This window comes from Meleagris gallopavo, chromosome 2, assembly GCF_905368555.1.
Source record: "Meleagris gallopavo chromosome 2, MGAL_WU_HG_1.1, whole genome shotgun sequence".
In the NCBI taxonomy this organism is placed as follows: domain Eukaryota; kingdom Metazoa; phylum Chordata; class Aves; order Galliformes; family Phasianidae; genus Meleagris; species Meleagris gallopavo.
The window spans coordinates 18,130,851-18,275,029 of record NC_139405.1 but is presented as its reverse complement, the minus strand read 5'-3'; the positions used below and the strand labels follow the sequence as shown (position 1 = coordinate 18,275,029).

At 38.3% G+C, this 144,179-nt stretch overlaps 5 protein-coding genes across 14 annotated transcripts; 1 reads left to right on the top strand and 4 right to left on the bottom strand.

Annotated features, from left to right (window-relative positions):
• Positions 1-75: 75 nt before the first annotated feature.
• On the bottom strand, positions 76-21,319 carry SLC30A10 (solute carrier family 30 member 10). Of its 2 annotated transcripts, none has more exons than XM_010706694.4 (4): positions 20,799-21,319; positions 8,809-8,892; positions 5,363-5,602; positions 76-4,617 (listed from the first exon to the last, which is right to left on the bottom strand). In XM_010706694.4, the coding sequence occupies exons 1-4, from the start codon at positions 21,241-21,243 to the stop codon at positions 4,142-4,144; spliced, it is 1,245 nt and encodes a 414-aa protein (XP_010704996.1). In that variant the 5' UTR covers positions 21,244-21,319; the 3' UTR covers positions 76-4,141. The 2 variants fall into 2 exon arrangements, with proteins under 2 accessions (XP_010704996.1, XP_010704995.2); XM_010706693.4 differs by lacking the exon at positions 20,799-21,319 and adding an exon at positions 9,103-9,672.
• Positions 21,320-25,287: 3,968 nt separating this feature from the next.
• On the bottom strand, positions 25,288-63,213 carry EPRS1 (glutamyl-prolyl-tRNA synthetase 1). 3 transcript variants are annotated; one of them, XM_085219210.1, is made up of 34 exons: positions 63,064-63,213; positions 61,232-61,316; positions 58,834-58,933; positions 56,149-56,305; positions 54,898-55,037; positions 54,204-54,298; positions 52,707-52,833; positions 52,052-52,244; positions 51,127-51,298; positions 50,267-50,500; positions 49,082-49,166; positions 48,680-48,739; positions 46,250-46,360; positions 44,750-44,886; positions 43,807-44,014; positions 43,275-43,387; positions 42,506-42,623; positions 42,068-42,424; positions 40,990-41,220; positions 40,059-40,325; positions 39,049-39,279; positions 38,452-38,717; positions 37,009-37,060; positions 35,922-36,131; positions 35,727-35,799; positions 34,851-34,930; positions 34,398-34,499; positions 33,623-33,778; positions 33,302-33,499; positions 32,748-32,921; positions 30,008-30,168; positions 29,030-29,108; positions 25,935-25,999; positions 25,288-25,669 (listed from the first exon to the last, which is right to left on the bottom strand). In XM_085219210.1, the coding sequence occupies exons 1-34, from the start codon at positions 63,107-63,109 to the stop codon at positions 25,519-25,521; spliced, it is 5,034 nt and encodes a 1,677-aa protein (XP_085075336.1). In that variant the 5' UTR covers positions 63,110-63,213; the 3' UTR covers positions 25,288-25,518. The 3 variants fall into 3 exon arrangements, with proteins under 3 accessions (XP_085075336.1, XP_085075337.1, XP_019468203.2); XM_085219211.1 differs by lacking the exon at positions 40,990-41,220; XM_019612658.3 differs by lacking the exons at positions 40,059-40,325; positions 40,990-41,220.
• A 3,319-nt stretch (positions 63,214-66,532) lies between these two features.
• On the bottom strand, positions 66,533-77,151 carry BPNT1 (3'(2'), 5'-bisphosphate nucleotidase 1). 5 transcript variants are annotated; one of them, XM_085219206.1, is made up of 10 exons: positions 77,002-77,149; positions 76,136-76,217; positions 74,635-74,759; positions 72,374-72,478; positions 72,026-72,133; positions 71,471-71,519; positions 70,317-70,408; positions 69,135-69,332; positions 68,079-68,184; positions 66,533-67,168 (listed from the first exon to the last, which is right to left on the bottom strand). In XM_085219206.1, exons 3-10 carry the CDS (start codon positions 74,749-74,751, stop codon positions 67,020-67,022), a joined length of 924 nt encoding a protein of 307 aa, XP_085075332.1. In that variant the 5' UTR covers positions 74,752-74,759; positions 76,136-76,217; positions 77,002-77,149; the 3' UTR covers positions 66,533-67,019. The 5 variants fall into 5 exon arrangements, with proteins under 5 accessions (XP_085075332.1, XP_085075331.1, XP_085075334.1 ...); XM_085219205.1 differs by having other exon boundaries at positions 76,996-77,141; XM_085219208.1 differs by lacking the exon at positions 76,136-76,217 and having other exon boundaries at positions 77,002-77,146.
• A 31-nt stretch (positions 77,152-77,182) lies between these two features.
• On the top strand, positions 77,183-102,084 carry IARS2 (isoleucyl-tRNA synthetase 2, mitochondrial). Its single transcript, XM_010706804.2, has 23 exons — positions 77,183-77,458; positions 77,616-77,738; positions 79,010-79,166; positions 80,210-80,358; positions 80,453-80,502; positions 80,601-80,710; positions 80,797-80,887; positions 81,227-81,342; positions 82,664-82,833; positions 83,179-83,269; positions 83,480-83,631; positions 84,809-84,969; positions 91,311-91,413; positions 92,012-92,105; positions 97,218-97,326; positions 98,098-98,200; positions 98,323-98,448; positions 98,854-98,985; positions 99,585-99,691; positions 100,580-100,725; positions 100,897-101,087; positions 101,418-101,562; positions 101,713-102,084. The coding sequence occupies exons 1-23, from the start codon at positions 77,234-77,236 to the stop codon at positions 101,862-101,864; spliced, it is 3,003 nt and encodes a 1,000-aa protein (XP_010705106.2). The 5' UTR covers positions 77,183-77,233; the 3' UTR covers positions 101,865-102,084.
• Positions 102,085-102,777: 693 nt separating this feature from the next.
• On the bottom strand, positions 102,778-143,420 carry RAB3GAP2 (RAB3 GTPase activating non-catalytic protein subunit 2). 3 transcript variants are annotated; one of them, XM_085219202.1, is made up of 35 exons: positions 143,242-143,420; positions 136,240-136,307; positions 133,573-133,696; positions 132,059-132,140; positions 130,032-130,079; positions 129,852-129,927; positions 129,602-129,703; positions 128,409-128,508; positions 127,169-127,267; positions 126,070-126,218; positions 125,069-125,148; positions 124,868-124,957; positions 123,993-124,132; positions 122,803-123,019; positions 122,367-122,510; positions 122,052-122,134; positions 121,458-121,522; positions 121,002-121,092; positions 118,786-118,913; positions 117,789-118,002; positions 116,215-116,312; positions 115,126-115,231; positions 113,946-114,106; positions 112,351-112,567; positions 111,834-112,007; positions 111,601-111,707; positions 110,547-110,613; positions 109,937-110,007; positions 108,157-108,192; positions 107,592-107,666; positions 107,135-107,353; positions 106,152-106,241; positions 105,852-106,067; positions 105,236-105,394; positions 102,778-104,695 (listed from the first exon to the last, which is right to left on the bottom strand). In XM_085219202.1, the coding sequence occupies exons 1-35, from the start codon at positions 143,348-143,350 to the stop codon at positions 104,549-104,551; spliced, it is 4,152 nt and encodes a 1,383-aa protein (XP_085075328.1). In that variant the 5' UTR covers positions 143,351-143,420; the 3' UTR covers positions 102,778-104,548. The 3 variants fall into 3 exon arrangements, with proteins under 3 accessions (XP_085075328.1, XP_085075330.1, XP_085075329.1); XM_085219204.1 differs by having other exon boundaries at positions 127,169-127,261; XM_085219203.1 differs by having other exon boundaries at positions 136,240-136,304.
• Positions 143,421-144,179: the final 759 nt, after the last annotated feature.

Genomic DNA, 144,179 nt, shown 5'->3' with positions numbered 1-144,179 from the left:
GGGTTAGGAGGAAAATTTACTCAAAGGTCTCAAAGTAGTCCAAACTGACAGCAGCTCTCCATTGCTACCATATATTAAGAAGAACAACAGGTTTATTTAAAAATGCACTTTATTTACAACACATTCAAACTTCATTTTGGAAAAAAATATAACTGTACATCAAACTTTCAGTTTTTCACTAACAGCGAATAAAACCATAGCAAGATTTACAACTCATTGGTTAGGCAATCATGGAAATTACATTTTGGCACATTATTTAAATCACATCATGAACAGAAAAACTGGAAGAAGTTTTAAGCAACATAACTCCATACCTGTAACAACTTCATACAGTGACATCCTCAAACCAAGGCATCACTATTTAAATAAAGTATTTAACAAAAGTGTTTCCATTGTACAGCAGAAAAAGAGAAACCTATAGAAATCTTCATAGTGCTTGGATTACCTTTTCAGAATTGTCCCCTCTACTCATTTTTCTAATGAGAGATCCAGATTTTCCCCTAAGGTGTTAATGAAAGACTAACAAACATCTCTGATTTCATTATACCTTCTCAGGTTCAGAAACCAACTTTCTTTAAAAAGATGTTTCCAGTGGAGTGCAGGGGAATTTAAATTATATATAATCTCAATCAGATGAGTCTTTAAGACAGCAGACTTCTACAGACCAAAGGACATTAAATACTCCTTGGAACAACTCACATCAAGCCATCCATCCACCGACCTTGGATTCAGAATAAAAGGGAACATTCAGAAAGGAAAGCATTAAAGTAGAACAGGAAAAAGGGAAAGCGTGAGAAGAACTAAACAAGGTCAACAATCCGTTTGCAATGATAAAGTACACCACGCAGCAAAACCAAAGGGGGTGAACTTGCATAAGTGCAAAAATTAAACCAGTAAGTACATAAAAGAGGTATTTTAAATCATATTATAGGTACATGTTCATGACCAGAAAGATAGCAAAGTTGATCTACTATTCTAAAGATTAAGAATAAATACGAACATTAAGAGGAAAAAAAATAATGATTTAGTTACAGGTCCAAAAAAAAAAAAAAAAAAAAGACAATACTGCTTAAAAAAAAAAAAAAGAAAAGAAAAGGCCAAGTTATTTTTCTTGAAGAGCAAAGGCAAGATTTGCACTTTGGAGAGTTGTAATTGAATGTACATGTTTGATGAAAGAACAACATATGACAAGGTGCCAAAAACTTGAATTCCATTCAAACAAGGCGAATTCCATTCAAACAAGGCTCATAACTGATGAAAGCCAGCCAATTGCCTTTGCATTCACTGCCATGTGAATTTATTCCAGATTTAACTCTTTCTCCAGAACTATTGCTAAAGCTAGCAAGTGTTCTGTTGCCCCACAACTAGGTCACATGTATGGCCAGTTATGGATCGGAGGATCACATAGCACGACAATGCAATTACGACAATGCAATATGCTACAAAGCTGAATTTAGAACAAGTGCCCATAAATAAGTGCAAATTCTGAAGTATATTGTACTTCAAAATGAGGTAAGCATACTTCAAGAGAATTGGAACACCAAGAAATTAAGGGAAATTAGCCAATATCAAATACATACTGATTGGAATGATGTCATCTATCAAAATAGAAAAGGACTACCCAGCAGAGCCTAGCTATCACACGTTTAAAACAGGAGAAAAATATTTTGTTGTTGAGCTGAAAGGAAGGCAAGAATACTGGGTCAAAAACCTTTGCTGGGTACCCTGACAGCCCCTACATGGAAAAAGCAAGGTTCACCTCATCACTGACATAACTCTGTTGGCTTTGCTTGCTAATAAAACTGCTTTGTTTTTTTAAATTTGCTCGTTTTCTAGACCTGAAGATTTCTACAGTCCTTGGTATTTTCCTATTTATTCACAGTACAGTCAACCAGACAAGAAAAATTGTTTAAGAATGTTACTTCATTGTATTTTCAAGTTACAACACTTCAAAAACTTAAAAAATAGATAACCACTGTTTCAATAAACACTGAAAAGATGAAGATGGTCTATTTCATCAAATGCCCAACATTACACACGCTCATTTTCTCTAATTCCAGAGTAAAACAATACTGACACTCCAACCATTAAACCATTTCATAAAATGCATATATAAAAAGATTACCTGATTTAAGAGACAAATGCATAATTAAGAAAGGGTGCTTGCTTTAGAGAGCATGTGAGCTGTAAATTCCTGCACAGATTTTGTCAATATTTTGGGAGCCTTCTATTTCAGTTCACAGAAAATAAACCTATATATTTGTGATAGAAATCTAAGCCCCTCCATTTAGATCTCATCACAGATGAAAATAAGGACAAGAAACCTGAAGTAAGGGCTGTCTTACTTCACTCCACATCCTTCCAAAGGACAGAGCAGTTCTTGCAGTGCTTGCTGATTTTCATCAATTTGTGCAAGAGCTGCAAAGCAAAACTCTGCCAACAGGATCAAACAGAATGGGAGGATCAATGTTTTAATGGCATTAGGATACAGATCAATTTTTATAATTAAAACCTATCGTAAAGGCTATAAATACTTTAATTCATCCAGGAACTGCTCAAGAAGGGTAAATACAAACCTAGAAGTGTGCTATTTAAGCTGTTATCACACTGCTTGAGTAAACACAATCTTCCAAGCAGCAAAATACCCTGCTGTGTGTTTGAATATTCACTGATTTAATGTAATCATCCTTACTAAGGAGTTGTCTGCTTCCAAGCCAGCCTTGCAAGGAGGCCCCACTATTTCCCCAGCCCAGCAGGAAAATGATTTGCCCTTTCTACTATGTTTTCCCTGAGTTAAAGAAACCACTATTTTATAAAGATGTCTTCACGAATAGCTTCCTAAATAGCCTGTCCAGGCCACACGGAGCACTGAAAAGCTGCTTTCAATTGCAAAAATGTATTTGAAAGTTCTGGAGGCTAAGAACTGCACTCAGCGTGGATTAGGTACTGGGTCCCCCCCTCCCAAAAAGCTGGAGAGCAGACCAAAATCCAACATTTGGTGACTGGGCGTGTCATCTTCAAAATGCACAACTGGGCAGGGAGAGGGCTTAGGTTTTTTTTTCAATAAATGAACAAATTAGGAATAAAATAGAAAAAGCTCCCAGATCTGTTCTTTTTTTAATATTAAAAAAGTTCCCTCTAAGTCATTATATTGTTTTAGAAAACTTCAAATGGAATTTCTCAATGAATATAAAATTGTGTCTCAATAATAGAATTGCAGAGTTTTAATTACTCATAATAGACATACCAGCTTATTTATTCAGCAAGGATAAGGGCAGATGCTAGAATTAAATATACCGCAATCGTTCCCCACAGTAATGAATTAACATCATCTGTTTCAACTTCTGTTGTTCGGAAGGGAGGAGCAGGGTAAGAACTGAGTTGTGTAATCATAACAGTGAACTAGATCAAAAGTTAATTGGATGACTGCTTGCATTTTCATTTGCTAGAATCAATATAGACAAGGCTAGTAATTCCTTACTTTCGTGACACAGTGCATGTTCTTAAGCATGAAGTATCTGTGATTAGGCTAAAGTTGCAGAATTACTATCAGAGAAGCAAGACCATCTCCTGCCCCGCCCCTAAATACAGAAGTCAAGAAAATAATGCAAGCCAACTATTCCCGAGTGCTCTCCCTTCCATCATTCAGACACCCTTAGTTTCATTCAGAAGCTTCAGAAGTACAAGTTACTGGCTATGCAAAGTTGGTTCTGAGGATCAGTAAAACATCTCTACTTAAGTCCATTATAAACACACTGTACTTCAGCCCAGTACAATCATTAACTTGCTACAGAGCTCTCAGGCAGCAGCTCATTTTCATTCCCAGCGGTACTGGCCATACACTGCAAGCATCAGAGTAGACAATAATACACCTCGCCCACTCAAGCAATAGGAACAAACACACAGTTTGATAAGGAACTGTGCTAGGCTGTATCAGAAAAAAATCTTAGATGAACGCAACACCTTTTATGGAAATATTAAGCCTCATCTCAGATGCGTGCTTTTTTGGTGAATTTTGGTTTACAGCTAAAGCACAGAAATCTTTTTGCCATACCACCTTCACCTACAGCCACTGCTGACACACTTCCTTGCCTGGACACATTTATTCTACGAAAACATTTTGCAGAGTAGACAGAATTGTTTAAAATCGTGTACTGCTTAACTGTGACTTGTCATCAGACACTTCCCCATTTTTCATGTCTTTAACACCATTCTCTGTCAGTGGAGAGTCAATACGGATTTCAACATCACTTTTACTTGAACCATTGTCTTTACGCTGTGCAGAAAGGCAGCTATCATTTTTTTCAGTATAACCATTAGTTTTAGCCAGTGGTGCTTCCTGTTGACTGCAGCAGAGCTGAGAGTCACAAGCTTTTGAGATGCAAGGTGAGCTGCACAGGACATTGGAGGTCTTGTGGTCAATGTACTCAGGTTGGATGGTCACAGAGTGGATCCCTGCTTCATGAAAAACCTTCCGTATTTTATAGGCAGCATCTTGGTAATCAGTAGGGGTTTGGCACTTCACATGAAGAGTAGCAATGTTCTTGCCACCTGCAAGCTCCCACACATGCACGTCATGAAGGCTGCTAACCCCTGGGATGCGAGCTAGCCTGTCAGCTGGAAAACATAAGAGAAAGGTGTTAGAACGTGTGGTGGTGTGCTGGTTAGTTCTCGTTGAGAACTAAGCCAAAAGGCAGCAGTCTCCAAGCAGTATTTTCTTAAGTACAGCTCTTTGAAAGACATCTCCTACCTACTGCCTTTGGTTCGCAAACACTATTCACCTAGTGTTATGAACCTAATAAGCAGGCCCTTGCCTTCTTTTTGGGCCCATCCCTGCCCAAGGACCATTTATCTTCAGTTTGTAGCAACAGTGCTGGAGCAGGACTCTTTTTGGCCAAGGCCCATATATTCTGATTTGTTTAATCCTGAGCATGTGGAATTCCAGAAAGATCCACTACACTACAACTAACCAGTGCAAACAGTGCCAGAGAACTACAAAAGTAAGCAGTCATAATGAATTTTAAGTTGTTTTGGAAGCCTTTCAGAAGACACTGCTGCAGTGTTGGGAGATACTGTAATTCAGTGCAGTTTCTTTCAAAATCACTCCACACAAAGCATTAGCAGCTCAAGACTGGGTATTTTTGATGTACTGTTGGAGTACCACATTCTCAAAATACATGCTTTCACTAATCCAGAGAGATTTGAGTCGTGTTGCTAGGATACAGGCATGCGACTATTTCACAGTTCTGAAGAACTTAGAACTATTATGAGTAAATAATCCAAGCATGTCATTCCAGAAATAATATATGCATTGAAATGTATCATTAAAATTAATAGCATTTCAACAACAAATGTGACTTACTCAGTAGTTGCATATTAACACCTTTGGGAACCATCTGCAACAAAATAATTGAGGTCTCTTTGATGAGTGGGAACGCCGAAGACAAGATTATGAACACCATAACTATTGTCAGGCTTGGATCAATGTAGCACTGCCAGTTACAGGGAGCACTAGCCTCCAGAGGAAGCACGTGGAAGATTGTAGCAGCAACTACCACAACAACAGATCCAAGTGCATCTCCCATAACATGCAAAAGAACACCTGAAATAAATGACAGCTGCCATTAGTCTTTTTTCTCCCCCAGCCCCATGAAAAAAAAAAAAAAGTGCAATATTCCAAACATTCACATCATAACTGGAGTTTTCAGTTACAGCTTTGAGAACATAGCAAAGAAAATACTGACTCTACAACACAGCTCTCTAAATAGGATGCATTACTAGGGCACGCTAACAACTGTAGTTCAACTGCAGTGCCATGGCAACAAAATGTGTCTTTGCCTAAATGCCCAGATTATTTAGAGATCCTGGCACATTCAATCTCAATTCTCAATTAAAAGTTGATGACTAAACCCTACCAATTCTACACGAGAAGCTAAATTAGTCAGAGATCACATCCAGGAAGTTATAATTATTCTCCTCCATCTGTTTCTACCAGTCTGTTGAAACCCCCCATAAATAACAAAAGTGAAAACTAAACAGTATCCATTCTTATGGTTTCAAGTGATTCCCACACTCAAGTTTTTTGGATCAAACTCAATTACTAGTTTAAACCCTTTTCCTACCAAAACTACTAGCCCTCAGACTCAAAAAAAAAAATAAATAAATAAATAAATAAAAATAAAAAATAAAAAAATAAAATAAAATCTGGTTCAACAGTTGGCTGCACTCAAGGTGAAAACAAACAGGCTCTTGTAATAGCACACTTTCAGCTATGATTCAAGAGTAATGACCAAAGCAGTGTTCTTGCTACAAATTTACAGTATTGTAAGAACAACTTTTGTTCTTCGTTTCTTTCTCTACATAATCTTGCCTCTTCTTGTCATTACCACGAAATACTGCATTTTTCCTCAGTCTTTACTATTCAGACTCATTACTTAATTCTAACCCATGCCTAATCTGTAGCATCTCTAAATATGATGTTGATTTCTTTGACTACACTTATTATTTAGAGCAAGTGACAGAACAATATAGGTAAATTCCTTTTAATATCCCTTATACAAGCACTTTCCAAAGCTACTTCCAATATACTATCCAATGTACTCCCTCCCTCCAGGCTAGAGAAAGTGCAAAAAATATCTCTATGAAACTCCTCTAAAACACAACTTAGAGTTCAGGCTCTTAAGATGCTGGGCATTGGGATTTATTTTTTAGAGCTAGAACCACATCCATACTGCTGCTTCATGCCAGCTCTGGGCAGGAACACAGCCCCTCTGCATGGGGAATGCAGGCGAAAGTTACTGGAGTTCCTTGGAATCACTGGGATAAGAAAGTAAATCTTGCACTGCATCCAGCTCTTTTTGCTGGAGTCAGGAGAGCTCTGCCCCATTTGGCAAACTCCCACACGGTTCTATTGGCCGTAACAGTGTTGCAGTGTTTCCTCTTTCATTTATAAAATAATCTGGATTCAGTGCCTGCCCTCAGCTGCTGCACTAACAAGAGGGATAGGCAGGATGCTACAGTAACTAACAAGAGAGCTGAGTTCTAAAGGAATAAGTGTTTCAGGAAGACATTTTTTGAATTAAGAAATAAAGTAAGCATGTCAATTCTAATATATTAGAATTGAGTGTGCTGAGTTTGGAAAATCCTTACTGAACTGACAGGCAGACTTAACATGATTAATGCAAATGGCTTGGTTATGCATCATATAATGAACCCATTTCCATAGGCCACCAAAGCTATGGCTATAAAACAGAAAAGGTTTTTTTTATTAAATAAAGCTGATACAATGAAATTATAGATAATATAGCTCCCAACAGCTTGTGTGGCATAGTCTGAGCTATTCTGCATGTGCTCGAGATGTAAAATGGAATAATCTTAGCTACAGTAAGTAATCCAGATATGCAGAATATCTGGATTCCTGTTCCTAACATTTTTACAGCCATGGAAGCTACTGCTCTGCCAACCTTTCTGCCCAGCCATGCTTTGCAGGGAGACCCTGACTCTACAACATACAAACTTTTTACCAAGTGGTTATAGCTATATAACTTACAGTAGCAAAACAAAAGCAGATTTTGAATAATTCTCTTTCTACAAATCAAACACTGGTAGCTTAAAATAACTGATACAAACCCTCCTTATCCTTCAGACATTTTTGACACTTTTCAGCATCAGAATACTGAAACAGCATCGTTCAGACAAGCAAAGACTTCCCTAAAATATACTTGTTTGTTTCTTATTCTCCTTTTCTCTACCCCTGAAGATGACAGTCTGCTCCAGTACTTAGCACTCTAACACCATAAAATCCAGCAGTGCTTATGCCTAGCTATTCAGGCAAACATTCCTCTAGCATGTTGTGTAGTTTGCCAGGTGTACTCCCCTACACACACATTTGCATAACTCTGAAAACACATTTGAAGGACACACACACACACCTAAAAGCTGGATGCCTGACTGCGATGACAGCCTCTTGGGCTGAAATCATGTGACGTCAACCCACTTGGCTCTAGAGGAACATCACATCTTCTCAGATGCTGATATGTGACCATAGGAAACCTGTCTTTGTCTTTGTAGCAGCTCTCTCCTTGAAGGACAAGTCATTATGAAATATACTACTTGGGTCCTGTGAGAAACAGGCATTTGGATACGTATGTACATGAACACATATACAAAGGGAATTGGTTAATTTATCCCTGGAAATAACCATAACGTTTCTCTCTATGGATAACAAGACAGCTGCCAAAGCATGACACAGAGGGGGATGACTCTGCCCCAGCTTCTCTCAGGGAAAGGTTCATAGTTCAAGGACCTGGAAAAACACATGCAAAGCTACCAGTTTCAGCACTTTTCTCCTCACATGGACTGCAAACCTTGGGATTACTAACAATGGGATTTAAATAAATTCTTTTTTCTGCCTAAAAGCATTTAGAAGTGGAAAACTGCTCAATCAGTCATGTAGTGACATCAAAGAAAAGCCTCACAGATGCCTGCTTAACCTTCCTATATGGTCTCTAGCAGCCTGTGCTCAGTGCAAGGAGCTTTGCCTCTTTCCAAAAAGTCAGGATCACAGAACCACTGAATATCTTGAGCTAGAAGGGAATCACCAGGGTTATAAAGTCCAACTCTAGGCTCCACACAGCACCAACCAGAATGCAAACCCTGTGTCTGACAGAATTACAGCCCAGCTGCAGTCATCAAAAGAATCACAGTGCAATCACTCAGAGCCAAGGCAGCATCACAGCAACCGCTGTCACCTCGTTATCTCTCACAGCCTGCAAGTGCTGAACGTTAGGACAGCATTAGTTACCATACCTCTGATGTTCAAAGCTTCGGACTTTTTCTCTACTTTCCTCCCAGGCCCCTCCTCAGGGCTTTTTTGGTCATTAGGTGATTCACCTGCATTCAAAGAAGAAACGCTGTGTTGTGTATAAGTTCTACAAACAGAAAAAACATCAACCTTCTCACAATCAAGTTCTTTTCAGAAGGAAACGACGAGCACAGCCCCAGCGCTCCCTCCCCCAGCACAAAGTACAAGGTGAGACGGGCACGGGGCCGGGAGAGAAGGGGACAGCGGGACGGGGAAAGCGGGGTGCAGCCGAGAGGCACCTGCTTCGGCGGTGCCATCCGACGGCCCGACCGCCCGCCCTATCGGGGTCTCGGAGCGGCGGCAGCAGCGGCAGCAGGCGGCCCAGTTCTGGAAGACGAGCAGCCCCACCAGGTTGACGGCCAGCCCCAGGGCACCGACGATGAGCACCAGTTGGGCGTCGTCGATGCGCTCGGGCCGGGCGAGGCGCAGCACGGCTTCCACGAAGATGGTGAAGCAGAGGGCGGTGAGGAAGACGGCGTTGCTGAGGGCACCCACCGCCTCGGCCCGGCTGTAGCCATAGGTGGCGCGGGGGCCTCGGCGGGAGCGGCGGGCGATGCGCCCGGTGGACAGCCCCACGCAGAGCGAGATGAGATCTGACAGCATGTTGAATGAGTCGGACACCAGCGCGATAGAGTTGCCCATGTAGCCTGACACCAGCTCGGCCACGAAGAAGCCGGTGGTCAGCACCAGCATGAAGATGAGGCGGCACGTCTTCCCGGAGTACCGCCCCATGGCGGCGGACACCGGCACCCCTCTCCACGCTGGGAGCGCCGCTGCGGCCTCCGCCGGCCCTTAACGCCGCCAGGCGCCGCCCCGCGCCCAACCCCGCCCGCCGCCCCGCTCCGCCCCGCCCCGCCGGGGGAGCGCCGCGATGGGGCCGGGACGCGGGGAGGCGGCAGGCGTGGGGCCCCGAGCTGCCCCGCTGTGGAGAGGGGGTCACGGTGCCGTGTGCCTGGGCTTGGTCAGCCTGGAGAAGAGAAGGCGATGGGGAGACCTCGTTGTAGCCTTCTTGTGCTTGTAGGGAGCTTACAGACAGGAGGGAGACCGACTTTTTATGTGGCCTGATAGTAATAGGACAACGGGGAATGGATTTAAACTAAAAGAGGAGAGATTTAGGGTAGGTGTTAGGAAGACATTCTCTACTCAGAAGGCTGTGAGGCCCTGGCACTGCTGCCCATGGAGCTGTGGTGCTCCAGGCCAGGTTGGATGGGGCCCTGGGCAGCCCTGCCTGCAGCTGGAGGATGAGATGATCCTTGTGGTCCCCTCCAACCTAAGCCATTCTACGATTCTTCTCTTTCTAGACTTTTTAATTGCAGTGGTTCTTGGGCACACAAATGTCAGAAGAAACCTGGTGACCACACAGCATTGAAAAGTGATGGGAGCAACCAGGTGATTGAGTAAAGGAGGCTTCAGGAGATTAGGCCACTCAGCTACTCCGTCCTCAAAAACAACAGCTAATGCCACTAATGCTACCAGATTTACAGGGGTCCTATCCAGGACTTGGGATCCCCTCGTGTTTTTTCTGTTTGACATCAGAAAAGAAATGTATTAGAAAAAAAAAAGCTTATTGTAAAGACAAATGCAGTAGTGGAGCAGGTAGTATAATTACATCGACACACATTGCAGCTCTAACATTAAATCTGCCAACATGCAATGAGAGATTTTAAACAGTAGTGCCAAATAAAAAAGCAGTATAATTGATCTAGAAGGAAAAAAATAAAAATAAAAAGAGACCAAATAAAAGCATATACAAGTGATAGGAAGAAATAGATTACAACTTCTTTGATAACAAATGCTACCTCTGGCACTTCACAATCAGAAAAATCACTGAATCCCGACTCACTGAAGCTGCATAGAACTGGAATGAATTACCAGCAGACTATAGGACTGTGTGTAACGTGAGCTGGAACATCATTAATCCTCCTCTGCAAAATAGACATTAATTCTCTTTGAAAAATATAACGTGTAAGAGCCCGGAACTCACTTCAAAAACACGAAAATATCGCAGTTGCTTTGAAGAAATAGCACTAAAATGTTATTTTCACCAAATAAGGCTGTGACTAAGTGCTGTCGGATGGAGCACAATTAAGGATGACTCACTGAACAAGATAGGAGCAGCACATGCTGAGAGCCTTGGCTCTGCACTGATCCTTCCTCCTCCTACAGGGCCTTTACTCCCACCCCACTTCTACTTTCTGTCCTCTGAGCACTTAGCCAGTGTTCCTTTGGACCTGATCACATTCTCCTCTTTCCTGACTTCTGACCAGTTATTTAGGCAGGCCTCTCCCTTTGCCCTGTGGCTGTCGTAATGCCTCTTGGTATTGAGGCCACATGGGCCTCATGGCCCACGCATTCTGTCTCCCCAGGTCCATTCACCAGGGCACCGCAGTCACCTCAGCCCTACCTAAAAGTGCTGATGAGAGGTGCAAAGAGGGCCTTGAACACCTGGCACATGAAAAAGCTGGAGCTCACAGGCATGCTGTGCATCTCTGGCATTCAGAAGGAAAGTTGCCTTATGTGTAAGAATTTTACCAATTCCTGCTTCTGTTTATGGACAGGAAACAACAGCAACAGGATTTCTAGCAGTGTTGTAGGTCAAAATGAAGTTGATGAATAATACAGAAAGAACTGGACAACCTTTTGTAAGCCTCCTAAGTAAGACTTGTTCAAGCCAAAATATTTAGAAACAGAGTGAACAGGAATGTTTAGGTGGATTGTCCCGTAGGAAGTCAGCCCCTTTAGCCAACAGTCTCCCCCAGCTCCCGGCTATATGAAATGCTCAGGTAGCAACCAAAGCAGGATAACCATATATGCTGCTTGCGCAGGCTACCATTTTTTTTAATTTTTTTAACATCCCACTAAGCACGTTCCTTACAGCAGGTTGCACAGCAGGTAGGCATCCAGACAGGCTTTGAATATCTCCAGAGAAGGAGACTTCACAACCTCTCTGAGTAGCCTGTTCCAGAGCTCTGTCATTCTGACAGTAAAGAAGTTCTTCCTTTTGTTTTATATAGAACTTCCCGTGTTCCAGCTTAAGCCCATTGCCACTGAAAGGAGCCTGGCCCCAACCACCTGCCTCCCACTGATTAGATATTTATAAGCACTGATAAGATCCCCCCCACAGCCTTCTCTTCTCCAGGCTGAACAGCCCCAGGTCTCTCAGCGTTTCCTCATACAAGAAATGCTCCAGGCCATCTTTGTGGCCATCCACTGGACTTTCTCTAGGAGATCCCTGTCTTTCTTGAACTGAGGAGCCCAGAACTGGACACAGCACTCCAGACGTAGCCTCACCAGGGCAGAGTACAGGTGTGGATCACCTCCCTTCATCTGCTGGCCACGCTCTTTGTAATACAAGCCTGGGATACCATTAGCCTTCTTGGCCACAAGGGCACACTATTGGCTCTCCCATTTATTTGTCCAGCCTTTCTCACCAGTGTCAACACATCTACCCTAGCACGAAGCATCCATCTCTGTCTCTGTTTTGGACCTGGATCCTGCTCACTTCATTTGCTGTACCTTAGTTCTTGTTTCAGAGGACAAAATGAACAGTGAAGGACTATTGGCCTTCCTTTTGCCACTCATGTTTTTGTGGACTGTGATCACTTCTACCTTGATTTACCACTTTTCAAGATGGCAAGTTAACATCTACTTAATTGTTCTCTGCAAGGAAGTCATCACCAGCAGTGGAAAAGAAAATATCACTATATTAGGAAATACTAGACAATAACAACAGCAGTAATAATAATCACGTTTTTCCACTGCTGAATGAAGAACAAAATTAACATTACTCACAGCCTTGTGTTGCTATAGAATTTAGATAGTTTTTAAAAATTGCAAAAGTAAAGAATTAATTATGGACAGTGTAATTAAGAGAGATCAGCTAATTGTGCTTATCAAAGTCCTAAGTGAGATTACTTTTCAACCCAACATAGAAGTAAGATGATTTATGAAAGCTATTTCAAGAACTATCTGGAAGAAACCAAAGGATGAAAGAAACAAACACCCACACAACTGTATGTCAGGAAGAAGAGTCATGCCGCTTGGAGACTAAAGTGAGAAAACTAGTACACTTGCACTGAAAAGATGAGGCTGATGTCGGGCATGTCACATGTAAAGACAGCATCCCAATCTGTAAGAGCCCACAATCCAGCGGGTGGGTGAGATTGGACCTTTGCACTTGTGTTTCTCCTCTCACACAGAGCCCAAAGCATCTCCACTCCCAGTGACAGCCTTGAAAGGTTCTTGTTTGCATTTCACACAGCAAATTGCTCCGAGAGCCTTTGTAAGATGGTCTTCTTTTGTGAAGCTTGTTTCTGTTAATTAGGAATATTGGGTAAAATCCATAACTAACCTAAACTGAAGTAATGTGGTTAGTTCCTGTCACAGATAAATTTGACCTCAAGATGAATCACAAAAGAAACACCACCAAACCTCAGTGCAGAGGACAGCTGTTATGAGACCACTCTGTTTGAAGGTCTTTTGTTCCAGGTTGCTTGTTCATTGCATTTTTATCTGATCTAATTCTAGTTAGAGTCAGAAAGGGGGGTTATTTTGGCACACACCAAAGAACTGAAGGACTGGAAAGCCATTAAATCTGCTTTATTCCAGGCAGCGGATTCCTAAAAGGTGTCCCTTCAGTACAGCTCAGCGGTTGGCATGAGAGCTTGGTCAGCCTGCCCTGTGCCGTGCAGAGGTCATGGCTCTTCCCAACAGGGCTGGATATGTCCGAGGCAGAGAGCACCTTTTACTTATTTTAAGACATATCCAGTCAGTGTGCTCTAGCACTGGGCTAGTGCTTCCCTGAGTATTTCAACTACTTGATAATTCATTTAGAAGTGATTCATTCACTTCCAAAAATGTGCAGTTCTGCTAACTTTCCCAAAGCTGTGTATTCCCATATAACCTTTCCAACCCCGATTTAATTTTGGTATCAGGCAGTAACGCAGCATGTTGCAAAGGTCATGTAGAGGAGTCAGCTAATCACTGATTTCATCATCATAAATTATACTGAATCCCACTGCAAAAACTTCGTTTTCTGTCCCAGCAGCATTTCTTGACTGAAGCTGATATCAAACCTGTGCATGCAGTAAACTATGCAGAATAACTGTCCAAATAAAACAACAATCAACGTATATAACATATATAATGTGTCCTTAAAGTTGCCTGTTGTATTTAAGTGGTTTATGACTTTGGACTCAGTTCTGTTTCAGTCCTTTTATTTCCTTACAGCTCACCACAAATACTGTGACGTAACTAGCCAGCCCATCTGCGCCATTACTATGAAGCTGGTTCAAGGTTGAGAGCAAATGTAGGTAATCAAAGTTCATTAGTACCAGTACTGTTGGAATCTAGGTTCACAAGTTTTGATCTTATCCTTATGCAATTATTTAAACCATTCAGGGATGCTTTTCTGTCTTTCCTGATGGACTTAAAAATTTTCAGTCTGCATTTTCCATGTTGGCCAAAAGGTAGCCCCAAAACATTTGCTTCTACCTGTTTGGATACAAAATTTTCTCTCAAAAAAAGATTGCGGGCAGTAAAATGTCTCTCTTTAGATTAGTGTTTGAGGCTTCTTAGAAGAGAATAAAGCATTAAAAAAAAAAAAATCTAAAGAAAATTAAGAGAAGCATGCTGCTAAATAGACTTACACAGCCTCTTCCCATCTGCTTTGTCTTTCTTAAAGACTGGACTAGAGCTTCAGTTAACACAAATTAACACAGATCTGGTTAACTTTTGGGATAACTGCTCAGAATAGCTTTGAAAGGCTTTGGTGAGGATTATTTGTCACATTGTTAAACTAAAGACGACCTGCAGAAAAGATGTATTCAGTCTTAGCTATCTGATAAACAATTTAATTCAAGATTTCCTTGCTTTCTTATTCTATTTGAGAGCTCCATCTCCAATGATGCTGTGGAAATCAAAGCCAGAAAGTCTAGATATGGAGTTACAGTAGGCTTTGGTTACTGCCATACCAATGCACTAACACCTGTGATAATTACGGGGCTAAATCCATATACTGTTTGACCCTTCGTCTATACAAATTACTCTAGTGAGCATCTAGGAATTGGATTTTGTGGTGCAACTACACTGGAAGCATAAATCAGTGAGGATTCATTGTGTGACTCGTTGTTGGTAAACGAGTGCTGCACATGTGACAAGAATTTCTATGGGCTATTGACCATTCTTTATGAAGGTCCCCATGCCACTGGGCTGGCACAGTCTGGCACCCTTTCAGCAGTACCTTTGAGAGAAAAACCTGTCCAGGCCAGGGAATGCATTTTTCTCTTCTTAAATGGTAATGAATAAAATGGCTTTAAGCATTCATACGGAGACTTCTGCCTTCCAGGGACAGAGCAATTTCATGTATTGGGCACCAGTATCCTCTGTCCATTTTTCCTAGCAGAAAGACAGCCAAGTCAGTCACGTCACATTTTCATTACGTCTCTACAAATGGAGATAAAGGAACAGTCCCTTTAGAGAGTCTGTGGGATCTGCAGCTCAAGTCACTTTGTAAGGCAGATTTCATGAGAAGAGGATGGAAAAAGAAACTAAGTATACATATTTTCACATAGCACGGGTCACACAGCAGCATAGCTCCACCTTTAAAGTAGTTTTGAGCATTTAAAAATATTTCTAATCCCCAGAGCACTTTTGTCTCTGGCAGTATACATTACTGGGTCTGTTGAGTCAAGAGAGAGCAGAGAAAAATTGTTTTTCAATATCTGCACAGCTCACCTGGTCTCCTCTGGGATGCCCCATGGCATTAAGATACAGGTCAAGCAGCCTCCTGTTCACTTCTTTTGGCCTATAAATGTTCTCACATACCCTGGGATCAGTATGTTTGCAACAATATACACAAAAATTGAGTTCAGAACGTTACAGCAATGAAGCCTTCCCAAATCACCCAGCCAGTTAAAGCTGGTCCCTCTCTTCATCTCACTTCATTCACACACATAAATCCCCAACACACACCCCTACCTACAAAAGCCTGGAAGAAGAGATATGCCTCACAGCGAGCTTCAGAATAAACAATCTTAACTCTGCATAGGGTCCAGGAAAAGAAAGAAGGCATGTTTTCCATTTAAATGACTGCTAGCTTACATGTCACTTCTTATCTGAGAGGCAGGTTGCTGGTGCAGAGTGAGATAGGAGAATGGAGATCCAATGGTCTTATCATATAAGAAGCTCACACACATCTGCTACATTGTGCCTACCAACATAAAATTAAGCCACTTGGCTGCAAACATAGAATGTGTTTTGTTTAGCGAGTTGTGAACTGTGTGAGGACCGTGAGTCTTTTTGTTAGAAGACTAGAATGGTTTGGTTTATTACAGCCCCAGACACTGCAGGCATGGCTCATTATCAGACAAGTGAGGCAGTGTCGTCTTCTGTCCCTGCTTCCCCTCTGTACAGATCACAGGACAACAGGACAGATGTTTTCTCCACGTTAAATCTTTATTCATTTTCTCACGACAAAACAACAGAGAATTACTACAGCCAGACTAACATGGTGCTTTTCAAACTGCGGTCCCCTAAGACCTGAAAATCCAGTAGAAATGACTAGAAGAGACAATTGCACTGAGCTACACAAACAGAAGTAAGCTGATCTGTGTATTCAGTGAAAATGACTTCTGCATTTTTATGACACACTATAAAGGGTATGGCCAGTATTAAAGCTGTCTGGTATTTTATTATAAGAGCCTGAGGTTTTTTTCAGCTGCTTATTACACCGCCATAATCTTGATTTCTGTGCCAAATCTTTCTGTGTAAGATACTGAACCTCAAAAATGGTCAGAAAACTGGCTAAAGCTGCTCTGTCATTTCCAACAGCAACAGTAAGAGAAGTATTTTGTGAATGTTAAATTCTGGCAGAAGTTTCTCAGGGAAGCTTTAATATTTCTACTTTTTAGCAAGCCTTTCCTGCATTCTCAGTCAAACCAATAATCGCTGCTGCCTTCCACATTGCTATGGTCAGCCCAGCTGGCCCACGCACCTCTGCACAGCAACTCCAGGAGAATGCAGAAATATTTTATGCCTGTAGTAGCTGCTCTAGGCAAGTAGCAAGAGAAGGAAGAGGGGCACGATCTCCCTGTACTCTTGCTGACCTCTACCTTTAGCACTCATGGAGCACAGAGAACTAGACTGCCTGACTCGAGCAGGAATGGACCGAGATGTACACCTCGGAGATAGAAACAAAGGAGAATGCAGTAGATGATCACTTCGGAACTGGACAGAGAATTAAAGGGCAGCAAGAATCAGAGAAAAGACAGGAGAAAGGGGAAGAAGTGAGAGGCCTATGGCTGGAGGGGGTCAGTGGGACCTGCCCATAGGAGCAGTGCAGAGGCTGTGGCAGCAACTCAAAAAAAAGCACACTTTTTTTTTTTTTTTTTTTTTCTTGACAAGAGTACTTGTACTAAAATAAGAACCTGAGGAGAAGATGCCACAATGAGCTGAACAACGAGAAGCACAGCAAGGGAGAAAGATGGGGAGATATATAGGTGCTTGTGAGCAGCACTCTCAGGGCCCACTACCTCGTAGATCTAGCCTACAACAAACATTGACTGAACTCTTGCTGTCTGAAATGCTCTATTTTTCACATGGAACTTTTCAAAGAAAGCGAACAATCACCTGGAAGAGAGAGGAGGGTTGTTTAGATCAACCCCCTGCTTAGGGAACAGAGATTTGAAGCAAGGTAAGAGGAGGTCTTCTCTGTGAAACTTCAGTCTACAGTGATCACCGAAGTCAGAAGATTGCACAGGAGTCACCAAGGGTATCGCTTGCGCACAGCTGGATTGCCCCAGTGAGGTTCAGAGATCATGACCATCCCCTTCGATTTCTGCTAGAAGTGTTGACACACTAGAAAATTTGCCTCGACAAATATCTTATATGCAAGATAACCGAGTGAGATTGAATCCCTCTTGTTTCATGTTTCATATATATTTATATACATACACATACATATAGGCTGAGAGAGCTGGGGCTGTTCAGCCTGGAGAAGTCTCCAGGGAGACCTGATAGCAGCCTTTTAGTATCTAAAGGGGTACTATAGAAAGAAGGGGACAGACTCTTTAGCAGTGTCTGTTGCGATAAGACAAGGGGAAATGGTTTCAAACTAAAAGAGGGGAGATTTAGACTGGATATAAGAAAGAGGCTTTTTACAATCAGGGTGGTGAGGCACGGGCACATGTTGCCCAGAGACATCCAAGGTCAGGCTGGAGCACCCTGATCGATCTGTAAGTGTCCCTGGTCACTGCAGGGGATTTGGACTAGATGGCCTTTAAGGGTCTCTTCCAACTCAAATGATTCTATATATACACAAGTAGGTTGCTCCTAAAATAATCTCTCCTAGTTATTTCCATGGAAACTATAACAGATACAAAGAGCACAATATCACTATTTGATAGAGCAAATACTCAACTACAAAACCCTATTTTTCAACAGTCACCACCATTAGCTATGCATCGTCACCATGCTCAAATATGTACCAGAGGAGGTGACATGCTATCATTATTGTCACTGCTGAGACACACCACTCACCACCTCACTGTGCTCCCATCTACTGTTTGGTCTTCATAAATGTTCAGCAAGTGCTGATGAGTGTCACAATGGGTGCCATTTTTTCAGCTTGGAGGAATTCAGTGACATTCCTTTGCTATATACGCACTTACAAGTGAGTCACCATTTTGTCAGACTGCCCTTCTGCTGCTGTCTGTTGCATGGCAGCAACATGAAATGGGATATTGGCAGGAAAGTTCAGTCTCTGCTGCCATACCACCAACACCCACCTCTGATATCATAAAATGGGAGGCATTACTTTCGGAGCAGCCCTTTTATTATTATAGGCATATAAAGCACATGCATACGCTTTTAAGACTAGAGGTTTTTGAGGAATAACATCTTAAAAAGTTACAAATCCTACTCATATTGAATGTGGAGAGAATTAGAGAAAATAAATATGAAAATCCACCTAAACTGGAATTAAAAAAATCAAGTCATAGAATCCTGGAAAGGCTTGGGTTAGAAGGGACCTTAAGGATCACCTAGTTCCATCTCCCTGCTATGGGCAGGGACACCTCTGACTGACTAGGTTGGCCCAGAGAGAAAATGGTATTGCTTTGCTATTACTGACAGAGAAGAATAAAGTTACCAGAAACAGAGACAAAGCCACAGACACATGTATGTGCTCAGTTTATGAGATGGTACAACTGTCATCCCTATCTTACGTAACTGAAATACAACCGAAAATAACACAGAGCTTCTAGGCATTTCCAAGAGCAGAATCTGGACGTGTGTCCACAGGAGGGAGAGGGATGGCTACGCAGACATACTGAGTTGTTGGAAGCAGCAAAACCAGCATTTACCTATGCAACTGCATTAATTTCTGTTAATTCCCTAGTTGCCTGACACTCTCCTTCCATGTCTGTAAGTGCTGATCTGTTTCTCCTCCCTGACTGCACCCAGAGACACAATTTTCTTCTAGGGTGAAACAGACTTTCTTCCAAGAAACCATCACAAACAGAGGTTAAGCTGTTGCAAGGAACTGGTGACAGTCTGAAAGCTAAAAACCCCAATAAGTCCCTTTGCCACCTATATACTACTATGGCTTTTTTCTAAGAGAAGCTTAAATTTTAAAGAACTGGGCGTCTAAACAAACAGGCAGACAAAATAAGCTATACATGTGGCTGTGGTGTTGCACACCAGTAAGGTTGTACCTTTATTAGTAAGTAGAGGTAGTTTTAATAATGATTAGAAATATTTTCCACTATTTTCCATTAGACATTGAAATATAAACTGACAGACTTTAATTTCAGCCCAGGTTTACAAGAACCTCTAAAGCCCTGTGCAGCCTTAAAATCAAATATAAAACGTATCATTTATCACCTGTAGCAGTACATAAAAACAGCAGCTTTTATATGGGTCTCTCAGCTTTCCCCCAGGATGTCCAATAAATGTTTTGCAAATGCCTGGTTCCTATCCCAACTGGAATATTCCTATTTTAAAGAATTGTGTTTGTATGTATATGCACGTGCATGTAAATTACATCAAATAAATGAGGCATTTTTCTGCAATAATAAAATAAAGAGTCCCCATCCCTTTGGATTTGAAATTCCTATGCTGTGATCTGAAATCTGAAAATCATATTGCGGAAAAAAAAAAACCAAACTAAAAGGTGAAACCCTCCATGCACTCAACTTTTGCAAACTCTTGACGGAGCATGACGGGCTGTTTGCAGTCAGTGAGATTTTTGCAGCCATGTGGTGGAAAGATTTAGGTCAGAGAACCACTGCTTCTCCCTTCTCTCCTTAAAGCTCGTGCTAATGATCAATAGCAAAGAGTCTTTCAGCTCTGTATCCACAAGTTTTTCAGAATTCAAATACTCTCAGAATAGTTGTCTTTAACCGACTAATCTCAAATTAAAGAAGGCTGAGAATCCCCTTTTGCCTTGACCTATTATTTTGACTTGTACAAAATATACCTCTCGAAAGATAACCAGGTCCTGGACAAAAGTTAGAACAGAATTACTCAATTAGTGGCAGTTATTGGTTGTGGATAACTGACATTTCAGAAGTAGTTTTTTCCTAATAAGTATCTCCTTATGGTCATAGCACATCTGTACAACACCTTGTCCCATGTTTGGCTAGCCAGAGGAGTAAGAGGAAAATGCATCTTGCAAATCACTGTTCTCTACTTAAAGCCACCAAATACACCATACGTTATTTACTTAGAGGCACATGTAGTTACAGCTGCCTTACAGAATAAGCAGGAAACACGTACAGGTTCAGACACAACATCCATTACCTTGCTAACCAAAGAATGAAGAAAACCATGGTGTGGTACTCACTCATCTCAGAAAAGCAGTAAATAGTCTCCACACAAGTCAGTAATTAGAAACATAGAAGGCTGAGATGTAAAGTGGCTGCGTTAGATTATTTACCTGTTTCAGGGTCTCCTTGAGGTGCACGACAGAAACAGCAGTCCATGAAGAGAATATAGTTGAACACATTGAAGGACAGACCTACGATCCCGACAATGAGGACAAGCAGTGCTTTCTCTGTCTTCTGAGGGTTGATGTACCTCTTGATTGCCTCAACGAAGATGCTGAACATGAGAGCAGTGGCAAAAACAGAGTTGCCAAAGGCTCCCAGCACATCTGCCCGGCTGAAGCCGAAAGTGTTTGCCTTGTGCCATCTGATGCGACTGAACCTCACACCGAGCAAACCGATGATCATGGAGATGAAGTGAGAGAGAACCGCGAAGGCATCTGAAGCTAAGGAAAGAGAATTGCCAATGTATGCTACTGAGATCTCGACAGCAAAAAGAGCGATGCTTAAAAGGGACATAAAGATGAGCCTGCTGCTCCTCCCTGAGTAGCGACCCATCTCTCCAGCTCCCTTTCTTTCAGGCTGCGGTTCTGCGGGACTGAGCTGTGCGAGGGACGATTCACTTCTGCGCTTCTGCCCTCCACCTGTCAGTGCTGCTCACATGCATAAGCCGCTTTTATAGGCAGCGGTAAAGCCATAAATCAGTTTAAAGGGCATGTTAGCAACATTCTTCATGTGAAGGCAGCTTAAAGGCTACACTCCTGTGAGTGCCCCACCCTCAGATGCTTTTTTTCATGCAAAACTAAAACCAAAATAAGCTAGGCTACCGGGAGCGTTGGTGCTTGCTGCTGAACCCAATGACATCAAAAATAAGCCCAGATAGGAGAGTTAGGAAGGTGGCTCAGAATTTTAATCAGCTGTAGAAGAAATTTCTTTTAGATAGAAACATCCTCTGATATCTGTTTTGTACATTTTTGTTGTCAGTAGCTTCAGGACTAATCCTATGTACTTGAAATCCGTGCTTGGTTGACATTACTTCTAAGAACGCAGTGAACATGAACTGCTTGGGTAGGTAGTTGAAAACGTCTAAAGACAAGGGATTTGTCTTCCCATTTTAGCAACCTAGAGTTCTCAAATGCTTGTAATTTTGGCATGTTCTAACATTGCCCATGGAAACAAAGCCAGGCTGGAAGCCATTTTCTAAACATGCTGCCAGTAAATATAAAGGCTGAACAATAAAGCCAAAGTGCATTATTTATTTCCCATTTACAAATCCCTGCCCAATTCAAAACGCTATCATAATTCTCTTACACTTGCAAGGAAAAGAGAAAGATGTGAGGAAAGCGCAACAGAAGTTAAGGGGAAACTAAGAGATGCAGAAGTTCAGGTTTATGCCTTATGCCATTTCTGGAACAGATCAAAAAGAACCTGAAGCAGACCCCCTTCTTGTCAATCATTGCGGTGAATGTAACGTTGCTGGTTTTGCACACTCCCAAATCCCAGAGGTTAAGGAAATCTGGCCACTAAAAGCACACCAGGCAGTATAGATAAGAACGAGTGCCTTCCTTGAAAAGTTTATGATCCAGTTTTTGTTTGTTATGTCCATCTGTGTAGATACATACACACAGTTACAAGATAAAACGGAAGGAAATGGCATGCGGTACCTCCGAAGACAGATAAGATAATAACATTGATAACCTGAGCTGACCAATTGTCCTTGCTGGCCTTAGACTTCCCAAGGTGAATTAACTCAAGGTAAAAAACTCAAACACTCATCTCCACTTTTTTTTTTTTTTTTTAAACTTTTTTCTCGTATGATTCAACAGCCAAAATATTTATGTTTAAAGTTCAGGCTGCTATGCTAGAAGCAGTGCCTGCCAACAGATGTAATTTTTAACATTTGGCTATTTGTCTACCTAAACGTCGCAGCCACGGCTCTTGAGGTTTTGTTCTCAGAATCCTTTTAGAGGGAATCAGTAAAATAAATGACGACACTGAAACCCGTATACGTTGTTCTTCCTCTTCATCCTCTCCCATTTGTGCTACTATTTTATTTCCAGCTATTTCCTTCTTGAAAGTAATTCTGAACAAAATCGTTTTATCATCTGAACTGCACAGTGTGAAAAGTGAGATTTTTTTCAACGGTCATTCTCCTTCCATTGGGAAGGAACCAGGTTTGACTTTCAGAGCTCTCGGAAGTCCCACTTTATACAAGGTTTCAATTACCAAAATACAAGCTCGAGCATTCTCTTTACAGTAGAGCTACAATGCTCAAGTGTTCTCAGTTTTGTCAGTAGAGAGCAGCACTACTTAAGGCAGTTCCACTAAATCCCACCTTTCTATACTATTAAACCCAAACTTATCAGCGTGCAAGTGCAAGAAATAACACTAAGAGGTCTGCAGTTCTATTAGAAGCACAAATAGTATCATTTAATCATCTGCATTATCTTATTCTACTTCATATACTGAGTAACTAATAGATGAGTTACTATCATTTTTTTTTTTCGTATCAGTGCAATTAAGTGTGGCTGTTTGTATAAAGCTTTGCATGCAGCTCAGACTGTGCTTTTGACACTACCTGACAGTAGTGTCTCTGCTACGCAGAAATTTGTCTCTCCTTTGTGGAAGATGATCACAGGAAAGACCTACCAATGAGTCATCACATTCCAGACACTTCAAGCACCACAATCACCAGAAAGAAATGCGCTATGGAGGTGGGGAAGGACCCCCTTCCCCCCCGCCAAAAAAAAAAAAAAAAAAAAAAAAAAACAAACCCACTGCAGACTGAGAGCAACTCAGTTCTGAGAACAGCGCTGTCAACATGTTTACTCATGACTGTAATCAAGTCAACTGGTTGAAGGTTGGCTGTTTGTTCAGACTGATAAGGTTGCAGTGTTAAAGATTGCATTTAGTTCTGCCTTTTCTTTGTTCTGTACTATTAGAAGCTTACATAACCTCATTTTTAAAATACTGATGTCGTGAAGCATTTGAATGGGAGCTGAAACTGCTCATCTGTTCTTAATGACGTGTTCTTTTTCTGTAAAAAAAAAAAAAAAATACTGGTACTCTTCCTGAACTCATACACGAGGACATAGAAATTGTGCATTGCTGCTTCTTCTCTCTGAGCACTCAACATGAGTATGTAGCAGTAGGCAGTACCTCTTGAGACACACATCATTAGTTGGAAGAACAACATGCTGGTCCCGCTATTTAATTTCCAGGTGCTGAGGAATTCCAAGCAAGTTGGTCTGAAGTATTTCATCTTTTTTTTTGGCCATTTTTTCCTGAAAAACTGGGATACTACCACAAGATACAAGATCATAAACTGGACAGGCTGCTGGTTCAATTTACAGAGTCACAAAATTTTAGGAGTTGGAAGGAACTTCTGGAGATCATCTGATCCAACCTCCTGCTACAGCAGGTCACACAAATGGACGTCCAGATGGGTCCTGAGTATCTCCAGAGGAAATTCTACAGCCTCTCTGGGCAGCCTGGGCCTGTGCTCTGTCACCTTCACAGCAAAGAAGTTCTTCCTCATGTTCACATGGAACATCCTGTGTTCCAGTTTGCACCCATTTCTCCTTGTCCTGTCGGGGCACCACTAAAAAGAGTCCAGTCCCAACCACAATGTTTTGACTAGCAAGGTTAATCACATCAATCTACACAAAAGGAAACAGCTGAGAATAAAAGCAAGGATCAAAGAATAGGACTGTAACTCTCCTATACACTTACTGACAAAAAACAAGGATTTTGGAAACAGGGAGAGCAGGGATTCATGTTGCATACTGTCCCAGGAAGAGTTTGGGGAGAATCCTGCTGGTTCTATTCTTTAATTGGCAGATTTTCCCTTCAAGGCCAGGGATTTAGGGAGACAGCCTTCAAACTTATCAGAAAGCCAGGAACAAGTTAAACATGTGCCAGGCAAATGTTACCATTTTGTGTATTGCCAAGACTTTTTTTTTTTTTTAAGCAAATCCTATACTATTTCCTCTTCCCAAATCATTTCATACCTCTGAAAAATGTAGCCTTCTCTGTCGAAGCAACACATAGTAAGTGAAGAAGAAAAAGGACTTTAAGAAGCTTGTAATTAACAGAACCACAATCTAAAATCTTCAGCACTGAAAATACCTTTTCAGATTGCCTATAAACTACTGATTGCAGTATCAGCGTGAGACAACTATAAATGCCAGGTTATAAGATAAGAGAAACAGACCTTTGCAAAGTAATTCACCTACATCTCGCTAACAACGTGGCATTTAATTAAAGACAGGCTTTCAAATGTGTTTCACAATGGGATGAATATATTCCTTGGAGCACCTGGCTCAAAAGAGAATTTTCAAAAAGAGTAGAATTCATCTCGCCTAAAAGTCTGCACTGAAAACTGAAAAATTTACAAGCTTTGAAGGCAAAATTAAAAGCAGATGTCTTATCTAAGAACTTTGTGTAGAAATTGTATTGTAGTGTTGATGACATTCTCTCCAATCTTTTAGGCACGTTCTCATAGAGTACAAGAAAACATATGAACTAAAAATGAAATAAAAGACGTGAGCAAGGCATATTTTGTCCCCTCCATTCAGCAACACGTAAAGAAACAAAAGCACATTACAGCTCATAGTACATGTTTATTATTAGAGGTGTTTACAGAAAAGTCTGCGAAGTACTGCTAGTCTAAGACTGACAAGGGGGTGTTTATGGTTTATGGCTTTGGTTGGTTTTGTTTTTTTTTTGAATTATCTAAAAAGTCGCAAAACTGATTACGTTTGGGGCCTATTTCAGTCTTATTAAAAAAAAGTTCAATTCACAGATAAAGGAGAAGGTGCTTCCATTAGCAGTTTAGTAACTACGACCAAAGAGGGTGTAAAACTTGGCAGGGTTCTTGCCGCAGACACATCTCGCCCCACTCTGTAGTTCACGGAGAGGCTGGAAAGGTATGCAAAGACTTTTTGCTCCCATGGAGGGGGCACCAGGCTCAAGATCTTGATCTCTGAAATAAAAGCATATTCGTAAATAAAAGCACTTCTTATAAAACCAAGATGCAAAGTGTACCATGCATAAAAGCTCAAGTGCACACTAATTACTCTGAAAGTGTCAAAACTAAGGGGCTAAGTATGCTGAATTATGCAGGACAGCAAGGGTCAATGGTGAAGACTACATTTCTGTCATACCTACAGGTATCCTACATACTGTTTTACATTCAAACATCTTTATTTTGATTCCCGTAGATGCTCTTCAGTTCATTTATATTTTACCTGGCAGTGGTCTTCTTGATCCAATCTTCACACTCACTTTCCCCACAAAAAGGGATTTGTACAATCTGAAATGGAAAGGAGCAAAGGAGTGGAGAAAAAAAAGTCAGTTATAGATCTACAAAAGAACTCCTTGTCTCTGGAACAATCCTAAACCTTAAGATCTCATACGTACTCAAAGTGGGAACATTTCTGATTGCTGTAATTAAATTTCAATAGCCCATTCCCAATAGTGAAATACAAAAGCATAGTCATCCTTCCACTGAGTCGCATGAAGAAACCCAGAAAACACGACACAGAATTTAAATGAAGACAGGGTGCTAGTTGGTTTTTGTTTTTTTTTTCCTTTTAAGCGTAATACATCCTCCATCTGTGGAAAGCATAAATATTGTTTTCTCCTGGAAATACCCCGTTTTTCAGGAAAAGCTTAAACTTTTCAAACTGCAGAACAAATATTTGGTTACATAGTGCAAGACAGTGCCTTCCCAGTTTAATCCCAGTATAATGACTTTTCATATTTTCTGAGTAAGATAGATGCGTATTTAAAGATAAAATCGAACCACCAAGCACACATTTTTCTTGTAGAAAAAAAAAAAACAAAAAACAGTGCATGATTTCCAGTTGGTTTCAATGTTAGATAGCTGAAGAAAACTGAGAAAGTAGATGTGAAGTCTCATATGTTCAGTATACTGTCCTCGGCGAGCATAACAGATCTCTTTCAAGTTCTGAACTTCATTTTACAGATGTTTTATATTCTTAGTAGATTTGTAGTGGAAATTAAGTTGACTCCTAAAAATTAAGATTACTGGTAAAAAAAGACACCTCCCGCACCCTTCCGAGCACTCATGTCATGCTAATAGCTGAAGGCAATAGAGCTACTAAATTCTGACTGCACAGTCATTTTCGTTCTATCAACACTGTGAATAAGGTGCGCTGATCATAGAATGGCTTGGGTTGGAAGGGACCTCAAAGATCATCAAGTTCCTATCCCCCGCTGCAGGTAGGGCCACCAACCTCCACATTCAATACTAGCCCAGGCTGCCCAGGGCCCCATCCAACCTGGCCTTGAACAACTCCAGGGATAGGCATCCAGAACCTTTCTGAGCAGCCTGTGCCAGCACCTCACCACTCTCTCTGTAAAGAACTTCCCATAGTAAAGAACTATTCTTACAGCCTGAAGTGAACTTTGCATAGAGCTTAAAAAAAAACAAACACAGAAGCACCCATATTTCTGAAGAGCTAACAGACTACATTTCAGTTACAGTCAGGGGAAAGGAATAACAGGAATAAAGCAGGAGTAGTTCAGCTTACAGATTTTTTTAAACCACAGCCAGTGCTAGCGGTATAATTTAAAGAAATTACAGAATACATGTGCCATAAGATATGGTCCATAAAACATCTATAGGTAGACAGTCATAAAATAACGTAACTCAGTTTTCTCCATTCACGGTGATCAGAATAAACTTCTGGAACCTAAGTACTAAAATGGTGTAAGCATCTTCAATTTGGAATTTACTTGTTCATATTTCCAAGTTTCACTATATATTAAACTATATTTAAACTATATTGACCAAAGAGTGCAATTCCTCCTCTAGCTGTACATGAAACCCAGTACAGCCCACTGAAGAGCACACACTTTACAGTATCATTTGAGATTATCTGCAGTAGGTGGGGAAAAGAAGGGGTACCTACAGCATTCACCAAAATATACTTTTTACATGTATGTAAATTATCTTTTAGAATTAACTTCACGTTGCGCTTTTGCAATGAACTGAACTCTCCATTTTAATAATTTTTACACGTAAGTTTACATTTTCCTTGACTGGTTCTTTGTCTTGAAGATAGACAAATACAGTTTCAAGCAGTGCTTATTTCAGAAAGTGAAAGATAGATAATGGCACATCCTGAAATTACAACACCCAGGAGTGGTAGTACTATTTAAACACCAATATAGATCAGAATTGTTTGCTAATCAAAGACTAAAGATTTTTTGTCTTTAGATCTACCACCAGAATCATCTGATGCTTTACAGAGATCTGAACGAAATTATACTTTGCAGTCAGCAGGAATAGCCTCAAGCTATTTAGAAACAGAATGTTTCACTCTTGTATTTAGTTCTGTAGAGGAACATTAGGCAACATTACTATTATCTATTATTATCTATGCATAAAGAATGTCTAAAAAAAAAAAAAACCAACCCCATATCCTCCACTCAATAAGCATGCTAAAAATCAGTCCCTCCTCTGAAGTTCACAATTATTCCTCCAAAACTTGTTATAAATTTGATTCAAGTGCAATAGAAGCAGCAATAATCGAGCACAATGGATTGTCAAGGCTAAGATTAACTTATAAAGGTATATCTGAAGTCAACTGAAGTAACTGGGTTTATGACGTGCTAGCATTTTCTATTAGAAATTCTGAAATTTTCAGACTAGATCTAATTGGTACAACTCTGTAAAATACACAACCTTAATGATTCATTTCAAGGCTCTGATAGTACTGCCTCCTATTTTACATATCATTCCAAGGTGAGTACTGACTCCCAGCAATTCTAAATGAACCCAGTGGCTTCGACCTGGATCATAAAGGCAAATCTTTGACAAAAGTAGAATGCACTTTAGACTCTTAACTTAGACACTATTACAAGACTTGAGAAGTGTTTTTCACTGTTTTTTATTAGCATAGTAACAGTAGCTTATCATAATCTGAACAAAATATTTATATTAATATCTCTGAAAAGCACTTACTAACAAAAATAGAACACTCTAAATGCAAATCAAACTGCAGCGATGTAAGTTATCTCAGGACATGATGTCACTTCTAACACCAGCACAAGAATTTGTAATGAACACAGTATTTCAGCAAGAATAAATACATTTAAAAACTTATCCAAAAAATTTGGGAAAGCTAATCTTCCTTAGTGTAACTCCATAGGGAACACTTCCATATCCTTTTTAGGGGAGAGTTCCATAAAAACTACAAAAGTATATTCATATATATTCATAGGCTTTGAAATTTCTAGCCTCCAACTATTTGTTATAGACAGTAAGCAGAGGAAGACATTTACCAGGATTTTGGAATGAAGTAAGTTTCCTTACCTTTCCTGAATCAAGCTCCTTTTGAAAGTCTTCCATAGTATTGGCCACCACCATATGATTTCTTAAGTCTTCAGAAGCTCTATAAAAAGGAGGTGGGGGGAACACAAGGTAGATTAACCTTAACTTAACCTCACTGGCCAACAGAACCAAATTTTCAGAGTTCGTCAAAACAAAAGTTAGAAGAAGAAGAACTATATATTCATTCCAATTATGTTTTTCTACCAGTCCTGCCACCAAAAAGATAAAATTTTGAATGACTGCTAACAGGCTACACAGGCTGCTGCGTATTTTACTATGCTAATTCACACTGTTTTGCACATCAGTTCAATACTGACCAGCTGTAGACAGAAACAGATAAATACTGTGGAGATATATTTTCTTTCAATTTAGTTAAAAAGCATTCTACTATTCAGATTCTGAATAAGTAAACATATTTTGCTTGTAAGTAACTGGGTTCACCACAAAAGAAAGTATATGCCAGCAGTAAAACTCATCTGCAGTGATTGGCATGCAGGAGATTTGGCATATGAAATAACTGCAAAGAGTTTAAAAGCATTGCTTATGAGCAAACAATCATATGAAAGTCAATAGAACATATGGCCTTAACATAAACTTCTGAAAACAGATCTTCAACTGCTGGTCAACTTTGTGTGTTCCAAAACTCCCTAACCAAGAGCATATTTCAGGAATGAATCTTGTACAAAATTATCCTGTTAACTATTTATTAATAAAAAAAAATACTTCACTGAGTTCTTGTAAGGAAGTTCATAACCTTTGGCATTCTCTTTCATGAACTAAAGGAAGCTTTTAATCACTGCGGGTGAGTAAGTTTCAGAGGTAGAAAAATGAAATACTACTAACAGAAAGGTGGTCCAAACCCATCTTTCTGCACAGTTCAATCAATGACTTGAGGAAATTATTCTATCAGCTTAAGTGCATCTGTGATTACCACAGGCATTTCTATACCTCTCAATTTACCTGCTGTATAGATTAGCATGGATTTCCTCCAAAATCTGCTTCAGTTTCTCTTCCGCCTCATGTTCCGAAAAAGTCAGCTTCTGTCCTGTGTCTCTTCTGACAGCTACAAACTGTTGGCTCTTCATGTCTCGTGGTCCCACTTCAAGCCTGACAGGTACACCCTTCATGGGAAAAAAAAAAGTGAAAACTATAATGAGTACATGATTCTCACAGGAGTTACTTTTCTCCTTCATTTTGCTATAAAGTACAGTCTTAACATGGAACTCCTTTACGTATTTAAGTTCTTTGAAATAAATGAGTAAAAGCAGTAGAATGATTATCAGTTTCTGTCTTTCCCATTCACAGCCTTTTCACTTGTGCATGATATCTTGCTGCAGTTGTGTCTCGCTAGTTCGGAGACTGCATCTGTGCCAACGTGTGATATCAAGACTATTAAAGCACTGCTGATACTACATTCAGTTACCCCAAATAGTGCAAATCTGGTTTTTAGAGTTTTTATTCCCCATAAACTTCAGTGATAGGAACTGTGTAATTTTTCATCTCTCATGTACAGGCAAGCAAAGATTTCATTTTACTGGTCAGTGAGGAGTCTACCAAGTTTCACGCGTTTTCCTTTACATCCTGCTAATGTGGATTGTAAGCTATATGCAAAGAGTTCATAAGAGAGCAAGTAGAGGTGCATGCAGTTTTATTCCATGTAAAAGAAATCTCATCAGTAAGCTAAAAGTTAAAAACATCATACAGATATTTAGCCAAGCTTCCTACTAACTTTGTTCTCAGAAATTTCTTCAAGTTCACAGCTTCTAAACGATTCCCCATAACTCAAAGTCTTTATGCTAAGAAGTATGAACAATTGAGTGAAAGCCATCTGAAGGAAGATTTATCTACTCCTCCTGCAAAGCTACAGAAAAAGCTGTTCAAGACTGTATCAAATAACATTAATATCATTTTAACTTACAGCATATAGAACAAATGGTCTCCATAATTAAAACTCAGTCAAAAATATTTAGTGCTTCATGTCAGAAATGTGCTAAGCTGAGAAGCAGATAAGGCAAAATACTTTCCAGTTCACTTTTGTATTTATAACTTTAGTACCCTTGTATATATATTTTTGTACCCTATTATAGTTCCTTATCAGAACTCAGTAAAATGAGTGCACTTTGCCTGCAGTTGAAGATGTAGTTTGCATATTCTGCCTGTTCTTGTTCTGTCAAAATTTAAGCCAAGAAGATAAAATGCCAGAGCTTTGTTTGTGAGATTGTTTTGTGGGGAGAAGAGGAAATTCAGGGAGTGTGGGGAACACAAGACAATTTTATAAATATATAGTGTATATGTATACATACACACTAATGACATTTAACTGCAATATAAGGTTGCATATATAAATGACTTATGCAGAATATTCTCATCAATTTTATAAAAAGAATCAATTTTGCATCCTGCTGCACCTCCTTGGTAAATCTGATTTTTGTTTTATTTTTAAAAAGCCTCCTAACATGGACTATTGGTCTTTAAAGCTCCACTTTAAAAAACATAAGGGGTTACACAAAGGAAGGAGAACCTGAACACAGTGAGAACTTTTAACAGCTCAGAGAGTTTCCATCAATTTATGCTGAAGATGAACATATTCCAACTAATTTCAAATTCCAGACATGGCATCACTCAACATATTGTCCATTTCTAATAAACACTGTTTCACTCAGCTCTGCTATTTTTATTTTTCAAAAGACTATTATTTCTGATGAAACAAACAACTAACATATGAAGGGCAACATAAGTGTTTTGAATCAACAAAATCACTCCTATCTTTGTTACACTATACAGGTTTACTTTCTGTGTTCCACTGTGTGGAACATACTGTTGAGACCCTGGAATCACTTAATACAAATTTTTAAACATGCAGTTGATTTTCTAGGTATATAAGGTAGGTTCAGGGTCTGCTAATAATATGCATATCCAAGCAAACTGTGAAGTCTCAGAAAGCACTTCATTTATCAGTAAGTAGAATACTCAAATCGAAGATTAGCTAATGTTGCAGAAGACCTTAGAGATCATCTAATTCCAACCCTACTGCCATGGGCAGGGCTGCCACCCACCAGATCAGGCTGCCCAGGATCCCATCCAACCTAGCCTTGAAAACCTTCAGGGACGTAGCATCCAGAACCTATCTGGGCAGCTGTGCCAGCACCTCCCCACCCTTTCAGTAAACAATTTTTTCTTAACATCTAACCTAAATCTTCCCTCTTGTAAGTCATTCCACCTTGTCCTATTACCATTAGACCATGTAAAAAGTCAGCTGCCCTCCTGCTTGTAAGCTCCCTCCCTTCAAGTACTGGATGGAAGGCAGCAATGAGGTCATCTGGGAGCCTTCTCTTCTCCAGGCTGAAGAAGCCCAGCTCCCTCAGTCCTTCACAGGAAAGGTGCTCCAGCCCTCAGATCATCTTCCTAGCCCTCCACATTCCTCCCATACTGTGGGCCCCAAGCCTGGATGCAGTACTCCAGATGGGGCCTCACAAGGGCAGAGGAGAGGGAGACAATCACCTCCCTTGCCCTGCTGGCCTCCTTTCCTTTGCTGCAGCCCAGGATACCATTGGCCTTCCGAGCTGCAAGAGGATGATATAGGGGTGCTTATCAGGCTTCATTTAGAAAAAACGATTATTTTCAGAACACAAGACGCACATATGCGCCCCCTATGCATCCCTTAGAGGATATTTGAAATACCCCCTGGGAAAAAACATACCTTAAGTTCCCAATGATTGAACTTCCAGCCAGGTGAATAGTTGTCTCTTAAATCAGCACGTACACGGACATTAGCATTAAGCAGCCTTTTAAGATACTCATTACATTTCTTCAATAAAGCCTCTCTGTCCTCTTCAGAAAGGGTATTTGTGATACCACAGGGAATAATTACAACCTGCAATGTAATGTGACAGATATTTCACATTCCATAATAACTAGGTGCTAATTTATTTTTTATAAGCTTAAACAAATATTGTGACCCAGTAATTTCTTTCACGATCTCAGAAGTAAGGAATACATGTCTCTATTCATTCAAGTGATAAAATTATTTTCAACTGATGGATTACTAAAGGGAGATTGTTCATCACAAGCACCTGAAGAAAGTGTATTAACTTTATAGAGAATGTTCTAGAATTAGCTCCTATTCTACGTTAAAACATTTTTTGTTCCCAATACAAAAAACCTCACAAATTCCAAGACAGGAAATGAAAAAAAAAAAAAAAAAAAATAGTAGTTAAAGCAGTTAAAGGCATATTGTGAACAATTTCTACACACCTGAACACAAGCTACTCGAGGTGGGAGCACCAATCCCATGTTATCTCCATGAATCATTGTCATTACACCAATAGTTCGAGTTGTAATGCCCCAGGAATTTTGATACGCATATTGCTTTTCTCCTGGTTTCTTTGGATCTTCAAACGTGACTTCAAACATCTTTGAGAAATTCTGTCCTAGGTGGTGTGATGTTGCACCCTAAAAATAGTTGCACAAAAAAAAAATTCTGCTGGTTAACCTTAACAAATTTAGAACTTTCATCATCTTGCCATTTTTACTGGAAAATAACTTAAAAAAAAAAAAAACCTATTTGAGAAATACCTGGATAGCTCTTCCACTGGCAGATATAAATGCCTCTACAGTTGTTGTGTAATCACCCCCAGCAAATTTCTCCTTTTCTGTCTTCCTTCCTTTCACAACAGGTATTGCTAGGAGATCTTCATACACTTGAGCATAAAGATCAAGTATCTGCATCACCTACAACAAACAAACTGCTTTAGGAACTACTCAGTATTTTGCATTTGCTAAACCCAGAAATATTTTTATTCCCAGAATACTGGCAAAAAAGCAATACCTAAAACCTCCAAAATCCAATATTTTCCTCAACATTGTGATTTAAAAAAAAAAAATTCTTCCACTGCTTTGAATTTTATCTATTCTGTGAATGAAAACAACTATAGATTGTGAGAGAAAACAAGAAGACTCATGCTAAAAAGCCAATCCAGTAGTTATACTGACTTTTAGTCTCCATATTAAAGTTTGAACATCTGCTAAGGGTATGTCAACAATATTCAATGAAGCCTGTCTTTAAGTGTTACAATTTTTAGCAAGTGAACTTCTTTGCTTTTTAAGGGAAATAAGCATCCTATATGAAGATCACACTCTTTAAACTTGTCATATTGTTTGAAATAACTAAAGATCCACCAATAGGTTACACCTGAGAAAAAACAAAGGTTCAAGCACAGCTGACATTTTTCACGAGGGCTCTCAAAAAAAAAGGAGACATTTTTTCACCAAGCTCTTGTTAAAAAGATTTGTTTGCATTGCTATGGAGTAAGATAACTTTCTGAAAGCAAAAGCATATTTGCTTTATTACTTCCTCTGCAGCTTCTTCATATGTTGCAAATGCTGTGTGACCCTCTTGCCAAAGGAACTCACGAGTGCGAAGGAAAGGCTGAGGATGTTTGAACTCCCAACGCTGGAAACAAAATACAACAGGAAAAAGAAAATGAATGCCAAAATGTGCACTAAAGTCTCAGATTATTTATTAAAAATAAACTAACCTTTGAATTTAAAGCTCAAAAATTCTGAATAAAGCTAAAAAGTCAACTATTTATAGATTCATACTCACACGATATCATCAACAGCATACATTAGCAACGAGTTTCATTAAGAAGTGAGGAAAAATAAAATCACATAAACCACATTCATACTTCTGCCATGAAATATGTGCTGTGATTAGTATCACCAGGCCATATCCACATGGGATAAATGATCTACAGTGCACTTAAAATAAATCACTTCAGTTAGAAATTACATGCTGACGTACCACAACATTGCACCACTGATTAAGCTTGATAGGAAGATCTCTGTGTGACTGCACCCACTTTGCATATGCAGGATACATAACTGTGAAAAAAAGAAAGCAGTTTGGGTTCTCTGCATAATGCAGTCACTTCACACCAAAACTTTCTCTTTGCTACACATAAAATATATTCTCTACTGTGAGAATCACACTTTTATGCTATAGTTTTCTTTGAAACATATTTGTTTTAACATACACTTTTGGTGAAAGAAGTAGTTTCATTTTATCCTGTTTTGTTAGAAAATAGCTTGCTTGTCCTTATGCAGGATGTGGATCAAAGTACAATCAATCCAAAGCTTAACTATCTAATGACACAGTTTGAGTCACTGGCTTACAGTATGCAAGTATATTCACATTCACCAATAAAAATCCATTGATATCAAGATTTCAGGATACTGTACCAGGCTTGACTCACTTAAAAATTTATCCAGCATTAAGTCTTAAAATGTTTATATAAATTACTTAAAGGAAAATTTAGTGAAATTTAGTTTCACAACTGTTGTCAAAAAACATTACAAACTGAATTATGAGATGAAGAATTTTATTTGCAAAAATACTTTTAAAAACAAACAAACCCCAATGTTTTTCTCAGTCAAAGTCAGTTGATCATCGGGATATTAATAAAAAACAATTCTGAGGTGTAAATGTTCAAAAGAAGTCCATTGTCACTGTCTGTGACATTTGCTGTAAGCGGCAGCAGAATTTATGAAATACGGTAAGGATTTAAAGAAAACATTCTAAAAGACAAGTTTCCTCTTTCCTGAAAGGACTCTCGTTTATAACCTTTACTGTACCTATAACTGTTTCCTTTACAGGTGAACTGCATGAGAAGAAGTCTACCTGTTTCACTTGTGGGGCGTATAGCAATCGGTTCAGCGAGTTCCGTTTTCCCAGATTTTGTGACCCAAGCAACCTAAAGGAAAAATAGATAAATAAAAGAGAATCAAACAAGTTTGAAGAAAACCTGCTTTCGTGCCCAGCTGTGGACTAATGGGTTGGGTTTTCTTATATTCATATTAAAGTTTTGAAGTATACCTCAGGGGCAAAATCAGCAATATGACTCTTCTCTTTCTCTAGTGCAGCCTGGGATACGAACATGGGGAAGTAGCAGTTTTCCACACCAAGTTTCTTGATCTCAGCATCGAAAAAGTTCTTGATAGCTTCCCAAATGGCATGAGCCCAAGGACGAAGAACATAACAGCCACTCACATCATAGTATTCAATCATCTCTGCTTTTGTGATCACCTTTCAAAAAAAATTAGAAACTGAAGTTTCAATCTCAAACAGAAAGAATATTCAGTAATTCAAGTCTATGGCATGCATCTCAAGAAAAGTCTCCTATTTAAAAGTATTCGTGCTCAAAATTTTGCAAAGTTAGCCATAGAGATCATTTTTGTTATCTGTGAGAAAAGTTTAACCAGGAACATTTAAGTTAAATAACAAATCTGAATAACAAACTCAGAAACTGAATTTCATGAATCTATTTAAGTAAGAGACAGGAACCAAACTTCCAAGAACCATATAACTATGCTTCTGTAAGAAACTTCTTGAGCTCATGTTAAAAAGCATTTTTTATTCCTTTGTGTATATGCAAAGATTGGAGCAGTAGGAGTAACAGATAACATACACTGATATCTGATAACACAGCACAGATATCTATTTACAATCTTTCATAAATGGGGTAACCTGCACAAGTAATCTCTGTTCTGGTTGTTTTGTACCTTGTGAGCCAGCAAACTCCTTCATTACCAACAGATGATAACTTTTGCTACACATTGCCTTGAGATGAAACAAGACTTCCATGCCTGTGACACTCCTATCACTTCACTAAAGTTTTGTGCAGCACACACAATGTGGAAACACACGCAGATATAGTGGGAAGCATGAAAGGGTTGACACACCAGATTGGGGTTTTTGTTTTTTATTTTATTCCCCAAGGACAGCTACCTTGCTCTTCAATCTATCACTTCTGCTTAAGACAGTGGCAAGAACACAAGAGTAGGTATCTTGATTTGTATAGGAAAAGAAAAAATAGAAATACTAGATAAGATATAAAACCAAAGCAGATCCTGATTTACAAGAGGATGAAATAATTATTTAATTAACACTAGTGAGCACTTACCTGAGAGAACCACTCTGCAAGATTTTCTTCTTTTTTAGCTTCTAGACCCAACCTATGGTTTTAGAAAACAACCAGATTTGAGTCATCAAGCATTTAGCAGTAAACTTAATCTTTCTTTTTAAAGTTGGGAGTGGAGTATGGACCTTAAGTGGGGGCAGAAGGAGGGAGCAGGGAACAGAATGCTTGAATTTCACTTCGTAATGCCAACTTTTCCCATTTTTTTTCCCCCTGGCAGTTCAAATATGAATTGTGTAGTATGGATTGCTAGCAGTTCCTCACCTGGCATAACAAGAATATTTTATAAAAACAGATCTATTTCTTTTTCACCATTTAAACCCTTGTAATTCTCATCAAGGTTGCATTAAAGATCCTCATAATGTTGCACTAAAAAACTCAAGCACCTCCAATAAGAACATAAAACTAACACATACAAGCTATTTTATTCTGGTTATTTTTTTGTTTTGTTTTGTTTTTTTAATTGTTTGTTTGCTAAGTTGTGAGTTTTTCCTCGGTTTGGGTTGTTTGTTTGTTTTTCATTTCTTACCCAGCCTGAAATTATAGTTTCAAGAAAAAGAAGCAACTTGAATTATTTATCTAATTAAACGCATCAGTCACTCTAAGATAGAAAACATTCTACAATCAAGATAAAGATAACCAGTCAATCTCCAAAATCCTAGCAAAGGCCAAACTCCCTCAATTTTTACCAGGCTCAAATAACAATAGATAAAAGCACAGTTTGCATACCTTGATGAACAGAGAAAATTAAGGGTGAAAAATACATTTCTCCAGCATAATTTCTATTAAAAAATAACCATATCTCTAGCTCTAATACTAGAGAAGTTGAACTCTAAACTATAAATCTGAAATAGGAAACAGGTAGTGTTGCATAATATATGCTGTGAAAAAACCTCTAAACTTTCAGTATGGGAGCAGGAGATGGAATGCACAGCAATCATCTCTGGAGAGTTCCACCATTAGCATCCAAAGTGCCTTGCTCTGGGTTACATAATTCTCAAGGTAAACACAGTAAATACTTTGTAAACCTGATATAACTGAAAGAAAAAAAAAAAAAAAAAAAGCACAAGGCTTTGATTTTTCCAACCCCAACCCAGGTTTTGTAGTGAGGAAGACACAGCAGCACATTTGCAGAAGCAAATAAAGAAACACAGCAAGTTCCCAATGACAGCTGAACCATGGTAACAAACTGTGCACATTACCTTGTGCTTTCTACAGGCTAGGCAGAGTTCTCCTCAGAGGGATACTGAGGTGAAACAGACATTAAGTAAACTTTAGTAATTTGCTTTTGCTTGATGCTGAATATAAACTATTGTTTTGTAATCTTTAATGCTTTCAAGTGAAATGAGAAACTTGCAAAACTCTAAAGTCTGAATGGAGGTAAACAGTGCAGGTTTTTATCAAATAGATTAAGGATCTAATCTTCACCTGGTTTGTTTCTTAGGGCCTTGACCCTCTCCTGGCCCATTTGAAGAGAGCTCATTACCACTCTGTCCTTGCAAAGGCTCTTTTTTTGGTCCATCATTTTGTTTCTGTTGCTTACACTGCTTTTCTGACTTGTTCTCTTTCTCTTTCTTCTTCTTGTCTTTGTCATCAGCACTACCAGCAGAAACAGGCTTATAATCAACTCCTGCAACAGCCTTGTACTGGGCCTTCAGCTGAAGAAGCTCTTTAACAGCTGCATCTACCTGTTCCTTGAAGAACAGAAAATGAAAGTTATACAGAAATCACAGGAATAATATGGCTCCATCAAAAAAATAAAATGGATCTATGATACGGCATTATAGACTTCCACACAGTGTTGGGGAAAAATCTCAGCAAAAGTCAATACTTAAAGGTTTTAATATACCAAGGATCATGTCTGACAGGAACAATTTTAAAAGCACATTTCAGATACAGGCAGCATTTGAATCCTGATAATCACATTTGATGTGAAATTTTAGATTTAAACTTGAAATTTTCAGATTTAAATACATGCACTGCATTTTGTATTACAGTTTTTTTGTTTGTTTGTTTGTTTTTTACCTTTTCTGCTTTTTCCGCTTTCAGTTTTCTAACTTCATCTCCTTGAAGGGCTACTTTGTTAAACAGTGCTTTAGCTTCACTTGTGTCAGGACCACTTGGTACTGTATTTGATGCTTGGGGCAAAGAACTCTGAGCTACTGGCGGATGTCCGGGCTTGTAGTCCTGTCCAGTCTTTTCCTTATAGTCAGCTTTTAGAGAAAGGAGAAGTTTTACTGCTTCATCTATTTCACCCTGTGTGAAGGATAAATAGCAAGATGAGAATTAAACGCAGAATTGACAAGGAGCATTGATTTTTAAGCTAAGAAAATAAAATCTCCATCTAGTAATAAAATAAATGCTTTGCAGTTAAGGAAGGACTCAACAGCTCTCCTCTAAGCAACACAAGTGTTTGTTTGAGTGTTATCTCACTGTACCAGAATGTTTCTCCTACCCCACCCTCCCAGCTACAACCTGTTAATAAGTGCAGCAGAATCTACACTGAAGAACATAAACTGTTTTAGAAAAAGGCATTAAAAAAACCCAAAATCATAGAAAAGCAATTTTACAATGTAGAAATATAAAGGGGAGCAGGGGGAGGAAAGGGGAACAGAAACAACTCCCATAAACATAGTTTGTCTCCTGTTCTTTTCCACTGCTATAACTGAATTTGTCAAGTTCTGAAAAGCCTTGCTATTGTTGCAGTACACTAAATATTTTTATCTCCACATGTTACAAATACATCAAGGAAAAGTAAAATGTATTAAAAAATTCTGCAGAATAGACATCTACCATGCTTGTGTCAATTCATCCAGATGTCAGAATTTAGTTCGACTTTTTATATTAGTAGAATTTAGAATGCATATCTCAGAATCAGGAAAGCATCCAGCAACAGAATGAACTTGTGGGGCATTACCACACCGAGTTTGATGGCTAAGTCCTGACCAGGACATGAGGTGCTTTGTACTTGGTGAAAGACTTCCCCCTAGTGGAAAAACTTGGTAAGAATTGCAATTGATTATTCACTACGGTACCTTGGAAGCTTTCTCTGCCTTGAGTCTTCGCACCACTTCCCCCTGTTCAGCTACATTATCATAAAGTGCTTTGGCATCCACTAAGCTAGAAGGTCCCAAGTTATTGCAGCATACAGAAGATGGAAGTGCAGCAGAAGACGGAAGTGCAGCAGAAGACACACAAGGAGGAGCTGAAGGAGGATTTCCAGGCTTGTACTCTTGACCTGTTTTTTGTTTATATTCTGCTTTCAGATTTAAAAGAACTTTCACAGCTTCATCTACTTGTTCCTGAGACAAAAAAAAAAAAGAAGAGAAAAAAGCAGTTGCAGATAAAGACAGAAGCAACACAGATACAACACAGAGCTAAGGTAACATAACCCTTACTGACACACAAACACAGTTGTTGCAATAAAAATTCTGGAGGTAACATGCTAGCAGCTGTGTCATTACTGAGTTCTGTTGTAAAACTTCCTAGCCAGAACACCTATGAGCTGCACGATATAGGACCTAATCAGGCAGTATACATAAGGGCTGATTTCTGAGCCATGCAAGTTTTCCATTTAAGCAGCTCAGTTCCATGCAGTTTTAGTAGTCCATGCACAGGAGAATGGGAGTAAATATACTCTGAAAAATTGTTTCCTCGTGACTACCAAACCATCATTAAATTTATTACTGATCTCTAGACTTCAAGTTACTGCCTATATTCTGCTTTGCTTGCTTTTATCATTAAAAAAAATAATAACTGTTTACTTCTTTTTCAGGTTGTCCGTGCTCACTATCACAGAACCTGTGGAGTCATCCATACCAGCTTAGGAGAAACCAGAAAAAGCACTTTATGGAAACTTAAATTCTTAGCCTAGATTTTACTCCCCAGATTTCACGAAACTTGCCCTTAGGCTTTAGACTCAGCTGAAAATACTGTTCCATTCAGAAATATTAACTGCTATTACACCTTTGAAGCTTTCTCTGCTTTTAGTTTGCGGACCACTTCGCCTTGTTCAGCTACTTTGCTGTATAGAGATTTGCTGTCTATTGGACATGAGGATGGAAGAGTAGAAACAGGAGAAGACTGAACAGGAACAGAGTCTAGAGGTGGGCTTCCAGGTTTGTACTCCTGGCCTGTACGTTGTTTATATTCTGCCTTAAAGGATAAAAGGACTTCCACAGCAGCACCTATCTGATCCTGTAAAAGAAAGGAAGAGGCAGAAAAAGGGAGAAACAAAGATGCGGAAATATGAGATTCTGAAGTGCAAGTCAAATGTTTTAGGAAAAGACCTGATGTTTATGCACATCATTCAATTTTCTTAGTTATTTATTCAGTAGAGCTTTTCAGAGTGGTTTAGTATATTTCTACTATAACAAAGCATTTGCAACAAAGGATATACTAGTCTAACAATCCTGTGTAAAATTGGAACAATAAACTAGTTTAGATCTTCCCATTTGGTTTTATGGTGCCATCAAGATGCAACTACAAACAGTATTTGATTACTAGGCACAAAGTGCATTATTTCACAGGCTTTCTCGCTCTGCATTACAAAGAATAAAAAGAATGCAGCCATTAACAACTGTGTTTTCTACAGTCAATCCGTAACAGGAAGGTGTCTAGTATACATCTGTTGTAATTGTATCTTTTTTTCCTCTTTCTTGTTTAAAGGTTCTAAATAACAACAATCCTGTGAAGTCAGTAATTCAATCTTATTTAGTAAAATAAGTAAATACTGTGGGACATCTTTATCTCAAGGACAAGATTCAGATACCTTGTCAACTCATGTGTGGGGAGAGTGCTTCTGTCAACATTTCAACACTAAAATAAATGTAGAAACTTACTTGCATCTTTACAAATATTAACAAAGACTTTATCGTATACGCCTGGCTAAAACATAAGCATTGAAAAACACAAGTCTTGCCAGAACACAGCCCAGTCAAAATTACCATCAGTGTGAAAACACTAAACCAAAAGAACCCATTTGCCTACACAGACAATGAGCTACGCAAACCCAAACAAGCAAAAAAGTAGTATAGCCAGCCACCTTAGGTGCTTTCTCAGCTTTCAGTTTTCGGACTACTTCTCCTTGCTCTGCTACTTTATCATACAGAGCTTTGCAGTCCAAGGTACCAGAGTTCTCATGCTTTGAAGCTGCTGGAGGATTTCCAGGCTTATACTCCTGGCCCGTCTTCTCCTTGTATTCTGCTTTCAAGGCCAGCAACTGCTTCACAGCTTTATCAATATCTTCCTTTGCTGCCTTCTTAGCTTTCAAATCACGAACAATATCGCCCTGTGCAGTCACCCTGTTGTACATAACCAGGTGGTCTTCTGAGGCAGTACAGGTTGCAGTAGAGGTATCACCAGTGAGTGGAACAGATTTTCCTTTTACGGCTGAACTAGCCTTAAAAAGAAAAGAATATATATTTGGCAGGCTGATCCTGTACATCAATACATTCTGCACTTTTCTAAAACAAAAGCTTACCTCTTTCTTTGCAGTTTCGGCCTTGGTCTTCTCTTTTGACCCAGATGTTGGCATTTCCTTAGTGTGTCCATCAGGTATGTAAATCAAAATGCATGGGGCCTCTTTACAGCTATATGGACTGTAAAAGGATTTACATACAGATTGAAAAATTCAATCCAATAAAAAGAATACAAAATACTACATATAAAACATTTATTGAAACAAAAGTTCTACTCTTCTACAAGCTGCTCTCTCATAACTCCGTATTTACCTTCATATACAACTGCTACTATACAAATTTACATAACTGGGGATCAGCACTGATTCCTGTTAGGAACAGTAAGCTTTCTTTGTAATGTATAATTACACTGCTGTGTAACTTTACATGTTTGGCAGCTTGCTAAAGAACTGCTACAATAAACATTACTGCACACACTACTTAGGCAAATGCCTGTTTTATTCTGTAGCATTGTTCCTCGATTTATGTACTTTGAATCACAACAAGTAAACCTGATCTCATTACTAATTCTAAGCTAGTAGGGGTGCACCAGAAGTGCCACATACCTGCCTTAGACAGACTTGCCTTAGACAGATGGGGAGGTACACAAAAAACAAAAGCCATGTCAGTTCACAGAAATAATATGAAAAAAAGTAGTGCTAAAGGGTACCAGTGCTGCAAATCTTTTACAACATTGGTAACGTTACCCTCATCAAGAGATGTGTGAAAATTTTAAAACAATTTAACATGAAATTCTGTAAAGTCTGCTTGGGTCATTCTTAGGTAGCTTACCTCACTGGCTCATAGGGTTGATCACAAATAAAGAATCCTCTCCTCTGAAGTTGGATGATGTCTCCTTTTTTTAAGTCCTTAAGGCAAGGATCACCTAACATCAGTTCTTCTTGCTGTAAAAGTTAAAAGCAATCAGTCCAAACCTAACAAAGGACAAGAAATGTAAGTAAGAAACACGGCAGAGCTGTTGTAATAGTGCTTCCAAGTGCTGAAATGTCAGTTAATTCCAGAAGCAGCAGCAGAAGTGCTCAAAAGAAAATACCATATTATAAGAGTGTAACACCATAAAAACTCAAACTATTGATCCCTGAAAGGTAAGAATCAGGTAATGCATTAACATACAAAAAAAAAATATATCACAGATTCAACTCCTGCTATTATGAGAAATTGAATGGAAAACACAAGAACAAGATACACACATGATTTTCTTCTTTAACAAATGAAATTTTACGGTCAAAAAACAGTGACAAAAAGTAGTAATGGCAAAAAAAAAAAGTTTTATAGAATATAAAGAGGAAAAAAAACACCTTACCTTGCTATTTCGGTTGATATATTGCTTGAAATCTTCATCTTTACCTAGAACTGGCTTAGTGATCAGATGTTCATAATTAACACAAACAGTTGGGATGAGTGGTGCACGTGGAGTTTCTGCTAACCAAGTGATCTTAGTAGTTTTTTTGAAGTCTTTATTATCTAAGTTCAACTTGGTATCAATGGATACAATTTTTCCACTTGAATTTCTACAGGAAAAGAGAACGATTACAGCAAAGTCAAAAGGGTTTGTTCTCATCTGATACTACAGACCATCAATAGAGCCACTGAAACAACTGTTAAGAGTTCAAAAATGAAATATAGAAGACAGAAGAAACAAAGAAGTGAAGTCGCTTCTGTTGGAAGTTCTCCTTTACTTTTGATTTCTTAAAACATCAGTGGACACTACAGAACATGTGAGAAATCTCTACCTATTTGTTTTACATTCTGCCTCAGCTCAACTCATTCTGCCAGTGTCTCAGGCATTTCCCAGACATTATGATGATATTAACAGCCTCCTTCTTTCACTCCAACAGTTCTGCAACTAAAACTGTAATTTTGTTGTGTTTTTTTTTTTTTTTAACCTTGCAAAAGCAGGTAATTGTTGCAGAACAAAGCTTTAAAATTCCAAGCGTTTTTTGTTTGTTTGTTTTGTCTGAAAAAGTTCTTTCACAGTGGAAATACTACCACTTATGTGGAGAATATGAGGTAAAAGGAACATGCAGCAGTAGGACTGATTGCTGATTCAGATTGGACCACCTGTACAATACACTTTATGTCAAATACCCAGTTTTGTGACATATTTCAAAAGGATATCTCTATATATGTGGATAACTACAAATATTTTACTATTAGAAGCTACCTACTACAAAAAAAAAAAAAAAAAACAACAACAACAAAAAGTTGAAATGCAAAAGTTAATTTCATCTCCCAGTATTGCTTACCTGTTTAATTTTGTGATGATAATATTGCCCCAATTTATGAACGTAACCACCTCTCCCTCTGTCAGGGTCTCTGCATCTGCACCCTCTATCAGCACTCTGGAGCCATACCACACAGGTTTCAACCCAACATCGGCATTCTGTGAAAAACGATTTTTATTTCAAAGGAGAGGCTGACAAAAGCTGACTAAATTTAAAGCAGTGCCAAAACCCTGCTTTCTTTATGACAGATACAAAACAGATGAAGATGTAAGACTCAGAATAACAGTAACAGAAAGCTATGGTATTCCTCTGTAACTGTCTCTCGGGTTTCTGGTTGGTAAGTGTTACGTATATTCCTCTGACAGCATGTATCAAACAAAGTTCAGCACAACTGACAGCATACTAATACTTTCTTAAAGTTCACATATCTTCAAATTCTTATGTGTACAAACTCACTTTTTGATCAATTTTTCTGCTTGCGATGCAAATTCCCTTCGAAACGAATTTCGTAACTCAGCTCTTTTTTTACACACTTAAAATTGAAGCAAATATGCAGCTTTTCCCAGCTGTGTAGAATTTTTAAGATAGTAATAAAAAAACGTATTTTAATACACAGGCTTGCATTAGATCAAATTTCTTTTTGACTCCAAGGGTCACAATTCTCACTTGCATCTGCTCAAAACATGTTTCCTTATAGAAACACCACAGGGAAAAGGGTAAACCAGATCTCGACTTCTCAGGTACAAGAAATTGTTACAGGAATATTCAGAGCAACAAAATGAAGAAGCAAAGTAAAACCACAAAAATATTTACAAAGATGTTTTCAGAAAAGTTGAAGTGTAACTTGAGATGTCATAATCAAAGTAAAACCTCTTCCCTATGAATAACAGGGGGAAAAAAAACGGTGCCAGTAGCACAGGCCCCTTCTTAATGGATATCATTCTATTTACTGATTACTAAGAGTTTTAAATTAGTAAGTTCCAAACTCTTGTCAGTAACTACTTGCTACCTGAATTTAAAAGTCATATTAAAAAAGATCTAAGTAATAGAATTAACAGGTTAATATTTCACTTTTCTACCTAAATCTAATTCTTCCTGCATCCCTCACTCTTATGGATAAGCTGTGATTACTATGTTGTAACCATAGAGCCTTAAATACATTTTATATTTAAATTTCTGTGAATGTTTGTGTCAAACAATAATAAAAGCTGTCAGAGTATCCAGACTATCACTCCAAACCTGTGATATATCACCTCTTCTGAGGTGCCTCCCACCATGACTTCATCTATACACACTGTAAATATTTACAAAAGCACTTTCCTAAATCATTCTCTTAAATGAACAAAGATGATTAGTAGGTACTGACTTCTTGACAATTTTGTGAAAAAGCACACCTTGGTTTTATCTCATGCTGTCCAAGCAAGTTAAAACCAGGACCCTCCTTGCTGACTGCTCTAAGCCAAGGTACTTCCAACCTTATTGATCTGAAATACAAGAATATTAAAGAAGTAAATTGAGAACCTTTGGATGTTTAGCCACTTCCTTCATCTCCTCTTGAGCTTCAGGAACATTTACTGGAACCACTGCATCCTTCAGTAAAGCAGTGTATCGAGGTGCTACTGGATCTATAACCTACAGAAAACAAACAAGGGGAGGGTTATGAATATATGACGTCAACAGAGAAGTAAAATATTGCATAAAACAACAACTTAAAAAAAAAAAAAAAGGATATTAACTGGTACTCTTTATGTTACTGCATTTTTTTAAATGTTACTGTGTTAATCTCTTAATATTACTTTAACCCAAAGCTATAGAAGTGAGAAAATACTTCAATTTTTCCTCTTTACTGAAATACTTAAAGAAAAAACTATGCATTGAGTATTTCTGATGTTAGAAGTAGGAAAAATATTGAGCTACTGTCTCACAGGGAAGATAGTAAAAAAAAAATCCAATTTTTCTACTCATGAATAGTACTAGATCTGGACCACTTTCTTTCTAGGTAGCTGAATTTAAAGCAATAATTTATTGATGCAGTTGTTCCTTTTTTCAGCAGCATGAGAACTGGTCCCATACTCATTTTCCAGATCAGTACTCCAGCAGAATCAGGGACAGACATGGCTATAGAGGAAGCACCAATTTAGTCTGCAATTTAAACACATCAGCATTAGATACTATAATAAGGCAACACCATAATATTGACTTCATCAGGATTTCTACAGCTTGAGTCTGGCAAGAAAAACCTACAAACTGCCTTCCTATATTTTCATCATCCATTTTAAATCTCAGCTAAGATCGTTTTTCACAATTCTTTTCATATGTGAAAGATTGGTTTGACTGTTTAGCCACTTCATGTAATTTGACTAGAAGTTGGCTAGGACCAAAAGAGATCTCCCAGTTTAACTGGAAGCTAACACAAAGAAAAACACCTGCTGTTGTTAATACAAAGTGGCTTCTCCTCCCCTAGTTTATTCCTGCTGAAGTGAAAAACTGTGCATAAAAAATGTAAAAAAAATTATTTAATATCTAACTACTGACACAAGCAAGCAAGGTAACGATCACATTCTTAAAGAAGTCATATATTTGTAAGTTGACAATTACTAAAGCTGGAATCTTAGGTGTTAGATTTTAAAAAAGGATTTGTGTATGCAATTCAAAATACATGTGATTTAATAACATAATTTTGATAACTGAAAGACTGAATTTTACAGTGTTTTTAGTAGACTTTTTATTTATAGCGATTAAAATCCACAATCCTTCCTCAGACTACAAATGTTAAAAATCTTGCAAATATACTACTGATTAACATATGAAATGAGTGGCTCAGCTCTCACACTAAGACTTTAAGCTTACAACTACCCGCACACAAACAATTGCTTTTGTTCATAATTCAGATTGCGCACTATCTGAACAGACAGATGCAAACGTGATGCTGTCCAAGGAGTCAGATATGTAAGAAACTCAGTTCAAAAGCCAATTCAAAAAAATGAGCCCTGACAGTCCTTCACGGGTTTTTCCCCAAATCCAACTCTTAATTATATTGATGCAGCAACAGAAAGAACCAATTCATAAACCTTTGTGTACATAGCAAACCAAACACAAAATACGTGAATGAATACAAGACACATGCCAGACAAGCAAAAGCTACTTAAATGAACAGATCTGGGTACTATCTAAGCAAAATCAAGCAGGAATCCCAATGCAAAATAACAGGTGTTTCCACAATCACACAAAATATGCAGTCAGCATTCTAATAATTCGCCTTATTATAGTGTCCAAGCATCCGCTGCCAAAAAGCAACTAACCATGTCAAGATGCAGTATTCCTTATCTGACATTCAGTTACAAACATCAGCAGTGCTGGCTTTATCTACACAGGCAGTATACCCAGCATCTTAAGACAAAGCCACCAAAAGGAAAAGCGGCCAACAATTTGAGTAAGATTTATGTTTACGTTAACAAATAAGCCAAACCAGAAACAGGCAGCATTTTAAAGCCAGGAATAATGCATTTTCAGTGGGTTTGTAGAGCTCCTGTTATATAAGCAAATATGACTGTGCTATAAAGCTGCAAAAATGATAGCTTGTACTATGTACGCTTACAGCACTGTAAGCTATGGCTAAGGTAAAAAGCTTTAAGTAATACCTTCTTACAGATAGCTCGCAGCTTGAAAGCAGAAAAATGAAATGCAGTTTTCATATCAGATTTACATATATCATTATCTTTCCTCATACTACTAAGTAAGGCAAGTAAGTATTGGTATAGAACAATCAATAGAATTAGTGCTAACTCAGGTTAAACAGCAGGGGACATTCCATTTTCCTGAAAGTGTGCCAAAATGATGCAACATATTGCAATTGCTACTTGTTGTAATAAGCTCTCCAATGAACGCTGGATTCTCTATGTATTCCTGACAGGGTAGCAGGAGTAGCATCAAATTCAAGTAAAAGCATACCTTTTTGTTGAAGGACCAAATTTTATCCCACTCCATATTCACAACAGATCGAGAGGAGCCCTGGAAAATTTAAAAAAGAAAAACACAACAAAAAACACAAGTGCATGTAGACTAGCTATCAGACGCATCTAAAATAAAGTCCTTTAACAGCTACAAACCCTCTATTTGCACTTATCAAAACAATTTAGAAAAGCACTTTTGAGCTTGCAAAGCAGTTTTTTTTAAAGAAGAAACCTGCTACTGAGTTTTCCAAGGACCTGCTCAGACACATTGAAGCAGTACACAAGAAAGCAGTAAATCTTCAAAAGAAATCTCACATCACAAGTAATTTAAATAAAACCTTATGAAAACTTGTCCTTACTATATGAGACTCAAAGAATCAGAAAAGAAGGAAATACCCACCTGAGCAGCAATGAACTGTTTTAGCCCTTCAACTGTCATGCCTCTTCTCAGGACACCACGCACAGTGGGAAACCTTGGGTCATCCCTAGTAGAAAAAGAAGTCTTATCATCAGTATCGCAGGCTAAGTTCTACCTATAAGATTGCTCAAAAAGTTTAATAACACTGCCACATGTGAAAGGCACAGCTTCACTGTATTTTATTTTTGTGAATGAAGAGCTAGATAAGATCTAACTCAGAAGGCTGAGGGAGGTAAGCCATCTCCTGGGGAAGTGGCCCTCTTCCTATGTCTATTCTATCTTCAGTCTCTCAAAAACTGATATGAGGAGAGAACTTCTGATGGTGGAATCCCACAACAAGGTCACTGTGGGAAGAACCAAGAAGAAACTTCTCTTGACTCTGAATTAATTGCAGAGGTGCAGAATCACTGGTCATTCTTCTTTAGGAAAACATTTAAGCTACCAGGCCACCAAGAATCCTTTATCTTCTGCAGGCATCCACTTAATCTCTTAATTTCTCACTTGTGACAGGTGACTCTCACTGGTGACAGGATGAGGGGAAATAGCCTGAAGTTGCTCCAGGGTAAGTTTAGGTTGGATATCAGGAAACACTTCTTTACAGAAAGGGTTGTTAATCAGTGGAATAGGCTCCCCAAGTAGGTGGTTGAGTCACCATCCCTACATGTGTTTAAAAACCATTTGGATGTTGTGCTCAGGGACGTGACTTACAGGAGGGTTGTTAGACTTAAGGTAGTATGGTTAGGTTGTGGTTAGACTTGATGGTCTTTAAGGTCTTTTCCAACCTGAGTGATTCTATGATTCTAATTAAAAAAATAACGTTAGAAGTTGGTGACAAGAGGAGGTACGTTTTCTGGCATTGATCAGGAATGTATGTAATAACTCAGAGGGGGAAACATATAAGTAGCACCCGAAGCAAGAGCCAAAGCCCAAAAATAAGATCCTATAATAAACATGAAATATATGAACAAGTATGCACACAGTTACCAAAGCACAGAAAGCAGACACACTGTACATTCAGAAGCCACTGTAATTAATCTGTGTTCTCAAATTCCATTTAAATATTCATTCATGCTGCTCTGATGCTTAAGCACACTGACCAAAACAGAAAGAGATGCATCAGTGCAAATATCTACAATAACAATGCTGGGCTACAAATGAGTAACATACCATCCATCCACAAGCCCTTCATTGACAAACCACGTAAGCTTTCTTTTGGACAGCACAGTGTTGTTGAGGTTTAGCCTGCTGTATTCCCAGATGTATGGCTTCCTTATGCCCAATGCCTCAATGATCCAGTAGAACTGTTCATCCCTGTCATGGTATTCTGTTGTTCTAAGTGCATGTGTGACACCTTCAATACTGTCAACAATGGGGCAGGCAAAGTCATACGTAGGATAAACCCTTGAAAATAAGGAGCCTTGGTTAGCAAGCCAGAAGAGCAAAACACTTCCCTCGCATTTAAACCTCCAAATTAAGCATCATTTATATTTACACACTATAAACTTTATAGTCAATATTTCCAAAACCAAAGTTGTGTGGCTGGTAGCAGAGGCCCCAGATAAGCTGTGAACCATAGCTTGCAGCAATTGGGTAGGCTGATTTCAAAGCACAATGTAGCAATTCTTCATTCTGCATAAAGACAGAGGCTGTTATGAAAACCGTAATGATGTAGAACTGTCACGATCCTGTTTAAGTTCCAAGAACTAAAGGAAACAACTTTTTTGTCCATGATAAAGCCATTGAGTCTTAATTCAACTTTTGACTCCAAGCTCTTCACTGATAGATGATGTATTTATAGACCAAAACTGAAATGTTCACTGCTGACTACGACAACTAACAAACACGTTTTAAAAATCATCTGTAAAGCTCCTCACAGTAAAGAGACTCATTACATTTTCTGACTGAAAAATGCAAACAGATTCCAAGCACTACGATAAGTTTACTAAGGAATGGTAAATACCCTGAAACAAAGCAAAAAAAAAAGAAAAAAAAGTAAATCACAGGCCACACAAAGAAACTGAACATACTTGTAGGTAGTTCCTGTACGTGGGTGAGGCTGGTTTTTGCAACGATAAAGAGTTGGATCCCTCATACATCCATTGTTACTATTCATATCTATTTTTGCTCGTAGACAACAAGTTTGTCCATACTCTGTTCCCTTTTTCATTTCTTCCCACATTTGTAAATTCTTACTAACACCTAAAAATAATAAAAATAATTTTCTAAGGTATTTTGAATTTGATACAGAACTACAATCTACCACTGCAGCAACAAAAAGCAATGTCACCCCCTCTTTAGATACATTTTATATTTTGAATTTTTTATAAATTGGTGATGAATGGTGATGAAATACATACACAAGTTTCCTGCACCTGTCAAAATGTACAGTTATTCCAGCCACACAGAACAAAGCACTAAACATTTGTGAGTAATGAATAGCAGATGAAAAGCCTGGGAAAGAGAAGGCTCAGGGGTGACCTTGTAGCCTTACAGTCTTCTAGTACCTAAAGGGGGCTTACAGGAAAGATGGGGAGGGACAATTTAACAAGGAGTGTTAGGACAAGGGCTAATGGTTTAAAAAAAAAAAAAAAAGTGTAGATTTTTATTAGATACAAGGAAGAAGTTCTTTATTCACAGTGTAGGGAGACACTAGAACAGGTTGACCAGAGAAGCTGTGGATGCCCTATTGCTGGAGGCATTGAGGCTAGGCAGGATGGGGCCATGGGGAGCCTGATCTAGGAGGTGTCTCTGCCCATAGCAGGAGGATTGGTATGGGTGATCTTCAAGGTCCCTTTCAAACCAAACTTCTTTAATGTTCTATGATTTCCAAGTTCCTATAAGGACCTTAGAGTTACGCAATCAGCTATCTCATTCACCTTTTAATAAAAATCAAGCTGTGATGCCAAATCAAATGCCACAAAACCAAAAAGGAAGCATGAAAAAAAATCTTACAGTTGTTTCTGTGTTTAGATTCCGTTCTTTGCTCACGCTCTGCTTTCATTTGTTCCGCAGGAGTATCATCCACATATGCCTTCCCTTCTTGAATAAGCTGCTCAGCGTATTTCATTATTGTTTCAAAGTGATCTGAGGTATATGTAAATTGATCTGGTTTGATGTGCAGCATTGCGACATCTTCAAGAATAACCTGCAAAGTGTGGAATTGTCTACTGTAATATTCTAGAAAATTAATTTTCTTAAACCTCACCATGTCAGATTAGGTGCTCTAGCACTCCACAGTCCAGGAAGGATGATCAATAAAAATAATATGACAAGCATGAAAGAAAAAAGAGGTAAGCACTTACTGATTCAAAGCCAATGATTATATGAGATCAGGGAGAACAAGAAAAGGAGATGAAAATTGAGACAAACTACTTCTTACAGTCAAATAGGAGTTGCATATCTACATACATGTTGGAGAAAGGAAAGAAGCAACTGATAAAAGGCTTTTATTAAAGATGATGGAAATTTCTTCCAAGCATAAAACTTAAGTGCAATACTGATGCCCTAAATATCTAGTGCAAAAAAAGTGTACAACAACAGATCTCTATATAATTTACCTTTGAATTAGTTTAATACAGTGAATGATTTCTCTGTTCTCTCATCATACCTTTTCAAAGTCTTCTTTCTCTTTTTCGGGATTTGTGTCATCAAACCTCATAATAAGTTTTCCTTTGAAGTTAACTTGGTAGTGCTGATTTAGCAGAGCAGCTTTGGCATGACCGATATGCAGATATCTAAAAAGAAAATAAATAAATACATCAGCACCACTTCAGTTAGACTTTTGTATTTGTGAAAGAAAGATAAGAAACGGTAAGCAATAGCTAAGTCAAACAAATAAAGAAAACATCTCAGAATTTGGTACATTTATAAAAGTAGATTATGCTTTTTTCTACCATGAAATTACCAGATAATTGTTAAAATGTGGCTTATTAATTGTCACTATGCATATAAAAATGGGACTTGAATTGTTTCCAGTTTTACAGATTAACTTAAACTGACTGTGTTGATAACATTAAGTAGTTTCTACCAGATAGATAATCTGAACCTATCACATTCAGAAGACTGGAATTTTCTAAAACAGTGGATGCTTTTCATTTCAATGTAAACTAAAAAGTTATTACTGATTTAAGCCTAATTTAATACATAAACATTAATTCCAAAAATCTAAAAATATACATGCTTCTAAAGAAATAGTCTATGCTACATATACAACATTTAATTTCTAATATTTTAAATGACAGTTCGTACAGGACTTATAGAGTAAGAAACATAAGCACAGAAATGATACAATGCTGAAAGGACAGTTTACTGAAGAAAGGCAATAATGGAAATTTACAGCTTATCAAGCATTTCTAAAAGAAATAGAAAAAAAAGCTGGGTGATAGTTTTATTTATGAAATTGGTAATGCATTTTTTAATCCTCTTTTCTATGTATTGATTGATAAAAGTAAAGCTTTACTTACTAAGTGTGTCACATACATACGTTTACTGAATAAAACATTTCTATATTCCTAATGATTTCTGACTGCTTCTGCATTAACTATATTGGCAATTAAGATGCTGCAATATACGTGGATCAACAGATCAAAAAATTGGCAGTGAGATTCATAATATCTCCCATTTTCTGTCTTTATGAGTTTGTATCTCAGATTACATATAATCCGACCCCCTGGACAAGGGTCTCAATTATACCTCTATTGTAAAGTTTCCTGAAGGGAAGTTATCCCATACACCTTTCCCTTCCCAAGTTTAAGCTTCCTGATGAAGCACTGAGCACGTTGCATCCAACTCATGAAGACTGTATTCACTCATCACAGCTTCTGTTAGCACACATCTCCATTATCCATGCAAATCCCTTCCGCTTCTCCTCCTCCCACTGCTGAGCACATTAAAAAACCACTTCTGTATTTCAAGTTTAGCTAATAACACAATGAGTCACAGAGAAGTAAACATACAACTCTAATGCAGTCACAGACAAAGCTTTAATTACTCTTTTGACTCCGAAGACTTGTCTGATAAGCTGATCCTCACCAAAGCACACTTCTAGTTTTCCTGAAAACAAAAATGAAAAATAGAAACTTTTCAAAGCATCTATGCTTCTTACCCACTTGCTTCAGGAGGAAACCGTACAATGACCTTTCCCATCTCTGCACCAGGAAGTTCAACAAACTTCCCAACATCCGCCTTCTTTTCAGTTGCCTTAAAAATTAATGGAGATTATAATTACAGATCACTTTAGCTGAATAAACAAGAATAAAACTCCAACATCTTCCAAAACAGGCAGCAAGAATCCATCACATTGCACCCCAAATTCATCTCTTTACAACTTTCACATTACTGTTAGTACATCAAAACTAGACTAATTTTGCAGCTCCAAGTTAATCTGTTTTCAGTTGTGAACTAGCACTGAGAAATCCTAGCAAGTTATTTAATTTTCTAGATAGAAGAAAATCAAGTTTAGCTCGGTATTTTTAACCTCACTGTGATTAACTACTTCAAGTAACTGCAATCTCTGCAGGTCTCTCATGATCTTGAAATCCTTGTTAGAAAAACAAAATGACACAGCTAAAGAGCAGTGCCGTTTTTTCATGATTCCAGATAAGCACTGGAATACACTACTCACCTTTCTGAATATGACATTTGTAGCTGTTTTGTTCCTGTTTAAGAGGAACTTACAAAAAAAAAAAAAAACAACTTTTTGCAACTGATCCCTTTTAATTTTCTAAATTTAAGAAGATCCTTATAGGGTATTCATACAAATAAAGCTACTCTCCCCAGACAATGCGAATAAAGCTTACCATTTTGACCTTTGGAGTGCCAGAAGCCCACTTGGCTCCTACAGACTGAAAAGCTTGTTGTACGTCAAGAAAGCCATACCACCGTTTTGCATGGATGGGAGCTTTATTTTGCTGTAATTGCTCTTGCCAGATGTTATTATCTGTTAGGAAACAAAATTTTCAAGCTACTGAATTATTAAAATAGAAAGACTACCAACTGCAATTTTTAAGATCAGTACAAGATTATGGTTTTTAATAACCTACTTAAGTCTCTGTTCTGAAAGGATATTTAGTCATGAGATGCAAGTCATTTTAAAGCAAATTAAATAAACAAACTCCCTCCAAAGAACATAATGCATTCTTTTTCGTTTCAAGAAACAGAAGGGGTGGGGGACTGGGTAACATTAAGTTTTGTTTTTATCATCTAACTCAAAATTAGTAAAAATGTGGGTTTTTTTTCTTCCAAAAAACAGAAATACCTTCTAATAGGTCTACCTTTTGATGAAGCTTTCTCCAAAGTGAAGCATATATCAGTGCTAGCATTTATTTTCGAGGGCTCAGTTCCCAAAATCTAATATTGAAGGAGTAACTTCACTAAAAGAACTCCAGTGGGAAAAGGCAGAAAACTGACATAATGCACTGATTTCAGATTTCTCAGAGGTGTAACTTTGAAAAATTACTCAAAGATGTCAGACTTTAATCTTGAACATGCACATTACTTTCAAGAGGCACTCGGTCACAATGAATGACAGTCATCTATTAATTTTAGACATACACCTGAGATACAAACTCATGTAAACTGTTCAGCAAAGCTTGTTTTAGCTTCTGAAGACTATTTCTTAGGGTAACACTTTTCAGTAACTCAAACTAAATGCCAGTCTGTTAAGCCTATTAAGGTAAAATAACTGAAAGGTCCATGTATACAGTTTTATTCTGTTGTACAAAATTCAAATATTCAAGTCAAAATTTTGGGCCACAACACACTTTCCTATTTAGGAAGCAGGTAATAATGACATTCTTATAGATAACACAATATAAGTTAGAAATATTACCATCCATAAACACATCATATAAGTTTTCCCACAGAACAATTCTAAGGCTTCCTAAGCCACACTATTCCCATCAGTGATGCACAGGACAAAGCAGTGTGAACAACAGTACAGAGTCTGGCATACAGCTAAGAATTGCTACTAGCAACCACAGAAAGAGAAATTTGAGAACTCCTAGTATGTATGATAGCAAACCAATGAAAAGGAGAACATATACCAATACCTTTTAGGACAGCCCAGACACAGACATCTGCAAGACTCAGAGAGTTTCCAACCAAGTAGGTTCTCAGAGATAGGCAGTGGTTGAGCTCTTGGACTGCTGAAAGAAACTGGCTGGCAGTAGATAACTTTGTAGCACTAAACTCTAGCCAGTGGTCAACCTAGTTGTAAGGAACATAAGATATTCAAAGTTAGTAAAGCAATGAGAAAGAAGTCAAAAATCTGAATATATACTTAACAGCTAAACAGAAAATATTAGCTAGAATATCAATATTAAATATATTGGACATTACATCACAAGGGATGCTTAAATAATCTTTAAAATCAAGTACACCTAAACATTCATCCAGAACTACAATACATGATTAAATTCACAGCTTCTTCCCTCAGAAATGTTTTCAAACTGTTGAAACTATACTGACTTCATTGAAACTATTCCCAATGGAAAAAATAGCAGCTCTTGGGCATTTATTTCATCACACACAGCATACAATAATGGGTGTCCTCCAACTATTTAGGTATAACATTTGTGCTCTATTTGATCTTTCTGATATCACTACTGAATAAGTATGTCATTTTCCCCCCAGTTCCTATCTTCTCTGCCTCACATTCTTTTAGCTTTGTAGAAACCAAATCCCTACCTCACCTCATTTCCCTTCCCTTTCTCTTGCAGAAGTCTTTTCCTACAGAAAGAAATACATCTTGCTGCATGCATTAAAAAAAAGGAAAACAATAAAAAAAAAACCAGGCCCTTGGTTGATGCATAGCTCTGCCTATGAATTAGATCCTTCAATTCTGTAAGAGATCAAATATATCTTAAACTCCTCTGTCTCTGTTTCATATTCAAGTGTTTGGTAAACTGCATAAGGAATCCTTGCAATACGTGAGCCAGTGGGCAGGCATAAACATAATTACATTACATAAACGTAATTGCTACAGAACTCAGTTCAGTTGTTCAAAGTTATGTTCTGAAGAATTTGTCCCACAAATGCTGCTGCCACTGTACGTCCTAAAGTACATCACTACTGTTGAAAAAAGAACAAGAGAAAAGAAGCATTTTACTAGAACTAGCAATCTTGAAGGCTTATTTACAGAGGCCTTAAGGTTCAACTTCAAAACACATTTTTTCCTCAGAAAATTTAGGTATCTATACAGATAACTTGTTTTTAGTGCCTTACAAGGAATACACTATGACAACACTTCCCTTTAGACCTGCTGTAGGGATGAAGGCTTTAACTAACTCCAAGCAGCTGTATAGAAGACAGTTGAACAAATCCTTCAGTTTCCTCCCTACATTTCAGAGAATACTAACTTTAGTTCATTTGCCAGTTTCAGTGATCAATTTAAAATTCACCAGGACTCAGGAAGAACTGCATCTCATTTTATATCATATCCACAATTTACAACAACTTTTTGTAACTTGTATAAGGAATGATGACCAAGAAGTTGCCTCTTTGGCATAAAGAATTTTGGTGCCTTCATGGCACCACTAGGAAAGTGCTATGGAATGCAAGACTTTATGCAACAGAACATCTCATCACTGTGGCAAGATATCCGAGCCAGAAGGTGTTTAACTTGGATCTCAAGCACTGAATGAAATCAGGTTGAGAGTTTTGTCCATCACATACAGCAAAAAATAATTTAGTACAAAATCACAAGTTCTGTGCACAGTGGGATATTTTGCCATTAGCTTCAACATGATTTTCTGTTAGCTGATGAAGGTATTGTAATACAGTGTTCCTTTGTACTATAACGAATTACATTACACAGGAGTAAGTGATGGCAACCGAGCAGTAGAAAGTGAAGAGAGAAAACCATCCCTTGAATGGAGGTATTCAAAGCAAGGCTTTCTTTCTGGGCAGCCTGGTCTAGTGGCTGGCAACCCTGCTCACGGGGGTATGACTGAAACAGGATGATCTTGGAGCACCTCTTCTATGAAGAAATGTTGAGGGAACCGGGTTTGTTTAGCTTGGAGAAGAGAAGGTTCTGGGGAAACCTCACTGTGGCCTCCAAAGACTTGAAGGGAGTGTATAAACAGGAGGGGGTATGTCTTTTTATGAGGGTGGATAGTGATAGGACAAGGGGGAATGGTTTTAAACAAAGACAGGGAAGGCTTAGGTTAGATATCAGGAGGAAGTTTTTCACAGAGGGTGGTGACTCATTGAAACATGTTGCCCAAGGAGATTGTGTATGCTCCATCCCTGGAGGCATTCAAGACCAGGCTGGACGTGGCTCTGGGCAGCCTGGTCTGGTGGTTGGCGACCTTGCGCATAGCAGGGGGGTTGAAACTACGTGATCATTGTGGTCCTTTTCAACCCAGGTCATTCTGGGATTCCATGAACCACAGCCATCCTCCTCTAACCTGAACTATTCTGGATTAGTGAACTGCCAGCTTAGGAGTAGTTGCTGTGGGGGATAGGAAATGGCAACTCTTTCCAAGATCAGATTTATGACTCTTCTTTACAAGAAGCTTCAAGCTTAACAAAAACAAAACAAAACAAAAAATACAAACAACTCAGCATCCCACATAACTGGAACCTCAGACTAATACTAAAATGCAACAGCAATACACAATAAAATGCAGGAATATAAAAAAGGTCCTCCAGAAGAAAAAAGAAAAATGAGCACTTTGGTCACAGGCAAAAGAGGGAAGGAAATAGAAAAAAAGAAAAGCAGAGTTCTTTCTCACCTCAGTGTGTTCCAAAAGATTCAAACCATACAACCCAGCAGAAGCAGCAACTCTAGCCAAGTAACGAACTATAGAATTCACATTGGTAAATGAAACATGCCTGAAAAAATATGCAAAATAAAGGTATTTTAAATTACTACATCCAGTTCAATTTCACCTGTACACGCAGTTGAAAATGAGTAACACTCATCCCTACAGTCTCACACAAGTGCAGTTCACAAAATAATGGCTCCAAATGCTTCTAACCAAGCACTGACATCAACAGGAAGTTCCTGTAAGTGTTCTCTCATTTTAATTGACTGAATGCTACACTTTGATTTGTCTGAACAAGGTTTTTTTCTGTCTCTGCTACTATTTTTCTTACAAACAAGTTATCTACCTCCTGCTACACATCTCATCCTTTATAAACTTAAGAGGAATTTTTGATAGCACAGAAAAAGTCTTGCAAAGATCAATGAAAATCCTAAGAAAGAAATAAAAGGCTCCTTGGTACAGTAATAATTATAACGAGTCCCGATACAAATGGATCAGACAGTCACACTCTGTTAACTGCACTAAAATCTAAGGAACTAGCTTATTTGTGAGCTTTTCTTTGCTTCTAGCTTTTCAAACTCCAGGCATCCAATTTTAATCCTTAAATTGTTATTAAAAACAAGATGTATGGGGAAGGGAGTTACTATATGCAAAGTATGTCCTGTTCTCATTTCATCATGCTGCCAGACTTTAAAGAAACTCTTCCAGAGAAACAAGACATCTTTAATATATTTGCATCTACAGAAAGTTTGTGAAATACGTTTTTGTTTTCACTAGTTCATACTAAAACAAATGCCCTTGATTACTTAAGCAAGTCATTACAACTCTTGATTTCAACCCCCCCAAAATAAAAAAAAATAAAAAAAATAAAACCAAGGTCTGGAATATCCCAAGTGAATTTCAAGTCATGCCAGAATAGATGGCTTCAGCAGAATTGATGCCATGAAATCCATTTACCAGAAGCACTACTTGAAATCTGAATTCAGCTGATGCATCTCCAGTTACAGATATACTTTTAACAGACTTTAAAGTAGAGAATCAATTTTTTTTAATGATTGTACAACTAAGCAAGAGAAAATTAATGCAATATTGAGGTTTGGAACAACTTCTTAAACATAATCCAATAAGAGAAAAGAGATGATACTAATGCACAAAAAAATGCCACCTGATAGAAATGTGAATCTAGATCTTATTCACCTGGGACCAAGGAGCAGAAGAGCTTTTGAGCTTTTGCTTTCCATTTCTGACTTTTTCCATAACAGCTAAAATGAATGTGTTTGCAATGCAGTGGGAGGAAGGGATGGTAACATAAAACTAATAAATTTAATAAAATTTAGGAAACATTGTTCTTTCATAGCTGAGTATACAATAATATTCCAACATCACCTTGAAGTGATAGCTTTTATACCACAGGGCAAAAAACAACATGTAAGAATAGAAATTATAATGAGAAAAGAACTCTTAATTGAGTTTAAACCTAATCTTTTAAAAGAAAATGGAAACAGAAACCAGTAGCACAGTCATTACGTTTGAAGACTGTCAAGCAGCCTGTGCTTTGATTTTCTGCCAAAATACGTATACAGTGACAAGCTCACTCTCTGGGGTTATAAGAGTGTGGAAAAGATCAGCTGCTGTTAACTTTAAACAGTATTATCATGTTTGATAATATGTTCATGGGCCAAAATGCGTTTCTTACTGTTGATTTTAGATTATCAGAGGTACCACTGCAATGTCAGTGGTATTTAAATGCTGGGATACCTTCTCAAATTATATTCAGACATCCTACATGATATGGAATCTGAGATTACAATCCAGTTTTCCCAAACCAAAAGAATTAGTCTTGCATTTCCGATACGCACATGATCCTAGAAAGATCATAAAAATCTCCCTCCCACCCCAAACTTGAAAATATTTATTGCAATAACAGTTATAGTTTTCAATGATCATACATTAGCTTTCTTCAAAAATTTCTAAGAGTATTTCCACATGATGCAGACGGATAGTTACAGTATAGTGGATAGTGTGGTACAGTTATTTAGCACTTTTCTGAGATAACACCATTCACTTATATTCACAATTGAGCACATAACAATGCCACATAAGCCTTAAAATTAATTCTATCACATATGTATGAATGCAAGGAATCATGTATACCACCCTTACATAGTATAAAATGGCCTTACTTTTGATAACTCATGGTACATCAAAGAAGGCAAATACCTAAACAATACGGTGAGACAACAGTAATGCAGTCATTAATAGAAGTATTCTTCTCCTACCAGAAAAGGTTACTGTCAATGTTACAACCATGTGATTTTTAAAACTGCTGACCCAAAGCAAGAAGAAGAGATGCAAAGTCACTTACTCAGATACACGAAGGATGGTTTCCTTGCCTTCTTCCACTGAAATTTTGACATCATTCTTCACAAGCTCTACTGTCAGCAGAGCTCCTTTAAAAAACAAGAGACAAACATATTCATCTCTCTTGCAGTAAAAATACCTTTCACAGCAGCAACAAAACAGCTACACTTCTCATCTAATTTGACAAAGCGATTGAAGTGCTCCTTCAAGTAAGATTGCTCAGGAAAGAAATCAATGTTCAATCTCATATGCAGGAGAATTGTTCTTGGCAATCCTTGTGGTTTAAAATTGATAATGCCCAGCATACAGTAATCTGCAGTGCGCTCAGCAACTGTCAGCAGCAATTCATTATGCTTCCTAAGGGTACCGTACAAGTGAGTTCTGTACCTGAGTACATGAAGAGATCATAATCAAACTGTTTCACCTGAACGGTATCAAAGTGTACACCACCACAGCCCTGACAATATTTTTAACACTATTTATGAAGAATAGTGTTTATGAAAAGGCTTACCAAGAAATTCTATTCAAGACAAACACAAGAAACTTACACAGGCTCCTCAGAGTAGCTCACCAGTGACAGTGCAGAAATAAAAGATCTTCTAAGGCTATTCACCAACTGGAGGACAGCTCTCTCCATATCCAAAGTGGCTCAACGCAACCTGCTCAGATCTTGATGCTCCATAGCACAGTGGAACAGCTTGAACAAAGCACTAAGCTAACGTGGCTGCATTATTTCTGGGCTGGCTCTGATCCAGACCCTGCCTGCTGAGCTGGAGGAGAGGAGCTTGTGTTTGTGTGCTTTGCTCACAAGCACATACAAAGACAGCAAATTTTGCACGGGCATTACTTCAATGAAAGTAGCCGGAGGGCTATTCTGTAGGTCCGGAAGGGCATCAAACCAACCTGTTACTTCTTAGAGACACAGAATCATTATAAGACCATTACGCACAACCCACGTCCCTCAGTGCCACATCCACACTTCCTGAACCCCCCTATGGACAGTGACTCCACCACCTCCCTCGGCAGCCTTTGCCACTGCATCACTGCTCTTTTGGAGAAGAAACTTCTCCTAATAACTGAGCAACCTGAATCCTTGCTGCACATTTCACTTTCCCTGAGAACAACACAGAGTCTGCCCAAGGCCGATGGTGTGTAGCTACTAATACGTTGCCCTACATACAAGTCACAGGAGCTAGAAGCTCCCAGCTCCCACCTCAGTGCAAACGCATCCTGTGGCATTAAGAACAGGCTCCTCAGAGTAAGGACGTAAGCTAACGTCCTTCTACCCCTGTTATCCACACGTTAAAGTCAGGGTGACATCGCTCACGCAATACATCTGAAAGGCCCGTAAGTATGCTAACAGCACGGAAAGGCTTTGGAAACGACAAGGATTAGACTCGGCGAGCTGTGTAATTAATACTAGGGACATTAATAGCTACCACACGCCTCCCAGCGCAGCCATGATGAGCAGCACGGAGCAGGCAGGAGTGGGACGTGCGCTCGGCTGCCTCGCACACACGCTACCAACGTGCTTCTCTCGTAAGATGTAATATTTCTAGCATCCTTACATAATCCCCTCAAATAAACCTCTAGTGCCAATTATCAGCTACAAAAACAAACGCTCCAGAGCTCCTACGCTAGCAGTTCAGACCGTACCGCTGCGTAGGGAGCCAATGAGGGGAAGCAGGCAGCCCGACGACAGGCCGGGGAGCGGCCGCTCAGCGTGCGGAGCCCGCAATGCTCCGCATGATGCAACGCGGCGGCACCTTGCGCGATCACAGGCACCCCGAGGGAACGAGGAGGCGTGGGGAAAGGGAGGGCCCGGCCCGCGCTTACCGAGCGGGGGGCTGTCCGCCTGCACCGTGAGGCTCAGCGCCGCCATCCCCACCGCCACGCCGGAACCAGAGGAGAGAGCAGGGAAAGGCGGGGCGGGGCGGGAGGCAGCGCCAGCGCGGCGGCAGCACCACCTCCAGCGGCCCCGGCGTGGCGGGGAGGAGCCGTCGCGTCACTTCCCGCAGCGGGACGGGCTTGGCGGCTGCTGTCCGTTGTGGCTGGGCCTTTCTACGAGGCTTTACTGGAGTTATCTGCCAGCATTCTTAGGGTTGGGCTCTGACGGGAGCATCAGGGTTTTTTTTTTTTGCCGCTTTTGTGTCATGTAAGCAAATAAAAAAGAGCAGAGAATCATCGAATCATTAAGATTGGAAAAGACTTTTAAGCTCATCGTGTCAGGTCATCAACCCATCTGCACTGTGCCCTTAGTGCCACATCTCCACAGTTCTTGACACCTCCAGGGACGATACTCCACCACCTCCAGGCAGCCTGTGCCACTGTATCACTGCTCTTTTGGAGAAGAATCACACACAGTTTACCCTGTTCTCTTACAGTGTTATATTTCCACATACAAGCCTAGCAGTGGATCAATCTGGTCTCAGAATTAATTACAAAACTACTGCATTAGCAGTTTTCTCTTGGAGGCAGGCTCTGGCTCACACTGCTGCAAGGGCATTGCAGTGTCCCTGTGCTTTTTTAAAGTTTTACAGCACCAATTTGCTGGCAGAAGAGCTCGTGGATGCATGATTGGTGGAGCATAGCAGTGGGACAGCCAGACTAGATGATTTCCAGAAGTCCCTTCCAACCCCTATCATTCTGTGATTGTGTGTGTGACTGGACCTTCCCTGCCAGCCTGTCCCCTTGACTCCTGCCGTTGAGTTTTGCTGCACATTTTGCATATATCTAGCTCTATCAGGAGGCATTCCAGTTTTCATGAGCATGGGAAACAGCTCCACACATCAGTCCGTTTAAACATTGGATGGTGTATGCTGTACACTCAGTGAAGCAATCATAAATGAGCACAGAGATCAATATGCATACATCAGATGTTAGCTAGACTGAGGATATAAGCACACAGGTGACTGTTACTAGCAGTAGGTTCTGGACTTGACTTTACATTTGAATGACTATTGCAAGGAAAGACTTACTAGCACAGGTTTTTGTCTTTAAATCCTTCTACATCTCATTTTAAATTGTTTCACAAACTCACGTACCAATTTTGAAATGAATACTAAAGTAGCCAAGAATCCTGGAGAGATGAGAATTACAGAATCATAGAATCTTTAAGGCTGTAAAAGACATCTAAGCTCACCAACTCAGACCAACCCATCCCTACCATGCCCACTAACCACGTCCCTCAGCATCACACCTCTATGTTACTTGAAGACCTCCAAGGACAGTGATTCCACCAACCCCCTGGTCAGTCCATGCCAGTGCATTATCAGTCTTTGTAAGGAGAAATTTCTCCTAATGTCCAACCTGAGCTGGATGTATAAATGAGTATGAAAATTAATCTGTACATACTAGGTGGTTCATACCTCAGTCACAATCAGCCTGTGGAATGACTAAAGTTATAAGGAGCCAAAATATGAGGAAGGCTCTAATTAAAACAGGCTGAATCTGTCTTATGTGCTATTACTAGTCATACACTTGAAGAAAAAGAAGACAGGTAGGCTCTAGATGAAAGGATTAGAAGCATGTGTTGTTCTTCTGTATGCAGCTTTTAGTGTAATTACAGCATCAAAGACTGGCTGATGATGGGGCAAGTTAAGTGATAATCTTGCTAATTTATCTGTAAACGTTGTAAGGATAAGCTGTGCTCACTGAGGAAAGAGCTTCCCCAGTTCCTTTCCCATGTTTGCACATGAAGAGACTGGGAACTCTTCAGCAAGAGTTTCTCATTCACATCATCTGGCATTAAGATGTTCCTGCTTGCTTTAAGCCATCTAACCCTAAGAATAGAGCAAGCCTGGAGGTACTGCACTGAAGTCAGGTTGGTGTTACCAGTGTGAGGAAAGGATTGAATCCAAAGACTCTTGTATGCAGTTTGAAAAGTAAATTGTAGGTGTTAAATACAAGAAATATGCATAACTTCACCACTCTTGAAAACTGGATTTTGAAATTTTCAGCTGTATGGAAAATGTATTTTTTTGTATATTACAGCTCAGAGCTAACTTAAAGACCCAGAGTGTGGTTATTAGGAGGACACTGAAGGGGTTTGGCCATTCATAGTGTCAGCAGGGGTTAAAGAAAAAAAGTCATGCTGGGTATTCAGGCATTAACTAAGCAAGGACTGAGTTCAGGCACCCTGCCTAATGCCACAGACCTGCGAGCTTGACAGATGCCACTTTTCTATCCATACAGAGAACAAGAAAGAAAACAGCTGTGTAGTCCATTGGAATTGGCAGCCACTCACAGCATGCCTCAGTATGAGTCACAGTCATTAATTAATGGAAGTGGCATTCTTCTTCTCTGCCTTCAGAATAACAAAGGACGCTTTAAGCTGGCAGTTTGACAATTCAGGTCACGAATAGTTGTTCAGCAAAACTGAACTGTTATCTCTGAAAGAAAATCTTATGTTTCTTCTGTCTAAGCTCAGTCTCCCATCTTTTCCTGAGATAGCTGGATAACAGTCGCCCAATGAAGCATTGCCCTTGGATTCTTTGGGACCAGAAAGTGTTTTTAATTGTTTGGATCTGTTTAAAACTTTAGAATTTGGTAAGCAATCTTTGTTCCTCCATTTGTGTCTAGAAGCACATTGTATTACATGTCTCTTTTGGGTACAATTAGTGCAAGTGAGGCATTGAGGCATTAAGAAAATCCAATAGCCTTACAGTATGATGGCAGCAGGTCAGAAATGGGGGATGGGAGGAAATACAGCACAACACTGTTTCAATTACACTTTGAAACTGACTATTTCAAAGAAGTCATTTCAGTAACTGGATGACTTCAAGCTGCTCCCTGCACATAAGATCTCCTATACTTAAGTTTCCTACTGCTACACTGAAAAGAGAGCATCTCTACTTGCATGTAACTTCACCTTGGTTGATATATAGCTTGAACTGGTTGAAAGATGGTCTTTCAAAAAGTGAGAACAGGTAGAGGAGAAGAGACTCACCAAGTAAAATAAAGTATATCACCCTAAAATAGTCTCATGAAAAGATTATTATGAACTGCCTAAGTTCAATGAATCTTCTGCTGCAGAAATGGCTTTTAAATAGCTAAATCATTTTGAAACAAAGAACCCCCTAGAATTAGCTTAAAAACTACCACAGTTTTGCTAGATAGAGAGGACCACAGTGTACACTAAATGCTGCTACAGATATATGACAGAAGTCCCGCAAAAAATATATTGCCTCAGAAATTGTGTGTATTTAAAGGAGAATCTTGGTCTATAACTATAAGGGAAGCCAAACAAAAACCAAACCAACTTCACTTCATCCTCAAATACATGCATTTAAAGATCACATTTCACTTCAAAGTATCAAAACCATCCACTTTTATTATAAATGTGATCATCCATCCATTTAAGCTCCTACTCCATTTGTATTTAACACAACAAAATTTTGTTGAGTACAAATGACAAAAAAATGCTAAACAAAATTTGGTAGATAAGTTAAAATGAATTTGTGCCATGAACACTAAGATGACTTAAATTATATCGTTATGATTAGCAGTACATTAACTACAGTCTTATCACATGGAATGAATACTCTATTTCCAAAGAATATGGAAAACAAAAGTTGAAGAAATGTAGTTATTATATTATTTGCTAAGCATAGCAAAACAATCTGATTCAACAGTAGACAGTCTGCAGGTAATTTTGAAATTATTGAATGGCTTAACGTAAGAATTAGATTCAGATTCCATAAAACAATTTCAAACTCAGTTATCTTCTTTCCTTAATTTTTGTACAATCTCACCATCTCGACTTTCCAGGCCAAGTGAAGACACTTTGTGCTTTAAGGCACAAGAGATTGTTTAACTGTGTTAGGAATACGACTGGCATAATAGTCATAATTTCTCAAAGAGGCAAGGACCCCAGCTGAATTCATGTGTTTTACTTCTTTGTTATATTGAAAAGAGTTGCCATGGATATCAGTTATCTTGCCTGCAAAACAAAGAAAAAAAATATTCCAGTAAAAAGGAGTTAGAGAGAGATAATCTAATTTATTAGTACAAGTGATAAAACAAAACAAACAAAAACAAAACAGCCCTTGAGAAACAAGTCTTTAGGTGTGAAGTTTAATCTTTTCTCCCCGTTTGTGCGCAATAGCTTTTTCTCAACTGATACTAAATAACTAAGCAGCTGTGTTTCCTATCAGCAATATTTAAAATTCCTTGTTTCTGGAAAACTACAGCTATCACTTATGGATGAATTAAAATGCTTCCTGAGTAGACCATACACTGGCAGTTGATAGATAAAAAGTAAAATCCCGAGTTCAAGTAAGAGACAGGGTATGTGTATACCACCAACTCTAGTATAATATAGAAATACCCCAGCTGGTCTTAAATGAGATTCTGGAAATCACTTAGCAAGAGCAATACAGACCCTTATGCAAGCTAATGTAACCACGAGATACCTACATAACAAGGAGGCTAAATACAGCACTGTGCTGCCCCAGATTGGTTGGTTTTTTTTGTGTCTGAGTTAATCTGCTTAAAGCTATCCCCATTCTGAACACAGTAGTGTAGACTCTGTGAGATAAATAAATGTTGTTGTTATGAAGAACATCATTCTACCCACAGTGTGGGAGTTGCAATTAGATGATCTTTAAGGTCCCTTCCAACTCAAACCATATCATCCTGCATAATTTGTTGCCCCTTTGAAGTTACTGCTTATTCAAAAGGGCTCAAAGCCCCCTAGAGAATCACGATCATTTAAAAATACACACATACAGTCATTTTTCTTCCCAAATACATGTCTTAAAATTCTTTTTTTTTCCTGTGATAAATTTAAATAACCTATATTGATGGCATTTCACTTACCTTGGAAAGGATTTTGAATGCTATTAACTTACCTCCCACTGCATGTAAAATAGCTTCAGGTGCACAGGTATCCCACTTCTTGCATCCAGGACTGGCAAACACATAAGCAGATGCTTTGCCTTCTATGAGTTGAATGATCTGTTATGAATAGAGATCGGAAATCATTTCAAAGGATCTAGACATTTAGATCCAGGGAAAAAATAGCACCAGGAAACAGGGCTTAGGATCAGTTTGTTACTGTTAGAAAATGAGATCCTTTCAGGTATAACTATACATATAAATATATATAAATATATATATAAATATATATGTATATATATGTGTGTATATATAAATATACATATATAAATATATAAATATACATATATAAATATACATATAAATATATATAAATATATATATGTGTGTGTGTGTGTGTGTGTATATGTGTGTGTATATATGTGTGTGTATATATATATATATGTATATATTTATAAGCATTGAGAAAGACACTCTATTACCATCCTGAATTATCTATTTTGTGATTGTTATAAATACAGTCTTAAGGATGAAAATTTGCTTTTCATTTCAGAAACAAAATTTCCTATCCTGTAGTACTTAAAAAGGGAAAATGGAAACTGGCTCTGTGTTATCTTGGAGCCATTTGGGCCTGTGCACATTTTGGAGAAAAGAGACAGAACAGTCTGTTTTTGACAGCCATGACAAAAGTAAGTTTTCAAAATAACAGCAAAGGAGATATCACTTTGTGGTGTTCCTATTTTTATCCTTAGATGTTTGCTTCTAGATAGTTGGAGCAATAGCCTTACTATGATTAAACTGTATTCTCATTTAGTCATTCCAGTCTTTCTATAAATGTTACTGTATCTCCCAAAAATAGGATACAAATGAAGCCATGACCAGCATAGCCCTTATTACAAGTCTATCTGTACTGAATTTTGACTCCCTCCTCATGGCAGACTGTGCTAGGAACAGAGGAGGAAATTCATTGTATATTCATGTAGGTAAACAAATGTTTTCATTAAAAATTCTGTTTCTTTTTCCAAAGATATAACCTCTCAATCAAACCAAAAGATTTAGAGTTTCCATACCTTGTTTCCCGCTCCTCCAACTCTGATAATGCTGTCTGGGTTCAAAGCACTGATGCAGTCATTTACCAGAGTACTGCCATGTGAACGGGTGGTAACAATGATGTGTTTCCCAGCTGGTACTTCTGTGAGCTGAAATCCAAAGGCACCTATGCCCAGGACTCCCCAGATTGTTCTGCCTAGTACAGCATCAGCTCCTGCCTATGGAAAGGTCCAGATGATGGTTAACAACAGTGACCAGTGTTTAAAGCACAAATGGAAAAGAGTGGCTAGAGACATCGTTCCCTCTTAGGGAGTATATTATTAGTAGTGAGATACATTTAAATGGGGCACTTTTACAGCTCAGACAGAGGAATTAGAATGCCTCAGCTCTCTTTCCATCTATGGCAATGACATGTTGTCCAACCTTCAGGAGATTGTTTACTGTTTTCTAATCTGTGACATTATGGTGATGAATGATATTCTGTTTCCCATGACTAACAAACTAATATCTGCATATTTCTCTATTTAAGGCACAATCTGTTACTGATATCTTCATTGTCATTTTGTTATGTTTTATCATATAGACGTAGAACACGTAGAATCAACTGATGTGCATTATGTTAGCTCAAGAGATTTTTCTTTAAATCTACTAAGTTTAATAAATCAGACTACATCCTGAGGTTTTTCCTACTAACACATGTAATAGTGCATTCATCTCAATATATGCAAATGTTGTAGGTTGGCCATCTTGGACTTAAACCTGAGATGTGGCCTGTTGCACTCTAACCTATCTACCACTGATAGGTTTTATGGCTGCAGATTTAGGGCAGTACCACATATCACAAATTGTATGGATTTAGTAAAGAATCTGTAGCCTAGACTGTAAAAACACAGACATATACTTATTTCTAAATAGGAATTTGTTATGTACTGTATTAATGTGTACAGTACATATGTGATGTATACTGTCATACTACACAAGCCTCAAAATTCACTATAACTGTTACCGGGTCCTGGGATTCAGTTCTTGGAAATAAACATTTAAAACTTTGCATATGTAAAACAAAACAAAAATTTTCTTTTGTCACATCATTAACTCCAATACACACTGCTTTCCAGTTGAAAGTTTGCTAACTGGAAATATCACTGAAAAGACAGTTACAAATCACCTAGCACTGTCAAACCAATCAGTGCATTTAATACCTCATAGTTGTAATATGGCTGGTTAATAACTCCTGCTATTGCTTTGCCTCCATAAGCAATTCCAATGAGAACAGTGACATGGTCAAGGAGACCTGTACAGAAATAACATGAAGGTAGTTATGCTTGGACAAAAAAAAAAAAAAGAAAGCATTAAACGAATTAATGAATGAAAGTAAACCTTCAATAAAAGTCCATGAATTGATACCACCATGCAAGGTGGTATCTTAAAAATGCAAATACTAATCAGGATTTTCTGGTGTAATGAGTTGTTTGATATAACGCGATCTTTTTAGCTTCAAGGTCTTCAAAGCATGCCCCAGAAAGAATTTCTCTAGTGTGAACTATGCTATAATTACCACATAATGAGAAAAATTGAAAGATACATCTACATAATTATATGTGATGATATTCTTCTAAAAATGGGAGTCTGGATTCTTCAATGGTCTTCAGAAAGAGCAATTTTATGGCAGTTCTACATCTCTTCCCCTGAAAACGGGGAAAAAAAAATAACTAAAAGATTTGATGTTAATCAAATCAACTAAATCAACTAAATTAATCAACTAAAAGATGCAACAGGACATTAGGGCAAGGTTTTTGTATACATTTTATAAGGTTTTTGTTTGTGTTTTCCTCTTTACTGTAAAGTCTATTTCTATGGACACAAGTTGGGCTTTTCTGTGAACAATTTCTTTCCATAACCTAATAATAATGATTTTGAGGAGGGTTTTATTTTATCTTGAAATGACTACAAATACAATGAAATCATCTGAGTAGTTTGAAAAGAAGGGTGCACATGTAATTAAGCATACACTTGTGTGAACAGGAGATTTAGTTCTCTAGTTCAAAGTATGTATGAAAATGTAAATTTATTTGACTAAAAACCTTTTAAGACAATCTGCCAGCAATTAAAGGCAGCCTTTTGCTCCCTGAATTGACAAAAACTAGTAGGAACTTGATATCCCATCAGGTTTATTCTATACCTGTTAGGACTGAGAGTGATGGTTAAAAATTTCCATTGCACTCACAAAGTACAGGAACAAAGTCAGCCTTATGAAGTAATATTGTATGTAACTCCTATCATGAACCAATATATATATGTACGTAATACTTTACTCCACTGCATTTTCTTGAATCAGCAGAACTGAGAAGCCAACCTTCAGTGTATTCTTTGGTTCCATCCAAAGGATCAACCCATATTACAAGCTGTTAAAAAAAAAAAATAAAGAACAGCATAAACAAATACAAATAATGCAGTTAAACATGCAAAGTATATATATTTACTTTAGTATATATATTTAGTTTTGTAAGGAAATAAATATAGTCCAATTTTTCAGTCAGTGATGTGACTGAAACCTACATTTTTAGTATTTTACAGAAAACCTAAAAAACTAATGAGAACTTGTTAGGAAATATCTTAATAGAGGTATCAAGGCTTAAATTAAACATGGGAATGATATTCTCATGTCCAAAGTCAGTTCATTTTAAAAAATTTGAATCAGAAGCAAATTTCCATTTCTCACTGTTGCACAAAGGGGATACTCAGTGTTTCCAGCTCTAGAAGTGTGATACTCATGACTACACGAGTATTACGTATGAGTATCAAACCAAAAAGAAAAACTGACAACACTAAAATAATTTATTATTATTATTATTTTTAATCAAAGCAATATAGAGGAGCATAAAATACAAAGTTATATGTGTAAAATTACCTCTTCCTCTTGAATTCCTGTGTACTGAGCAGGACAAGTTTTCTTCAGTATTTCTTCACAGTAGCCATCTTCAATTAATTCCTCATTTACTTCTTCAGGAGGTAGCTCCTACGAAAAGGAGTCTCAAAATTATTACAAAAAGGTGCTGCACTCACCTCAGTTAGAGCTGTTGATTTGCTTGCAGCTTACTTGACAAAGCTAACGTACTGAAAGATAAAATGGAATAGATTCCTGGTGTTTTTTTTTTTTTTCCCCTGCAAAGAGATGATTTTCTAAAACCTTGCAAAGTATATTCCACTGCAAGTTACAGCGAGCTAAATTGTTAGTAGAAACAAATGAGGTACTTACTTCTTCTCCTATGATTGTTGCTTTGGGAAACTTCCGTGCCAATGAAGCACAAATGCTCATTTGTACCAGTCGGTCAGCTTTGGTCTGCAAGTCATTGGCTCCACTCTGCCAAAAGGAGGAGAAGAATTCACATACATTAAAACATAACAAAAACAGTATAATGGTATTCTAGCCTTAATCTTCATGAAACTGCTTATTTGGTGACATAAAATTTCTTTATCCAGCTACAGAAATTAACCGCAGAAATGGAAGATAGTTATGGGTTACTTTTTTGCATGCTCCAAGCCTAGTCCACCCCTTATCTATTTGCCTACTCTTGTAAGACTTGATATTTAAGTTTTCTCTGAAAAGCCCTGCTTATCCTCTAATAAATTTTGGTTGAATTTCGTGCTGATTTCAGACCTTGATAGATCAAATTATTGCAGATCTCCTTGTTTCCATGACACGTGAATAAAACCAGTATAAAGTTGTTCTTCAAAATGGTCATCAGTAATATAAGAATAGCTTGACAAAATGTCTTTTTAACAAAAAAGAAAAAAAAAAACTGTAGAAAGGTTACAAAGAGAAGCATTATAAATGATGATATTAGAGTTGACTGGGAGAAAGTAAACTCTGAAAATCAGGAGAGGGAGCGGAGGAGCCAGCTAAAAGTTCAGCTGTCCTTGCACCACTTTTTCCTCATTGTGATAAATGGATCACTGAGAGGTCACCGTTGTGAGGGAAAAGGTGGAACATTTTCTTCCTAACTTTTCTGAAGCTTTCATTCAGTAAGGCCAGCCAGAATTGGTCTTGATGTTTGTTAATTGCAGAAAAATGATGAATTATGAGAATTTTGCATTCTTTTACATATCTCTTCTCTCCAGACTCCTACTCTTGCACTCTTTCTTTTTCTTTCCCAGCCAAGTTCGATTAAAAGGATTGCAGGAAATCTCTGAAACTGCTAGCTCCTCAAACAAATCTTTCCTGTTGCTCACTGTTTTTGATCTGATTTTGATTGTTTGTAGTATTCATAAAAATAATGTAGGTGTAACCACTGTTTTTATTTAGAAGCTATATCACCTGCTACTTTTGATAGTTTTTGTTATACTGTACTTAAAAATATTTATTTGATATGAGTTCAAAATATGCCAGTTTTCTTGCACTGGAAAATGATTGAGCAATCTTTGTTGCACTGAGAAATAATATTAAAACTTTCACTTTTTATTTCTTTAAGTGAAACTGAATTAATCAGTGAAATTGATAAAAGCAAGCATTTACTTTTATATTAAAATTACCTTAAGCTAGCTGAATCCTCAAAGAGAAAAAAGAAAGCTGGAAGGGACTCTTTATGAAGGAGTATAGTGACAGGACAAGGGGAAAAAAGTCTTTAAACTAAAAAAGGATAGAATTACATTAGATATTAGGAAGAAATTCTTCACCATGAGGGTGGTGAGACAATGGAACATGTTGCCCAGAGAAGCTGTGTTTGTCCCATTCCTGTCAGCATTCAAGACTGGACTGGATGGAGCTTTGGGCAACCTGGTCTCGTGGGAGGCATCCCTGCTCATGGCAGGGAGTTGGAACTAGGTGATTAGGTTTCCTCTAATCCAAACATTTCCATGATTCTATGAAATAATACAGATACTTACTGCAGCATATAATATTGTAGCATATTCATAAGGCTGCAACTAACTTCAAAGTTAATTCCAGCAATTCTAGTACTGGAGCCAAGACCCAGATCCCGTTTCATCAGTGCAGCATACTAACTTAGAGCAAATTAAAAACATTTTGCAGATGACTGTCACTTCACGCTTCTTTTCAATTTAGAATAACTCCAAAATTACTTTGAAAAGTATGACCTTTATTAGGAAAACTACATTTCATTTTTGTTTTAAGAAATTAAACACTGATTTGTCCTAATCCAAAATTACGTGGCATAATACTGTATCCTGTACTACAGATGTCAGGACACAGGTGTGGAAATTAATGGGAAAGATGCATTATTATCAATTCTGACATGCTATCTGAAGATCGTGCTTTGTGAGGGGAATCAGAACAAAATTATGGTTTCTTTTCAGTGTCTGAAAAACCTGTAGAAATACAATTTAAAATGCACTTCTCCTCCAGTGCTCTTTTAATCCTTTAACAAGGAATAGTTCTTGATTCAAAGAGGTGAAATTTGGATTGACTGTATTTCCTTCCCCTGTTGTTGATCTTCAAAAATACCAATTTGACTTGCATCTTGATAAGAGAAATGAAATTGAAACAAAGTTAAAAAATACCTTCTCCACTATCCCCAGATCCCCTCCAGCCATTACTTTTCTAACAATTGTTGCAGCTTTTTCTGCAACAGAATACGCAGAGGCGACGACACGCATGAGCAGAGTTGGAGAGGCCATATTGAATGCTGAAAAGAAACAAAAACGAAAACATGCACTTACAGGGAAAATATTTTACTCAACATTCCAAGCAGATGCAGTTTGTTTAAGCTGAATAAGAAGGGCAAAGTGAATTACTTTCTGAGAGTAGTAATGGTAAGCTGTGATTTTTAAATACAATGAAGAGGTACACAGGGATAGAATGTTATTTTAGACACAAATTTCTAATATCAACGTACTGACATTGGAACTACCTTTCCTCATTTAATTGGCATTAAATAAAAACCAACCAACAAAAAAACCCAACACAATTGCAGCAGCAGAAATTCTTCATCATAAAAGCTATGAAAAAGTGCAATCTATACACAGCACTCATGTACTAAGTTCATTTTTTTCAGTTCTGAACCTACAGAGTTCATTTGTGGCCAAACTCGAATACAAAATTACTGGACATTATGCCAAGAGCAACTTTGCCCTTTATTGCAAAGAGATGGATTTTTGTATGTGGACTAATTGTGGACAGAAAGTAGGCTAATAATGCAAACACTGCACTTGTATGTGAAAATCTGTTCACCTAAATTTTACCATTCTTTCTATATTTCTAGAACTTCTCTTGATTTCTTTAAGAAAATCTATTACATCTGCATTCCTTTTCTCAACGCTGTATGTCCTGTCATTGCATTGTCTTCTACATCTGTTCCCTAGAACATTTCAGTGCAATCCATTATGCCCTCAGTTCCCAAACTAAAGAATAACTATAGCTGTAACTAAAGGCCAATAATCACCCTTTCCTCCCAGGTTTTCTCTGCCTTAGGAGTAAGATGTACTGACGACCGTTCTGTATTCTTTAAAATGCAGAGCGGATTGCTTTTTATATTTTCCTATCAGTTCTACTGCGTGCTTTTTGAATTGAGCTCACATACATGACTTACTTCCAGGTAAAACACATGAGCACAGAGCTAGAAAAAACACAAAGGAAATAATTAATCCCTGAACAGAACTCGATAAGCATTAGGCTTCTTTCAGAGCCACAGACTGTTTGCAGCCATTGCAGCAAGTATTGCACAAGTCACTGTACAACAGGTCACTACACAACTTTCTTGCTTATCTACTCAGTATAATACAAGGTCTATAATGTGGTCTACAGCTACTGTATATGATGTGACCCCAATTTCACTTCTGCTTAGAGCAAATGCAAAGAGCAATGTTAGAGGTACCAAAATCCCAAATGTAGCTGGTTTTGGAACCTTCGCAGCATTTAGAAACATTGTATAGGTTTCTCTAAAAGTCAGAACTCTAAAGCTAAAAGAGTAGATTGATTGAGGAACTACTTTCAGAAAGCACAGTAGCTAATGTTAATTATTATTTACTGCTCATGAATGGGAGCAAAGTGCTCCAAACTCACGTAGAATAGCCAAGGTCCAGCCCCAAAGCTGTCTGTCTTGAACAGGCAACAGCAGTCACAGGGCAGATTTTGGAAATGCTATCTGTGGGCAAAAAAAAAAAAAAAAAAAAAAAAAAGCAGCTCTGAAAGGACTGAAAAGTGGTGGAGCAAATACGTGTCACAGCACATGGCAAGACGTAGAACACACCGCCACGTGAAATAAGTTAGCAGGAAGGAAAATTGAATGTAGCTCGTTCCCATTCTTACTGAAAAAACCTACTTCCTCTCTGTAGGGAAATCTTTCAGTAACACCTACAATTCAAATATTCTTATGAAAAACAGGATTTATTAAAGAGAAGCAGAAACAGCGGGTTCAAAACCGCCTTCCCTAATACTGAGCAGCTAACAAAGTGCAAACGCGTCCCTGCAGCAAGGGGTGCCTTCTGTTTTCACAGAGCTGCATCTCCTGTCCGGCACCAACCCCCGTGTGCCACACTTCTACACACTCTTTCTGACGAGGACAATCCCAAGTGTACATTTCTACACCACATTCAACATTATAACAGCTCGCTTTGGACCAACATGTTTGGGCTTTGATAGAATGTTTGGAAAGAGAAGTCACCTCCCGCTCTTAAATCCGAGCGTTACTTTCAAAGCACGTTTCGTAGGCAGTCCATCCTTTAGCCTATGCAACCGAGTCACCGAATATAGCTGAATATAACTGAGTATCGCTGCCAAGTCAGCTCGCTTTCAGAGCTATTAAAACGTGTCCTGCAATTCTAAGCTCACACTCCGACCTAAAAGCACTGCCGTACAACAGTACGGCAGCCCTCAGCCCAGCCCAGCCGTTCTGTGAAGCACCGTCCCGCAGTCCCGCTCACCTCTACCTCAGAGCGGACGCCGAGCTCTTCACGCTCCCCCACCTCCCGGCAGCCTATAGTATCCTATCGTAGCCTACGGCCGCCCCTCAGCACAGCGCTCGGAGCAGCGCTTCGCCACGAAGGGAAAACAAAACGCGTTGCGGCGCGGCCTGTTCCTTCTGGCGACCCGTCCCCGCCTCCCCGCTCGCCGTAGCGCAGCCGGAAGTGCGCGCTGTGCGCGGCCCTTGGAGCAGTGAAGATGCTGGGGGCATGGCGGGCCGCGCCGCGGCTACGGCTCCGCGCCCGCTTTGGGCCTGCATGCGGCTGGGCGCGCTCGGCGGCCTCGGAGGCCGACAGCCGGCAGCCTGCGGAGGAGAGCCGGCAGGACTTGCAGTACCGGGACACGGTGCTGCTGCCGCACAGCCGCTTTGCCGCCCAGCTGCCGGGCCGGCTGCAGCCCGACACCGAGCTGGAGATACAGCAGGTGCGGGGCCGGCAGGGCGGGGGTCGGGCCGCAACTTGGGCTGCGACTCCGCCCGGAGCGCGCTTCGTTTTGGTCTGTTTTTAAAGTGCTTCACCACCCGACTTTGGGAAGTGCGCCGACGTGTGACGGTTTGGGTGTTTTCCTCTTGTCTCCGCAGAAAAGTGGTTTCTTGGAGCTGTACTCGTGGCAAAGGCAAAGGAAAGCCAAGCAGGAGTTCTGTCTTCATGATGGACCGCCGTATGCCAATGGAGATCCTCACGTTGGCCATGCTTTAAATAAAGTAAATACCTACTTGTATACATACTGCCGGGGGAAATAAACTCAGAGGGCGGTGAGGCCCTGGCACAGCTGCCCATAGAGCTGTGGTGCCCCATCACTGGAGGCTCTCCAGGCCAGGTTGGATGGGGCCCTGGACAGCTGAGCTGGGGAGGGCAGCCCTGCCCATGGCTGGGGGTGGGGCTGAGTGGGCTTTGAGGTCTCTTCCAATCCAAACCAATCTATGATTCTGTGCTTCTGTTCTGTTTTGAAATGATAAATGCTTCCTGTAACACACTGCGTACTCTCCGTTACCATTTATTATTAATAACCCTTCCAAATGATTGCGCTAATTTTGGTATCCAGGGCTTTTAATTTTCATTTTGTGGGCAAACACAAGTGATACAGTGACAGAGATGCTGTAAGACACCAAGGCATTATGAAGACCCTACCATGACGTAAAGACCATATGCAGTAGTAAAAAGTACCGATGTGCTGAGTGTTCATTTGAGGCTGTTTCTGTAAAACAAGAACGTATTTTTAGAGAAAATCCATTCCTAGATAATATTAAATGCAGCTTGTGTTTGTAATCACACATTTGAGTGAATGTTTGTTTATATTCGTGCACTTCTAACACATTAATACATACACACAGTTATTGTAGTGCATGGTTGAGCTGTGCCTTGGGGTTCTTTTTCTCCTTAGGGTATCTTGCAACCTTGTTGTATTGCATTTGTTCTTTATCTTGGTACCCTCAATAGAACCACTGATGAAATGTTAGTGCCTTTTAAAATAAACATTTCAGTTTCAAATAATGATGCTAAATATGCTTGGTTGTGTTTACATTCCCAATTGAGAGCGGTAGTCTTACAAATGCTACTGAATGAGAAAAAGTAAAATGTTTCCTACAGCTTCTTAAGGTTCTGGTGTAAAAACTTACATTTATGAAAGCCTCTCGTTTTGGTAGGTTGTCACTGATATCAAGAAGCAATAGTGTGCACTAGGCAGACACTGCAGATCCTGCTAAATGCTTGAGAGCAAGTAGGATTTGTTCATTTCAAGTCCTGCAAGTTTATAACTGATCTTTCATTTTTCCAGAATGTGATTTCTTTTGATGGGAGATCTTTGAAGTTCTGCCAAAGTGCAAAAAGATGAGCAAGAAGAATCAGAAACGTGTGGTCTTCAATGTAAATTAATTATGTCCCCTTTAATATTTGTTTTTAATAGAAGGATCTTTAGTCATACTGTCCCGAGTCCACATGGGGAAGCTGCAGTGCTAACTTTCTGTCCTTTCAGATTTTGAAAGACATCACTAATCGTTTCCACATGATGAGAGGCTATAAAGTGCATTATGTGCCAGGATGGGATTGTCATGGATTGCCAATTGAATTGAAGGCATTGTCAGAAATCAAAGGAGCTGAAAATCTATCACCAGTGGAAATTAGACAAAAAGGTAAAGTACTGTTTGCAATATCTATATTTGAAAAGTTGGCTTAAGTATTTCTACGTATTACTCACCATATTTTGAATTTTACGTTTTATATATAGTTTTTGTACTTTACTGTAAGCTGTTAATATCAGGTATTGCTGATACTTTCTAAGGTCACTGTATGTATTTTCTAAGCAGACTGTGTACGATATAATATTAGGAGCAAAATGAATCAACACAGGCTGAATTTGTTGCTGTAATGAATGTGCATAACATTAACCAAGAATTTAAAAATAAAAACAGAAGAACAGAGGGTTTAGTTTCAAAGAATCACGGAATCACAGAATGTCCAGGGTTGGAAGGGACCTCAAGGATCATGAATCTCCAACCACTCTGCCACATGCAGGGCCACCAACCTCCACATTTAATACTAGACCAGGCTGCCCAGGGCCCCATCCAATCTGGCTTTGAACACCTCCAGGGACGAGGCATCCACAACCTCTCTGGGCAGCCTGTTCCAGCACCTCACCACTCTCTCTGTAAAGAACTTCCCCCTGACATCCAATCTAAATCTTCCCTTCCTCAACTTAAAACCATTTCCCCTTGTCCTGCAGTTATCAGCCCTTTCAAAGAGTTGATCCCCTCCTGTTTGTAGGCTCCCTTTAGGTATTGAAAGACTGCAATGAAGTTACCCCGCAGCCTTCTTTTCTCCAGGCCGAACAAGCCCAGCTCCCTCAGCCTGTCTTCATAGGGGAGGCGCTCCAGTCCCCTGATCATCTTTGTGGCTCCCCTCTGGATCCTCTCGAACAGCTCTGTGTCTTTCTTGTACAGTTTCCTACTTTACTTAACTGTATCTTTTTGCCTCTTGCAGTTACTTTATGTAAATACTTCTCTGAAATATATCTATTTTAGTTTGATTAATCTATATAATACACATCAGTAGTTAGTGTATAATTTCAGTATGTTCAGCTCAGCCTCTTTTTAAATATGTTAATAGTATATTTTAAATGTTTGTTTATTGACTTTAGTGGATGAGGGAATATAATTAATTGAACTGTACCTTTCAGCTAAAGAATTTGCAGAAAGAGCCATTGAGAAGCAGAAAGCTGCCTTCATTCGATGGGGCATCATGGCAGATTGGGCCAACTGCTATTGTACGTTTGATCCAAAGTATGAAGCTAACCAGCTGAGAGTCTTCCACAAAATGTATGATAAGGTACACTGACTTGCTCATGAAGTATGTCTGTTTTGATTTGTTGTATGACTTTTGAGTCTCTTAACGTTTGTTTTCCTTTCCCTTTCTTCATTAGGGTTTCATTTATCAGGACTATAAACCTGTGTTCTGGTCTCCTTCAGCAAAGTAAGAATCAACTTACTGTTTTGCCTTCTAAATTTTAGCAAGTCTATCAGTAGCTTTTCATGCTCAAGTATATTAATTTATGTTTGTTAACTACCCAGAACAGCGTTGGCTGAAGCAGAGCTTGAATACAACGAGCAGCATGTCAGTCGTTCTGTGTACATGAAATTTCCCCTGCTGAAATCACCACCTAAGCTGGCCTCTGTGATAGGTATGACTTCCGTGCAGATATTTAAGACTGGCAGTTTTTATTTTTATCATAATTGTAAGTAAAGTGCTTCCAATTTACATCTGTAGATGGATCATCTCCTACCAGTGTGCTGGTCTGGACCACACAACCTTGGACTGTGCCTGCGAATCAAGCAGTTTGCTACATGCCAGATGCAGAGTACGTGTGTTTAACTTGATCTCATCATCATTCTTATCAGTATTTATCAGCAAAGTTAAATCATTCTGAACTACCATTACATTTTTTTTAAGGCATCGTTTTTTAAGCGATGCAATTGTAAACCTCATTCTTAGTTCAATTAATACATTAATTTCTGTTTTCATTTCTAGTTAATTCTTCTTTTTGATGCTGTGCTATCTTGAAATTCTTTTGGGATTTAAAAGTGAATTGGATATGTACATCTTAAAAGTCTTTTGCTATATTTTAGACATTATGTTCATGTTTGAACTTTATGATTTTTGTAATTATTAGTATCATAAGTCTATATTTACATTGTAGATATTCAGTTGTGAAGTGTGCAACTACTGGTGAACACTTAATTCTAGCTGCAAATAGAGTTGAATCTACAGCGGCTGTTTTGGACACACAGTTTGAGGTTATATCAACGTGTAAAGGTAGTTTTTAATATTGTTTATATTAAGTAGCTTAGAAATCTTGAAATTTGCTTCTGTTTTGACTTTTTTATATTATGTGAACACGCTTTACTTAAATAGTACAAAGATAGTCTGTCAGACTTGGTATTGGTGTATTGTAGCTGAAATTCTCAGTCATAGATTTGAAATTAAAAAAAAAAAACTTTAAAATTTGGATTCACACTTAAAAAATTTAAACAAAAGGATCAAAATCTTTTTTTTTTTTTTTTTTTTTACTGACTGCAGTTCATCTGTCTTTCAATCCAAGCCAATGAGAACAAGGAACCGGTTACAAGTATGCTTACTGACTGCCTGATTGCTAAACAATATGAAAAGTACTGGAAAAAAATACCTAGTGCAGTGTAACTGCTGGTGATATCTGCCAGTATTGTCATTTAATACACTTCAGTTCTCACTGTGGTACTTTGTTGTCTCAGTGTCTTAAGCCTTTTTCATGAGGATGATTGAGGTGTTTGCACTGAGAAACTAAAGCAGTTAAGTTTGCATCCTGACATACTGCATAGTAATATTTTGTAATAGGCAGACTTCTGAGTAAGTATTTTGAGTTGTTTATTGTGTCATTTATGGATTTTAGTCATTTGCCTGTATGTGTGATTCAGGGAAATACGTGTATCTAAAGGAGGTGAGAAATCTATTTCAGTAACTTTTTATGTTATTCTGCTGTTTTTCCATGCCTTCTTTTTCAGAGATAAAAAGAAATTATCGGTTTCTCCACTTAATAATCTTGTTTTTAGCTGATGATAAAATTAGCTGGATGTGTCTTCCTCACAGGTTCCACCTTTTTGAATCACATGATAGCTTACAATAGTAGTACTGAGCCTTCTTGACAAGAAATAAATCTGTTCCTTATATTTACTCATATTATACCAGTTGTTGTTTGTATTTGTTAGCTTTTGTATTTGTGTGCTAAGCTGTCTGACAGCTAATCTTAAACATACTCCCTCTAGGGGAAAAAAATGGTCAACAAAGGTGGTTTTGTAGCATGAAGGATTGTTCAAGCTCTGATGCTGGATTTTCAGCTAGGCATTAGCACTAAGATTTTGTGTTTGTTTTTTTTTAATTTTAAATTGTCTGTTACTTCAAGGAAAAAAGTGTGCAAAATTAAAAATACAGAGGATTTGAAAGCATTTGGGTGGGAACCTACGAATAAGATAAAATAGCAGTACCTATGGAAACTATCCTGTGCATACAGTCATTTGTTCCATTTCTGCTGTCTGGTAAGAAGCTGAATCTGTGAATTGCTTCTCTGCTTTCTCCATTGTTCCTGTTTGTTTTACCCTAGGTGAAGACTTAGCTGATGGTTCTTGTGCTCATCCCACAATTCCTGGCAGAGTATCTCCTCTGTTACCTGCAAATCATGTGACAATGGCAAAAGGAACAGGATTAGTTCACACAGCCCCAGCTCATGGTATGGAAGACTACAGCGTAGCTTCTCACCATCAACTACCCACGGTATACTTGATTATTTCATCTTTTGCTCTTGATTTCCTGCAGCTGTTAGTTAACTGTTTATTTGAAAAATCATTCAAATACTAACCAATGACTTGATGGAAGATAATTGTAGTATTTTTGCAAACATTGTGGGGCTTGCTGCTTCTTATGTCAAATTAACTTGTCTGAAGGTAAACTACTAAGTTGCAGTTTGTTAAACTGAAGCATACTCAAATCTATCATAATTTGCTTCTTGTTAGAAAAGTAGCTACTCGGCAGAGTGCTTAACTCACTTTTGACTACCAAAAAAGTAATTAATAGCCATTTTAGTATTTTATTGACATAATCTGTGTTTTTATTTTTCAGGAATGCCTTGTGGATGAAAGAGGGCATTTTACTGAAGCTGCAGGTCCTGAACTTAAAAACAAGAATGTACTTGAAGAGGGAAACGAAGCTGGTAAGTATCTGATGTTTAGCCATTTATTACTTTATGTGTTACATCCCTGCAGCTGTATCTTGAGGGTTTGTATAAACTGAAGATGTTTTGAATATGGATGAGATGCAAGCACTTCTTTTTATGTGTTCTTTGTGGAAAGGAATTAATTGAAGTTAACGTGAGTGTTGTGGTCAAACCTGATTTTCATCTTGCTTTATTTTTTTCTCCTAGTCATTAAGATGCTTCAAGCAGCAGGGAGTTTGTTAAAAGAGGAGAAATATGTGCATAGCTACCCATATGACTGGAGAACTAAAAAACCAATGATTATTCGTGCCAGCAAGCAGTGGTTTGTAAACACAGCAAATGTAAAGGCTACAGCACAGGTATCTTTGCTTTTCTGTGGGACACTTAAAAGTGGCTGATAATACTTGAAATTGGGAAATGGTCTTGATACAGGTCACTGCAGACCTGTACAGACAATACACAGTTGTCAAGTATTATAAAAACGATTAAGGTTGTCACTTTATTTTTTGTCAATATTGCTATAATTCAGGATGAAAATAATGACTTATAAGTTTGTTCACTGTGTTTACAGGAGATATACTGAAATATTTTCCCAAAAATGTTTTTTATGCTGTCTCTTCTGATCTGACCTTGAAACATAGTATTTTTATCACTGGTAAAGTTAGCTTTGTTATTACAGTAGTCTTGCAAGGTAAAATGCCTTTGTTTGATCATCTATTCATTCTGCCATAGTCCTATTTTAAATCACTTTAAAATATTTTATTTTTTTAAATGCAGTGCTCTTTAAAATTATGTACATCTGCACAGAAAACTCCAACCAGTGCATTAAGCTGTCTTGGGTAATAGTGATTTTGCTCTAATTAGGGCATGAGCTGTTTATTCCATATTCATCCTTTTTCTAGAAAGAATTAAAATAAGCCAGTTATTCAGAAGGGTGGGGAGTGAGTGGTTACCCACACTCTGTAATATACAGATAATGTGTGTCAAGATGTAGTTTCGAAGCAAAGATGCTGAAGTTATTTTTAACTCATGTAGGGTATGTCTGTTAGAGAATCAGAGCTGGCAAAAAATATATATATATATTAGTTGCTCTGGGACGTGACTTGGAGGTAACCTGATAGTGGCCTTTCAGTATTTAAAGGGGAGCTTCAGGAAAGAAGAAAACAGACTCTTTGTCTGTTGTGATAGAACAAGGGAAAATGGTTTCAAGCTTAAAGGTGGTAGTTGTAGATTAGATGTAAGGAAAAAGTCTTATACGGTGTGGGTGGTGAGGCATTGGAAGAGGTTGCCCAAAGATGTGGTTGATGTCCTGTACCTGGAGACTTTCAAGGCAAGGCTGGATGCGGCTCTGTGCAACCTTACTGAGCTGTCAATGTCCTGTTCATTGCAGGGGTGTTGGACTAAATGACCTTTCAAGGTCCTTTCCAACTCTAAGGATTCTGTGATTCTATGTTAGACTAGGTATTGTATGTGAGTGAGGAACACTGTGTGTCCGAATGCTGAATTTTGTCCATCAATTTATTGTCTACTTTATAGGAAGTGCTAAAAAAAGTGAAAATTATTCCTACATCTGCAGTGAGCAGGATGCTTGAAATGCTGGACAGAAGGACATTTTGGTGTATATCACGGCAAAGATGTTGGGGTGTTCCTATTCCTGTTTTTTATCAGAAGGACACGGGAGAAAGCCTGATAAACAGGTATTCCTCTAACTCTATACTGAGAAATGAAGAAATGAAGTCTGTTCTATCGGAATTATACACTATTATAAAACTTATGATAACTATTCCAGTATAAATATATGTTCTTTCTTGCAATTGTTTATACACACACATAATTTAACTATAAATTAAGACAGTCAGAAACTCATTAATGAAGGTGACTTTTTATGTAAGTAGCAAGAATCAATTAACTTAGATACTTAAGTTATCTGAAGAGTCTCCTTTATAGTAAAACTGCTACTTTCATCCTTCTTCAAGTTAAATGAGATGGCAGTAGTCACTGACTTCTACATTTAAGCAAAGAATGAAATGCAAGTTGTGACTAGAATAGATCCTAACTATAATCTTAGCACTAAACATTGAATAATACTGATATTTTGACAGAATAACTATTTGAAATTCACTAACTGGTAATGAGAAATCTGAAGTAGAATAACCTAATTGGTTGGAGAATAAATAACTACACTTAGTTTTAAAGTAAAATGAGTGGTTTTGAAGAGTCAGCTTTAGTAATGGGAGTGAGTGAACTCTGGGTGTATAATTTGGTAGGTCTAGAGCTTCAGGTGCCTTTTTCTGCCATCTTTTGTCAACAGTGCCCAGTTATTGCAAACATTGAATTTCAGGAATTCCAAACAGTGTAATGCAGAAGGAATCCAGCTGTGCTTTAAAAAAAGGAAACCTCGGCCACATACGGTCCTTTTTGTCTTTTAAGAATTAATAGGCTACTGCTTTTACTCCTTTGGGCAGCAGAGGGGTATTCAACTGTGAGCACCCTCTAACAGGTCATTTCATAAAAATAGTATGATAGAGTTCTATATTCACTGTTTATTTCTATAATTGTTTTCTGCCTTATTGTATGCTAGTAGAACAACTCCATTTTATACTTTTTATGCATTTTAACTTCAGAAATGTTTGTGTAAATTCAGTATGGACAGTGAGATTACACAGCTGAAGACAAACTTAAATTGCGTTGCAGAACTTTCTTTATTTTGCTGATGAATAAATATTCCAGAAATCGTCCAGCTTGTTTTCCAGAAGCTAGACTGAGCATGTAAATGTAATAGCTAGTGAGACTTGGGGTGTAGGCAGTAGGGAATGGACTTTAAGCAGCCAGTCCTTAGCTTTACCTGGTGTGACTGGGTGTGTAGGTGCACAGGTAAGTACTTTGCCTCTCACTGTAGGCAATAACTGGGACAAATGACTACAATAACTGTAGTCATTTATAGTACTTGAGTAATGCTGAGGCACGTCAGGAAATATGGAGGCTTTGTGGAATGTGAAATCATTTTACCTGCAGAAACTGTTGCTATATCTTAATATATTTTTGGTGTGAACATATAAGTATTCCTCAAAAATAGCATTACAGTCCATTTGCAGAGTAGGCTTGAGTGTGTTCCTTGTGCTTGCTAAAAGTTGTTACAAATGTGCTTTTAAAACAAACTCGAGTATAACGAAATACAGTTCAGCAGCTGGCAGTCAGACATGAGGGGCACTGTGAAGAAATTTCTCCTTCAGCAGTTAAAGGAGCTGATCCAGTATGACAGTCCTACTTGGTACAGAGAACATTTGAAAGGTGAGATGTAAGGGAATTCTTTTGAGATACAGGAAAGTTATCCTGAAAATCAATAAAATACGTGTCTTCTGGAAATGCTTGAGCTGTGTGAGAAGATTCCAGGAGTTGTGTATGTGCCCATGAGGGCATTTTGGTGTGACAGGCTTTGCAGTTGGTTAATGGCTCTTCCCTTTGTGTGTGGGTGTTGGCCCAGCAGTCGCACATGGTGAATGAGCAAAAGGATACAATGGCGTGTTCAATCAGCTTTCTTCAAGGTGGGAAAAAGAGACTTATCCAATATGCTTGCAAAATTAGATTTATTTAATTCAATTGACAGCTTCTGATGCTCAGTTCTCCTTACTTCTAAAATGTTTTACAGTAGAGGTGAAGTTTTCAAAGTAAAATATGAAACTCTCATTAAAGATTTAAAGCAGACTTTTAATAGCAGACCTTGGCAGTCAAAGTAGGAAAAGTGCACAGAATATTGGCCTATAGAAATGACAGGCACATTTTGAAAGCAGTCTGTCAATTCATAGGTCATTTTCCTGGACACCAGTTCTTACTGAAGTAAATACAGAAACCTAAATATTGCATTGCATTTGCATTGTCATGTTGAAAATAGGCTGCTGACATATTTCCACCTCTTGAGAAGTTTTGTCTGTAGATTGTGCAAATAATTCAATATCGTTTATACACCAATAAATAATAACTTACATTTCAAAACTCAGGCTGTTTTCAAATCTTGAACACTGGATAGATGTAATTCCAGTAGCAGCTGATCCGGAGTCTTTGAGCCACTATCAAAAGTAACAGCATCTCCACTGGAAGTCAGTGTAGTCCACATGGAGTTGCTGTTACATATGAGAGCACCAGTGGTCTGTCTTGAATGATCCTGTCTATGCATTATCAACTGTAATAAAATAAAAAATAATTTTAAAAAAGATATTGGGGAAAAAAGATGCCTAAAAGAAACTGCTGGGGGCTCCTCTGTAAGTCAGACTGCATGAATTTGTCATGTGGAAGTTTGTAGGAAACTCCTCTTTCAAGATAGAACTGCTGGTCCCAAACAGACACATACAATCATTAGTGACTGCAAAATATTCTTTCTGACTTAAAAGCTGAAAGCTAGATTGTAATCTTTTATGCATCAGGTTTGATGCCAGATCTCCCTATGAGTCTTGTTGTTTGCTGCCGTGGCCCCACATAGTCCTTAAATAGATTTGAATTTATGATACTGTTGTCTAAGATTATAAATTTAATGCTCTGCTGAAGGCTAAGTTCTTTTTGTAGAGTACACCTCGTCACATTACAATCAGAAATTAAGTAACAATTATAATGATAAAAACCTAAAAGAGAGAAAACATTTTTTAATATTGCAATTTCTAGTAAGAATTAGGAGAATGTAGAAAGATGAGTGTGGTTTTTTTTGTTTTTTTTTTTTTTCTGGAAAAATGACTAAGTAGAATAAATGTCCAAATAAACAAACTTTCTCAACTTTCTATATGTAATCATTTTCTTGAGGAAAATATTCTGATTTGAGGAAATTGTGTAACTTGAAGAGGAGAGAAATAGATGCAAAAGTAAAACCAGAGTTTTGTAGTTCTAGACCAGGAAATAAATGTGAGATGCACACTTTATTTTTATCTCGTGAATTAGCTTGTTAATTTTACAAATACCCTGTTCAGATAATAATAATTGCAGTTTTGCCAATAAATATTGCAAAAGTTGTTACAGTGACAGAACTCTTGTCCCCCACTCTGTGCCTTTGATTTGCAACTAACTTCCATTTCTAACACGCACACACAAAACAAACAGGAAAGAAAACCAACCCATTTTGGATATAGATCTACTGTGCATTCTAATTAGCTTTTTAAAACATTGAATGTCTCCATTAGCTGCAAACAATAGCAACTTACCATAACCTACATACTTACTGCTGAAGTATCACAATTCATGGTAGAAAGAAGATAAGTTGTCTTCTTTACTGCTGTTGAAAAGAGGTCGAGAGACCATCGAGAACTGTATTCTTCTCCTGTCTATATCTTAATGCTGCCTAATTTCTGTTAACACATTAAATAAGTGTTCAGCATAATCAATATCAGACTTGAGAGTGATTGGCTGGTGTCGTGGTAGCGTGAATTGCCGTAGGAGTTTCAGTGTTAAAAACGTAGCGAATGACACGTAACGCAAGTTCTTCCAGATACCGTGTATGAATACAGGGCAAAGTTTTACAATGGTGTTTATTGCTAACTCTGGGAATTACCATGCTCACGCTGAAGCTCACAGATTATAAAGTGATGAGTAGTTATTTGAGGAAGGTGGTTTTCTCTTGGACCCTTCACAAATGTACTTTGCCATAATCTTCCTCCTTCCATTACTGATAACTTAAATATATTCATTTTTCTCTCATCTGGTAACAGTTAATGCTAAGGATCCTACAAAAAGATTAGAGTGACTGGGTGGGGTTGGTTTTTTGTCAGGGTTTTCTTTGAAAATGTAGGAGAGAAAAGTTTTTGTGAAATTACATCCTCAAAGTCTTAATTATGCCCTCTTCAAAATACCTGATTGGATGATTGTTAATGCTTATGTATTTTCTGTAGGGAAATGACATAATAGAAAAAAATTGCACTGCCAAAATGTTTACTACTTGATTTGAAACCATGATAGAACTTCCAAAATGTTGGTCAATAGCGAGTTGACCTGACGGTTATGGAGTCCTTATTTGTTGTAGGGGATGCATAGCACAAATTGGACCTTCTCATACTTGTCTGAGAACTTTCATGTACAGCATGATGGTGTCTGTTAGTTCATGAAAAAAATGTCTTTTAAATTATTTCATAAATAAACACTGCAAGCTTTTACATTGCACAGCGATACACTTGAAGCAAGCTTAGTTCCTGTTATGTAGAATGTTTTGTAGAAATGGTGTATCTGTGATGGTAGATAGCTGTTGTGTGGTGTTAGCAGCTGCACTTAGGGTAAGTGAAAGCAGTCATTTTATAGTGGTTCCATAAGGGAGATTGATAGCAAAATCGTACTTCCTTCTTGTGCCTCCCCCTGCTGCTGATGAGGAGAGCAGTTTCTCTTCTCTACAGGTGATACAATTTGCACTACCACAGCGTTTCTGTCCCAGTTGTCCCCTCCTTAAATTCTCCAAATATTTGTGTGATAGACCATTATGTCCTCTGCTGAGGAGAGATGGGTAGCAACACAGTTTTGACAGCAGCAAACAGTAGGGTGTATTTCACGTTTCCCTCCCTCAAAAAGTTTTTATTCAGACGCTGCTGGTGTAAATCATTACCCTACATAATTCCTAAAGAACAAGCACTGCACAGAAATGTACTGAACACGACAGGCCTGCCCACGTTAACGAATAACCATCAGTCTTCCTTAAGACTGTCCAATTAGTTTGCTTGTTTGCTCTGAAGCTGGAGGAGCTTGAGAGATTCAAAACTGAGTGCAGACTTAGAGCAGCTTTGGCAAATCTACTTTTGTCATTGAAATCCCTCATTTGGAAGCTTTCTTTTTTTTTCTTCCCCTCTTGATTTCTGTAGAACTCTGGGGTAAATCTATAGTTGCAATGTCAGAAAACTCTGAATCACAGAATAATTCCAAGTTGGAAGAGACCTACAAGGAACATCGAGTCCAACTCCTGGTTCCACACAGGAACACCCGAAAATCAAACCCTGTATCTGAGTGGTAGTGCTTCAGGCTGTACCTCCTTTACTTAAAGCCTAGAATTGGTCAGATGTTTGGCAAACTGATTTCTGCTGTCACTGAACTATCTTTTCTTGAGAGCTCTCTGAATTTGTGGATTTAGCCTGAAGGAGGCAAAGCATAAGGGATGCTTGCTGCCTAGCTTCCAGGGAGTGTACCAGAGCTAGAGTTGTTTGCATTTGTCTTTGAGAGGTAACACTTCACAGCTGGAAGTACAGACAAATAAACCTCTATGCAAATATTTCTGAAAGGAAAAGATAGCAGTCAGAAATGGAGCTTCTAAATGCTGTTTTACCAAGATAAATAGCAGGTGCATTACCAAGTCATTGCCATTTTGAAAGTGTTACTGGTTAGTGTGTTAGTGTGTCCTCTGTTGTTCTATGTGAATTTACTTTGTAAAGACCACCATAGGTCTGGCATTGCAGTTTTATCCCCACAGTCAATAGTCAAATCATGTTTTCTTACCTTCTTACCTTGTGATGTTACTATGTAATAATTTGTTTTACAACTTCTTGGAGAACTTAGGTCTTCATGCTTAAACTTTGTAAGAGCCAAGTAAATGTTGTAGTGATATAGCTCAGCTTAATAGCAGTGCAGAGAAAAAACATGCTGATGTCCAAATAGAATACTAAGCACTGACTCTAAGGAAGTTAGATCATCAGCCTTTTGTATTTTCAAGAGAATTGTGCCAGGTGTTTATTTGTCCCCCTTTTGCAACACCTTGTCAAGATGTCATTAATTGTTCAACTTGAGAAGTGAGGAATTAAAAACTTACCTCTGATAGTTAGGTAACACGGTGCTTTTAGTTTGATATTTTTGAGTCAGGATGATCTGCTGTATTCCTTTAAATACAGCTGAAGTTTTAAAAATTACCTCTTCATTAAATGCTCTATGAATCAGGAAGACTAAGTGCAGTTTTTTGTTTGTTAAGCTGTCTCAGTGTATGTCTAAATTTGGCATTAAATGATGTCAAAAATTAATTCAACACCTTACCTACTGTGGACAACAACTGAATGTGTCATTTTGAATGTCTTTTTCCCTGCTAACCCAGTGAAACAATCACAGATATCATCAAAATAGTGGAGCAGCAAGGAACAGATGCGTGGTGGACCCTTCCTATTGAACAACTGTTATCAAAAGAGGCTGTAGCAAAGGTAATTTTTGACTTAAATACAGCAAGTGGATGATATGGTTCAGCAGTGGGAAGTAATTAAAAATATACATTTTCATGATTGTTTTTAATTTTCTACCTTTATGAGAACATATTTTATGAAAGGAACATTCAGAAAGCGATACCTGAATATGGTAAAACTCAGATTTGTGCTGTTAATTCAGGTCCTAGATCTCCATTCTCCTCTTCTTAGATGGAGAGGAAACTAACATTCTAATTAACTAAACTATCAGCACAAATATATATTGAGTCTTTGCCATTAAAATAAATCTGAATTTATATTTAGTTCTTCCCGTTTTTGTATTGTTCCCTTTACAATTGTATTAGAAAGCAAACAGAAACTGTAGCGTTACTGTGCCATCTCAGTTTTTTTGGTAATTCTCCTTTCTCTGTTTGGGTTTTTATCAGAAATTATGTATCTGAATTATTCTGTGTTTTTTCATGGAGTTTGGTAGCATAACCTGTGCAGAACTGGTCCAGAAACCAAATGTATTTTGTTTCTGGCTGTGAAAAGCATTGATGATATGATGTATTCGATTTGCATTTCTTAACAAGTGTTTTGTTTTTTTTTTTCCCAATAGGCTGGTGGTCATGATGTTTTGGATTATGTCAAGGGGCAGGATGTCCTAGACATCTGGTTTGATAGTGGAACTTCCTGGGCTCATGTTTTGGAAGGTACAGAATGAATGTGTTCATCTTTCTTTTATAATATTTGGAGAACAAAATGTAACTGTTTTGCATGATGCACTTGGTATAAACAAAGCTGAGTCAGATAATGCAAGCAGCAAACTGGTTTTGACCTCCTTCAAAGCTGCATAAAGAGGAAAGTTCCATGTTAGCAAGCTCATATTCAGTGTAGTTGAAGGTGCCATTGATTTTTAGAATACATTATTTGGTCTGATCCTGTCATGTGTCATACAACATATCTCCTAATGTATTTGTTCGTGGTATAGAATTTCATGGCACAGATAGCCAAAGCATTTTGCTGCTAGCTGGTAGCTTTTAAATTATTTTTCAGTTAATAAATGTCAGTTTGTGCCAGGGGATTGCATTTGAAAAAGACCAAAATTGAAATCAGTTGCAGAATCAAAGAAAGTTCAACAATGTAGGCATAGAGTAGTACTTCATTCCTGATTACTTTCAGTAACTAAAGCAGTATATTGTTGCTTAGAATATTCTGTTGGCTATACGTTGCTGTCTGTAGTTCCAGCTGTCAGTATTTGCTACCCAGCAGGTCTGCTGTAAGTGAGAAAATATAGAAAAGATTATAGAAAAATAGGCAGTAATTCTGTGTTCAATTCAGGTAATATACACAACACAGTGTGTATCTAGCTATCTACCCGTGTAAAACACACTGTTTGCCTGGAAGATAGTCCAAAGTCAGGAGTCCTTTCTAGAGGAGGAGTCTGATCCCATGCATTGAGTCTGGACTTTAAACTCAGTACACAATTACGTGATAACAATCTTGTTGAATTATAAAACACGTTAGTACCAGAGGTTTTATTTCATAGCAACGCGGTCAGGCAACAGTACCATCAGCAAACATTCATTTTATAGAAGACCTTTACATACGTTGAAGTTCATTCTCTTTAGAAAAGTTTCTGGCTTGGTTTGATTTTCAGAAGTGTTGAGAAGTAGTGGTATTTTATGTGCACAGTTACATCCTCGCATACTCTGAGGGCTTAACACTTCAGGATGCAAAATCTCTCTCTAATCCTATGTAAAGAAAGGATGCAGTGTTTAATAAATAATAGCGGAATCAGTACCCTTGATTTGCTGTTAATTTGTTTAAGGCTCTCATGGATTCTATAAAATCCACAAATGTTTTGTTTTTCACAATACAGATTTTTTTCTTCATGGTACTCTTAAAGTGTCTCGTATCTATCTGCTCATTTGTTTTCATGAAACTTGCTGGAACTTGGTGTGTGAGGCTGCTCATTTTGCCATGACTGGAGTAATCCAACAGGTTCAAAATTTGGGAATATGACTAACAAGAAAGATGATTTCATAAGCTCTTTACCTTCAGAAATGCTACAAAGGTTGCATTTCCTTTTCTTCTGTTTCCCAGTCACTGACACAGATGTGGAAGTGCAAAGCCAGAGATTCATATAAAATGGCAGATTTAATTTTCCCTTTATGAAGAATGCACTTTGAAAGAGAATTTGTTGAATTAGTAGCTTTGTTTTGTATTTCTCAATGTGCCCCAGATTTTAAAACCTTTTGCAGAACTTCTTCCTATGGAAGTAAAAGCAATTGGCAAAGCTTCCAAACAGACTAATTGGTCAGATTCTTTTTCCCAAATACTTCTAGGGGAAAAAGAAAAAAGGATGTAATCCAGGGAGAAAACCAGAATTGTTTTGAAGAGCTTCCTGCAGCTTAAAGTCATGAAGGCGCACTGGCACGTGGGGGTTGGCATGCTACCTGCAAAGTGCTGTTCATTTTGTGGTAGGAGATCAGTGATAACAGCAGTTATCGCTCACCTTGTGAGGACAGTAATGCAAAGCCATGGTTCTGTTCAAGGGCTGCAACACGTGAGTTATTTCAGGACAACTGGAGGATGGAATGGGTGGCTAAAACCGTGTGACTCACGTTCATAATTGTGGCTTCCTGCATTGAACTCAAGTAACTGAAAACGATAAATTGAGAGTAACCAGCAGGAATAAACAGCTTTACAGACTTCCCTGCCAAGACAAAGCCATGCAGTTCTCCCAAAAATATCACCTCTGTGAGTTGGGGAACTTGGGTACGAGCTTACATAGGATTGAATGTGCTGTGTGTGAGTGAAACACTCATCTAATGAGATTGAGCAATGTGAGCTCCAGAACCAAACTGGGGGTGACTGTGCCATACTGCATGGGCACTGTGACAGTAAGGTGCAACTCACACATTGAGATCAGACACTTAGTTCCTGTAGTCACAGGGCCAAAACTGTACAAGTGTCACTGGATCGTGTGTCAATTCCATCTGAAATAGCTGGCACCATTTGGAGCAGATCCACATCTATGATGTGCTCTGAACCCCCTTCTGATGCTAAGGGTTTCTTGGGGATGCTTTTCGCTTCTCTGTTTGCATAGCACTATTTTCACTGAGCAGTTTACTCTTATGAGATCTCATCCCATGTTTCTCCTGCTGCATGTGCCTCAAGCACTGAAAGAGTTTCCACATTTTTTCATGCAGTGTTAAAATTTCTTTGAATGTTTTATCTATGACTAAGTGCTGCTGTGTTACAAGCAGAGTATTAATACAGTGCATGCCAGAAGGTGTGGTAAAGGCAAAATCTGGTTCTAAAGCATTTGCAGATTTAAAATGCTCTGTTCTGTGATACCTGGGATATTTGCTTTTTTTTTTTTTGTTTGAAGTTCAGATTGTGTTCAGCCTTTTGATAGCACTCATTTCATTAGCTGGTTCCGGAGCATCCCTTTGAGGGACCTCTCTTCTGTCTTAAAGCTGTCCTATAAACCTCATCATTTTCCCCACGGGCAGAGCCATGTGTACTACAAACCTGAAATCAACATTTTTCAAAATGTTCCGTATAAAAATGCACACTGAGCTCCATCTGTGTGTGATCTGCTCTTGGTAAAAGTCACACTGCTTTTCACCCTTAGTTTCACACTGCAGTGATGGTAATTCTCAGCATAACTCTTTCCCTATCTTATTGGCTAATATTTAACTGAATGAATGCGATTATTTTACAGCTTACCTATCTGTGTGCTTAAACTTTTGTGCTGACTGAGAGACTTGAATTTATCTTAGCTGATTCATTCCTGTCATTAAAATACAATACGTTTAATCCAAAAGTCAAAGTCTGTAAGATCAAAGATATGGAATCTTGAAATCCAAACCTGAAGGATCATAAATTGTCATTCTCCTTAATGACCTATGTACTACAATTCAGTGTGAAATAAGTAACTGAAGGCTCCGCTCCTTGCTGAATGCATTCTTCAATTTAGAAAGAAATGTTCATGGTTCTAATTAATTTCTATATATAATCACTGTAACTTTAAAGAAACTGAGGTAGAGGAGCTGCCTGTGCACTTAAAAACCAGGCTTTGTATTTGCAAATCCAGCATATATTTGTATGTTACACAGATGAGACGTTCAGGCCCCCATCAAACTCTCACATTAGCCATCTTGCCACGCGTTTGTGTTCCCATCAAAAAGACCAATACCAATTTACCATCAGTGGTTTGAGCAAAACTCTTCACTTGCCTAAGTTTTAGCTTGTCATTTCCATGAAAAGGTCACTTCTTTACAAGCAACATGTAGTAAACTGACTGTAAAACAAAAGTGTTGCTGCTGCTGTTGGAACAGATTTTCCACTTTCCTTCATAACCACAGGTGTGCTTTTTTCAAGCCTTGTTCTCACAACTCTTTTTGCCGTCTGTTAAGACAAAGACTGATCCCTACTTCTCCTGCTTTTAAAACCCAAACTTTGCGGATTCTTTTGAAGGAATAAACGTGTTAAAAGCCATTCCATCTACCCACACGTTTTCCTTGCGCTAGTTGTAACTGCATGGCCTTGACCTTTGTAATGTTGAACTTCCTTTTATTGCAGGATGGATCTAAATATCGAAACTTCCATTAGGTTAAGCAAATAAATCAAGGGTGGCAGCAGCAGAAAGAAGCATTGTGTGAGGGGTCCTAAGAAGTGGCTAAGAGGAACTATAAGTTAAAAACTGAGCAGAGAAATTTTTGTCTCCGTACGTGGGAATTCCTGTCCCTGCGTTCTTCCACATACAGTGTTGCGCATTTCTAGGCTTTGTGACTTGCGTGTTATGCTGTTCTCTGATAGTGACTTGACTGGAATTGTGTCAGACTAGGAAGGGCTTCTTGAATCAACAGATCTTGCCCCCTTTCATACAGTGACTGAATTTCACCAGAAGGCCATTAAAGCTTTACTGCTCTGTTTCAGCCCTATGGGAAAAGCCAGGCTCTTCCAGAGTCCTCTTTCACACAATATGTTCTCATGTTGCCTCAGTGCTTGTCTGGAATTTGTAACCTTCCTGGCAGGCCAATGACCAGAAATGTAAATTCTGTTACTGGTGAACATCACATAGAGAGCTTCGTGGTCTCTGAAAATCCCTGCTGCATTACACAGGTTAGGCAGTCATTTTACATCTGTGATTTGAATAGCAAGGAATTCCCAGCTGATGGAATGTCAGGTTGCAGCGCAGATGTTTATTAAATGCAAAGTTTGAGATGTTCTCAAACTGAAAATAATTTGACATCTTCTCATGGAGAGCTCTGAGTGTTATAGCTTCCGTTCGAACTTATTATTTTGTTCAGTGAAGAGCAAGTTTGTTTGACAAGTTCTGGATTTCAGCAGCTCTTGGATGTTAGCAAATTTTGCAATACCAGTGCAAAATAATATCATTTGGATAATGTTGTATCTCAAGTTGGTTATTAGGAAACATTTCTTCTCAGGAAGAGTGGTGATGGCACAGGCTGCACAGAGAGGTGGTGCAGTCACTGTCCCTGAAGGTGCTCAAGTGCCCTGGAGATGTGGCTCTGAGGGATGTAGATATGGGCATGGTAGAGGTGGGCTGCTGATTGAACATGATGATCTTAATGGTCTTTTCCAACCTAAATGATTCTATGATTTCATGATTCTGTGTTCAGGTAACTGTGCACAGTTCATAAAAGTAACTAATCTACTGCATTTGAAGAGCAAAATAAGTTCTAGTAATGACTTGCAGAGATTTTCTGTTATTAGTTGTTCAAAGGTACAGGCTGATATTTAAAACAAACTAACAAATAAAAATATTCACAAATCTTCTATTTTTAAAGGCACAGAGCAAAGAGCAGATGTATACCTTGAGGGAAAAGACCAACTGGGAGGCTGGTTTCAATCTTCTCTATTGACAAGTGTGGCAACAAGGAAAAAAGCACCATATAAGTAAGTGCATAGATTGCAAGCACGTTACAAGTTCCTTTATTGAATACTAGGCTTTTGATGGCATAAGAAGAATAGAAATGAAACCATTACTATGTATCTGATTTATGGCTTTGTGTTTTCAGTGTAAAGTTTTCTGCAAGTTAGATTGGAATGGATTTATTGTTTAAAAAATTTCCCTCTTAATAGATGTTTTCTTTCTGAGTTGTTCAGGTTTTATATGCTATTACATTATCAGATACAGGTATTAAAGTCTGTTCTTTTGCTCTCACTGAAACTCCTATAATCAAAGGGATTATTATGGGAGATACAGTATGAAAATCAGTTATGGTCACTAGCAGGTGTGACTGGAACATGTAGCTGTAAGGCATTCAGCATCACCATGTGCGTGGTGTCTCATAGCTGTGACACACTGTCTTGAAGACAGAAAACATAGAGAAGAATAACATGAGTCAATTGCTAAGAGGCTGAGCAACTTTTTAAAAATATGTTGACTTAAATAGTAAATAATATTTTAGTTTTTAATACATCTGAAACATGTGCCCTGGATATCTGTTAACAGGGTGAGATGAAATGAGGAAAATGAACATTTATGCTCTATTTGGATTGGTAGCATGGCATATTCATAGTTGGTTGAACTCTACAGATGAAGCCTCAGACTTACCAATGTAGAAGATTTCTTAGTGTTTTCACCTGTAGATATACCATTAGAAATGTATTCTTAACATAGATTTTTCAGTGATGCTCTTTTGTTCTGTAAAATCTTTTCTTTAGGACTCTGATAGTTCATGGATTTACTCTTGGTGAGAAAGGAGAAAAGATGTCCAAATCCATTGGCAATGTGGTTGACCCTGATGTGGTAATCAATGGAGGTGATGTAAGTCAAACTCTTGAGTTTCCTAGAATTGCAGATACGTGCACAGCGTTGTCAGCGTGGAATTGCAGTGCCCTCTGTGCTGCAGGGCACCTCTACCAGTTTTCCTCTCTGTCTCTACTTAGGATCACACCAAGGACCCCCCGTACGGTGCCGATGTTCTACGCTGGTGGGTGGCTGAATCCAATGTTTTTACTGAGGTGCTGATTGGGCCTGTGGTACTTAATGCTGCCAGAGATGACATCAACAAGGTAAGAACCAAATGTGCTAATACTCCTCATTCTAAGGGCAAGGCCTCTTTATATTTGGGTTGCTGTTGGATAGGTAGAACTCATTGCAAAAGTTTTCGGGTTCAATTTTCTGAACCCACAGGTTCATTTCTTCTCAGGAACCCACAGCAGGTGGGTGTTGCTGTGCTCTTTACGTGTGTGGATCAAAGAGTAAATGTGTGAAGGATAAACACGTGCTTTGTGCAGCAAGCTTAGGTAACCCCCAGTCTTTACAATTTCTACAGGTCCTTTTGGCATATGTTCTTCATGGCATTCTGTAATTACTTAATCAATTTGAAAAGCAACCAGCTTTTATAGGATATTCTCATTCTGTGTTTCATTTAAAGTGCAGAGCATCAGTGTTTAACTTGGCTGCTTTGTTCCTAGCTTCGGAATACACTACGTTTCATGCTGGGAAATATGGCTGGCTTCAATCCAGAAACAGATTCCATCCCTCCTTCAGAGATGTACATAGTAGACCAATACATGCTGCATTTATTGCAAGACTACGGCAGCAAGGTATGAGTAATTTCTATTTAGATGAATATAAGTATGAGTAATGGTTTTGTTTGGCCATAGCTTCTAGAGGAACATGCTTTAAGTGTATGAGCAAATCGTGCATCAGGTGTGCAAATAACAATCACTGAGGCTTTTTTTTTTTTTGAGACACAGTGTGCTTCTTTTAATACTTGTCAGCTTCTAAGAGGAAGGCTTTGATTTTAACATTCTCACCTTGTTTTTGACATTGACCTCTGTCCCAAGGCTTCAAATTAGAAATCTTTAGAAATAGGCTCAGAGCTAAAGAAACAAATCTAACATTTATTCAGAAATCTGCCAGCGTTTAGTAATATATGTTATTTACAGTTATTCTGCTGAATGGGAAAGAACAGACATAATTTCTGATCTCTCCATCTTCTCCCTTAAAATGTGAACTAGAATTATTTCTGTCCTAATTAGTTAGCTGAATTAATACTTTTTCCCTCCAACAATCTTTTGAGGAAAAGATTCTCCCAGACTCCACTTACCACAGTCTGCATTTCAGATTCATTGGGGTGGTCACTGTATGCTGTGTGATGAAAACCAGTGTGCCATTCTTCTCTCTCTGCTCCCTCTCCCAGGTTACAGAAGCATACAAGCAATACGATTACAGCAAAGTTGTTCGATTGTTGCAAGCGTTCTGTTCCAGAAACTTGTCTAACTTTTATTTCAGCATAATCAAAGACAGGTTAGTTCATTACTTCTGCCTTTAAGTCATCGAGGGGAAAAAAAAATAATGAACAGTAGTCCCTTGGAGATGAAGATAGTAACATCATGCAAATGTTGAGTGAATACAGTTCTGGGCTGTGCTGTCATGCACTCATTACTGCAGATGAGAGCTTAGTCACTGTCGGCTGAGTCTTTCTGCAATCAGTGTGCTTCTCTGGTCTGTCCTCTGGGGGCAGTGAATCGTTTTGGAAGGTAATCGAGCATTGTGCACATTGAAACCATGTTTTAAGAAGGGATTTTTGAAGCTGTATTTCTGCCTACAAGTGTGTACATCCGTGGTATTTGTGAGTTTATAGGGAAGGGGCTTTAGCACTTAGCTGGGCAGCCTGACATCTTTTACTGAAGAATCCTAAGGATGTCTCTTTAAGCACTTTAATCTGATATTTAATTTAATTTGATTAATTTAATCTGATATCTTTATAAGTTTGAAAGGGCTGTGTAGGGAAGGGAATTGTACTGATTGGGGGTTACAGTGATTTTTAGTTTCCAGAATGTACCTAAAGCAAGGGGAAAAAAAATCCTAGCCCTAAAATTTATAGGTGAACTATAACAAAGGGCTAGTGGAGATGCAGGCTCACCTCCCTGAGAAAAGATTCTTTTCTATACAGTGAAGTCAATTAACATGTAATTTACAAAGCTTTCCTGTGACAAAATGTGGCTGAAAACACAAAAACTTTTGTACCCTTATCGCTTTACTTGTAAATCAAGAATTAGGAAGAGCTTTCCTGCTACACACTAGGTCGGACTTCTGTACTTTCAAGCTTCGTTCCATTTAAAGTATGATTCTTGACTAATAACATTAACTTGGAAGTACAAAGATAATACTTAGCACTTTCATCTCTTGCAGGCTCTACTGCGAAGAAGAAAAAGATCCTAAGCGTCGTTCATGCCAAACTGTGCTAGCAGAGGCATTAGATGTAGTAGTTCGATCCTTTGCACCAATTCTTCCTCACTTAGCAGAGGAGGTTTTCCAGCACCTCCCTTACAAGAAAGGTAAAGCGCATGTCCTATCTAAGGACTTCTTCTAATGTGCTGTTGAACTGCATAGTTGAAAGGAATACAAATACAGAGATAAGCCATTCTTCTTTATTTATTTTTGTTCACTTAAACACTTACTTAAATAGAAAGACACTTAACTAAAATTTCCTTTGCTTTGCTCTCAAGACTCAGAGGGTGTGTTTCGTACTGGCTGGATTAATGCAAGCTCAGGGTGGAAGAAACCTGGGATTGAGGAAGCAATAGAAGGTGCATGTGCAATGAGAGACTCTTTCCTTGGGTCCATCTCTGGCAAGAATCCTTTGGAATATGAAGTCATCATTGTAATTGAGCCTGGATTGCTATTTGAATTAATGGAGGTAAAAAATGCAACTAAAAATTAGAGCTGTCTGTGCAAAAAAAAAAAAAAAAAGCTGATTTCTGTAAACTTGTTTCTGCTTCAGTATGTGGCTCTGTTGTACTCACCATAAAAAAAAAAAATACACAACCTAGCTGAGGTTGGGACTCCTGGAGATGATACAGCCCAATGTTTCATACAAGCAAACTTTGTGCTCTCTTCCTGACAAGACTATGACAGCTATTGCAATCACACAGCAATTCTTTTTTTGTTTGTTTTTTTTGTTTAACCTTTGATAGCAAGAGGATGCTGAGGAGCAAACCCAGGTCTGAAAATTAACTCTCTTCCACAGGCACTGCAGGCTGAAGAATCTTCGAGAGTGTCACAGCTGAATGAAATAATGATGGCTTCTCAAACAACTCTGTTGAGTGAGATACCTAAAGAAACACCTGCAGATGCAAACATTGTCACAGGGAACTTTTTGATTAACTTAGAAGGTAAGAAAACCAGTCCAGGTCTGCTTCTGTGCTAAGCCATATTTATTTATTACTGTACTATAACCTATTTGATCCTTCCCTTCATCCATAGGATGGAATATGCTAACTACACCTGTGTGTAGAGGACCTCAGCAATGTTTTCTTTAACAGGTGGAGATATTCGTGAAGAATCTTCATATAAAGTCATAGCCCTACCCACTGCCAAAGCAAAATGCCCTCGCTGCAGAAGGTACACTGCAGATTCCTCAAGCACTCCTTGCCCGCGCTGCCTCAAAGTCATTGCTGGAAAAGGAAGCACATGAGGATTAAGTGCCTACGTGCAGGCTGCTCTAACATACTAAATAATTGAAAGGTGTAAAAGCAGCGGTCAGGCAACAGGTCTTGGAACCTTGAAACCTCAGAACCACTGCTACTGAACCCCCAGCTGGAGCAGAATTTATGTGCTTTGGGTGGAACTATATGTATATATTCAACTGTATATGAATTTTCTGCTTAATAAAAATGATGGTTCAAGAAAACTGATTTACTTGTTTTAGTAATCCATCTTCTCTAAATCACAGAGTTGTAGGGGTTGGAAGGGACCTCTAGAGATCATTGAGACCAACCCCCCTGCCAAAGCAGGTTCCCTACACCAGGTCGCACAGGTAGGCGTCCAGGCGAGACTTGAATATCTCCAGAGAAGGAGACTCCACAACCTCCCTGGGCAGCCTGTTCCAGTGCTCCGTCACCCTCACCGTGAAGAAGTTCTTGCGCACATTCGTGCGAAACTTCCTGTGCTGCAGCTTATGTCCGTTTCCCCTCGTCCTGTCTCCACGTACCACTGAAAAGAGACTGGCCTCACCGCTATGGCCGCCACACCTCAGATATTTATAAACCTGGATCAGGTCCCCTCTCAGTCTTCTTTTCTCAAGGCTAAACAGACCCAGTTCACTTAGCCTTTCTTCATAGGGGAGATGCTCCAGGCCCTTCACCATCTTTGTGGCCCTCCGCTGGACTCTTTCCAAGAGATCCCTGTCTTTTTTGTACTGGGGAGCCCAGAACTGGACACAGTACTCCAGATGAGGCTTTATCAGGGCAGAGTAGAAAATGCAGTTGTACTTGATACATCTATACTGTATGGCCTACTGTTCATTTCATATGGGCAGGAGGTAGGTTTGCAGAACCCAAAGAAACAGAACGGAACGGGCACCACTAAGAAGGAAAAAAACAACACAATGAAACCTCCTCAAGTTTTATTTAATCAATTTACACAAATCCACAGCAAATTAGACACAAAATAGCACTATATACAGAATATTACTTACAATACATTACAGATTTGATTGGTGTAGAGTGTCAGCTCTGGCATGATATTTAGTTACAGTGAGGTCCTTTACACAACTGTACCAGGATACAGGAATGTAATGCAACTAAAAAATGTTTTTATTTTTCCTCAGGTTTCAGGACTGATTCTCTGGCCTGTCTGTTTCTGCAGAGGGCTGAAGTTCTGCCAGGCAAGGTAGTACAGGCACTGTCCAGTCTTGCCTTCTTGCATTCTTTCCCTACACCTGTTTCAATTCTACACTCCCTTCCATAACAGAACCAAACTGAAAGAGCAGCACCAGCCTCTTAACTCTTCTTTAGTCACACAACCTCATACCCTTATAGGAAGTCAAACACTGCATCAAACCTTCTCAGGAAGCCTTCATCTACATTAAAGTGCAGAGATCAGCAACTGGGGATGCTGAACAGCTGACAGTCTTATAGAACTAGCCACCTACAGAGCCGTTTTCAGGGGGAGTCTAACCTAAGATGACAGCAGCACATACTTCAGAAAGATAAGACCAAAGTCTGTAACAATGCAGAATGCTATGAATGTTTCTTGCAGGTTACAGGATGGAGTAATTTCAACTGACTTCAAGACGAAACAGCTTACAACAACACTATTTTCCTTTCCTGGCTTTTCTTCAGGTAAACGTAGAAGGAAAACTACTAAATGATGTAAGATAACCATTTGTAACACCACTCCAGTAGTGAAGATACTCACTACATGATTCCCTGCAGGTACTGTCTATGTAATGGTTTTGCTGTGTGGTGTTTTTTTGTTTTTTTTTTAAGGCTAAGGTATTCAGAAGTAAAGATCTTGAGTGAACTTGGACAACTATTGAAGCAGGTTTTGACTACAACATGTGCAGAGACTTAGAGCATACTACATCTTCTACAGTGGTAAAACAGGGAACAATCTTACAGTACATACAGACCTACGTAAACTCAGCAGAGCTTAATAATAAAGGACAGGGATGTGAAACCAGTTTTAGCTGAAGCCCAGCACGCCGTAGAGACAATGCTGAGACTAAAACTGGATGAAAATGGGTCCATATTAGTGTCTAACGATGTGGTTCTCCCTTCCAAGCTGATTCTAACATGGGCTCTTCTCCCTTTGTGTAAGGCCTTGGCATGCTCCATTCTACTTCTAGTGCAGCTATTGTCATCTGTCATCTGTGTGCAGGTAGCAGATAGGAGCCCAACACCAATTCTAGCTTCTGGAAAAGCAGTATTGGCATTACAGGATAACTTAAAAGACTGAAGTGTTTCCTCAGGTTTAATTCTACAGCTTCTTTTGATAAATGATACATGGAACATTGTAACCGCAGCAGTTATTGCTAGCATGAAATACAAAAAATATCACAGGATGTGATTTTGTAAATTGACCAAAACTGCTGTCAAATATACCCAATTCAAACTACTGCAAGAAGCGCTCTAGTCAAATAAATAACTAAGCAGTTCAAATACTGACAAGTGGACTAGAAACTAAACATCTCTGTACTAGTGCAGAATTTAAAATACACTCCAATTTAAAATTACCTTCTGGAATTGTGGAGGGGGGGAACATTGTTCTTTTTGTTTAACAAAAGCCACACAAAAGTTTCTTTCTGTAAATGTCAGCCTCGTTGTGTAAAATCATGCATCGTAGCACTATGTAGCAGAACTGTTGTAATGAAGAATGTCATGATGAGATTGCTTCTACGGCCTCTATCAGATTCAAAGCCAGGCTATACTGCCCATGATTCTCTGGTAAGTGCTCTATTACTCTGTTAACCAGTTTAGCTGTTGTTGCAATTGGCACTTGCACATTCTGAAGTTCCTGGGGGTCCTATATAATAGAACAAACACAGCATTAGAGCATTCCTTGCAGATGAGCTTCTGTACATATGCCCTCCTTGTCTTGTATAACCAGATTACTATTTGGGAATTAAGCTGATGCTTTTACCCAGAAGTACAATTGTATTACTGGTTATTTCACCCTCCAGACTCTTCTTAACTGAATCCTCCCTGCTAATCAATATTCTCAATCAAATTTATTCACGTAATCTGGAAAACATCACATCTGAAGCCTGGATAAACAGAAGCACTGATTTCTGAATACGGCCATTAGAAAAGATTGCCAATAGTGTCTGTTTTTTAATTGAGCACAAATCATTTTGCCAGAACTTCGGGAGAAAGTATAACCCCCATAACAGAACAGTCTCTTCTTTATTCTTCATGAAAGAGAACTGGCACCAGGAAAAATGAGAACTAGGTTCTTGCTTCCATTAGCAAGAAAACTCAATTCAGATGTAATCTATGTCTAAGTAAATAGAATCTTCTGTAAATCAACCTATGATTCTGTGTTCCTAAATCATGCTTAACTTACCATAGCTTTAAGCCAAGTACAAAGAGTTGGAGGAAGTCTAGCAAAGAGTTCCATTCCCTCCTTTGTCTGTATCTGAAGTAAAGCAAAGGCCAGTCTCTGTCCAGCCAGTATGAGCAGCTGCGATGCAAGTACTTCTTTGTCAGACACCTGAAGAAAGGCCTGAAAATGGAAACATACACAGAAGTAGATATTATTTTGAGCAAGACACAGATCACCCTGAAATGCTGAATCACGAGAAGCTTCTAGTTACTATAAGGAAAAATGGAACAGTGAAAGAGAAAACAAAGCAAGACAATTACTCTGTACTTAGAAACAAAGAACATACTCCTGAAATGTCAAATGTAGTATCATAAAATGAGTTGTACCAGTTTCGACCAACAGTCTAACTAGTTTCCTATTATTATGTTTCCACCAGTTGCTATCTGCTAGGAAAGTGAGGAAGATGACCCACCTTGAGAAAGTACTTCTCCAACCTCTGATATTTCATTCTGGGGATTTTCTGAGTATGGCAGGACTTGCCTAACACTTCTAGACATCTTCAGTAAATTAAAATGTAACCTCAGCAGAATATCTGACAATGTCATATTGGTATAAAATTATTAAAAGGTGTTATTACCTCCTCGCCGAGATGATCCATCCCATAACTGTATAATTCACAGACATAATGCATTTTGACCACATCCTCAGAGATTTGAAGATACTGAGCCAAATCCACAGCCAAAGTTGGCCAATTTCTTGCCTTTTCAAAGGGAAACAATTCCTCTTCCGAGGCTTCTTTGGCCTTTTGTGAACAAAGCATTTGAACTGCTGCACTCACAACTTTGAGCAAGAACTTGAAAGCAAAAATTAAAAGTTACTTCAGTATTATTTGAAATTTTAGAAATTTAGGAATTCTCAGTATAAAACTTACACCTACCTGTTGTCGTATAGATAACACATTTGGATCCATATCCCCACTAGGTAACAGCTGAATTGAAGTAAGGTCTTTGAAAAATGCATTTTTACCCTAAAATTGAGAACCAAAGCCAATCAGAGATACAGAAGTAATCCACGTTGATCCAATTTTAAGAAGCCTAAATTTTTTTTACATTTAAATTGTACTACATCTTCTATATCTCTCTGAGGATTAAAATGGATATTTTAAGTTAGAACTATGAAACAAAATACTTGCTCATGTGGTCATAATCTATCAAGGATTTGCTATCAAACTTAACCTAATCTAGTTTGTATCTGCTTTGTTTGTATCTGCTACAATACCAGCTGGAGCTGAAGCCTGGATGTATTTCCTATTTCCTTATCCTTCAAGAAAGTATGATATATAGGAAGAAATGCTAACTATCTTATACAAAAAATGCATTTTAAGTATTACTTCATAATACAGTTGACTCCACTTAAAATTAAGGTTAGATATACATTGCATTTTAGAATGTAGTAAGTCTTTTTTCCTCAGTGGTTTACAGGTATTTAAATGACAAACCCTTTATTATCTTCAAGGTCAGAATTCCAGAATACTCATCAGCAATAATGGAAACATCAGCAACACTAACAGAACATTTTGGAACTTAACTGCGTTTTCTCTAATCTGGCACTTCTCAAAGCCACTGGGAAAACCTGTCATCCAGCCGTCTTAACATGCAGTACTTCCAGGCCAACTAATGATTAAGGAGTGGATTTTCATGCAGATGAGGTTACTACAAATCTTTTATTCAAAGTAAAACACCAAATTCCTACGTCAGCCTGAATTCTGGTGATAACTTCTTTAGCACCACAGTGAGCTAAATGTCTTTCATAAAACCAGGCACAAACAGTTTGAAGAGTAGAAGGTAGGATGTATTATAGATACCAAGAGGAAGGACAGTAATAATTAAATGTATGCACACAAGCATTCGGAAGACATACCTTGCTGTCAAACAGCGACAGAGGCTTCACACTCTTCAGAGAAAACCTCATGATGGCATACAAGACAGTACATAACACAAACTGGTGTTCAACAAGTGGGTAGTGAATGCGTTTCTGCTCAAGTGCCAGTTCTACTATTGATACTGGCCCTTCTACAGACATCCAGGCATCCTCAGTATCCAGGACAGGAGCTTGCATTTCATCACTACTCACATCAGCCTAGCAGATGAATGTAAAAAAGTTGTCACACACAAGATGTGATCTGTATTGGCCTTCTACACAAAAAACACATCTTTAATCAGAAACTCTCTGCAACGAAATTTAAAAATTAAGAAGAGAATTTCATATTTTCTAGATGAGATTGCTAACATTTGTCTGAACGATGCAGAAATTAGGATAAGCATATTCTTTAATGTAAATTAGCTTCTTTCTTTGTACAGAAAAAAAAAAATCTTACCTCTAGCAACGTTTGCAGAAGATCTGAGCAGCAGCCAAGAAAAGCTGTCATGGCTGTGTCACTCATACCCACATCCTGTTAACAATATTAAATTTGATTTGTTTCAGACAGAATTCAAACAGGCTTTTATTAGCTATATATATCTGAGAAAACAGTTGTTGATATAACATTGTTAAGCCTATTATATATTTTAAGCTAAATAAACATTCACTTAAACACAAAGATTTAGAAGTAACAGGAAAAAAGTAGAAAATAAGCTTTCCATTTTCTTGAAAAATACATTTAAAGCTCAATTAGATATTTAAAATATTGCATTTCCACAGAAGACGGAGTAGCTCGAGTAATCACATCCAGTACATTTCATTTGCTGAGCTTATCAATTGCCTTCCAAGAGTTTAAAACAAGAAAGTTATACATGAAAAAATGAATGAAAAATAACAGCAATTTGTCATGTGATCTCAAATTTCAGAACTTTCACACTTCAAAAACAAATCATAAGCTAATATTAAAATAAAAGAGGATTTTCTTGTTGAATTTCTCCTCATGTTAGACAGCAGTTACTTGCCCTTCTGCATAATCTGTCCTTTGGAGCTTTTCCAACCTGTTTAAAGAAAATTCCTTGTTTCAGTACAATTAAATCATCATCATTATTATAGAGCATCTATTATCTTGCAAATGTTCTATTACTTAGAATTTTCCTAATATAAAAAAAGAAAAAAAGTTCATTACATCTACATGATGCAACACACTTTCTTTAAATATATATATAACTAAACATATGTATATAAAGAAATGATGAATTAAATACTGGTGCCAGTGATGTATGATATACATGCCATAGAAGGCAGAAACAAACACCACCAATGCCAACATTTAGTTCATCATTCATAATGTCTAGAATTAAGGCCCACAGCTTCTTTCAAATCTTAAATCTGGTTAAGAAATTCCCAGTGATGTCTATAATACAGAATAATGCCAAGTGTAATATTATGAAGAAACATGGGGAACAAAGAAGAGGAGAAGAAAAGGGAGAGCTCCAGAATATTCACTGGGATAGATGGAAAAGATGTTACGACATGGTTTTCATGCTTTGTCCATGCTTTTCTTCAGAAGAAGCCCCTCAGTCATTCCTGTTTAGAAATGTTACTACAATGCCACTTAGGTTCCACTTCTGCAAGTAGAACCACATTCTGCATGCAGTGAATCATGTATCAGTGGAAGCTCTTTCTTCAACAAGCAGAAAGAAATAAAATTCTTCTGCATCTTGGCAGAGTCTAAACACCTGAAGTGAGATACCAGGATCCTGAGTCACTGTGGCCCATTGTGCTGATTCAACACCTGAATTGAAAACAACCTTCAGCTGTTGCTGTTGGGACTGATTAAACACCTGTGGGTGGCTACTGTAGGCAGAAATAATGGTGATGGGTGTACATAAAGGCATGCAGAAAAACTGGAAGAAACATCTTTTTTCTGCTTTTGCAGAAGAAGCATCTACCACAGATATACACAACTAATAAGCCTATTTGCTGAAAGAAATGAGGAAGATGGTATATTCTGATTCATACACAGTTCAGCCAAAAGCTAAAGCAGAAAATCAGAGGAGCATAGGAGAAGAAAAAAAAAAAAAGACAAGGTAGAAAATTATTGGGTGCGTTTTGTGTTTTGGTTGGTTTTCTTGTTTTTAAAATCACTGTCAACACCTGGACTTCTATCTTGTAGATAACTGTCTGCCAATCAGCAGGTATACTGCATACTGTAAGCATGAAATTTAGCAGGGATAAAGTACTGATAAAACTCATAGCAAACAAGCTACCTACTAGAGGGTGATTCAGCAATGTATACTGAATTAAAAATGCTCAACAATACTCACAAAATGTTCTGCATTTTGCAGAGCTCATGTATCTATAAGTTAGACCTCCAACATTTGGAAGAGCTGTAGCTTGCAGAACCTTAGAAGTTTCACGTCAATAATTTACCAGGAAACAAGCCCAGAAAAAAAATACTTACTTTTTTAAGTGAAAGCTTCACGTACAAATATATACATGGACACAAAGATAGATCCAAATTTTTTATTTAGTAATTACAAGTTAATGCTGCGTAAGGCTTCAGTACATCAGCCAGACTCCGTTATTGCTTAAAGCAATACTGAGTTGATCATTCCAAAGAACAATTCAATATTCTAAGATATGCATTCCTTCCTCAGAATCCAAAAGTTACCCACACAGTACACCTAACAAGAGATTTTTTGACCTTTACGTTAAAAGATATCCCACTTTTCCTTTTAATTTAAATCCACAGCATATAAATACTAGCCCTCAAAACTACTATCATAATGCTACACTCACCTTGTCCATTAGATACGTAGCAGAAGAAAGCCTTTTTACTATGAATGTATTCCACATCATCAGAGCAATACCTAGAACAATCACAAACTTGTGAACTCCACGTGAATACAGGAGATTTTAGGCAATACAAGTACAGACTGAAAAGTCATGGGCCAAAGTTCTTGTAACACTGGGGATTTTAAAAAGAGATGGTGAATGAAACAAGAAGGAATTGTCAGTTATTGTCACTGCTTTATAGCTGGACTTCAGATGTCCTGGGAGCAGACCATCTTGGCAATCAAACAGTCAGAAGTACATTCGTGAGTAAGAAATGCATGAATTGTAATTGACTACAAGGACTATGTGCTTGAATTTTAAATGCACATAAAATAATTAAACACTTTTTCTTAAGCTGCTTTTAGTTTAATATTAGCTTTATGTAATCAACATATATCCATGTTTCTGATGGAAACTCTCAGCACATGAAAAATGGGAGCAAGAAGTTTATTTGGGGGCAGGGCTGCTGACAAAACAGCCACTACTATCAACTACGTGTATTTACACTTGTCTGTAGACAAAACTGTTGATTTGCAGACTCAAAGATCATTTTTATTAACAGCTTCATACTTACCATGCTGAACGTGAGCATTAATGATGCATCGAAGATAATCTATAGACCTAATAAGAAAGCATGCTTCCTTATGTAAAACAAAAAAAGTAAGAGAACAAGTTAATATTATTTATCATGCAAAACTTGTTTTAAATGTGAACTATTGATTCCTAAGATTCCTAGGTCTATTATAAAACTCTTCATTCTGGACAGCTGTAAAACTTATTCTGAGGTTTTGCAGTCTTCTCTCCTGCTACCTGACATACCTGTATCCATAAACACACTGTCACTTGCACTGTTTTCAGGGTTTTGTCAACAGTATGTACCACTAACTTACTCACTGCTGAAAGATATCCCCACTGAATAATAACAATCCACTTTCTTACATGCAAAATCCATTTGTGCTAGAAAGATTAATTTTCACTTTCATTATGGTAGAGTAAGTTCTTAAAATTCTCTCCAATGAACCTTTTTTCCTATAGCAAGATGTTGCATTGCACAGATATAAGCAGTGCTGACTGCATTTTTCGTATCATCCAAAAATTCTGATAGCATTACAACTTGGGACAACAGTCTCCATTTGCTAGAGGAAAGCCATGGAAAACAGCAAATTCCATGTTTGCTTTTTTTTTCCCCTAAGACAACTATCCCCAACAGAGGCAAAAATGAAGAAAAAATCTTAGATCATTCAAGAATTCTCTTCCCTCTTTAAACAGAATGGGTTCCTGTCTAAAAAGCATTCTATGATCTATTTTAGGACATACAGAATAGGCTAAAGCTTCATCACTCCTATGCAGTAATGATTTTTTTTTGCACTACAAAATACTGATGGAACACTTCACACTACTTATTTCAAACACCTGACAATTTGACAGTTTAGAAGCACACTGTCTTTGTGTGGTACCACTCAACCCTTGAACTCAATTCAATTTACACTTTTCCTTTACAGCAGAAAAATTGTAACCAGCATGCTATCAAATAGTGTCTTCTGAAGAATTTTATGAACTAAAACTTGTGGAAGTGCTTCTAGAGAGTTGTTCTTAACCACTGCTCCCTGCAAATGAAGTTCTTTTACCTCTGGATCCTTATTCCATTGCACTACATACTCCCAACAGCAGTGTGCATGGAGCACATCCACTTCAAGACTGCATGGAAACTGCTGATATGCAAGTTGCAGCAGCTCTAAGAAAAAGAAAAATATCAGAAATTAAAAGATAGGTCTCTTCTCATAATTTCTGCTATTTCACAACAGTAACAAAGGCATCTCTGAAAGGAGACAAAATTTAAAAAAAAACGTTATTTTCTTACCTAGGATTGTTTCCAAGTCTTCATCTATTTCTGGTTCCTCAAGAAAGATATTTGTATGCATTTCTTCAGATTCTTCAGTATTATCTGTGTTGTTCCTTTGCTGTGCCAAATTCAGTATAAGAGGATTGAAGCCTTGCTTAAAAACCCACTTTGCTACAGTGTCAGCAATACCTCCTGGAACAGTAAAACAACAAAGAAGTCTTGAAATACAGTCAGCTTACATCCCAGAAGATTTAAAGTTCAAAACTGAAGAAAAGAAATGCTATTAACTAATATCATTAATTATATTAAATTATGTTGCCAATCAAAAATGTATTAACCAACTGACTTAAGTTTACAATGTAGTCTTTATGGTAATACCTTGAATCACTTTGATACGTGGTTTGCTTTGTTTTTAAGCTAAGAAAAGTAAACAGCAGAACAATTTCCAGTGTAGCCTATTTCATGAAGTAGGTAAGGAAGGCTCAGAACTGCATTACAAAGACAATCAATCATCCTTCCAAGAGAAAAAACATACCTTTTCCACCTTCCAGCAATTTCTTTACAGAAAGCCTACCCAAAGGCTCACTCTGTAGAGATGAAACTCTTATTGTCTTCTTGCTCACTTTGCTGTGCAGTAGTGTCTGAAGTATCAGACAGTCCTCTAACTGTTTCAGCAGAAGCTTCCAATATTCAGCATCAAGGGAAAGTGCTTCCCAGGATTCCGTGTCTGAACCTACAACTATTTGGGAAAACTAACACAACATATTAACTGTTTCATGTCTGTCCACTTTAAGTAGCACAGATCTCTTTAAGAAAATGCACAATATTAAAATTGAAAGCTGTATCTCATGAGATACTCTATTTAAAAAATATATAAGGCTCAAGATACATAGATTAACTATTATGGAAAGGTAAGTTAACATCCCACACTGCTCACAAGACACACAGATTCTTAAATAAAAGCATGGAGAAATAAAAATACTGAAAGGTCATCTTATTGTCCTATTTAAACTTCGTATTTGGTTGAAAAATGAATTAAATCTTTTTGACGAGATTCAAAGTCCTCCAATGCACACACAATATTTCATTCCCACCATATGAAATATTTCTGATACATAAGTATCAGAGTTCTGTGCACTATTTTGATATTCTCATGTGAATCAGCAAATACTCTAATAGGAACACCAGGAATTTTTCCAGTAGGGTGCAGATCCCACTTTTAGCTTTTTGCACTACAACAACAAACTCTACAGTTTCTCAGATGCCTGGTCATTAGCAGTTTGAGGCTGTAAGCCAAAGCATGGTAGAAAAAAAGGAATAGAAGATAAATGGTTGTGTGGAAGGGAAGTTCTATGACTGTTTCTTTCAAGAGCAGAATAGTAGAAAAGGCAGCAAAGCAGAGAGTGTCTGGGTAAAGCATAATATGTTGCAAACATACCAGTGTTCCTATTTGGGCAACACTGGAAATTTTAATATACAGAATTGGATTAGTTAAGGTGAAGGGAGAATTACTACAACACTTCCCAGCAACCTAAGTACAACCTATAAAGCAACCTATTTACGAGTTTAAATGTCACCTGAACTCTATCTGATCTTTCAAGACAAGCAGTAAAACTCACACGTTTAGTGCTACTTAAGAATGAAAATACTTCTTCCATTTTGAATGGCAATGCTCTATGCAGTTTCATAATGATAATAACAAGTCTGTGAACACAGATCCTTGCTGCAAAAAAAAAAAAAAAAAAAAAAAAAACACCTCACACCTTAAAGGAGGTGTAATAATGTAAAGGCTAAGAAAATTCAGCAGTATCTTAAAAATGCTACTGCGAGCTTCTTAAATTTGTCTGAAAACTGCACAGGATTTGTCAGTATTATTTGACAGCGAGAGAAAAATTGGCAGTACAGTTCCATATAGTATGCATAGCAAACACTTCTGATATATCATTCATTTACCTCAGCATAGTACTATTCAAATACAAATGCTGATTTTCAGGCTTGCAGGAGGGAATGCCTGTCCCCATGTTAGAATGCTAAGTGAACGCTGTAGGTGTTACTCTATGACAAAGACAGCAATTTGCATGAAATTGACACAGTGAACACAACTGAAGGGAGAAGTACACGATGACTGACCTTCTTCTCTGTCACACTGTCAATTATCTGTGCGGTAACTGAATGTCCAACGTAAGCAGATAGTAAGGCAGCTGCATTGTTTTCAGACTGAATACAAGCTGTTCGCATTTGCTGCCACCAGGGAGAAACAGACTGAGTGTCCCAGGACTCATCAATAGCAACTGTGGAGACCAGAAGAGCAAGAAAACTCACTTTGGGTCATGAGGTGTTAGAATTAATAAAAGCAGTAACCCTGAAAACAGCACTTATTGATATACCATGCATTAGGAGCAATTTCCAATTACTCTAAATTACTTTTTTTTTTTTTTTTTTAAAGATGTGTAACAACATTTCTTAGATTACAACTCTAATTATTAAAAAAAAAGCAGAATGTGAATTCCTCCTCCAAGATTAACTCGTAGAAAGCAGGCAACAGGTTAAATCACCAGGAGTAAATCCTGCTGCACCTACTAGACTTAAGGAATATTATAATACAACGCTTCACAACACAACTAGCTGCCATGTGATTTTATGATACCCCATGCACTCAGTGTGCTCAATCTCATTCTCTTCATGTTTAGCAGAAATAAATTGTTCAGACAGCAGCAATAACTTATTCATGCTTCCAGTTTCAATGATGTCCTATAGTGAACTGGACATAAGGGACCCTGACACTAACATACCCATAGCAGCTCTCAATGAGCTAGGAGAATCAGTAATTTTTTATTACACAACTTATCCAAAATAATGGAAAGTTGACCTTACAGATCACCCCTCAAACTACAGAGATGTTCAATGAACAAATGCATCTAGAATAACAACAGTGTTGGTCTCAGCACAAGTTAATGGAACTCAAAGGATTTCTGAGCACCCAGCAGCACAGGAGGGGCACATCCATACACTGCAGAAAAAGAGGAAAAGTATCAGAACAGCCACTTTCTGATGCCAAATAGTAGCTGCATCCACTTAGAGCTGAGTGAAACTGCAAGGCACGAAGCATGCCTTTAAATGTAACAGTCCTCAGACTTCAACTATATTTTTGAGGTAGTTGCTACAGAATTTGTCAGCATGCAACACTGAATCCTGTTAGATTTTTTTCAAGAGGAGGAAAACCTCCTCAAAATGATGTAGACTCAAGTTACTGACAATTTGAAACTAATTGGCATTAGTTGTGCTTAAAAGTTCTAAATGCACATTTCACCTTTCATTTTGCTCAGAAGTGACAGCATAGTATGAAGGCAACTAGTAGAGTCTGGTTTCTCAAGGATATCTTTCTCTCTGGAAAGCCATAAATTCAGAAGGAGTGACTAGAAAAAGAAACAAAATTTAAACAACACAACAAAGCTTTTTGATACCACAATATACCCAATGCAAACACTTTCTTGTGCAAGTTCTGCATACTGAGCAAATCAGTATCTTACAGACTGTAAAGGAAACAATACAATTACAGGGAAGGTTTAGGTTAGATATTAGGAGGAAGTTTTTCCACATAGAGGGTGGTGACGCACTGGAACAGGTTGCCCAAGGAGGTTGTGGATGCCCCATCCCTGGAGGCCTTCAAGGCCAGGCTGGATGTGGCTCTGGGCAGCCTGGTGTGGTGGTTGGTGACCCTGCACATAGCAGGGAGTTGAAACTACGTGATCACTGTGGTCCTTTTCAACCCAGGCCATTCTACGATTCTATCAATACAATCAGTATCTTTCAATTAGATACATTGGAAAATACTCTTCTAAAGGCACAGACAGGTCACACAAGTATATGAGCAATCTTAACTTGGTAAAAATTACTACTTAATATTACAGCTGAAAATCTCAACAGAGCTAGCTAATATTTAAATATGTATTTCAGTCATCAGGAAGTATTAGAAAAGCAGTAGAAACAATAATATTACATGCAGATGAAAGAAAAATGACTGTCTCAACAGCGCTAGTGATTCTGACAGATTTACTTGGATTTCTTTTTCTTTTTTAATTCTTTGCTTGCAACAAGGAATTTGTAAAAAGTGTCTCTGTAACTGCAGTTAACTACTTAACTTTATTATTGCCTCCCTTTGTAAAATAAATCTTAAGCAAAATTCTAAAAGAACATTTGTAGGCCTCCAGACATTCTCACACTTTTTCTTTTTTTTTTTCCCCCTTCGGCATCTTTTAAGTTGCTTCTATTTAAGCTTAGCACCTAAAAGCTGAGTATGAGGACATGGAAAAGACAGTCCAAAAATAAAACACAATTTCCAATTCAGCATTTTGTTTTCAAAACCAGAAAATTTTAAAATGTGTAATGAATACCTTACCAACAAGATTTGAGGGCTAAAACCTGCTGATTCCAACGCACGACACATTTCCTCTGTAGAACTCTCTCCACACAAACACTTCCAGAAGAAAAAGCTGCCTGAAGTAAAATTCCGTCAACATGATGAATGATATCTAGAGACATCACCTCTTCCTTAGAATTATAGGAAATACTACTTGCTGATCAGGTCCCCCTGACTGAAAATAGAGGACTACTAAACATTAAGCAGGATACTCAGACACTTAGTGGAGAAGGTGGTTCATTACAAAGGATGTAAACATTCCAACCACACTATAGTATACACAAATGGATTTATAATAAAACTAAGGTTATTATACTGCCTGGATTATGCATTTATTTCAATTCAAAGAATGGCTTGAAGTGATGGACAAGTTTATCTGCTAAGTAACCCCTACCTGAATGGCAGCACGCTGCATCTTGTACAGAAAACCAGAGATACTTCAACCAATTAAAAAACCAAAACAAATCCAGAACAAATCAATTGGATAATTCACTTTCAGTACTAGAAAAGCTATGGGTATAAATTCCTCAGCACAACATTCATATTTCAATTATTTTTGTTTTACTTAGTGCTGAATATCCTACTGATAATCTTCATTCAAAGGAGTGGGGAGAAGAACTTCTATCCCAGTTCTTAAGCCTAAATAAACCGTAACAGTAGAGAAAATGCAAATTCACTTAAGTAGGTTTAAGGTTGCTTAGAAACAGTCTTTATCATCATACAGATAAAAGCCAAGCTCGTCTGCCTAACTTTTCTATTCCAGTTTTCCTGCAAGTCTGACAACTAAGGCCAAAAGAAGCAGGGGACCACATAACACCTGTGCACAGAATTCCATTCTTGCACCAGGAATTCTGGAAGTTGGTGGCCCTCCTTCTGGCAGGTGTTCCAATGTTGGAACTTGATGACCCTTGAGGTCCCTTCCAACCCAAGCCTTTCCTCAATTCTATGATTCCCCAGAAAAGAAGTAATGTAGAAAGACAGAGCCTTGGAGACAGTTATTTACCAAGAGCCCCTGAAGGCCAGCTCTGAACAAATTTGCAAACTAAAAGTGAATTCAGACAGTAATCCCAACCCATAAGCCAATATACAGCCCAGCCATGTTCAGGAACTGCATCACTGAAATTTCAGATCAACATTGCCAAAAACCTCCCCGGTTCCCTAAAATTAACAGTTCTGTACTGCTTTCGGCCAGCTCCCATCTCTGAGGTCCTCATTAACTGAACTTTTGAGATGCAGTGACCAAACAAGGACATGAAATACTTTATAAGGTACGAGCGTCCAACTAAGTGCAGTTAACAGATAAATGGAGAGCGGTAACACTGCTTTAGGGTAAAGATATCCACATATGTACTTAAATTGCATCAGTATCCTTCTAGACAGAAAGACTTGTTCCATGCCTAAAGTTAGGAGTCTGGAGCTATTACTGTGAGAAACTTATTGATGTAGGCCAGCTTGTTACAGGCCACCAGGTTAAGGCTAAAATATCTATTTATAGCATCTTAGGATATAATTAGTCTTAAAGGTATTCTGACAAACAGTTCAGTAGCTCTTACCTAAAGTCACACATTCGTTGTCTTCCATATTTTTTACATTAATTGCATCCTTTTCACATTCTAAATACTCCAAGAACATTTTCACAGACAATACATCATCCTTCTCATCAGCAAACTGAACAGCAGTTTGGGCATTTTCTTTCTTGTACTTTTCCAGCAATGTTTGGAGCCTATGAAAATCTTTTTCCTCCAGCCGAAGCAGTTTAGCCAAGTCCTTGAAAGCAAAAACCCCAAAAATCCCATATCACAAGACTAATGCAATGTTCTACAAAAGCATGTTACCAACTTAAAAAAAAAAAAACAAAAAAAAAAAAACCAACAACACAACCAAACAACAACAAATCAGAAAAGTCAAAATATTTCTGACATCAAGAATGCCTTAAAAGATTAAAATTATTGAATAATCACAAATTCAGTTATTCATATTGGCTAAAAGACCTTAGCTAACTTCATATTTAAGCTAATTCAATAGGCAATTATGTTTAGATCCTGGTAATGATATACAGGCACATTTGCTGATGAATGACTAATCACCCCTCTGTATAATTCCTAGAAACATGCAAGCTTTATTTTAAATGATAACAAAAATAAGCCAAATTATGATGCTGATCACAGAATTCTACTGAAATACCTAGAAACTCACTTAAGCAAGTATCAGGACTTGTGATTTCTATCAGTTCTAGAATACCTCTGCAAGACTAAAGTTAAGAATACAATATGTACTCAGTATAAAGAGCTGAAATCAGGGGATCCTGATTTTATTTTCACTTCTCTTTCAACTATCCTTGACTACCAAAGACTGTTAGGTATATCACTTACTAAGAATTTGTACAGCAAATAGATAAAACAGAAGTACAACAAGTACTTCATTACAAACTTCAGCCTACAAAAGTGGATAACTCATTTATCTACTTATTTTCAAAAATCCTAAAAACATATTTTCATTCTCAAATCATCACTCAATTCTACATGATAACTGAACTTTGAATTTACTCACATTATCTGAAGGCATAGTGTCTTCCTGTATGCTTTGGGAATTCAGCTTGCTCACTATTTCGTAGAGATGTAACAGCTTCAGCTTGTTTGCACAGAACTGCAGTAAACCTTCATCCACACACTCGAGCTCTGAAGAAGAAAAAAAATATCTGTATATTAATTTGAATATATGGCCTGACACACTTTACAACTGCACTGAAGTCCTGCTTATGGGAATTACACCGAAGGGCTTATATCTCACCATAATTTTTTGATGCAGTGCTGCTTGCAATGGTTTTGTTTAGCTCATAGCAGAATAAAACAAGAGTTATTTTTATGATAAGTATTAAAGAGAAAGATATCAGGCTCATTTTTAAAATGAAGGGATCGATAAAGTGGAACTGAGCAAACAGAAAATTGCCTTTTCCTGATTTGAGTCAAACCACAAACTGCCAAAAAATGAAAGATGCTAAGTCTCAAATTCTTTTTTTTTTAATCAAAACCTAAACATCAAACTGTAATCTTGTATTTGTCCTGCCAATATTTTAACATAGCACATCCCTTACATCAGAAGAGAGTTTGATATTCAAAGATAATAAATCATTTTAATCTCTTCAAGACAGTGCCTTTTTATTTCTTTCATCTTCTTAAGTCGTGGAAATCTAAGATATCTCATTGTTTCTGAACTTTGAATGTCATTAAAGCAATCAGAATACTTGCAGCTAACATCCACACAGCATGGAAAAAAAACTTATCTGTTGAAAAAGAAAACATTTAACACAGATCCTAATAAGATGTTTCTGTACAGAAGGTATCTCTGAACATATCACCTTCATCTAGAAGAAGGTCTAAACATGATTTTCTCCTCAAGAAGCTTAAACACTATTGCCACACTGCTGTTCAAAATCCTACAAACAAGAAAAACACACAAAGCTTGCCAGATTTGGACCTCTTCTTCACAGCCACAACATTTACACAGCCTGGCATGTTTCTTGTTATCTTTTACCTAGTAACCACAAATGGGAGATGGGATACTACTCTTTTGAAATCAGAAGGCTAGAACATGAGCCAACTTTGCTCTTCATTGTGACTGTGAGGAAATAATGTAACATATGACCATAAGAGATTATGAGAAAAATACACACTGAAATGAACCACTGTAATCATACAGTTCTGTCAACCTCCCTTCGGTATTTTTTAAGGACTTCTTACAGAACTGCATAGAATGTGAAACTCATTCTACTCACCACTTCAGGTGGACAAAACAAAACAAAAAATTCCCTCAAATCCTTTAAACTATAAAAATGCATTGCTATACTTTCACTAAGGCAGGACAAGGGACATAGCCATTGTAACTGAAAAATGATTTATTCAGAATTTCCATACAGCAGTTGTGGGGATTTCTCAACTCATCTCTACCTAACAAGCTGAAATGAATCCACAGAAAATAAAAGCAGAAAAATGCAAAAGAAGAGGCATGCACGTGTTTCTTCACTTTATTCCTCACCTCAATATATGCAGCTGTGCTTCCCAAAGGGGGTTACCTCAAGCACAAGGAAGGCTCTCTCCACTCGGAAAGATCCAAGTGTATCATTTCAAAGAGAAAAACTTCACAGGCTTTCAGCAACTTTTTTTTTTTTTTTTTTTTTTTTTTTTTTTTGTGGTGATGGGTTCTGTTTCGATTGTTTTAAATGAAAAATGACAATTCCTGGGACTCCAGGAGATCGACCTCCAGCAAAACATGGAATAAAACATCAGTGAAGTTTACCAAGAGAAGATACTAGGCATCTGGCCAGAGCTCAGATCCTCAGTGATAAGGATTTTGTGCCACCAGTACATTAAAGTTTACAGATCCAAAATACCATATCTTTACTGCATTCCTAGTAAAGAGAGAAAAGCGAAAACTTTCTATGCAAATTCTGTGAAGCCTTCTTTCGGAAGGAAATTTTTTTTCTGGATGCAAGCACTCAGCCCAGTCACTTCATTTTTATTTTTAAATATAATCACAAGTTGTTAGGTACATGGCAAGTATAGCAAAGCATACTTGTTAGCAAGCTATCTGCTGTCTGTGCAGAAAAAAATAAACGTGTAGAAGCAACATTCTGTGATACCTAGCACTCAATCTAAGCAGATCTAATTTGGCCTCTCTGTGGAACAGAGCAGTTCTAAAATTGTCCTACAGCACTGCAGATATGGTGGAAGTGCCTCACTGTATTTACAAAATAAATATCCACCTACCCTGTTTTTCTAAATTATCCATTAACGTCTGAGTGATGTTTGTGAGAGATGAAAGTGGCACGCGTTCACTTGTCAATATACTTTCCAAAGCCTGTTAAGTAGACATTCAAAAGAAATAAACATTTTCTTCGCTTTACTGTTAAGACATAAGGTAAGCCAACAACAGTACAACTTTGACAATGATTTACAGGTTTTTTTTTGGTCTTCACATACACTTGTGGCATAGTCTGATCTTATAACAAGGTCTGCTGGCCTCCTCTGCTTTTATTATTTCAGCTTTTACTGTGAAAGATACCTTCAGGAAGTCACAAGTCAAAGTAACAGCTCCATGATTTGCTTCAAGTAACTCTAGGAAGAACTGAGGTATTTTAAAATATTCAAGAAAGATTTATCAAAACTAATAACACAACTTTTTTTTTTTTTTAATGTTGAAGAACACTGGCATTAAATATTCACCTGTTTCTTTGTAGCAGGGTATTTAATATCAAGTATTAATTCCTTTGCTTCAGCTTCAATCAAGTCTGTGAACAAGGAAAATTACTACATTAATTCCTATTTTTGAAGTGGATTATGAAGAAAGTAAGTCAACTTACACTGCAGCTGCGATGCACATTGGCTTATCCTATAGAATTTAAGATACTACTAAGAAGCTGCCAAAAATAAGCTTGGTGAAAATGAAACAGCTCAGTGGCATCTCTTATTCCAAATCTATCTTTCCTAAGAAAATAATATTTTTTAAAGGAAGGAGAATACACAGATTGAAACACTGATCTCCATTACAGAGCAAAAACGTGTCGCAAAAGGCTCATGTTAAAAGCAAGCACTCAGAGTAGAGTTTAATCAAGATTTAAAGGGCAGATAACACTCATACTGGATCCTTGTATGAGATAAATGTATTTCAGTAGTTTATGAAAAAAATACAAGCCATTTCAGGATCACAATTTACAGCACACACAGTTATTAAAACATCTGTTTCTGCACTTACAGGACAACAAGCAGAAGAACCACCTCATAACATAGAGCTTGAAGAAATTATTTAAGAGGACCTACCTAGATCTGAGGTTTTAGCTTTGAGCAAAGCATTTAACTTCTTCACTAGATGCATATCTTTTGCTCGCTCACTCTTTTTATCACTGAAGAGAAATAATTTCATTTGTACGTGTTAATAAAATGGAAGTTTTCTACTTGAATTATATGTAAGCTACTTAAAGGTAACACCACATAACTATGTTAATGCATACAAACCAATGAGGCTATTACCAGAGAATCACTCAGACTGAAAAGGAACACAAGAGTGGCTCTCCATAAATAGTTTCTAAAAACAGCAACTGAAGTTTAGTTACACAGAGCAAATACAGTCCTTACCTCAATGCAAAATGAAAAGGTACATGGACAGTTTTCACACTTCCAGAAACTGGATCAACAAGACATATCTGGTAAGTCTGGGGCTGCCATCCCTGACTGGTAACGTTGTTTAAACCCATTATTTTATAACCAGGATACAACAGCCTAAAAACAATTTAAAAAGCATGGCATTTATAGGAAAGAATAAAATCAGCATCCTTCGATGTTCACATTTAAAAATTTTTTGTTCAGTTAAGCAAAAGCTTAACATCTGCTAAATCAAGAAACTATATAGTGATAAAGCATGACAAAATCCCATTCTATAGAATAAGATATGTTCAGTATAAACACTGCAGGTAACACAGTAAGAGCCAGCCAGTGCTTTCTACTTCTGCCACTGGTATATCCATGTGCTGCAAAAACACAGAAAGCATGTCCACATGCTAAAATTTCTTACCTGCAATGCTTCCCCACATTAAAGGCCCCAACACGAGGCCCTTGCTGTGTGCTCCAGACTTCCAGAATTCCTCTCCTTGGAGCATAGATCACAAGGAACTGAGCCACTCTGCTTGGACAATGTGCATTCCCAAATGGAGAATAATCAATCTTCTCAGTCTCCCTCTCATGAAGGTCTTCTACAGTCTGTATCCAACCAACTTCTGCATCACGGTATCCTTTGTAAGAAAAGACAGATTCTTTAGTGTACAGAAATTTAGATGTGATCAAGATTTAAACCGTGCATCTCTGGCCAATACCCAGACTCCTGTTAAAAACTGGACTATACATTTAGAACCCATCAGGACTCCTCTCTGCTGCAGTGCTTTCAGGGGGAACAAGTTCTTCTAGAAGAAGCCATAAGAAAATGAAACCCATCAGGTCTGTACTTTCAACGTTACAGTGATGGAAATGCTTCTCAGAAGATCTGCAGTAAGTGCCCATATTTCTTAAATTTCAAAACAACAGAAAAGATTTAGGGAAGAAAACTTAGTGTATGAAGTAGAATGTAAGTTTTCATTTATATATTTTAATTATTAAAATGAAATTTTTAGTAAACCAATAAAAACGTCCATTTATTCTGAGTAATGCAAGTACTTTCTCCTACTACAAACTTGCTTGATAAAAAAGTAGAGATGCTCCTCATTAAATTGTACAATAGGTTTAGCAAGTATGAATGAGGATTCCAAACCACAAGTAAAATTTGAGCGTATAAAACAAGATATATAACAATATATATTATACTAATATATAACAAAATATATTACACTAAGAAGGTTGCAAAGTGTTCACAACTCTATCAATGAGAAAACATAATATTTAACTCACTGGGTGTTATTTGCTTAAAAATCCAAAAAACTATTTCACATTTCAACAGCCTCACTCAAAGCCACAATAGAGAAGGGCTGGTAAATACATGTCTGATAACCAAAACAACCTTGAGACTCTGGCACTGCAACCTAGATAATACAAAGCTCTCAGTAGTTACGAGAAATAGGTCCAAGAACATTAGAAAGCACCATATCATACCTATAAGCTTCAAACAATAAGAGCAACTTAGATTACTGAAAAACTCTTGGAATTGCAAGTCTGAAAATAAGAAACCACACTACACTGAAACACTGTTTACTATATTGACATACAATATCATACCTTTCCACATGCGAATTGCAAGTCCTCTTGTAACATCCAGTAAAATGACTCTTCCAAAATCATCTGTCACTGCTGCCAAAGTATTACATGGAGAAAGACATATTTTTTCACCATGACGACGGGAATCAGGAATTCCAAACCTACAAATCAAACAGAAAATCACTAGATACATTTTTCTTTCTTCAGAAATATTAAACAGTAATAGATTAGCTATTTATTAAGGTATCAAAAAGATTTGGGTAAAATTAACACCTATTGATAAGGTTTTTGTGCTGTCTAGTGAGAGAAGCAGAATTAACTTGAAGGTCTGTTAATATCCTACTGTCAGACAAGAATCTCAGAACAGTGGGTTTCTTTACAAGCTCACTTAATTCCAAGTAGTCTTGAACATACCTCAAGGAAAAAAAAAAAACACAAGAAAATCAACCAAATTTAGTCTCTTATCATCTGTCATGAAAACATTACATTACAACCTGTTTTTCCCATTCTTTTCTCATCCTACAAGGAATCGGTGTACCTTCTAATTTTTCTGAGATGCTTTAAGTTACCATCAGTAGTAAGCACCTCACACAGTTTCTTTGAAGTATATCAGTGATAAATTTCAGGTGATATTAACATATTTACACTGACATTGAACTATGCAAGATGTTGTTTCATATCAACGAGTATACCTACTTATAGTTGAAAAAGATGAGTAATTTACACAGAATGACAAACTGAAATGGAACAAAGCCTAAAACAAGTGATCTACAAACTACTATCGCTGTTTAACATTGGGAAAAACACACAGGCTCATCAGTTATACCTTTCAAAACCATTTAAATAATTAAGAACACAAAAGCTTTACAGCAGTTGAGACAGCATATCAAACTTGCCTCACTGCCAATGGAGTTGCAGGTTCAACTTTCGGCTTCTGTTTTTGGACAGGTTCTTCCTCATGTTTGCTCTTCCAACCAAGCCAGCCACTTGTAATAGAAAAAGGCATTAAGAGAATTATACTAACAGTTTTGGAAAAAAAATCTCAAATTATTATGAAGCTACTAAAACAGATCACTTAATGTGTTTTATTTTGTTACCTGGCAGCATGAAATAATGCTGAAGTCAGTTTACTTGCAACTGCTAAGGCAACATGAGACAACAGCGGCTGTGAGCTACCCTGAAAGAAAGGAAAGTGTTTAGGTAGTCAAGAAATAGCTGTGACCTACCCTGGAATGAAGGAATAATGTTTAGAATGCCAAGAAATAGTTCTTACACTGAACTCAACTGCAGAATAGTTTTTCAGGCCTCTTATGGACTTTCAGCTCAGAAAGCATAGCTTTAACACTCTGCAAAATTTTAATTCACTGCCCCCAGCAAAGCCATTCTGACATCTCTTTACCATTTCAAAAATCCTCCTGCAAGTCACTGGCAGCTCAGTATGTTTGTCTGCAACAGAAGTTAAAGAAACCCTGTGTATGATTTACTATAGAGAGTTATCTGGTGTATGGCTTTGATTTCCTTGCGAACACAAATCTTAGCAGTTTTGTCATAATTACATTGCAGAAGTAAGTACGTAATAAAAATTCCAATTCTAGCATTTTCAACCAGCTTCTGACCCCAATAAGGCTAGCAGTCTGAATATACAAGACATACACAGGTACACTGGCATTCTTTTCCTCCAATACAAGGTGAAAAAAAAAAATCAGGAAGCATAAATGTATCATAGGTATAATTAAGCAAGAATGGTTAGTTCTCTCCCATATGTAGTGGTTCTGTTTGTGCTTAACCAAAGACTGAAGGCCTCCAAAAATGCTTAAGGTACTTGTGAACACAACCACAATCTAATTATTAATAAATAAAACCTCAAGGTACCTAACTGGCAATAAGTTAACAAATGACTGTGACATTCGTTTTGAGCTAAGGAATTAATTTTTTCAGTGACAGAAACTGGTAGACATTACTTTCCAAATCATTCCATTTTCTGAAGGTCAAGAAAAGGGTGAAACATCAGCATGAAGTGAATATAAGAATACTGATACAGAGATGACAAGAATTAATCATTCAAGCAATTTCAGCAAGTCAGCTTTGAGGTACATACCTCCAGGGCAAAAAAGAAACCAGTGAAGGGATTGGATCCAACAGTAACATACTGAGACATAGCAGGTGGGCTGTTTTTTATAGCTGCATTATATCCACCTATATTGGAGGCAGTCTTCATTTGATCAAAAGGAGATAGTGTCATAATGCCTACCAAAAACATAACAGTGAGTGTTTTATACTTTCAGAACAAAAGTACATGATTAAGTCTAAATATGTCCCTGCCTTCTTTTCTTGGCTGATCAGACAACATTTGGAAAGGAGTAGCCCTAACCACACTAATTCCAAAGAATTGAGCAGAAACCTCATGTATTTTAGTTAATTAAAAAAGCAATTTGCTCTTCTAAGCAAAACAACTAAGACAAAGTCTCCTAGATTTCATTAAAAAAAAAGAAAACTGAGCAAAACTTGTTGCAGTGATGAAAAATGGGAACCATCTGACATGATGAAACAAGTGGAGCTTCCAGGTATTGCCCGAACATTAATGACTACAGAACTAGTAGAGACACATGCTGAAGGGCAGTATCAGTACTGTAGAGTCTAGCAGCAAAAATATATGGTTAACAAAATCCACTTCACTTGTCTACCGAGCACTCTTCCAACTTAATGTTCTTAAGAAAAGATGGAATAGTAATGAAGTTTACTGTCTCCCATACATCTGCAAATTCCTAAGGAGTTTAAGACTCTAAGAGTACAGAAGTATGCTGGTCTCTTTTGGAAAGGTACAATTCCAAGTTTTAGTTTCCTGATATGCTGGAGCATACCAATAACAGTCTTAATTTGCCTTCCAGATGGTGCTTTAAACTGTCAGAAACAGAACTGCATCTATCTAGTCTCTTTGTTGTTTGTTACCAAATGAGAGGACAAGACAGCTAGAGCTGCCTCCCCTTCTCTCTCCTCAAATTGATAGGAGAATGCTCAAACAACCAGAAGTACAATACACTTCTGGTGACGGTTAATCAGATTATTCACTACATCAGTCTTCTCCCACTTATTTCTACCCAAACAGAACCACTAGTAAGTGCTCTCACCCCAAGTTGAACACTAAAACATTCAATTTCATTCAAGCCAAATATATGAAAGTACACAAAAATGCTTACCAACACTAGCATGGTCCACGATTGTATCCACGTCCTGCAAACCCCACTTCTTATAAGCTAGAGGTGGTGGCTGAACATTCTCATTGCCAGATGCTGCAGCTGACAAATGTTGATAAGTACACACACACACAAAAAAAAAAAACAAAAAAAAACCCTCTACTTAGTCAAAGGAATAGAATGGAGGAAGAAACTGATGGGATCTGAAGAATAACTTAATTTTAAATTAATGTACATTTGAATAGCTGCTGAGGTAAAATGGCATTTTGAAATACTTTCCTTAATGAAATTAAAACACCATTAACTGAATAGAATTTCACAATATCCATCACAACTGTACTTCATATTTACAGAGTTTTCAAATTATGCATGGTTTACTATTCTATACAAATTACAGAAGGCTACTACAATTTATTTCTGTGATCTAGGCATATTTATGTGGCAACTCATTAGCCAAAGAATTACTTTAATATGATGTGAGTTAACATGGTTAAGCACCACACAGCTGCCACTCACTTCCCCCACCAGGGATGGTGAAAAGAACTGCATGACTTGAGATAAAGGCAGTTAATAGGTGAAGCAAAAGCTGCATGCATAAATAGAGTCAGACAAGGAATTCATTCACTTCTCCCTACCAGCAGGCAGATGTTTGGCCACTTCCAAAAAGGCAGGGTTTTGTCACACACACACAAAAAAGGCATTTCAGAAGACTAACACTACTTCTGAACATCCTCCTTTCCTCCTCCTTTCCCCCAACTTTTACTACTGGGCACAACACCATATGGTATGAGAAACAGTCAGCTCTCTTGGTTGTGTCCTCTCTCAAGTTCTCATACACCACAGCCTATTCTCCAGCAGGGCAGTATGAGAAACAGAAAAGGCCTTGACAAGGTGTACTGTCCAGCAACAGCTAAAACACGAATGTGTTATCAACACTGTGCTGGTAACAAATACAAAACAGCATAATATGAGCTACTGTGAAGAAAACGAATTCTATCTCAGCCACAACCAGCACACAGCACTATGGTGAGAACGTACAAAGCAGACAATAGCAGTCACACAACTTGTGCTGAGGACATTTTCTGTGGTGTAAGGAATTACCACGAATGCAAGAGATGCCTCCATACTAACGGTCAAGCAAGAAAGATTCAAATTTTACCTTCTTGATATCTGATAAGTAAATAGTATTTCACATTACACAAAATAAAGAGACTCAGAAATAAAAACTTTCTCTTAACTATACCTCTTGCTACCTGGTTGCGACATGCACGTAGGGACTGAAAGAGACTGAAACCATCAATTGTCACAATTGCTGCTGGATACAGGATACTTAGCTCTTCATTCTGTAGAAAAAAATTAAAGACAAAAAAAAAAAAAAAAGAGAAATCACTGCAACTGTTATAACACAGTAGCTAGAAAATAAGCTGCTAACTACATGAAGACAAGTGTAACATCCAAAGAGTTAATTTCTAACAAGCCCTAGGCAAAACGATAAGGCAGAACTAAAAGAACTAAGTGTTATGCCATCCCATATATAAACAGTTATTTAGGCCTGACATTTTATCATTTTATCTTCTTACAATGACTCTTATGCTTGCTTAATACATTTTATGGCTTAGGGAGAAAATATAAAATTTATAGTAGCTTGTGAAGACCACAGAAAATCAAGTCTATCTAGAATACAACAATGCTTTATGAGCCAAATTCTGTAAGTGGATTAGCACATGCATTACCACTTGGGCACAAAAACATTAACTTGGTCATATAAACTCAGGATTCAAATTCCTTAATGTTTCTGTATTTCAAAACCGATCTCAAAACATCATGCTAAGATTGCACAAACATGCATAAAACAAACTCAGAAATGCCTTTAATTTCATTAGTTTTCTGCACACAGCATGCCAACTCAGCCAAAAGCAAAGAAAGCTGGCTTTTCTACTAAGTAGCTTGAGCTCTACAAAAGCTTCTCTGTAGGAAACAGTCATTACGACATGCAGATTCTTAGCACTCTCATAAACATTGCTTTAATTTTTAGCTATCTTCTCTGTGAAAGAACGTAAATGCTTGTGAATGCATACATAGAGCTCCTGGCACCTATCAAGTTTTGTTTTCTCCTTTCATCATCAATATATTATCATATTTTGTGCACATAAATGAGAAACAGGAGATGAATTAAGCTTTTCTTTGCAATGCTGCTGCTGAGATAGCCACAACAAATCTACAGAGTAAACTAAATACTACTAATAACAAAAGAAATGCTGAATCCTCCTCAAACTATACAAGCAAATATAATTCTAGAACAAGAAATCCACAGTCTCTTGTAAGGAATTTTCTACCCATGAAAAAACTGGTAAAGGACGTAGATGATTCACAGAGAAGACTCCCTTCCATACCCCTTAACAATGCCACTTCGCTTTTGAAATAATCTGACAAAACCTGTTCTGTGACACCAGGATGCCTGGGAATTTCATATGTTCTGCACTTAAGCTGCAGGACAGGATCTTCATTTAAAAGCTGTGCAAGAAGCAGTACTCCGCTCTAAAAGAGAAAGAATAATAAGTATGACCATTACTGTCCTTTTTCTCAGGGAAGGCAAAAAAACATGGTCTGTGAAAGCAGATGTTTTTTAGAAATAGATATTTATTACATTGGCTTTCTTGTGGGCTCACTGTGCTGGGAAACATACCTCAGTGTAGAAACGAACATAGCCAGAGGTGAAGCCAACCACAATGCAGGTCCAGTCAGGACGACCTGTGGAACTCCTGTTTCATAAAGATACATTAGAAGTTAAAAACTGCTCTAAGTCATGAACATACGAAGATGTAATGTAAGGAGAATGCATATTCATAGGAATATCAACCCTTACCTCTTCTGACTTGCCAATGGGATACACAATACACTGCTCACGCATTCACTAGAAAGAGAAAGATAAAACTAATAAGCATATTTTACCTTCCAGTTGTAGAAGACTGCTCTACATGATATCTTGTCAACATTTTAAACATATTAACAATATAGTAATGCAGTACATAATTTATTAAGCTCAAATAAGAAAAGGCAAAAAAAAGAAAACCTTCCTTTTAAAGACATTTTGAATTACAAGATCATGTAAGTACCTAAACAGATTGCAATGAGTGCCTATTACACCTTGTTAGCATTCTCCTTCATCACTCAAGACTGATCATTCTGCCACTACTCTCAGTAAAGACTCACTGCTTAAAAAAACAAATACTACACCTGAACCACACTTCTCAAAAACACAGTTCTGAAATACATTATGTAACCAAGTAGATTTTTACATCCACTGTATTCATCATTATAACTTGATAACATTTCAAGAAGTAACTTGGTCTTCCCAAGTAATGGAAACTGAGCATGGCAGGCACAGCATGCAGAAGGCAAGCAGAGGGGCAGGCTTCAATGTCTCAAATCAAAAATTATTTAGCTGTTTCTACAACAGGAAGCTTTACAGAGTCCAGGGAAACAGAAGCAGTACAAAGATTTTATGAAATACCGTATAAATTCAAGATGACATCCTGAACAGCATTTGAAGCACAAAGCTTCCAGTACTGCGGATTATTTGCATTTCAGACCACTTCCATTCCCCAAGGAGTGATTAAATAACCAGGCTAGACAATTATAGAAAAAATTCCTAAACACAAGTTTGACATGAGTTGCAATATAATCACAACCTAGTAGCCACTTCAGTGAAACCTAATCTTTAAGAGGGAAGCTTAGCTGCCTCACAACAGTATCAGTTAAAGACAGCTCTAGGCAAAAAAAGCCACAAGCCTTTAGACAATCTGGCAGTGACTGTCCTACTGACACCTCCACAGAAATAGAACCCTCACCTACAGGAAACACTTGCAAACCTTAAATCAAGCTGTAACAAATTTAGCTGTGTCTGTCTAAAGAAAGCCACCCATTCCACAACGGATCTCAAAGAACAGCATTAAGTCTCTGAACAGAGGGGTTTGTTCATTTGTTGTGCAGTTTGTTTGTTTGGAGTAGAAGATGACATAGTAATTTCAGTGGTAGAATGGGGAAAAGCCCCGAAGGGACATGTTACAAAATAGTTCAAATTCACTGCAGCAGCAGGCTTATCATACAGACTGGAAAACGGCTGATTAATTCAGCAATCCCTGCAGCATAACAGAAGGCTGAAGCCAACAGGCATCCTCAAATGCAGGCAACTCAAGACTGCAAACTTGATAATGAAATCTAAATCCTACTCCATATGGGAGATTCCAGAAAGTGTCAGTCTGGTTATTTGAAGACACATCTAGCAGAAACTTTGTATAAATACCAAATGTATTTCCAAGGCAAATTTTCTAACTGTTCTAAATGACTTAGAGCACCAACACCATTTCTAAAAGTGACAAAAAGTGGTAAAAGGCTATTTACTGTAGAGGTCACAGACAGGTGAAATTCAATGCATCTGAAAAGATGAACACAGAAAAAGCACATGAATGTTGTTCACCGCTTGTAATTTGGACTGACTTCTTAACCAAAGAGATCTTCACATTTACTTGAGATTTTGAAAATGAAAGGAATTATTTCTGGAACAATTTCATACACTTCCAGTTGCAAGATCCCCTACCAAAATTCCATCTCTACTCTAAAAGCAGATTTTCAAAATGTTCTTCTATTACTTGTACAAAGCTTGAGAACCCAGACTTGATTTCTAATTTATATGTAAATGCATTAAACTGCACAGACAGAATTTCTCCTAATTTATATGAGCATGTCCTGAGACACAGTTCCCATGAGTGGCGACCTTCACAAAGTTCTCCCCGATCACTCAATTCCTGTTTTCAATCTATGAATGTACGACAACAAAAATGTACTTGGGCAAAAGCAAAAAACAATGTTTACATTATAAATTAGACCTACCCTTCTTCAACACTCAGACAGCCACTCCAGCCAACAGCATACTGCATTTCTTCTTTTCCCTTGTCACTCTGCTTCCATTTAGCTATGATTAAAAATAGATGCCATCTATAAAACTGTAATGTCTTACATCTCATAGAAGTCTATTCCTAATAGCTCTTTCATACAATACATCTTATTACACTTAGATTAACCACAAGTTACATACCTTGAAGACTAGAAAGAATATTATTTTTACTGATTCTTCTAAGAAACTCATATCTTTGCACAAACTTGCATAGAACAATCATAGAATGGCCTGGGTTGAAAAGGATCATAATAATCATCAAGTTTCAACCCCCCTGCTATGTGCAGGCTCACCAACCACTAGCCCAGGCTACCCAGAGCCACATCCAATATATAAAATCATTATGAAATGACCCATTTTGTTCAAAAAATTACATACAGTAATACCCACTTCATTAGTTTTAAAAGGTTCAATTAATAAAAAAGAATCTTTGGGAGAAGAGTACTAAGCAAATGCAAACTTCTTCTGGGATGATCACTGAAGCTTAAACAAATAACAAAATTTTAATGCTAACCCTGAGAACTGGAAATCCTACACTAAGTCTGACAAGTTTTAACCAACATAGTGCTAGAAAACACAACGCTTTCCTATTCAGAATGTTATGACAACTGACACTTTGTTTCATCAACTTCCAGTTGTAGATGGACAACTAAGAAAACTAGCACTGTGTGGCATTTGTTTGATGCCTAAAGTTTAAGACACAAGGACACTTCTGCCACTGTGTGGTATAGTTACTGCTGAGCAGTTCAGCAGCACCCTCCAGCAGATAAGCTAAATCATCTCCTTATTCTTGATGCAATAGGAACTTTCTGAGGACCACTGCTGTCTTATTTTTTTGAAAAAGTAGCAACTAACCCACATGGTTTTAGATCACATAACTCTTCAGAGAACAACATTTGCAGTATACTAACTTAATGCAATCTGTCTAATTACCTAACTCCTTTCTTTTAAAGCCATTAATCCTTGCCCTATCACTGAACTCTCTGATAAGGAGTCTCTGTACATTTTTATTGCAGGTGCCCTTTAGGTAACAGAAGGCTACGGTAAGGTATCCCCAGAGCTTTCTTTTTCTCCAGGCTTAACAATCCCAGCTCTGTCAGCTTCTATACACAGGAGAGGTGCTCCAGTCCTCTGATCATTCTCATGATCCTCTTCTGGACCTGCTCCAACAGCTCCATGTCTTTCTTATTTTGGAGGTCCCAGAGCTGAATGCAGTATTCTAGGTGAGTTCTTACAAGGGCAAAGGGAAAGAATCACCAACATATCATACTCATGTACTGCAACTCTTAATGGCAAAAGCAACCAGGCCATTGCAAGTAGATAAGTGGAAGCTAGCTCTTCAATGTTCATATATTACTAAGGATAACTCCAGAAATAAGGGGAAAAAATAGATTTTGCCCTGACTACTATTAAATGTATATGCTAAATGTATAGCAGAACATATACTTACACGCTAAAAAGACTGCCTTCTGCTCATTAGCTATTACCATCAGGTCATTTGTTGGTGACAAGGACAACACACAGTCTTGAAGCCAGTAATTCCTCTGGTTCTTAGAAGTAGATTCCTCTTCTTCCTACAAGTAAAGCTTTAGTTAACGTATGCAGTGACTTTTAAACACAGCACAACCTACAGGATTCAAATTAACACTTTGGCTTACTCTCAATACCACTGTCGAATGCACAACTACCTATCAAACTGCTAAAGCACAAATTTGCATAAAAAAACATGATGCACAAAAAGGCATCAACCTTACACTAATTATATCTGCAAGTCTGCAAATTAGTAATGAAGCTGCATTTGTTTGAAAGAAATGCAAGTCTCCTCCAGAGAAAAGCCGCAGGAAGAATTGACAGACCACACTCACGATTGCCTGCTACATTCATTTCCTTTCATATTGCCACAGCATTAAAAAGTCACTTTGTGCATATGAAGAATACATTGAATGTCCATCATCTGGTCAATATTAGCACAATACAAATACTCTGATAAGCTACCTTTGTCCATGCTATCACTTGATTCATACAAGTGAATCTTTTTTTCATGCCATTCTTGTCTGTTTATGGATGCCAAATTCTATAGTAATACTTTTTCCCCAATTACACTGGGAGCTAGGATTGTAATATTTATTTTCACTTTTCCCTTTTACAGTTCAAACATGGCAAAAGATTTCAAGCATATTTACTAGCAAACCACACGGTTCACAACAAGCTACACAGCCCAGTTAAAACTAGCTCCAACTCAACTAATTGCAAGAAACATAGGAGGATTAAATCTCTATTTTCACGTACAACTCCCTAAAATGAAGTAGTAGGAAATTCCTCTAAAAGAAAAAGATATATGTGTACTTATGTAGAAAGATACTTCAGACACCGAAACACTGGGCACGGAACAGGCTGCTCAAGGCAGTGGTTGTGGTGCTGAGCTGGCAGAGTTCAAGGGATTTTCGAACAGTGCTTTCAGACATACGGTTTGGATGTTGGGTGGTCCTGTGCGGAGCCACAAGTTGGACTCAGTGATTCTTGTGGGTCCTTCCAAACACAGGTTATGCTAAGATTCTATGAAATGCTCTAGGAAAAGATCAATTACAATTCAGTTACACTTGCTGAATCTACCAAATTACAAAAGTTTGTGACACTTGTACTAAAAATGTGGCCTGATAAATTCACTTCATTGAAATGGGAGCTGAATATCCATCCTATTTGAGAGTTTTTATACTCCCTTTTATTCCCTGACATCAGCATGGGAGTGACTCATCCCTAGGAGACACCATGCTCATTCAAACTTTTCACCTCAGCTGTAATATGTGTTTTCCTCATTCAAGTAAAAAGTTGAAGATTCTGCTCCACTCCTCAGGCATACTTCCTTCACACTGAGATAAATACAGAAGAGGGTTTTTTTTAGCAAGGCGAGGCTTGGATTCTTTAACTTACCCTATTAACTCTAGCACGGAATTTATCAAGCAGTTTTCTTCAGATGATTCATTCAGATGCAGAGGATTTCTACAGAGACAGTTTCCCTAACATCTTATGCAAGTCATCCCTGACAGCTACAAGGCTCACCTCAACACCAACCCCAGGCTAGCTGCATTATTCTCAAATACACTCATTGGAAGAGGGACGTTTTTCTCCCTGTAAAGAGCAACAGTGAAGCCCTCATCCTGCTTGCTTAATTTCATCTCCTCTTTAATACCATCCATACATCATAAAGGGAGTACTATATGACTAGTAAAAAGATATTTACATCAGTGGTTCAGGATTTCAAAGTCTACACTTAAGACTGGTTGATGACCATAACTTCACTGTCATGCCCAGGCCCCCAAAAGGCACCATTCAGACAGCTACTAAGAGCAAGGTATAGAATATGTTCTTCCTTGCCACCGTATCCGAATAAAGTTAACTACTCTTTACTTTTTTCCCTCAAAAGCTGACTTCAGGCACTTGTTCCAAGTGAAATTAAAGTCTACGCATCTTTTTTTTTTTTTTTTTTAAACCATTTTACTCTTTCACTTTTATCCAAATCTGATGCATTTTCAGCATTTCTCATTCCCCACAAATATTTTGGACTGTCATCCCCTAACCACACAGGCAGCTGCAAACCATTAAAACTCTAAAAGAGGACACAGCATGTAATTACATCAGCTTACATCATTGTTTTTAGATTTCTGGTAATTGCACTTCCTAATATTACTTATATATTGGAATGGCAACCAGCAAGAGAAGAATGAGGGATGTGACTCGTTCAAGGCAATGAAAAACACCCATTACCATGTAGGTACACTGAAGTTTTTAGACTGGTTCTAAAAGATCATATCAGTTCTCTTATTTATTTCTTAAAATCAGGAATAATGCACCTTAAGTACTGGAATTACTACACCTTACAATGCATTCCTCTACTACAACAGTTACATACCCAAGGAAACTCTCTTGCAATTTGCAGAAGAATGTCTTAGTTCAGTGTTTATTCTCACCACTGTATTTTTACATGCAACTATGAAACAGTTTTTCTAAGAGTGACCTGGATTCTGAGAGTAGATGCCTGAATTTGTGCCTCCACAGTAACTGCAAGGGAAAATGAGACTGAAATGCAGAGACCTAGAACTCATGCATATGAACTTACAGGTTCTGGTAATTCTGCTTCATCCCAGGCTCCCCAGCCACCATCTTCCCAGTTTGTTGATTTACCTGCTTTAAACAGACAAAAAAAACAGTCACACGAATACAACATAAGCAAGAAAAAACACCAAGTGGATTACTGGCAGTTGTTTTCCTCTCTCCACCAATGCACTGTAACTTTATTAGCAGCAGATACTTTCCGCGGGGGAAAACAAACAAACAAACAAACAAACACGAAGAGGTGGAGCTGGATTTCTTCCTATTTATCTTCACTTCAAGTCTATGAAAGAGTGAAAAAAAAAGCCAACGAAATCAAGATGTGACCTAAGTACAGATTAGAAACAGGTGCAGCAACACCTGACAGACTGTGCGCAGAGCTCTGGGCTGTAACAGCTTCCAGTGCCTTGTGCAACATGTCCTTCAGCAGGGCCCCTGCACTTTACTGAAGAAATGATTCAACCACTTTAGCCTTCTCTCAATTTCTCCACAGTTCTTTCAGGATAGCCAAGATAAACTTCTAGTTTGTTTCAGCAAGCTAAAACAACAGGAGCTACGAAGACCTAAGACCTTTCTGTAAAATCTAAGCTTTAGCTTTATTCAAAATTGTTACTGCTTCAAAGACAGCAAAAGTACAATCTTCTACATATTAGCAGGCAGCTAGAGAGAAAGTAAGGAGACAGGATGCTGTCTCATCCCTTCAAGGATTCACATTTGTGCCCTCGAGCATCATACTGATGAACGTCAGAAGCCCTGCAACATCATAAGAACCATGTGTGAAAAATGTTGTGAAAAAATTTTGTATGAAAAAATATCTTCCTTTCCATATTGGTGTTATTGGTTTGTTTTTCAATTGCAGGACAAGCCAGGAGCAAGGTAAGTCCATTTTGACAGGAAATGACTGTGTGCAAGGAAATTCACCCATGATAACAGAATCTCCACGGCCAGGACAACGCAGATTCGACTGCTCCCAGAGAAGCCACAGCAAAGCTGAAGCTACAGCCTCCACAGGGAAAAGGAACACACTGGCACTGCCTATTCACCTCTCTGCAGAACAATGCAGGGGAAAGTTAACAAGACACCAATCGGTTTCTGTTACATCATTCAGAAACCTCAGGGAAACCACAGGCTTACAAAATAGCTCAAATAAGCTGAGAAAATTGCAATTTGTAGAGAGAAGCCTACTTTTCAGCTGTCTTACAAGGGATGAGGCATTGGTCTTCTATGACAACATGTGAAATTCTTTCATCTAAAAATTCTGAACTCGATGGGAACTGAAGATCCAAAAGTTAGTTGCACACAGGCACTAAACAGTAAAAGATGTACATCTCCTGCAGTGAGCAGGTTTAACACAATTCTGAACCACAACCATCACTGAAAGCCTCAATAAGACTACAAGCTTATCTCTGTAATAGCTTTAAAAAAAAAAGTATAGAAATTGATATTGATGTTACTACTTCAGGTTTCTTTAGACTTCAAGCATTTTCTGAGGAGTTCTTCTAAGAGTTTCATTAACTGATGTCATGGCTGCATGGACCTTAACAAGTTTAAGCACTTCATCTCAACCTAGTTTAAATTTAGCTCTAATCAAGAAAGGTTCAGCCATTTTGGATGACCAAACAGCATCAACAAGAATGTTTATACCAAGAACACTATTTCTCTAAAAACCTCTGGCTACCTTAACAAAATCAAACTAGAAAACAAAACAGAAATTGAAATCTATACTTGTGCAGATTTTTTAAGCTTTTGTACCATTAATGAAGAAAAACAACTCTAAAAATATTTTAGTTTAAGAAAGAAGCATTCCACCAACGCTGCTGAGGTGTTTCACAAGACTGTGTATGACCAAATAACTAATACATGAGTAACCTTTGTTAAAATTGAAACCTCTCCACCATCTATGAAAAGGGTGAGTCAGCCAGCTTACTGCATCACCGGCAATACAGAGCTGGCTGCGCAGTTATCTCAAGAGGTCTACCTACGTAACAACAGCAGACAAGCTCAAATACAAGATGAGGCTTTATGAATTTCCAGTGTACAAATAGATAAAGAAGAATTATGGCATTTTGAATAGAAGCTGCAAGAAGAAAGCAGAAACCAACTCGATATTTAGTTTAAGCTAGCTAACCAAATTCTACTTCCATTTGCGTTTATTATCTCAAAAGAAAAGAAAAAAAATCCCCTTTCTATATAATTCATGCAGGAAAGAAAACTGTCAATGCATCACAGTCCAGAGAGTCAAAATCACCTCCAGGAAGCATCATCAGGACCGATGCAATCCCCACAGCACAGAACGGACCAACTATTCCACCAGAACTCTGCCATATCAATGGTGAGACTCAACACCCACCATAAAACCCTCACTGTGACAATTTATGTGCACAGCTGCACTATAAGTGTTGTCAACATCTTTCAGATGACTCTAGATAGCTCAGAAATCCAGACAGATGGGAAAATATGAGGTAATAGTGAGGCATCATCCTACTGGTGATGCTGCAAAGATCTCTCGCAGCTGCGACCTGCTCCGTAAGGCCAGCATGTCTTCCAGCTCACAGCCATTACAAGCTTACTCCTTTGTATCCACATACACAGACTGCCCCACGTACTTTAATGATGCACATTTCTCAAGCCCCTGTATGCACTCTTTCCGTCCTTCCAGGCATGAATTCTGGAAAAACGGTGCCTCTATCCATATTAAGAACTTCACCTATGCAATGCAACTGAAATGGCGAGTGAAGCAGAGTAATAAACAAATGATTCATCTCAGAAATAATGGAGAGAGAACCAGCAGGGGGGCACACTGTAATACTTCAACCACAGCACAGCATTACTCACTAGTGTGAATGCATCACAAAATATCCCACAGAAGAAGATGGAGAACACATGTTGAAAACTGGGCCTCAAAGCTAAAGTGATCAGACTACCCCTACATATGTGGATATATGACTGAAAAAAGTTGTTTTTTTTTTTTTTAAATGAGATAAATTTAAATAAAGTGCTCAAGACAGAATATTGTCTTCAACATGGCTTTAGATTTTAGTCCATAAAGTCTCAAGCTGCATCATGTAGAAATGTAACACATGCATTCTACTTGCATATAAAACCAAGTCATGCACCAATTTGTTCTACGCCTGGATTTCACATGGGCAGAAATATCAGAAATATCTTTTCTCTTTGGGCCAAGGAATTATTTAAAAATAATTTTACAACTTTCTGCCATTCAGTAATCACAGGGCATTTATTCCCAAACTCCCCCTGACTGGAGACTGTCAGACATACTGGGCTGCTCTGACAGCATTACTAGGAAGCCCTTTTGCAGATCTGTATTGTTCTTATCTTAAAAGAAGTGAAAAAGAAAAAAAGATGGCATTCAAATTAAATTTGCTCACTAATCCAAAAAGAAACAAAAACCAGCTAATGTATTTCTTGTGACCATCTAAGGGAGAAAGAATTGCTTAACTGCTTTAATCCAAGAAAAACAATCATAATTTAAAATGATCCCATATTACATAGTTTTTTTAAAATAATGCTGCAAATTTCCATGGCTTACAGTCATAGATTATCCAAAAACAAAGTTGGAGGTAGCACAGCAGGAAGGAAATGTCGTGAAACAATACAGCACTGGAAAGAAATGAAACCGATGACACATAAAACATCGTGCTTCCTTTTTCAAGTGCAAGTCACAGCTCCAGTTATCAGTCACAGAGAGAAAGAAGGGAAGCTCTCCACTAAAGATTTTACAGCAGTAAAAACAGAAGAACGACCAGAACAAAACAAATAAGAACACCAAGAGGTGTGAAGGATATTTGGACAAAGTACTCTGACACCACTTTACCACGAGTTGAGAGCACATCATTTCATCTGCCCCTTATCTCAGAATGTACTATTACATATGAAACATAACGAAGGCATTATCCTTTTTTATATCTTACAGAAATGGAAAGAAAGGAACCTTAAATGTATACAACAAAATCCGGAGAGTGAGGATCTAATTAAAAAGGCAATACAAAAAAGTTTATCAAGAGGCTCTTCAACGGGAAAATACCAAATTGAATAAGAGGCATACAGATGCACTTAAGAATCCCATAGCCAAATGCCATTTAGAAATTAATTTTGTAATGCATTTTTTTAATCTTGTTTGAAGCTCTGAAATAAAAAGCTGGCTTTCTGAATTTCTGAATCAAATTAGTTAGTCTAGATAAAGCCAACTGTGTTAAGCACAATTCCAAATATGTGGTTTCAAGGAATGGGGCTGAAGAATGCTTTTCAGTATGTTGTCAACTTAACACTGTGGGGTTTTGGAGAAGACTTCCTCTACCAAGGTTATCTATCATTTCTATTGTAAAAAGGGACAGAGAAGTGATACGTCTTGGCTCTAGACATCATCTATCAAGGTCAAAACATCCCCCTCAGTCTCACGCCCAACCCCACCCAAAGTAAGCAGCAGCATTTTAACGTTGTAGGCTGAGCCATGTACCACCCTGAAGTCACCTGCTTAGTACCATATGCAAGCCTGGGAGCTCCCAAGGAGATATGATTTGGGGGGATTAATGTCATTTGTGTAATGGGAGATAAACACATTTGTGATCTACGAATATCTGCACATCAGGCAAGTACTGAATTTTTGGTTTTACTTCATGTTGACATCCCCAAATCCTACCTAGCATCAGGCCCACCTGGCTACATCACTAATGTGCCGTAAATTGATTTAAAAGACACAGTTCAAGTTCAGCATCTGGTAGAACAGAGATCCCTGATATCACTATATATAAACAGTAGATAAACTCCTCAAATTATAATGACTATAGAAAACCTTAGGTCTTCTTACCTGCCACACAAGTCAGCTACTGACTAAGAAAAATGACTGGATTAATATCTAGGTGTAAAGAATAAAGGAAGAGACACAAAAACAGCAACTCAGAGTACAAGACCTCAGGAGCAGCAGTGACGGCATTACCTACACCATCTCACCCAGCATAACGCGTTTCCAAACATCCTCACAGCTCAATGACTCAGTTGCTTAGACTGCAGTGGCAGGAAAGCAGGCAGCAAGAAACAATGACAACGATTTCTATGATCTCTGAAACAAATGTAAAGGGAAAGGAACCTCCCATTCCACACAGCCAAATCCTTTTTTTTTTTTTTTCCCCTAACATAAGATACTTACACAACTTGCTGATTTCTCACATAACACCTCTCCAAATTATAACAGTGCTCCACCTGAAAATGAATGCACTGAGACACTGTGCTCCAACATGGCGTGTTTGTGTGCTTTAATTAAAGTTGCTTTGAGGACTCTTAACTCACTTTGAGCCAACAGCTGCAGTATCAAAAAAATTACAGCCACCAATCCAAAAGATGTGAATAAGTCTAAATGAATGGTACTTTGAGAAACACTCAGTTTTGATAGTGAGCCTTGATGACTAAATAAGCAAATACAAAAATAGCCCCAAATAGAGTCTACTCATTAAAGAGGATGAACAGCACATTCTAGAACATGCAATCTCAATGCTGCTATCATTTTTTTGTGCTTCTACAACAGACGAAATGCCTCCTCTCTTTACAGCTGCCATCTGATAAATCCACACCAACAGAAGCATCCAGAAATTCCTTTACACCCATCAGTCTTGTATGTATTATCAAATAATAGAAAAATACTTGAATTTTTTTCAACACACACCTTTAGAAACACAAACACAATCCTCAGCTTTTATCTTCAGAATCCAACAGGCACTTAACAGGATGCTAACAGTTCCAGAATCCTTCCTTTAGATACCACTGACACTAAGAGATGAGCCATGCAGAATCTGTGTGCATTTTTCAGAGTACCACAGGATTAAAATGAGAAGCATGGCAGTGTAACATTACAGCTTTCTATTAGGAGTTTTGAATAACCAAAGATGCACAACAATCGAGACGAGTTACATACAATTCTTCCAAAAGTACTTCTTTTCAAGTGCACTTTGACAATAAAGTGAATTAAATTCAACTGTAAACACAAAAAGAAGCCAACAAGATTCAGCAGCAAATTAGTGTTTGGTTTTTTTTTTTAATTTTCACAACCTCTGTGATGTCTTGCCCCTTCTAATCTCCTACAAAACCTTCAAGATTTTTTTAAATAAGCATCTCAGCATTCCTTCATAGCTCAGTTCATAGATGAGAGAACTTGACAAGGATCTCAGTCACCTTCTTCAAATGCATTCCTTCCACACTGTTGCCAGAAAGCCCAAAGAGTGTGCTAAAGTTAGTCTGGTGGCTCAAATGAGAACAAAAGCAGCCACACACAGCAAAACGCATACCACATCTCTGTCTCTGTGCTGTGAGCCCTTGGTTTGGGTCTGCGGCCATTCTGTGGGAACACAGCGAGCTCAGCTTTTTCAGACTAGATTTCAGGGAGTCATTTTTCATTCAGAGGGCGGTGAGGCCCTGGCATTGCCCATAAAGCTGTGATGCCCCATCCCTGGAAGTGCTCCAGGCCAAGTTGGATAGGGGCAGCCTGAGCTGGGAGAACAGCCCTGCCGACGGCTGGGGCTGGGTGATCTCTTCCAACCCAATCCATTCCATGAGTTGGATTGCCCTGTGCTACACAAACCTGGTCTCCAGCTCCTGACCAGTTGCTTCGTGACTTCTTTTGTTCTCATTGCAGCCACCAAACAAACTCTTTGGCACACTCACAGCGCGCTCTGCGATCTCAGACATGCGCACTTTAAGAGAACCCTCTGAAAGCTGCACTCCTTTAAGTAGGACACCGCAAACTTCCACTGTGAAGCCGGAGACGCGTAGTGCTTGAGGAGCTTCGCTCATACCCCACAGGACGAAGACGAGTACAGGAAACCAGACGGGCACCAGAAGCGCCGGGCAGTGTGACAGCAGAGCCTGGAGACGTGGCACGGCCAGCCGGCACCTTCCTCGGCAGGCTGTATCCTCAGCACAGCAGAGCTGCCGCCCCACCGAACCCCACACGCGGAGCCGAACCCCAGATCACCCTCCAGCAGCGAGCCGGACTCACCGCTCTCCCTGCCGGCCGCGACGCTGCCCTGGCGGCGGTGCGGGCACAGGAAGTCGCGGGCCGCCTCCAGATCCTGGAAGCGGCCGAAGGGGACGAGGGCGCACGACATGGTGCCGCCGCGCCGCCCGACCCGGAAGCGGTCGCCGCCTTCCCTCGCAGCTGGAGCCGCGCGGTTCCGCGCAGGGCGCATGCGCAGAGCCGAGCGCCCCCCCCCACCCCCCCTCCCGCGACGGCCGTCACGTGACGCCGGCAGCCGTTGGAGGGGTGGCTCGGGCGCCCCTGTGAGGGGGTGGCTGCTTCTCGCCCGCTGCGTGGCGCTGAGGGCACTCAGCCTCTCAGGTGGAGTTAGCACCTCGAGGCCAAGTCGTTATGCAGTAATTGGCATGCGAGAGGTGCCTGAGTACTTAGTTGAGAGGAAGAGCCGGCTTCTCAGCCGCCCCGTATCTGAAGGGAGGCGCGTTGAGGCGCTGACTCGGTCTCATAATCTGAATTCTTGCACCGTGGCTCTTAGTTGGATGTAACACCCGCCAATTTCTGTTCCATCTCTGGACACTGAGGCGTCCTGGTGGCAGCAGTGATGAGAGTGACTAGGTAACGTCAGTATAGCGCTGACAGCTGCCCCACAGCCTCACGAGCGTTCCCCTTGGGCCAGGAGAAGGAATCGCAGAATCACCGAGGTTGGAAAAGACCTCCAAGATCATCCAGTCCAACCATCCACCTGTCACCAGTAGTACTCACTAGACCACGTCCCTCAACACAGAATCCAAACCCAAAGGAAAGCATGTGTGAGAGAAGCACCACGGAATGGCTTTTTTCACACCTGAGAGAAACTGCCCTCAACAGCAGCCCTTTACATTTATTTTTCTGCAGTAGCTACTTTACCAGGCAGATAGACAAGAGCAGAACTGCTGGTGCAAGTAGACAAGCCCATCTGAAAG

What these genes read in the sequence shown, in the direction of transcription:
- SLC30A10 (XM_010706693.4), bottom strand. Translation starts at nt 9,595, where the DNA reads ATGGGGCGGTACTCCGGGAAGACGTGCCGCCTCATCTTCATGCTGGTG. An exon ending in GGATGGCACCGCCGAAGCAG is followed by an intron (nt 8,893 to 9,102) that starts GTGCCTCTCGGC and finishes CTTTGAATGCAG; the next exon opens with GTGAATCACCTAATGACCAA. An exon ending in TGTTAATATGCAACTACTGA is followed by an intron (nt 4,618 to 5,362) that starts GTAAGTCACATT and finishes TATGTTTTCCAG; the next exon opens with CTGACAGGCTAGCTCGCATC.
- EPRS1 (XM_085219210.1), bottom strand. Translation starts at nt 63,109, where the DNA reads ATGGCGGCGCTGAGCCTCACGGTGCAGGCGGACAGCCCCCCGCTCG. An exon ending in ATATCAACCGAAATAGCAAG is followed by an intron (nt 43,388 to 43,806) that starts GTAAGGTGTTTT and finishes TAACTTTTACAG; the next exon opens with CAAGAAGAACTGATGTTAGG. An exon ending in AAGCAGAGAAAGCTTCAAAG is followed by an intron (nt 40,326 to 40,989) that starts GTGTAATAGCAG and finishes TTTTTGTCTCAG; the next exon opens with GAACAAGTAGATGAAGCTGT.
- RAB3GAP2 (XM_085219202.1), bottom strand. Translation starts at nt 143,350, where the DNA reads ATGTCGTGCGCCCTCGTCCCCTTCGGCCGCTTCCAGGATCTGGAGGCG. An exon ending in GCAACTCCATTGGCAGTGAG is followed by an intron (nt 124,133 to 124,867) that starts GCAAGTTTGATA and finishes TTTGATTTGTAG; the next exon opens with GTTTGGAATTCCTGATTCCC. An exon ending in ACTTCTGAGCAAAATGAAAG is followed by an intron (nt 114,107 to 115,125) that starts GTGAAATGTGCA and finishes TGGTCTCCACAG; the next exon opens with TTGCTATTGATGAGTCCTGG.
- BPNT1 (XM_085219206.1), bottom strand. Translation starts at nt 74,751, where the DNA reads ATGGCCTCTCCAACTCTGCTCATGCGTGTCGTCGCCTCTGCGTATTCT. An exon ending in ATCTGGGGATAGTGGAGAAG is followed by an intron (nt 72,479 to 74,634) that starts GTATTTTTTAAC and finishes TCCTTTTGGCAG; the next exon opens with AGTGGAGCCAATGACTTGCA. An exon ending in AGCCATATTACAACTATGAG is followed by an intron (nt 69,333 to 70,316) that starts GTATTAAATGCA and finishes ACCTTTCCATAG; the next exon opens with GCAGGAGCTGATGCTGTACT.
- IARS2 (XM_010706804.2), top strand. Translation starts at nt 77,234, where the DNA reads ATGCTGGGGGCATGGCGGGCCGCGCCGCGGCTACGGCTCCGCGCCCGC. An exon ending in TAAGCTGGCCTCTGTGATAG is followed by an intron (nt 80,711 to 80,796) that starts GTATGACTTCCG and finishes TTACATCTGTAG; the next exon opens with ATGGATCATCTCCTACCAGT. An exon ending in TGCAAGACTACGGCAGCAAG is followed by an intron (nt 98,986 to 99,584) that starts GTATGAGTAATT and finishes TCCCTCTCCCAG; the next exon opens with GTTACAGAAGCATACAAGCA.